This window comes from Salmo salar, chromosome 29, assembly GCF_965601325.2.
Source record: "Salmo salar chromosome 29, fSalSal1, whole genome shotgun sequence".
Lineage (NCBI taxonomy): Eukaryota > Metazoa > Chordata > Actinopteri > Salmoniformes > Salmonidae > Salmo > Salmo salar.
In genome coordinates, this window is record NC_138319.1 from 7,642,919 (window position 1) to 7,787,097 (window position 144,179).

The following is a 144,179-nucleotide window of genomic DNA, read 5'->3' on the forward strand; positions in this document are numbered from 1 at the left end:
GTATTTGTCAGCTGCCCTGTTGGTGTTGGCACCGGCTGTAGCTGAGCTTCTAGCTAAATCCAACTCTTTGTTTTGAATACTATTTTCCAGTTGAAACAAAAAAAATGCTCCATGGTTGAATTTGTGTTGATGAGAGGAATCACCTGAAGCAATTGCGGTCTGGTCAGTTCTTTCAGTTTTGCCCAATGGATTTTGTGTTGTTAGTGTCCGCCTCCCTTTCAAAAGACCGCTTGGGGAGGGATGAAATACCACAAAGTAGGACTACATTTATTTTCAAATCTCGCACTTTCAACATGGCACTGTCATTCATAGGATTCCAACAAGTCAGTTCGTCAAATTTCTGCCTTGCTAGAACTGACCCGGTCAACTGTAAGTGCTCTTAATGTGAAGTGGAAACGTCTAGGAGCAACAACGGCTCAGCCGTGAAGTGGTAGGCCACAAAACATCACAGAACGGAACCAAGTGCTGAAGCGTGTAGCACGTAAACATTGTCTGTCCTCGGTTGCAAGACTCACTACCGAATTCCAAACTGCCCCTGGAAGCAACGTCAGCACAATAACTATTCATCTGGAGCTTCATGAAATGGGTTTCCATGGCCGAGCAGCCATACACAAGACTAAGATCACCATGCGCAATGCCAAGCGTCGGCTGGAGTGGTATAATGCTGAAGCAGTAGAAACGTGTTCTCTAGAGTGATGAATCACACTTCACCTTCTGGCAGTCCAACAGACAAATCTAGGTTTGGCGAATGCCAAGAGAACGCTACCTGCCCTTAATTCCAGTGAAGGGATATCTTAACGCTACAGCATACAATGACATTCTAGACAATTCTGTGCTTACAACTTTGTGGCAACTGTTTAAAGAAGGCCCTTTCCTGTTTCAGTATGACAATGCCCCAGTGCACAAAGCGAGGTATATACAGAAATTGTTAGTTGATTGGTGTGGAAGAAATTGACTTGCCTGCACAGAGTCCTGACATCAACCCTATTGAAGACCTTTGGGATGAATTGGAACACCGACTGCATGCCAGGCCTAATCACCCAACATCAGTGCCTGACCTCACGTATGCTCTTGTGGCTAAATGGAAGCAAGTCCCCCACATCAATGTTCCAACATGTAGTGGTATAGCTTTCCCAGAGTAGTGGAGGCTGTTTTAGCAGCAAAGAGTGGACCAACTCCATATTAATGCCCATGATTTTGGGATGAGATGTTCAAGAAGCAGGTGTCCACATACTTTGTCATGTAGTGTAATTTTTATGAGCTCTGCCCCAAACAAGACCAAATTTGGTTGATCCGGACCAGAGCAATTCTGAATCAATCATTTAACTAGTCAGTTGAGATCAAATTCTTATTTACAATGATGGCCTACCAAAAGGTCTCCTGCGGGGATGGGATAGAAAAAATACAAATAGAGGACAACACACACATCACAACAAGAGAGACCACAAAAAGAGAGACCTAATTCAACAACATATCATGGTAGCAGCAGAAAACATTGTACAAAAATGATTGGGCACAGACAACAGCACGAAGGGCAAGAAAGTATACATAAAGCAGCCACATCTGTCAGTAAGAGTGTCCATGATTGAGTCTTTGAATGAAGCGATGGAGATAAAACGGTTCCAGTCGCTAGCTGCAGCGAACTTAAAAGAGGAGTGACCCAGGGATGTGTGCACTTTGGCGACCTTTAACATAATTTGACTGGCAGAACTAGTGTTGTATGTGGAGGATGAGGGCTGCAGTAGGTCTCTCAGATAAGGGGTATTGAGAGTAGTAAACTACAGAGTAGTAAAGTGCAGTGATGTGCACTATAAAGGAGCATTGGTGGCAAATCTGATGGCTGAATTTTAAAGAACATCTAGCCGCTCGAGAGCACCATAATCTGCCGATCCATAAATTACATCTCCGTAGTCTAGCATGGTCATCTGAATCAGGGCTAGTTTGGCAGCTGGGGTAAAAGAGCGATAACGATAGAGGAAACCAAGTCTAGTTTTAACCTTAGCCTGCAGCTCATATGTGCTGAGTGAAGGACAGTGTACCATCTAGCCATACTCCCAAGTACTTGTATGAGGTGACTACCTCAAGCTCTAAACCCTCAGAAGTAGTAATCGCACCGGTGGGGAGAGGGGGCATTCTTCTTACCAAACCACATTACCTTTGTTTTGGAGGTGTTCAGAACAAGATTAAGGGCAGAGAACGCTTGTTGGACACTAAGAAAGCTTTGATGTAAAGTGTTTAGCACAAAATCCAGGGATGGGCCAGCTGAGTATAAGACTGAATCATCTGCATTAAAATGAATGAGAGAGCTTCCTACTGCTTGAGCTATGTTGATGTAAATTGAGAAGAGCGTGGGACCTAGGATCAAGCCTTGGGGTACTCCCTTGGTGACAGGCAGTGGCTGAGCCAGCAGATGTTTTGACTTTATATACTTCACTCTTTGAGAGGTAGTTAGCAAACCAGGCCAATGACACCTCAGACACCAATACTCCTTAGCCAGCCCACAAGAATGGAATGGTCTACCATGTCAAAAGTTTTGGCCAAATCAATAAAAATAACAACATTGCTTAGAATCAAGGGCAATGGTGACATAATTTAGGACATTAAGGTTACAGTGACATCCATAACCTGAACGGAAGCCAGATTGCGTACCTGAGAGAATACTATAGACATCAGGAAAGCCAGTCAGTTGACTGACAAGTTTTTCCAACACTTGATACACAGGGCAAAATAGAAAGAGGCCTATAACAGTTAGGATCAGCTTGGTCTCCCCCTTTAAATAAAGGACACACTGTGGCTGCCTTCCAAGCAATGGGGACCTCCCCAGAGTAGAGACAGGTCAAAAAGGTCAGAGATAGGGGCAGCAACCTTAAAGAATAAAGGGTCTACACCATCTGACACAGATATTTTTTTGGGGGGGGTCAAGTTTAAGGAGCTCCTTTAGCACCCCGAACTCAGTGACCGCCTGCAGGGAGAAACATTGTAGCAGAAAAGGTGAAAAAGAGGGAGGAGCATTGGGGATAGTCACATTAGAAGGCGTGGGAGATGAAATGTTGGACTGGCAAGGAGACATGGCGGAGTCAAATCGGAATCCAGACTTCAAGTGGTGATTAAAAGAGCTCAGCCATGTGCTCCTTGTCAGTAACAACCACATCAACATTAAAGGACATGGGCAGCTGTGAGGATGAGGATTTATTCTCCAGGTCCTTAACCGTTTTCCAGAATTTCTTGGGGTTAGACCCACAGAGAACTCCTCCTTAAAGTAATTAACTTTGGCCTTCCAGATAGCCTGAGTGCACTTATTTAGAATATGCCTGAATGAGAGCCAGTCAGCGTGTGCTGAGCGATTTGCCAAATGCAATTCTTGAGGTGGAATCATAGATGCCCATGTTTCACAAGCAGAGAAGAAACACCATCGCAGGTGAAAGCTAGTAGTCCTACTTATGCAGCAGCTAGCACCAGCAGCCTCGCAGTCCTGACAGAGACCTCACTGTCCAGGCCGACAATGAGTGACCTTCCTCCTTTTCTTCCTACCCTCGAGAATAGTGAGTTCCACGAGTGCCGGCCCAACAGCTTCTTCCTACTCCTCTCCCAGAAAACCAAGCTGATGACTGCCAGAGACCCAGCAAAGCTCATGAGAGCAACCCCACTTCTATTAACACTGGTAAGCCTACGAGTGATGAGACAGATTGCCCCGACAGTGTGGAGTCCGAGTTCCATTGTGTAATATAAATAGGGTACCATCTAATTACTGTATATGCAGTAGCTATAGATATGCTACTAGCCTGGACTGCATTGTCTGCATTATAAAACAATGCCTAGTAAGATATTGTAAGTAAGATACAAAAATTCCAAGATGGCGTAGCAGTTCAGACGTCCTCTACCCTCCTCTTGTCGTGTATATATATATATATATATTTTTTTTTTTTCTTCACTTATCTTTTTACATTTTTTATTATAAAAACTCAACCTCAAAGCACTCTCCTGCAACCCGCCTCACCAATTTAAAAAAGAAAGTATTATTTACCTCATCTGAATTCCACAACAGAAGCTAGCCAGAGGTTAGCCATTTTCACTGGCTAACGTTGAAGTTCAGCTAGCCACGGTTAGCTGTCCTCAGCTATCCATTAGCTCAAAAAGCTATGGCCAGTTTTTGTACAGCGCGACTCAGACCAGAGCATACCGGACCTATTCTCTCTCCTTTCCCCGATTTCTACCGCAGGCTCTGGACATTTACACCTGGATCTTGCAGCTAAATAGCTGCTACCTGAGTGACTATTGGCAACGTCGGTCACGGAATTAACACACATTATTACGGAGCTAGCCAGCTGAAGAGTTCGTCAGCCACTCCTGGGCTATTCCTGAGCTAGCCAGCTGAAGTGTCTCCTGGGCTACAACTCACCTATCCTGACCCGTTTTACTGCCGATGCGGAGCCCCATCGGGTCTTCACGACTGGACCACCGACGTTATCTGCCCGAGGGAGTTATCCAACTGGCCCCTCCGTCGCGACGTAACCTGATCGCCCATCTGCGGCCGGCTAATCGTTAGCTGTCTTTTCGGCTGCGATCTGAATAGGTCTATCGGACACTTTTCTTGGGCCACTATATCTAACTATTTTGCCAACTTGGACTGGTCCCCCCTTCCACACGGAACCCCACTAACCAACAGATGGAAACACACGAGGTGCTAAAAACAGACCTCCCTCCCATCTTCCACCAGCTTGCTACCCATGGCCCGGCTAGCTGTCTGAATCTCACTGGACCCTTTGATCACTCGGCTAAGCATGCCTCTCCTTAATGTCAATATGCATTGTCCATTGCTGTTCTGGTTAGTGTTTATTGGCTTATTTCACTGTAGAGCCTCTAGCCCTGCTCATTATACCATATCCAACCTCTCAGTTCCTCCACCCACACATGCTATGACATCTTCTGGTTTCACTGATGTTTCTAGAGACAATATCTCTCTCATAATCACTAAATGCCTAGGTTTACCTCCTCTGTACTCACATCCCACCATACCTTTGTCTGTACATTATACCTTGAAGCTATTTTATCGGCCCCAGAAACCTGCTCCTTTTTCTCTCTATTCTGGACGTCACAGACGACCAATTCTTATAGCTTTTAGCCGTACCCTCATACTTATTCTTCTCTGCTCCTCTGGGGATGTTGAGGTGAATCCAGGCCCTGCAGTGCCTGGCTCCACTCCTAATCCCCAGGCGCTCTCTTTTGATGACTTCTGTAACCGTAATAACCTTGGTTTCATGCATGTTAACATTAGAAGCCTCCTCCCTAAGTTTGTTTTATTCACTGCTTTAGCACACTCTGCCAACCCGGATGTCCTAGCTGTGTCTGAATCTTGGCTTAGGAAGTCCACCAAAAACTCTGAAATCTTCATCCCCAACTACAACGTTTTCAGACAAGATAGAACGACCAAAGGGGGCGGTGTTGCAATCTACTGCAGAGATAGCAGGACAGAACTCTGCAGGCTATCCAGGTCTGTACCCAAACAATTTGAACTTCTTTTAAAAATCCACCTCTCCAAAAACAAGTCTCTCACCGTCTCCGCCTGCTATAGACCCCCCTCGGCCCCTAGCTGTGCTCTGGACACCATATGTGAACTGATTGCCCCCCCATCTATCCTCAGAGCTCGTGCTACTAGGTGACCTAAACTGGGACATGCTTAACACCCCAGCCATCCTACAATCCAAGCTTGATGCCCTCAATCTCACACAAATTATTAATGAACCCACCAGGTACAACCCCAAAGCCGCAAACACTGGCACCCTCATAGATATCATCCTAACCAACGTGCCCTCTAAATACACCTCTGCTGTTTTCAACCAAGATCTCAGCGATCACTGCCTCATTGCCTGCACCCGTAATGGATCAGCGGTCAAACGACCTCCACTCATCACCTTCAAACGCTCCCTGAAACATTTCAACGAGCAAGCCTTTCTAATCGACCTGGCCCTGGTATCCTGGAAGGATATTGACCTCATCCCGTCAGTAGAGGATGCCTGGTTATTTTTTTTAAATGCCTTCCTCTCCATCTTAAATAAGCATGCCCCTTTCAAGAAATTTAGAACCAGGAACAGATATAGCCCTTGGTTCTCCCCAGACCTGACTGCCCTTAACCAACACAAAAATATCCTGTGGCGTTCTGCATTAGCGTCGAACTGCCCCCGCGATATGCAACTTTTTAGGGAAGTTAGAAACCAATACACACAGGCAGTTTGAAAAAGCTAGCCTTGGCGTTTCTAACAGAAATTTGCTTCGTGCAACTCCAACTCTAAAAAGTTCTGGGACATTGTAAAGTCCATGGAGAATAAGAACACCTCCTCCCAACTGCCCACTGCACTGAGGATAGGAAACTCTGTCACCACCGATAAGCCCACTATAATTGAGAATTTCAATAAGCATTTTTCTACGGCTGGCCATGCTTTCCACCTAACTACCCCTACTGCATCCAACAGCACTGCACCCCCCACAGCTACTCGCCCAAGCCTCCCCCATTTCTCCTTCTCCCAAATCCATTCAGCTGATGTTCTGAAAGAGCTGCAAAATCTGGACCCCTACAAATCAGCTGGGCTTGACAATCTGGACCTTTTCTTTCTAAAATTATCTGCCGAAATTATTGCAACCCCTATTACTAGCCTGTTCAACCTCTCTTTCGTGTCGTCTGAGATTCCCATAGATTGGAAAGCAGCTGCTGTCATCCCCCTCTTCAAAGGAGGTGACACTCTTGACCCAAATCCATCCTACCCTGCCTTTCTAAGGTCTTCGAAAGCCAAGTCAACAAACAGATTACCGACCATTTCGAATCCCACCGCACCCTCTCCGCTATGCAATCTGGTTTCAGAGCTGGTCATAGGTGCACCTCAGCCACGCTCAAGGTCCTAAACGACATCGTAACCGCCATCGATAAGAAACAATACTGTGCTGCCGTATTCATTGACCTGGCCAAAGCTTTTGACTCTGTTAATCACCACATCCTCATCGGCAGACTCAGTAGCCTTGGTTTCTCAAACGATTGCGTCGCCTGGTTCACCAACTACTTCTCTGACAGAGTTCAGTGTGTCAAATCGGAGGGCCTACTGTCTGGACCTCTGGCAGTCTCTATGGGGGTACCACAGGGTTCAATTCTTGGGCCAACTCTTTTCTCTGTATACATAAATGATGTCGCTCTTGCTGCTGGTGAATCTCTGATCCACCTCTACGCAGACGACACCATTCTGTACACTTCTGGCCCTTTTTTGGACACTGTTAACAACCCTCCAGACGAGCTACAATGCCATTCAACTCTCCTTCCGTGGTCTCCAACTGCTCCTAAACACAAGTAAAACTAAATGCATGCTCTGCAACTGATCGCTGCCTGCACCTGTCCGCCCGTCCAGCATCACTTCTCTGGACGGTTCTAACTTAGAATTTGTGGACAACTACAAATATCTAGGTGTCTGGTGAGACTGTAAACTCTCCTTCCAGACTCACATCAATCATCTCCAATCCAAAGTGAAATCTCGAATTGGCTTCCTATTTCGCAACAAAGCATCCTTCACTCATGCTGCCAAACATACCCTCGTAAAACTGACCATCGTACCAATCCTCGACTTCGGCGATGTCATTTACAAAGTAGCCTCCAATACCCTACTCAACAAGCTGGATGCAGTCTATCACAGTGCCATCCGTTTTGTCACCAAAGCCCCATATACTACCCACCACTGCGACCTGTACGCTCTCGTTGGCTGGCCTTCGCTTCATAATCGTCGCCAAACACATTGGCTCCAGGTCATCTACAAGACCCTGCTAGGTAAAGCCCCACCTTATCTCAGCTCACTGGTCACCATAGCAGCAACCACCCGTAGCACGCACTCCAGCAGGTATCTCTCTCTGGTCACCCCTAAAGCCAACTCCTCCTTTGGGCGTCTCTCCTTCCAGTTCTCTGCTGCCAATGACTGGAATGAACTACAAAAATCTCTGAAACTGGAAACACTTCTCCCTCACTAGCTTTAAGCACCAGCTGTCAGAGCAGCTCACTGCACCTGTACATAGCCCATCTATAATTTAGCCCAAACTACTACCTCTTCCCCTACTGTATTTATTTATTTTGCTCCTTTGCACCATATTATTTATATTTTAACTTTCTTCAAACTACAAATCTACCATTCCAGTGTTTTTCTTGCTATACTTTATTTACTTTGCCACCATGGCATTTTTTTGCCTTTACCTCCCTTATCTCACATCATTTGCTCACATTGTATATAGTCTTATTTTTTTTCTTCTACTGCTTCATTGATTGTATGTTGTTTTACTCGATGTGTAACTCTGTTTTTGTATGTTGTCGAACTGCTTTGCTTTATCTTGGCCAGGTCGCAATTGTAAATGAGAACTTGTTCTCAACTTGCCTACCTGGTTAAATAAAGGTGAAATAAAAAAAATATTAAAAAATTGTTTTGACGATGGACTGATTGTATTATTTGACATTAATAGACTGGTTTTACGCAGCTGCGTAGATGACGCAATTTCAAAACCATGGACAATGATCGTTAGTCTGTACTTTGTGTGGCTGACACTTTAGAATCTTTTAACTTTGCTGGGGGGGTCCAGAGAAACTGCACTACGCAAAAAAACAGCAGAGTACCACACACTACAGTATAATACAGAGTACAGTCCATACAGAGTGCAGTAGAGTATAGTTCAGTACAGTAAAATGCAGTACATTATAGCACACCCAACTCATGTGTTCCAATTTGTAATGTACTGAACAATACTCAACTTTTATTTTACTGTGTTCTCCTGTACTGTATTCAAACTTATGAAATAGACATTCATTATTGGTTCAGATTTGGTCCGGTCCAGACTGGAACAAATCCGAAACAATCATAAGCGTCTATTGTTACACATGCCTCTTGGAGGAGGGAACGCAACACTCTGCTACACTCAACTCCCCATGAAGTGAAAGAGGTATGTGACTGTAGGTGCGGGTAATGATGACAGAGGCAGAGAAGTTAACCGTTAATAATAACAGGGAATAAATTCCGTCACACGGTAATTTTGGGAAAAAGGGGCTGGATGGAACCAAAGCAAAGAAAGTAAAAGTTAGAGCCCCCTCTCCTACCTACCCACAACATATCTATTCTTAACGCCACCTGGCATGCTAACCAAAATACAAGGGGTGGTCCGCCCAGGTCTTACCTAGTGTACATACTTCGGGTATATATGCCCGCAGGCCTCTTGCCTAAGCACTCCCAAGGTGCCTTCCCCTCTGGAACAAATGAAACAGAAAAATACAAACAATTTCAATAATCAAAACAGTCCTTTTGACATAAACATACCTCCACAGGACCAGCTGCAAAATACTTCACAAAAACTGTCTGAGCAACAACTAACACAGGCCGTCAACGCCACTCTCCCTGAGCAATAAACATTTCTGGGGCATACCCAAAAAATCTCTCTCACTGAGCACAGGAACACTGGCTTATATACAGCTGGAGAAGGAGTCTGTAATGGGATACAGCTGTATCCTCTGACGAGAGGGCGGGGTCAGCTCCAATTAGCAATGGGGCTGACCAATCAGCTGCTTGGGGGAATCCAGGAAGCCATTTCCTAAAATACATACACATACATAATGTTTAGGCCAAATCAAGGGAGAGAGAGAATTGTAAATACACTGCTCAAAAAAATAAAGGGAACACTAAAATAACACATCCTAGATCTGAATGAATGAAATAATCTTATTAAATACTTTTATCTTTACATAGTTGAATGTGCTGACAACAAAATCACACAAAAATAATCAATGGAAATCCAATTTATCAACCCATGGAGGTCTGGATTTGGAGTCACACTCAAAATTAAAGTGGAAAACCACACTACAGGCTGATCCAACTTTGATGTAATGTCCTTAAAACAAGTCAAAATGAGGCTCAGTAGTGTGTGTGGCCTCCACATGCCTGTATGACCTCCCTACACCGCCTGGGCATGCTCCTGATGAGGTGGCGGATGGTCTCCTGAGGGATCTCCTCCCAGACCTGGACTAAAGCATCCACCAACTCCTGGACAGTCTGTGGTGCAACGTGGCGTTGGTGGATGGAGCGAGACATGATGTCCCAGATGTGCTCAATTGGATTCAGGTCTGGGGAACGGGCGGGCCAGTCCATAGCATCAATGCCTTCCTCTTGCAGGAACTGCTGACACACTCCAGCCACATGAGGTCTAGCATTGTCTTGCATTAGGAGGAACCCAGGGCCAACCGCACCATCATATGATCTCACAAGGGGTCTGAGGATCTCATCTCGGTACCTAATGGCAGTCAGGTTACCTCTGGCGAGCACATGGAGGGCTGTGCGGCCCCCCAAAGAAATGCCACCCCACACCACCGCCAAACCGGTCATGCTGTAGGATGTTGCAGGCAGCAGAACGTTCTCCACGGCGTCTCCAGACTGTCACATGTGCTCAGTGTGAACCTGCTTTCATCTGTGAAGAGCACAGGGCGCCAGTGGCGAATTTGCCAATCTTGGTGTTCTCTGGCAAATGCCAAACGTCCTGCACGGTGTTGGGCTGTAAGCACAACCCCCACCTGTGGACGTCGGGCCCTCATACCACCCTCATGGAGTCTGTTTCTGACCGTTTGAGCAGACACATGCACATTTGTGGCCTGCTGGAGGTCATTTTGCAGGGCTCTGGCAGTGCTTCTCCTGCTCCTCCTTGCACAAAGGCGGAGGTAGCGGTCCTGCTGCTGGGTTGTTGCCCTCCTACGGCCTCCTCCACGTCTCCTGATGTACTGGCCTGTCTCCTGGTAGCGCCTCCATGCTCTGGACACTACGCTGACAGACACAGCAAACCTTCTTGCCACAGCTCGCATTGATGTGCCATCCTGGAAGAGCTGCACTACCTGAGCCACTTGTGTGGGTTGTAGACTCCGTCTCATGCTACCACTAGAGTGAAAGCACCGCCAGCATTCAAAAGTGACCAAAACATCAGCCAGGAAGCATAGTAACTGAGAAGTGGTCTGTGGTTACCACCTGCAGAACCACTTCTTTATTGGGGGTGTCTTGCTAATTGCCTATAATTTCCACCTGTTGTCTATTCCATTTGCACAACAGCATGTGAAATTTATTGTCAATCAGTGTTGCTTCCTAAGTGGACAGTTTGATTTTACAGAAGTGTGATTGACTTGGAGTTACATTGTGTTGTTTAAGTGTTCCCTTTATTTTTTTGAGCAGTATACAACCCATATTTATTTTCCCTTTTGTATTTCAACTATTTACACACAATATGACATTTGAAATTTCTTTATTCTTTTGGAACTTTGGTGAGTGTAATGTTTACTGTAAATAATTATTTTATTGTTTTTTATCTATTTCACTTGCCAATAAAGCACCTTAAATTGAAACGAGATAGAGAGGATGTCCAGACTGTTTTCACGCTTGCTTTGACCACCAGACGACAGAAAGAGAAAGAAAACAGTTATTAATTGAACATAACCGTATGCTAGAAATTGGGAGGACAGTAGCAGGTGACCCAACTGTGGTTTGTAACTACTATGATTTCCCATTGTAGCCAATTCAATTGCAGTAATACCTGATTTTGGAGAAATTCTGTGACGAAGTTGGTGACAGATTTTGTGTTAATCACTTAATAAATCCTAAACCAAATAGATATCAGTAAAAACACTATTTTGGCAGGGGTGCTTATTTCAACATTATTGTGTTTTGGTGTTTATCTAATACCTTAAGATATTTTTTAAGACCCTTTTCCATGTTTCCCCATAAGTATTTGCTTATTCCTAATATTTAGGATATAAAATAATTGAAATATTTATATATGCCTTAATTTCTCAAAAATATACTCTTAGCTTTCATTTGACACACTGCTAACAATTTTTAACTAGAACCTTTCTAGTAATCCAACTCAAAGTAATAAAGTGACAATACCCATGTGGTTATCTGCATTATGTATTCAGAACTACTTAAGTTTGTAACCTTAATTACTTTTTTTTGTTCAAGTGAAAGTAGTAAATAGTTCTGATATGTAGTTCTCAGTGGTTGTATCTTAATGTTTAACATTATTTTACATGTTTTAACAACTTGTTATTTTACCCACCTTAGCAGGCATTGTTGAACAGTACTCATTCCTCTAGCAGTAACTGGAGGTAGAGCTGTATGCATTACAGGACATTGCATTAGCCTCTGTCATTAAGAGTGACAGTCATAACCTTGATGATGGTGGGAATGGCTTTCCTCATTACTGAATGTCAATTTGTCCAACGGTTTTGATATCCATTCATTATGATCAATTACACCTTAACACAACAAACTGCATACTACTATTTCAGAAATATACTTTTATTTATTCCAACATGCATACAACATTGTGTAAAAGTATCATGAAGTCAAACATTTTTGAATTACCCACAATCCTCTAAAAACAGAGTAACGTTGTCAAGGACGTCGATGAACGGTGACCAAAATGCAGCGGGTATAGTGCTCGTCTTTCTTCTTTATTTGAAAGAACACTCAAAACAAAATAAACAGACGACGAAACAGTTCCATAAGGCACACAGGCTATACAGAAAATAACCACCCACAAAAACACAGGAAAAACAGGCTGCCTAAGTATAGCTTCCAATCAGAGACCACGAAAGACACCTGCCTCTGATTGGAAGCCATACCTGGCCACACATAGAAAAAGAAACATAGAAATAGAAAACTAGAACCAAAATCCCCTAGAACCAAAAAACCCCAAAACACACAAAACAAACACCCCCTGCCACGCCCTGACCATACTACAATTACAAATGACCCCTTTACTGGTCAGGACGTGACACACGTGGCACTATTAAGTATTCATAATTGCAAAAATGTTATAATTCCATATCAGCACAGCACAGATAAATAAACCCTTTTTTACTCAAATATCAATGTGTTTGACTACATCTGTATTACTTTAATTAAAGATGTAAAACATAATTTTATCAAGTAAGAACAACATATTTCATATTAGATATACTTATAAATATTAAACAATCATAAATTGTAAAAACTCAACTTTAGATTAGCAGAACACAAGTTCTGTTTACTCAATAAAGTTATGTTTACTCAATAACCTAATATTTGTTAACAGTACTGAAAAACATTAAGTGATAAGAAATCTTATTGGCATATGAAATAGTACTACTTTTATTATTTGAATTCTACTGACTGTTGGAGATGTTAGAGTAGTATCTACTCAATCTATTTTATGAGTTAGGTAGTTACTTTTTACAATGCACCAGATTTGACATTTGCTCTTTTGAACTTCACATTGGTGCTCATGGGTCCTTTACATGGAAATGCCATCACCCTTTACCTTTATCTCCACCTTTGTCTTCCTACATCTCTTTACCTTCTCTCTACATCTACCTCACTCTAAACCTCTACTCCTGTCTGTACCTCTGTTTCTACCTACCTCTCCAGCTACTACTCTCTCTACTTCTCCCTGACACACTCACACTATTTGTCTCTGTCTTGTAGTCCTATACTCTCCCTTACTTTCACTCGTTCTCTTCCCTTTCTCCTCTCTTTTGCTCTCTAGCAAGAAGACATGCAGTCATACACTAGGCCTGACACTGGTTGGGTGCGATCGTGCCTTCCTCAAGGTCAAGAGTGCTTAGTGGATATAAAAGAGACAGATGAGCGGAGTCCAAGCAGGGTGACAACACAATGCAATTACCGTTGTGGCACAATCTTGTCGTCCACTACAGAGCAATAGAGATAGAGAGCAGAGGGAGTTATAGAGAGAGGGAATTAAAGTGAGAGGGAGGGAGGGAGGGAGGGAGGGAGGGAGGGAGGGAGGGAGGGAGGGAGGGAGGGAGGGAGGGAGGGAGGGAGGGAGGGAGGGAGGGAGGGAGACTAATATCTCACAAACTCCATTTGAACAATCTGGTATCAGCATGAGTGTAACCATGTGATGGGTAGAGACGTACGTGCGCACACAATTTCTCCACACACACACACACACACACACACACACACACACACACACACACACACACACACACACACACATACACACACACACACACACACACACACGGGAGCGACACAGATCGTCTGATAGGAATTGAAATGGCTCATTAAAGCACCAACATGATCCAGTGGATGGCTGCAGGAGGAGGAAAACAGAGTGAATGATTGATTCAGTGATACAGAGCGAGCTAGCTCCTTCTCCTTCTCTCTCAGCTCATTAGAAGTGATTTAGAAAGACTACCAAGTGCTGATGCTGGAATAAGAAGGACCCTCTCTTTTGGTGCCTTTCATTCAAACCTTCCCCAGTGACTAAGTACGAAAATGAGATTAAATGAATGTGCATGTTTTTCACCATGTGAAGAGAGATGATACTGTACATGGTAATTTATGAAGGAAAGGGAATAGGTATAATCTCCATCTGGTGTTTTTTTTCATTCAGGATTTCATTGGAGTTAGTGATATGTGACATGGCTAAGTGAAGTAATCAGACGAGATGAAATTGTAAAGATCAAACCACAGCGTTTATATGTTCTAAAGAAGTGCACTACATTGGGAATAGGGTGCCATTTGGGACACAAATCATTTCATATGGATGGCTCAATATTCATTCCATGTAATGGTGGTTTTAAAGCCACATATTTCTAGGGGTTTCATTACTTTATCTCATATGTTAGATGACATTTATTGGATTCCAACGTTGTAAAGAATCTTGAAAGCCTTTATATTGTAACATATCAATCCAATCCATATATGTTTCCATTTCACAAGTGACCATTGGGGAAAACAATAGGGTTTGTGTCCCAAATGGCACCCTATTCCTTATATGGTGCACTAATTTTGACCAGAGCCCTATGGGCCCTGGTGAACAGTAGTACACTGTATAAGAAATAGGGTGTCATTTGGGACTCATCCGTAGGAACACGCAGACCATAGAGTCATTCCATTCAACTCCCATGAGGGGAAATGGCCAATGCCCTGAGGTTATGTCTAATGATGGATTTTGTAGGACAGCTTTGAAGTGGAAACCTTCCCTTTTATGGACCCTACTCTCCTCTTACAAACATCCCTCTTCATTGGGGTGGTGATGGATGATTTTAAGTGGCAATTTTTTTTTAACAAAAGAGAGAGTGTTTGTTGCAATCTGGGACCTGCTCTTGTTCATTTCCCCTCAAAGTGGGCGGACACACACACAACCATACTTGTGTATAGATGTTTTCTAAGACCCCTTTCTAAAAACCCTTGTCCATCTGTTTGACCAGAAATCAAAGCCTTTGCTTATTCCTAATATTTAGGATAGAAAGTGGTTGAATTTTTTTATATGCTTTAATTTCACACACAAAAATATATAGACCATTAGCTTTCATTTGACACCAGATTTTACATGCTCCTATGAACTTCACGTTGGTGCTCATGGGTAATTTTACATGGAAATGACCACAAGTAAGCCTGATTTCCTGTAAGAATATTTATGAATGAACCTAAGTGGAGTCACAAGGTTGCGGTAACGCACGGTAAAGAATAAACATTCATGCACCATAGAACATTGTTTTCATTTAAATATAATAAAGCAGAAAACAACATAGATACAGTGCATTCGGAAAGTATTCAGACCCCATGTTTTTCCCACATTTTGTTACATTACAGTCTTATTCTATAATTAACAATTGTTTTTTTCCCCCTCATTAATCTACACACAATACCCCTTAATGACAACGCGAAAACTAGTTTTTAGATATTCTTTACATATGTATTACTTACTTACATAAGTATTCAGACCCTTTTCTATGAGACTTGAAACTGAGCTCAGATGCATCCTGTTTCCATTGATCATCCTTTAGATGTTTCTACAACTTGATTGGAGTCCACCTGTGGTAAATTCAATTGATTAGACATAATTTGGAAAGGCACACACCTGTCTATATAAGGTCCCACAGTTGACAGTGCATGTCAGAGCAAAAAGGTCCCCAAGAACACAGTGGCCTCTATCATTCTTAAATGGAAGATGTTTGGAACTACCAAGACTCTTTCTAAAGCTGTCTGCCCGTCCAAATGGTGGTCACTCTGACAGAGCTCCAGAGTACCTCTGTGGAGATGGGAGAGCCTCCCAGAAGGACAACCATCTCTGCAGCACTGTACCAATCAGGCCTTTATGGTAGTGGCCAGACGGAAGCCACTCCTCAGTAAAAGGCACATGACAGCCCACTTGGAGTTTGTCAAAAGGCACTCTCAGACCATGAGAAACAATATTCTCTGTTCTGATGAAACCAAGATTGGACTCTTTGGCCTGAGTGCCAAGCGTCACGTCTGGAGAAAACCTGCCAACATTCCTATAATGAAGCATGTTGGTGGCAGCATCATGCTGTGAGGATGTTTTTCAGCAGCAGGGACTGGGAGACTAGTCAGGATCGAGGGAAAGATCAACGGAGCAAAGTGCAGAGAGATCCTTGATGAAAACCTGCTCCAGAGCACTCAGGACCTCAGACTGGGGCAAAGGTTCACCTTCCAACAGGACATCGACCCTAAGCACACAGCCAAGACAAGTCTCTTAATGACCTTGAGTGGCCCAGCCAGAGCCCGGACTTGAACCCGATCGAACTCGCACACCAAATTGACCGAGCTTGAGAGGATCTGCAGAGAAGAATGGGAGAAACTCCCCAAATACAGGTGTGCCAAGCTTGTAGCTTCATACCCAAGAAGACTCAAGGCAGTAATCGCTGCAAAAAGTGCTTCAACAAAGTACTGAGTAAAGGGTCTGAATACTTATGTAAATGTGATGTTTTAGTTTATTATTTTTTTATACATTTGCAAACATTCTAAAAACCTGTTTTTGCTTTGTCATTATGGGGTATTGTGTGTAGATTTATCAGGGGGAAAAAACTATTGAATCCATTCAAGAATAAGGCTGTAATGTAACAAAATGTGGAAAAAGTCAAGGGGTGTGAATACTTTTCTGAAGGCACTGTATGTCCCATGTGAGGTCAGGCGGTAGCGGACTGGAACACAGCATTAACAAAAGACAGAATCCAACTCACGCGGAAGCAATTGAGACAGGAAATAGGGGTTGGCATGGGGTCAAGGCACACCAAACCCGCTGGTCCTGAGATTTCACAATTTCCCACAATTCCCCAGTCAGTAACCCCTCCTCCTTCACTCCCCCATCCCTTGAGTTAGATTGTGTTATCCACCAATCTGTTCTCACCCCCCCCCCCCCCCCACCCCCACCCCCACCGGCTCCCCCTGCTCTCACTCCCTCCTCACCCTCCTCCCCTTCCCTAGCCCAGACATGTCACAGTAGAGTGACAGCCACACCACAACTCATTGAGCACTTGACCAGTTTTCAGCAGGGTCAGTGAGAAGGGTTAAGTGAGGGGGACAGCAGGAGACACAACAGCTATAGGGATGCATCCCAGATGAGATCTTATTCCATATAGTGCAGTACTTTTGACCTGAGCCCGGGTCAAAGGTAGTGCACTATATAGGGAATTGGTTACCATTTGGGATGCAAGCAACAGCTAGGTTTTGTGAAAGGGAAAGGTGAGAGGGGTAGGGATGGAGGGAGATAGATAGATAGAGATGGAGGCGTTGAGGCAAAGCTCAATCTGGACATCAAACACACACACACACTGAGGGAAGGTGATGTTGGTAGTGGGGTGTGGACGGAGAGACCAAAGATGGAAGGTTGAAGGGAGGGATGGAGGGAGGGTGGGAGGCAGATAGGCGACACATCCTGACTATTTCCAGCTCTCCCCTGAGACATCAGTACATGTGGCAACAATATTGCACCAGCCCTCCGTATGTCCTTCTTGTCTTAACATTGCTGAAAGAGGGGTTGTTTGAGTTTGCCTGGCACAATGGAACCAATAGAATAGTCACAAAATTTCAAATCTTGTTCACCCGGCATTCCAAGCATGCTCAAGCAAACACTAAAAGCATTTGAAAGATTTGACAAACATTGCGCTATGTATGGAATAGGGTGCCATTTGGGATGCAACCATAGAGTTTCTCGTTCCTATTTTGTGCTGAACTGTGAGAGCAAGTTGATGGAGACGGCCCCATGGTCGAATGTAGAGGGGAAATAAATTAATAATTTAAACAATCAGCACATTCAAAAGGTGATAATTGCCTAAAGTTACAACTTTTTAATTTTCACAAGCTATTAGATCTAAGATCTGCACCAATTAAAATAAACCCCTATCACCGAAACCTGTAGCATGTGTTGTTACACAGGGCAAGAAGGGGCAGAGGACAATCAGGAAAACTATTTGTGTCCCAAATGGCACCCTATTCCCTACATAGTGCACTACTTTTGACCAGAATCTTATGGATGCTGGTCAAAAGTAGCAAACTATATAGGTGAACAGATGCCATTAAGGACACATCCTCAGTAAACCGCACGTTCAGCTTGGGCATGTATGTAAGTTGAATAATAATTATCATTAGCTAGTTGCATGATAAATGGAGAGGTGGAGTGGGGTGGGGATGGTGCAGGGGGATGCCAATCTATAAGCCTGCTAATGATTGGTTAGTCATGATTTACTGCTCAGGATGAATATGGAAAACATTTCTATCCTCCCCCTGATTGACTCAAGGTCACAACTGATCCCCTGGCTGTCCCTTGTGTAATTACACACCACGCAGCAACTTTTACAAGGTGCAAATTATGGGTTGGTTGCTGTGATGTTTGATCACAGAGATGACTGCAGCAATTATGGGCTTTGTCCCAAATGGCACCCTATTTCATATACAGTACACCCCTTTTCATCAGAGTGCATAGGGCTCTGGTCAACACTACTGGACTATTGAGGGAATAGGGTGCCATTTGGGATGTATTTGGGATGCAGACGAAGTGTTCATGTCCAGACCTGGATCAAATACATACTGTTGTCATATAGGTTCAAATACTTGAAGCTGCACTTGATTTAGTTTGCCAGGTACGATGGAGCCAATTGAGAACTAAAAAAGAGCATATTCCAAGTTAAATCAAGCACATCTCAAATAGTATTTGATGTATTTGATCCAGTCTCAAGTCAGTCCATTTTTATTATACATGTCCTCTCCAAAACAAATGTTGCAGTGTATTGATGTATTTGACTGTACCTACTCAAACTGATGATTCTTCTCTTGAAGAGCTAATAGTGCAATTTCCGTTGCGTGGGACTGACCGTTTTTTCCCGGTGACTAAGGCGACCATGATTGAGTGATGTCACAACATGAATTTTGATGAACATGTCACCAATGGAGGGACAGTCCCCCTGCCACCCGCCCGCAACCCCCACCATGAGGCGAGAGAAATCCGCTCACCTGATTTACTACCCCTGATCGCTCCGCTTGACCTCGTCATTGTTTAAATGCTCCTGAAGTGTCATTTCCTGCACCATGCTTGACTAGGATAGCAGGAAATGAAGCCTGAGAGAGGTGAATTATTAACGGCGGTGATTTTGAGAATAATTGAGCGCATTACGCTACGAGACACAGCAAAGAGAGTGTGCTGATGTGATGGACTAATGGTGGACACCATCCACCTCTTTCTCTTCTACCCATATATCTGCCCAATTTGTCAGTTAACTTTAAATGTCAAGATTGAAATTACTACCAGTCAAATATGGAGGCGGGAAATGTAAGCCCTATTAGAGGTGACCATAAACCAAAAAACATGGTTCATGACCCCAATTCATTTGGGGTCAGAGTACCTGTTTGGATTCCCTGTTTTATTTGCTTTAATTTTAACTATCAATGTTTGTTGATTCACTACTGGGCTAGTCTTGAATTAAGGGATAGTAGACTTACCAAGTTCCATGGTTCACTGAGAACCAGCAGGCGATGGGTATGGCCCAAATGGCACCCTATTCCCTATATGGTCAAAAGTGCTAGGGCGCTAATTTGGACGCAGAAACAGTGCCATTAATGTGGTGAGTAGGAGAGTGAGATGGGCTCCCCCTGACCTGTACTGAATATTTGAAATGTTGGTCCTTTGAAGCTGAGTTGCTAGAGCATGGCACTTGCTGGATCTGATTCCAGAGACCACCCATACGTACGACGGCTCCAACGCTCGACACATATGGCAGTGGCTAAAGTCCAATATGATTTACAAAGTTAGACCCAGCCGTGATCTGCCCAATGATGCCTTTCTACCAGACGAACTCAACGCATTTTATACATGCTTTGACAAAAACAACACAGAGCTGTGCACAAGGGCCCCCACCATTGCAGAGGACTGGGTGATCTCACTCTCCGAGGCTGACATGAGTAACGTTTTTAATTTGGACAACACTCGCAAGGCCGCAGGGCCGACCGGTATTCCAAGATACTTACTCAGAGCATGCGAAGACCAGCTGGCAGGCATCTTCAACCTTTCCTTGTCTCAGTCTGTAATCCCCACGTTTCAAGTCGACTACTATCATTCCTGTTTCCAAGAACTCTAACGCTACCTGCCACAAGGACTACTGCCATGTAGCGCTAACATCTGTAATCATGAAGTGCTTTGAAAGGCTAGTCATGACTCCCCTCACCTCCATCATCCGAGACACCCTAGACCCACTACAATTTGCATACCGCCCCAACAGATCTACAGACGATGCAATCTCAATTGCACTCCACACTGCCCTCTCTCACCTGGACAAGATGAATACCTATGTAAGAATGCTGTTCATTGACTACAGCTCAATATTCAACACCAAGCTCAAGACACTGGGACTGAACACCTCTCTCTGCAACTGGATCCTAGACTTTCTGATGGGCTGACCCCAGGTGATGAGAGTATATAGGCAACAACACCTCTGCCATGCTGACCCTCAGCACAGGTCCCCCCAGGAGTGTTTGCTTATACCCCTCCTGTACTCCCTGTATAACCACGACTGTGTGGCCACGAACGACTCCAACTCTATCATCAAGTTTGCTGATGACATGACGATGGAAGGCCTGATCTCCAACAGCGAAGACACAGCCTACAGTGTGGAGGTCACATAACTGGCAGGGTCCCATGACAACAACCTCTCCCTCAAAATCAGAAAGACCAAGGAGCTGATTCTGGCTGAAACGATTTGGCATGGCCCCTCATATCCTCAGGAACTTTTATAGCTGCACCATTAGCATCCTGACTGGTTGTATCACTGCCTGGTATGGCAACTGCACCACCCGCAACCGGAAGGCCCTACAGAGGGTGGTGCAGACAGCCCATCGCATCACATGTGGGTGAGATTCCAGGCGGTGTTTTAGAAAGGCCCGAAAAAATTGCCTAAGACTTCAGTCAACTGAGACATGGACTGTTCTCCGTGCACCGGTCCAGCAGGCGGTACCAGTGCATCAAGGCTCAGACCAACAGACTCCTAAACAGCTTCTATCCCCTGGCCATAAGGCCATAAGTCTTCTATCCCCTGACAGCTACTGCTCTCCCTCTCCCACAGACTGTCCACACTGCTTATACTGTATGTCCTTCCACAGGTCTCCACCCACCCACCCACAACCTGTCCACAATGGACAACATCGTAATGGAGTAATAAATCTAATCAATAATAATTTTAGCAGTGGCTAAAATTATTATTGATTAGATGTATTACTCCATTACGATGTTGTTCATTGATTATTGATTTCCATTACAATAATTATTTATTTATTTATCTCGCTACCACTAACTATTATTCTTATTTACGTGTGTGTATTACCATAAGTATTTGTATGTTCCTGCTACCAGTCACTTTTCAGCCCTGTTTACATGACTATCCTACTACCAGTCACTTTTTAGGTATAAACCCACCTCAACCACTCCAGTAACACGACACAATAAATAATGTACTGGCACTGACCTGTACAGTGCATTCGGTAAGTATTCAGACCCCTTGACTCTTTCCACATTTTGTTACGTTACAGCCTTATTCTAAAAAGGATTAAATTGTTTTTTCCTCATCAATATAAACACAATAACCCATGACAAAGCAAAAATATGTTTTTAGAAATTTTTGCAAATGTATTAAACCTATAAGACTAATATTTAAAGGTCTGAATATAAGTATTCAGCTATTTTTAGGTCTCTCCAGGGATTTGATCAGTTTCAAGACCAGGCTCATGCTGGGCCACGCAAGGACATTCAGAGACTTGTCCCAAAGCCACTCCTGCTTTGTCTTGGCTGTGTGCTTAGGGTTGTTGTCCTGTTGAAAGGAAAACCTTCACCCCAGTCTGAGGTCCTGAGTGCTCTGGAGCAGATTTTCATCAAGATCTCTCTGTACTTTGCTCCATTCATCTTTACCTCGATGCTGACTAATCTCCCAATCCCTGCCGCTGAAAAACATGATGCTACCACCAACATGCTTCATTGTAGGGATGGTGCCAGGTTTCTTCCAGTCATCACGCTTGGCATTCAGGCCAAAGAGTTCCATCTTGGTTTCATCAGACCAGAGAATCTTGTTTCTCATGGTCTGAGTCCTTTAGGTGCCTTTTGAGAAACTCCAAGCGGGCTGTCATGTGCCTTTTGCTGAGGAGTAAAGGCTTGCTTGGTGGAGTGCTGCAGAGATGGTTGTCCTTCTGGAAGGTTCTCCCATCTCCACAGAGGAAGTCTGGAGCTCTGTCGGAGTGACCATCAGGTTCTTGGTCACCTCCCTGACCAAGATCCTTCTCCCCCAATAGCTCAGTTTGGCCGGGCGGCCAGCTATAGGAAGAGTCTTGGTGGTTCCAAACTTCTTCATTTTAAGAATGGAGGCCACTGTGTTTTTTGGACCTTCAATGCTGCAGGAATGTTTTGGTACCTTTCCCCAGATCTGTGCCTCGATACAATCCTCTCTCGGAGCTCTACAGACAATTCCTTCAACCTCATGGCTTGGTTTTTGATCTGACATGCACTGTCACCTGTTGGACGTTATATAGACATGTGTGCCTTTCCAAATCATTTACCACAAGTGGACTCCAATCAAGTTTTAGAAACATCTCAAAGATAATCAACAGAAACAGGATACATCTGAGCTCAATTTTGAGTCTAAAACAAAGGGTCTGAATACTTATGTAAATAAGATGTTTTTTGTATTATTAGTTTTTATGAAGATGCTAGCATTTCTAAAAACTTGTTTTCACTTTGTCATTATGGGGTATTGTGTTTAGGTTGATGTGGAACATGTTTGACTTAATTCATTTTAGAATGAGGCTGTAACGTAACAAAATGTGGAAAAAGTCAAGGTGTCTGAAAACTTTCTGAATGCACTGCATAAACTTGCATTATCGTGTTTCCTTAATTCTTAGTTGTTGTATGTGGGTTTTTTTTACATTTATTTTATATTTTATATTTTATTAATATTATCACTACATTGTTGGGAAAGAGCTCTCATGTTAAGAATTTCACTGTACTTTTTTACACCTGTTTTATCCTGTGCATGGGAGGAAGAAATGTTGAAACATGACATTTGAAATATATGCACTCGTGACTAAGTCGCTTTGGATAAAACAGTCTTTTAAATAGAATATTTGAAACAGTCCAAATAACTGTGACTAAACTAGTACACTGCATTACAAGGATATGGTTGACAAACTGCCACACAACCGTTGATATTGGGACATATGTATTTTTACACGGTTAATGCATGCAAAGCTGTAAGAAGATTTCAGCCTTCCTTCCGAGGGTGAGAGAGAAAAAGAGAATAGAACGATGAGATGAGTGATAGCGAAATGGAACTCAAATCCCCCTGAGTATAATATGGAGATCTGGCTAACATAAGATCCTTGAGGTAATGCAATTTAAGTTGGAAGGAAATAACGTCAGGGTAATCTCATCAGTCTGTCGGAGAGAGGGATGTCAGACGTAGCCTGTGGCGAGCCTCCAGCGTGGCATCTCCTGTCCTTCTCCTCCTCCGCCGGCCTTCTCTCTTTCCCCCTCTCCTTTTCTCCAGGCTAAATGCTAACTACATCACCATTCCTGTACCACCAAATCCCCCCCAACCACACAAAGCACACAGAGAGAGAAAACCAGACAGATAGACAGACATGGGGGATATGTGCCTAAACAGCTGAAACATGTAGTGTGTGTCACAAATGGCAACCTATTCCCTTTATACTGCAATACTTTTATCCAGGACCCATTGGGTTCTGGTCAAAAGTTGTGCACTATATAGGTAATATGGTACCATTTGTGATAAACTCATAGGCAAGCTTTCAGGGACAAGTCTGGGTCTGGAAGTACTATATGCCTTAAGTGCCGTCAGCAAGAATGGGTGAGGGTTGGTTTTAACAATTCATTATGAATTAGGGAGCCTGATGTAACCTTACCATATTTCCTTGACTTTGCTCTTTAAAAGGCCTGTCCATATGGAGATTGGCTCAGTAAATCATTGGTCCTTAAGTCCTGAGGGCATTGAGGCAGGGACTATGTGGGGATCCCTAGGGTGGGCTGGAGAGGGGGATAGGGCTACCCAGATGGAGGAGGGGTAACCCTTTCAGTGAAGGGAACAGAAAGCTTTGGGGCTGGGCCAGCACTGAGGTCACTATCCTTTTGAGCAGTGAAACTCAGCACAGAGACCGAGTCACAGAGGGAGAGTGAGGATTTACTGTACAGTGAGGGAAAAAAGTATTTGATCCCCTGCTGATTTTGTATGTTTGTCCACTGACAAAGAAATGATCAGTGTATAATTTTAATGGTAGGTTTATTTGAACAGTGAGAGACAGAATAACAACCAAAAAATCCAGAAAATCGCATGTCAAAAATGTTATAAATTGATTTGCATTTTAATGAGGGAAATAAATATTTGACCCCCTCTCAATCAGAAAGAATTCTGGCTCCCAGGTGTCTTTTATAGAGGTAACGAGCTGAGATTAGGAGCACACTCTTAAAGGGAGTGCTCCTAATCTCAGTTTGTTACCTGTATAAAAGACACCTGTCCACAGAAGCAATCAATCAATCCGATTCCAAACTCTCCACCATTTCCAAGACCAAAGAGCTCTCCATGAATGTCAGGGACAAGATTGTAGACCTACACAAGGCTGGAGTGGGCTACAAGACCATCGCCAAGGAAGAAACACAAAAGAACTATCAATCTCCCTCGTGCTGGGACTCCATGCAAGATCTCACCTCGTGGAGTTGCAATGATCATGAGAACGGTGAGGAATCAGCCCAGAACTACATGGGAGGATCTTGTCAATGATCTCAAGGCAGCTGGGACCACAGTCACCAAGAAAACAATTGGTAACACACTACGCCGTGAAGGACTGAAATCCTGCAGCACCCGCAAGGTCCCCCTACTCAAGAAAGCACATAAACATGCCTGTCTGAAGTTTTCCAATGAACATCTGAATGATTCAGAGGACAACTGGGTGAAAGTGTTGTGGTCAGATGAGACCAAAATGGAGCTCTTTGGCATTAACTCAACTCGCCCGTGTTTGGAGGAGGAGGAATGCTATCTATGACCCCAAGAACACCATTCCCACCGTCAAACATGTTTAAACATTATGCTTTTGGGGTGTTTTTCTGCTAAGGGGACAGGACAATTTCACCGCGTCAAAGGGACGATGGACGGGGCCATGTACCGTCAAATCTTGGGTGAGAACCTCCTTCCCTCAGCCAGGCCATTGAAAATGGGTCGTGGATGGGTATTCCAGCATGACAATGACCCAAAACACACAGCCAAGGCAACAAAGGAGTGGCTCAAGAAGAAGCACATTAAGGTCCTGGAGTGGCCTAGCCAGTCTCCAGACCTTAATCCCATAGAAAATCTGTGGAGGGAGCTGAAGGTTCGAGTTGTCAAACGTCAGCCTCGAAATCTTAACCTCTCTTGGGGAGGTGGGACGCTCACACTATTCAACAGCCAGTGAAAAATCAGAGCGCCAAATTCAAAACCACAAAATGTCATAATTCAAAGTTCTCAAACATACAACTATTTTACACCATTTTAAAGATAATGTAACCACATTGTCTGATTTCAAAAGGGCTTAACGGCGAAAGCATAAAGTTAGATTATGTTAGGACAGTTCCAACACAAGAAAAACCACACAGCCATTTTCCTAGCAAGGAGAGGCGTCACAAAAACCAGAAAACCAGCTAAAATTAGGCACTATCCTTTGATGATCTTCATCAGATGACACTCCTAGGACATCATGTTACACAATACATGCATTTTTTGTTCAATCAAGTTGATATTTATATCCAAAAACAGCCTTTTACATTGGCACGTGATGTTCAGAAAATATTTTGCCTCCAATACTCCCGGTGTATCAGCACTACAATTTACAAAAATACTCATCATAAATGTTGATAAAATATTAAACTGTTATTCAAAGAATTATAGATGAACATCTCCTTTATGCAACCACTGTGACAGATTTCAAAAAAGCTTCACGGGGAAAGCACACTTTGCAATAATCTGAGTACTGCGCTCAGAAAAAGACATCAAGCAATACAGACACCCGCCGTTTTGGAGTCATCTAAAATCATAAATAGCATTAGAAATATTCACTTACCTTTGATGATCATCAGAAGGCACTTCCAGGAATCCCAGGTCCACAATAAATGTTGTTTTGTTCGATAAAGTCCATAATTTATGTCCAAATAGCACCTTGTTGTTTGCGCGTTCAGTAAGCTACTCCAAGTGTAGGAAGCTCGGCCAAAATGTCACGACGAAAGTCAAAAAAAGTGTGAAACGTTGTATAGCATCAATCTTTAGGCCCTTTTTAACTTATAACTTCAATAATATTCCAACCGGACGATTCCAATGTCTTGAAAAACTTTTGGAACACAGCTACCCCTCACGTGAATGCACGCCAATGAACTCGTGCTTTCCTGAGTCAACAACTTCCAACTTCCTTTGTTGGCTCTCTGTTCATCATAGACGCCTCAAACAACTTTCTAAAGACTGCTGACATCTAGTGGAAGCTTTAGGAAGTGCAAAATGAACCCTAAGTCACTGTGTGTTTGATAGGCAATGACTTGAAAGGACTACAAGTCCATATTTCCCACTTCCTGGTTAGATTTTTCTCAGATTTTTGCCTGCCATATCAGTTCTGTTATACTCACAGACATCATTCAAACAGTTTTAGAAACTTCAGAGTGTTTTCTATCCAGATCTACTAATAATATGCATATTCTAGTTCCTGGGCCCGAGTAGTAGGCCGTTTAGTTTGGGTACGTTTTTCGTCCGGCTGTGAAAATACTGCCCCCTACCCAAGAGAGGTTAAAACGTCTGTACGCAACCAATTTTTTTACATTTTAATTGACTATCATCCCTTTATGTAATAAAAGAGAAATTCCCCTATTCCTATGATGTACAGTGAGGGAAAAAGTATTTGATCTCCTGCTGATTTTGTACGTTTGCCCACTGACAAAGAAATGATCAGTCTATAATTTTAATGGTAGGTTTATTTCAACAGTGAGAGACAGAATAACAACAAAAAAATCCAGAAAAACGCATGTCAAAAATGTTAGAAAATGATTTGCATTTTAATGAGGGGAAAAAGTGTTTGACCCCTCTGCAAAACATGACTTAGTACTTGGTGGCAAAACCTTTGGCAATCAGAGGTCAGACGTTTCTTGTAGTTGGTCAACAGGTTTGCACACATCTCAGAAGGGATTTTGTCCCACTCCTCTTTGCAGATCTTCTCCAAGTCATTAAATAGATTATCGCAGGTGCAGCAAAATCTTTGTGTATCAAATCATATAAAATGTTATTTGTCACATGCGCCAAATACAACAGGTGCTGCCACCGTCATGCTTCACCGTAGGGATGGTGCAGGTATCCTCCATTCAGGCCAAAGAGTTCAATCTCGGTTTCATCAGACCAGAGAATTTTGTTTCTCATTGTCTGAGAGTCTTTACGTGCCCATCGGGTTCTTGGTAACCTCCCTGACCAAGGCCCTTCTTCCCCGATTGCTCAGTTTTGGACAGGGAGCCAGCTCTAGGAAGAGTCTTGGTGGATCAAAAATTCTTCCATTTAAGAATGATGGAAGCCACTGGGTTCTTGGGGACCTCCAATGCTGAAGAAATGTTTTGGTACCTTTCCCCAGATCTATGCCTCGACACAATCCTGTCTCTGAGTTCTTTGACATTTCCTTCGATCTCATGGTTTGGTTTTTGCTCTGACATGCACTGTCAACTGTAGGATCTTATGTAGACAGGTGTGTGCCTTTCTAAATCATGTCTAATCAATTGAATTTACTACAGTTGGACTTCAAGTTGTAGAAACATCTCAAGGATGATCAATGAAAACAGGACGCACCTGAGCTCAATTTCGAGTCTCATAGCAAAGGGTCTGAATACTTAAGTAAATAAGGTTTTTCTGTCATATACTTTTAATAAATGTGCAAAAATGTCTAAAACCTGTTTTCGCTTTGTCATTTTGGGGTATTGTTTGTAGATTGCTGAGGATTTTTTTGTATTTAATCCATTTTAGAATAAGACTGTAAGGTAACAAAATGTGGAAATGTCAAGGGATCGGAAAACTTTCCAAAATGCACTGTATGTATATGATGGTGTATTATAGAAATGATGGACAGTATATGAATAGAACCTGTGTATACAGCAATAGTTGTATAGGATGAGCCTTGACTTGAATACAGTATATACATATGACGTTGGTAAAAGAGTATGTAAACATTTTTAACGTGACCTGTGTTCAATGACTATGCACATAGGGCAGCAGTCTCTAAGGTGCATGGTTGAGTACCAGTTGGTAGCCGGCTAATAATAGTAACTAAAATTCAGGGCAGAGTTAGTTAAAATTATGTTAACCAGTCCTGTCCGACATTTTGATACACAGGTGAGAAAACATACAGCAAATCTGTTTAAATCAGTCTCTGTTGGCAAAAAGTTGAATGACTGACCTAAATAAGAAGCCCTGGCTGTACTGTAATGTGGCTGTACTTGGCTTGCTGACTCCAGGCTTTTTGGGAAAGGTGGCAGTCCATAAGTCAACATTCTCAGGTCCGATGCCTTGTGGACATGGGAGGGAGAGGGAAAAGTGGCTGTGCAGCATATTAGAGAGGCAGATAAAGCCAGATTGTGATGTATTGATCATAGATGGGCATCTCTTCCTTCTCTCCAACAGTACCTGCAGGTTTGTTCACATGCAGTGCAGGACTAAGGGGGTCTGATGCAGGACTGATGCATGTCTACACTGATCAGATCTATCATTAACGTGTTTCCGGTCACTTTGCCCTGATTAAAAGCAGTGGTTCGCGCGTTCAGTTTTGCTGCCATCAATCAGTCAGCATATTCGTCAATGTTGTTATTCGCAGCAATGCGGAACATATCCCAGTCCACGTGATCGAAGCAATCTTGAAGCGTGGAATCCGATTGGTCGGACCAGCGTTGAACAGACCTGAGGGCGGGAGCTTCCTGTTTTAGCTTCTGACTATAGGCTGGGAGCAACAAAATAGAGTCGTGGTCAGCTTTTCCAAAGGGAGGGCGGGGGAGGGCCTTATATGTGTCGCGGAAGTTAGAATAACAGTGGTCTAGGGTTTTGCCCGCCCTGGTAGCACAACCGATATGCTGATAGAATTTGGGGAGCCTTGTTTTCAGATTAGCCTTGTTAAAATCCCCGACTACAATAAATGCAGCCTCAGGATATGTGGTTTCCAGTTTACATAGAGTACTGCAGCATAAATACTGGAGGCTGAGACAGGAGGGGTCAGGAGACACTGGGGCCCCATCCGATGATACCCCCAGACAGGGCCAAACAGGCAGGATATAACCCCACCCACTTTGCCAAAGCACAGCCCCACACCACTAGAGGGATATCTTCAACCACAAAGATCTCCGCCACGGCACAACCCAAGGGGGGCGCCAACCCAGACAGGAAGACCACGTCAGTGACTCAACCCACTCAAGTGATGCACCCCTCCTAGGAACGGCATGGAAGAACACCAGTAAGCCAGTGACTCAGCCCCTGTAATAGGGTTAGAGGCAGAGAATCCCAGTGGAGAGAGGGGAACTGGCCAGGCAGAGACAGCAAGGGCGGTGCGTTGCTCCAGTGCCTTTCCGTTCACCTTCACACTCCTGGGCCAGACTACACTCAATCATAGGACCTACTGAAGAGATGAGTCTTCAATAAAGACTTAAATGTTGAGACCGAGTCTGCGTCTCTCACATGGTTAGGCAGACCATTCCATAAAAATTGAGCTCTATAGGAAAAAGACTTGCCTCCAGCTGTTTGCTTAGAAATTCTAGGGACAATTAGGAGGCCTCGTCTTGTGACCGTAGCGTACGTGTAGGTATGTATGGCAGGACCAAATCGGAAAGACAGGTAGGAGCAAGCCCATGTAATGCTTTGTAGGTTAGCAGTAAAACCTTGAAATCAGCCCTTGCCTTAACAGGAAGCCAGCGTAGGGAGGCTAGCACTGGAGTAATATGTAAAAAAAAAAGTGGTTCTAGTTAGGATTCTAGCAGCCGTATTTAGCACTAACTGAAGTATATTTAGTGTTTTATCCGGATAGCCGGAAAGTAGAGCATTGCAGTAGTCTAACCTAGAAGTAACAAAAGCATGGATTAATTTTTCTGCATAATTTTTGGACAGAACATTTCAGATTTTTGCAATGTTACGTAAATGGAAAAAAGCTTTCCTTGAAACAGTCTTGATATGTTCGTCAAAAGAGAGATCAGGGTCCAGAGTAACGCCGAGGTCCTACACAGTTTTATTTGAGACGACTGTACAACCATCAAGATTAATTGTCAGATTCAACAGAAGATCTCTTTGTTTCTTGGGACCTAGAACAAGCATCTCTGTTTTGTCCGAGTTTAAAAGTAGAAAGGTTGCAGCTTCCCGCGAGGGCAATTTTGGGGCTTCACCATGTTTCATTCAAATGTACAGCTGTGTGTCATCTGCATAGCAGTGAAAGTTAACATTACGTTTTCGAATGACATCCCCAAGAGGTAAAATATATAGTGAAAACAATAGTGGTCCTAAAACGGAACCTTGAGGAACACCGAAATTTACAGCTGATTTGTCAGAGGACAAACCATTCACAGAGACAAACTGATATCTTTCCGACAGATAAGATCTAAACCAGGCCTGAACTTGTCTGTGTAGACCAATTTGGGTTTCCAATCTCTCCAATCTCTCCAAAAGAATGTGGTGATCGATGGTATCAAAAGCAGCACTAAGGTCTAGGAGCACGAGGACAGATGCAGAGTCTCGGTCTGACGCCATTAAAAGGTAATTTACCACCTTCACAAGTGCAGTCTCAGTGCTATGATGGGGTCTAAAACCAGACTGAAGCATTTCGTATACATTGTTTGTCTTCAGGAGGGCAGTGAGTTGCTGCGCAACAGCTTTTTCTAAAATGTTTGAGAGTAATTGAAGATTCGATATAGGCCGATAGTTTTTTATATTTTCTGGGTCAAGGTTTGGCTTTTTCAAGACAGGCTTTATTGCTGCCACTTTTAGTGAGCTTGGTACACATCCGGTGGATAGAGAGCGGTTTATTATGTTCAACATATCAGGGCCAAGCACAGGAAGCAGCTCTTTCAGTAGTTTAGTTGGAATAGGGTCAAGTATGCAGCTTGACGGTTTAGAGGCCATGATTATTGTCATCATTGTGTTAATAAGAGATATAGTACTGAAACACTTGAGTGTCTCCCTTGATCCTAGGTCCTGGCAGAGTTGTGCAGACTCAGGACAACTGAGCTTTGGAGGAATACGGAGATTTAAAGAGGAGTCCGTAATTTGCTTTCTAATGATCATGATCTTTTCCTCAAAGAAGTTAATGAATTTATTACTTCTGAAGTGAAAGCCATCCTCTCTTGGGGAATGCTGCTTTTTAGTTAGCTTTGCGACAGTATCAAAAATGAATTTCGGATTGTTCTTATTTTCTTCAATTAAGTTGAAGAAATAGGATGATCGAGCAGCAGTGAGGGCTCTTCGTTACTGCACGGTACTGTCTTTCCAAGCTAGTCGGAAGACTTCCAGTTTGGTGTGGCGCCATTTCCATTCCAATTTTCTCTAAGCTTGCTTCAGAGCTCGTGTATTTTCTGTATACCAGTAAGCTAGTTTCTTATGACAAATGTTTTTAGTTTTTAGGAGTGCAACTGCATCTAGGGTATTGCGCAAGGTTAAATTGAGTTCCTCAGTTAGGTGGTTAACTGATTTTTGTCCTCTGACGTCCTTGGGTAGGCAGAGGGAATCTGGAAGGGCATCAAGGAATCTTTGGGTTGTCTGAGAATTTATAGCACGGCTTTTGATGCTCCTTGTTTGGGGTCTGAGCAGATTATTTGTTGCGATTGCAAACGTAATAAAATGGTGGTCCGATAGTCCAGGATTATGAGGAAAAACATTAAGATCCACAACATTTATTCCATGGGACAAAACTAGGTCCAGAATATGACTGTGGCAGTGAGTAGGTCCAGAGACATGTTGGACAAAACCCACTGAGTCGATGATTGCTCCGAAAGCCTTTTGGAGTGGGTCTGTGGATTTTTCCATTTGAATATTAAAGTCACCAAAAATGTTAATATTATCTGCTATGACTACAATGTCCGATAGGAATTCAGGGAACTCAGTGAGGAATGCTGTATATGGCCCAGGAAGCCTGTAAACAGTAGCTATAAAAAGTGATTGAGTAGGCTGCATAGATTTCATGACCAGAAGCTCAAAAGACGAAAGCGTTGTGGGTTTTTGTAAATTGAAATTTGCTATCGTAAATGTTAGCAACACCTCCGCCTTTGCGGGATGCACGGGGGATATGGTCACTAGTGTAACCAGGATGTGAGGCCTCATTTAACACAGTAAATTCATCAGGCGGTTACCATAAACCCACTACAACCTGTTGCGGTTAATAACCTCTAGGGGCTTGGGGGCAATATTTTCACGGCCGGATGAAAAACGTACCCAATTTAAACAGGTTACTACTCCGGCCCAGAAAATAGAATATGCATATTATTAGTAGATTTGTATAGAAAACACTCTGAAGTTTCTAAAACTGTTTGAATGGTGTCTCTAAGTATAACAGGACTCATATGGCAGGCAAAAACCTGAGAAAAAATACAAGCAGGAAATGAACATTTTGTGGCTGTACTATTTTCAAGTCATTGGCAATAAAACACACAATGACAAAGGATTCATTTTGCACTTCCTATGGCTTCCACTAGATGTCAACGATCTTTATAAAGTTGTTTGAAGCGTCTATGATGAACAGAGACCGAATGAGAAGGAAGGGAAGTTGACATTCCTGGGATGTCGTCACTTCATTATTGCGCGCACATGCGTGTTCATGTGAGGCGAGACATTTTTCAAAACTTGTTTCAAGACACAGGAGAGGACGGGTTGAAATATTACTGATGTTTCACGTTAAAAATGGACCAAAAGATTGATGCTAAACAACGTTTGACATGTTTGAACAAACGTAAATAGATTTTTTTTTTTACTTTTCGTCGTGACTTTTCCCTCCCATTTTGAGTAGCCTACCGAACGCGCTAACAACACGGAACAGCATGGAGTTATTTGGACATAAATTATGAACTTCATCGAAAAAAACAACATTTGTTGTGGACCTGAGATTCCTGGAAGTGCCTTTTGATGAAGATTTTTAAAGGTAAGGGAATATTGCTAATGTTATTTATGGTTTTAGATGATTCCAACATGGCGGCTATCTGTATAGCCTAGTGTATTTTTCTGACCAGAGTACTCAGATTATTGCAAAGTATGCTTTCCCAGTAAAGTTATTTTGAAATCTGGCAATGCGGTTGCATTCAGGAGAATGCAACCGTTATTCTTTGAATAACAGTTTAATACTTTAACCTGTTAGGGCTAGGGGGCAGTATTGACACGGCTGGATAAAAAAAACATACCCGATTTAATCTGGTTACCACTCCTACCCAGTAACTAGAATTTGCATATACTTATTACATATGGATAGAAAACACCCTAAATTTTCTAAAACTGTTTGAATGGTGTCTGTGAGTATAACAGAACTCATTTGGCAGGCAAAACCCTGAGACATTTTCTGACAGGAAGTGGATACCTGATGTGTTGTATTACCTTTAAACCTATCCCATTGAAAAACTCAGGGCTGAGGAATATTTTGGCACTTCCTATTGCTTCCACTAGATGTCACCAGCCTTTACAAAGTGTTTTGAGTCTTCTGGAGGGAGATCTGACCGAACAAGAGCCATGGAACGATGATGGCCCATTAGACACCTGGCGCGCGAGTTCATGTTGGGTACCCTCGTTCCAATACGTTATAAAAGAGTATGCATTCGTCCACCTTGAATATTATTCATGTTCTGGTTAAAAAAGGCCCTAATGATTTATGCTATACAACGTTTGACATGTTTGAACGAACGTAAATATATTTTTTCCCCTCGTTCATGACGAGAAGTCCGGCTGGCTTAGATCATGTGCTAACAAGACGGAGATTTTTGGACATAAATGATGAGCTTTTTTGAACAAAACTACATTCGTTATGGACCTGTGATACCTGGAAGTGACATCTGATGAAGAGAATCAAAGGTAATGGATTATTTACATAGTATTTTCGATTTTAGATCTCCCCAACATGACGTCTAGTCTGTATCGCAACGCGTATTTTTCTGGGCGCAGTGCTCAGATTATTGCAAAGTGTGATTTCCCAGTAAGGTTATTTTTAAATCTGGCAAGTTGATTGCGTTCAAGAGATGTAAATCTATAATTCTTTAAATGACAATATAATATTTTACCAATGTTTTCTAATTTTAATTATTTAATTTGTGACGCTGACTTGACTGCCGGTTATTGGAGGGAAACGATTTCCTCAACATCAATGCCATAGTAAAATGCTGTTTTTGGATATAAATATGAACTTGATAGAACTAAAAATGCATGCATTGTCTAACATAATGTCCTAGGAGTGTCATCTGATGGAGATTGTAAAAGGTTAGTGCATCATTTTAGCTGGTTTTATGGTTTTGGTGACCCTGTCTTTGAATTGACAAAACATTACACACAACTCTTGTAAATGTACTGTCCTAACATACTCTAAATTTATGCTTTCGCCGTAAAACCTTTTTGAAATCGTAAAACGTGGTTAGATTAAGGAGATGTTTATCTTTCAAAGGGTGTAAAATAGTTGTATGTTTGAAAAATTTGAATTTTGACATTTATTTGGATTCAAATTTGCCGCTCTTGAAATGCACCTGCTGTTGATGGAGTGCACCACGGGTGGGACGCTTGCGTCCCACCTAGCCCATAGAGGTTAACCACGTTTTATAATGAGCATTTTTTGTAAATTCACTGGCAGTTTTGGGGGAGACACATTTTCTCAACGACACGCGCCAATGTAAAATGCTGTTTTTGGATATAAATATGAACTTGATAGAACAAAAATGCATGTATTGTCTAACATAATGTCCTAGGAGTGTCATCTGATGAAGATTGTCAAAGGTTAGTGCATAATTTTAGCTGGTTTTCTGCTTTTGGTGACGCCTGTCCTTGAATTGAAAATGGATGTGTGTACTTTTTTGGCTATGTACTCTCCTAACATAATCTAACTTTATGCTTTCGCCGTAAAACCTCTTTGAAAATCGGACAATGTGGTTCGATTAAGGAGATGTTTATCTTTTAAATGGTGTAAAATAGTTGATTGTTTGAGAAATTGAAATTATTAGATTTTTGATATTTTGAATTCCCCCCTTGCTAGCAATCCCGTCGGTGGGATTAGGTTACCCTCGATCCCCAAGAGGTTTTAACCTCTATGGGCTAGGTGGGACGCTAGCGTGCCACCCGTGGTGCACTCCATCAACAGCAGGTGCATTTCAAGAGCGGCAAATTTGAATCCAAATAAATGTCAAAATTCAAATTTTTCAAACATACAACTATTTTACACCCTTTGAAAGATAAACATCTCCTTAATTTAACCACGTTTTACGATTTCAAAAAGGTTTTACGGCGAAAGCATAAATTTAGAGTATGTTAGGACACTACATTTACAAGAGTTGTGTGTAATGTTTTGTCAAGTCAAAGACAGGGTCACCAAAACCATAAAACCAGCTAAAATGATGCACTAACCTTTTACAATCTCCATCAGATGACACTCCTAGGACATTATGTTAGACAATGCATGCATTTTTAGTTCTATCAAGTTCATATTTATATCCAAAAACAGCGTTTTACTATGGCATTGATGTTGAGGAAATCGTTTCCCTCCAATAACCGGCAGTCAAGTCAGCGTCACAAATTAAATAATTAAAATTAGAAAACATTGGTAAAATATTATATTGTCATTTAAAGAATTATAGATTTACATCTCTTGAACGCAATCAACTTGCCAGATTTAAAAATAACCTTACTGGGAAATCACACTTTGCAATAATCTGAGCACTGCGCCCAGAAAAATACGCGTTGCGATACAGACTAGACGTCATGTTGGGGAGATCTAAAATCGAAAATACTATGTAAATAATCCATTACCTTTGATTCTCTTCATCAGATGTCACTTCCAGGTATCACAGGTCCATAACGAATGTAGTTTTGTTCAAAAAAGCTCATCATTTATGTCCAAAAATCTCCGTCTTGTTAGCACATGATCTAAGCCAGCCGGACTTCTCGTCATGAACGAGGGGAAAAAATATATTTACGTTCGTTCAAACATGTCAAACGTTGTATAGCATAAATCATTAGGGCCTTTTTTAACCAGAACATGAATAATATTCAAGGTGGACGAATGCATACTCTTTTATAACGTATTGGAACGAGGGTACCCAACATGAACTCGCGCGCCAGGTGTCTAATGGGCCATCATCGTTCCATGGCTCTTGTTCGGTCAGATCTCCCTCCAGAAGACTCAAAACACTTTGTAAAGGCTGGTGACATCTAGTGGAAGCAATAGGAAGTGCCAAAATATTCCTCAGCCCCTGTGTTTTTCAATGGGATAGGTTTAAAGGTAATACAACACATCAGGTATCCACTTCCTGTCAGAAAATGTCTCAGGGTTTTGCCTGCCAAATGAGTTCTGTTATACTCACAGACACCATTCAAACAGTTTTAGAAACTTTAGAGTGTTTTCTATCCATATATAATAAGTATATGCATATTCTAGTTACTGGGTAGGATTAGTAACCAGATTAAATCGGGTACATTTTTTTATCCAGACGTGCAAATGCTGCCCCCTAGCCATAAGAGGTTAAAGACCCAATAGAGACTTTTTATCTCAATAGCAAATCCTTTCTGGGTAACTCAAGCAAGAATGTTGCTTGAAATGTGAGCGGGGAGGGTAAAACTGATAACTTGCTGTTATTGACAGAGAGGTTTGGAACTCTCTTTCTTATTGTTCTATCAACTAAACCTTTTTAACCTATCTCTCCTCTCTGAGGAGGTTCCCATTGCTTGGAAAGCAGCCATGGTTCATCCATTATTTAACCTCGTAAAGGGGGAGATCAAGCTGATCCTAACAGTTATAGGCCTATTTCTATTTTGCCCAGTTTATCAAATGTGTTGGAAAAACTTGTCAATAACCAACTGACTGGATTTCTTGATGTCTATAGTATTCTCTCGGGTATGCAATCTGGTTTCTGCTCAGGTTATGGATATGTCACTGCAACCTTAAAGGTCCTCAATGATGTCACCATTGCAAATGATTGAAAGCAATGTTGTGCTGCTATTTCTATTGACTTGGCCAAAGCTTTCAAGTCAGCAAACTGACTTGCCTCGTTAACCTCTTACATCTAGACGTTCCGCTAGCGGAACACCTGCTCCAATATCCAATGATGGGCGTGGCGCGAAATACAAACTCCTCAAAAATACAAAAACTTCAATTTTTCAAACATATGACTATTTCACAGCATTTTAAAGACAAGACTCTCCTTTATCTAACCACACTGTCCTATTTCAAAAAGGCTTTACAGCGAAAAGCAAAACATTAGATTATGTCAGCAGAGTACCAAGCCAGAAATAATCAGACACCCATTTTTCAAGCTAGCATATAATGTCACAAAAACCCAGAAGACAGCTAAATGCAGCACTAACCTTTGATGATCTTCATCAGATGACACACCTAGGACATTATGTTATACAATACATGCATGTTTTGTTCAATCAAGTTCATATTTATATCAAAAAACAGCTTTTTACATTAGCATGTGACGTTCAGAACTAGCATACCCCCCGCAAACTTCCGGAGGAATTTGCTAACATTTTACTAAATTACTCACGATAAACGTTCACAAAAAGCATAACAATTATTTTAAGAATTATAGATACAGAACTCCTCTATGCACTCGATATGTCCGATTTTAAAATAGCTTTTTGGTGAAAGCACATTTTGCAATATTCTAAGTACATAGCCCAGGCATCACGGGCTAGCTATTTAGACACCCGGCAAGTTTAGCACTCACCAATATCAGGTTTACTATTATAAAAGTTTGATTACCTTTTGTTGTCTTCGTCAGAATGCACTCCCAGGACTGCTACTTCAATAACAAATGTTGGTTTGGTCCACAATAATCCATTGTTATATCCGAATAGCGGCGTTTTGTTCGTGCGTCCCAGACACTATCTGAAATGGTAAATCAGGGTCGCGGGCATGGCGCAATTCGTGACAAAAAAATCTAAATATTCCATTACCGTACTTCGAAGCATGTCAACCGCTGTTTAAAATCCATTTTTATGCCATTTTTCTCGTAAAAAAGCGATAATATTCCGACCGGGAATCTCCTTTTAGCTAAACAGAGGAAAGTAAACAGAGCTTTCGGTCGACGCGGGCACGAGCCTGAGTCTCACAGTACTGTAACCAGCCACTACCCAAACGCGCTACTTTGTTTCAGCCAGAGCCTGCAAAGCCACGATTCAGCTTTTTGCCGCCTTCTGAGACCCTATGGCAGCCATAGGAAGTGTCACTGGACAGCTAAGATCCTCACTCTTCAATAAACAGAGACAAGAAGAACGACACCTTGTCAGACAGGCCACTTCCTGCCTGAAACCTTGTCAGGTTTTTGCCTGCCAAATGAGTTCTGTTATACTCACAGACACCATTCAAACAGTTTTAGAAACTTTAGGGTGTTTTCTATCCATATGTAATAAGTATATGCATATTCTAGTTACTGGGTAGGAGTGGTAACCAGATTAAATCGGGTACGTTTTTTATCCAGCCGTGAAAATACTGCTCCCTAGCCATAACAGGTTAAATAAAGGTTAAATAAAATAAAACATTTTTTAAAGATTATCGCCTGGTGATGACAAAACGACTTCCCACCAAAAAAGGGTGACATTTCAGGTGTTTTTTTTACAAACAGCTCTTACACTAAAAAGGGCATTATCATAATTTTGACAATTTCACAATATTTTTCCAACCTCATAGTGTGGAAATGTTTATACAATGGGTGGGTCTAATCCTGAATGCTGATTGGTTAAAACCGCATTCCAGCCGGTGTCTATTCCACAAGTTGCACCCGGCTAAATTTATGACGTTAAAATGCTTATTTACTCTGTTCCATCTGACTACACAATCCACTGTCTCATCAGCCCAGCTAGGCAACTTATAAACTTGATCTCCACTATTAAAAGTATCTAGACATTAACCTGTTACGGCTAGGGGGCAGTATTTTCACGGCTGGATAAAAAACGTACCCGATTTAATCTGGTTACTACTCCTGTCCAGTAACTAGAATATGCATATAATTATTGGCTTTGGATAGAAAACACTCCAAAGTTTCTAAAACTGTTTGAATGGTGTCTGTGAGTATAACGGAACTCAAATGGCAGGTCAAAACCTGAGAGATTCCTTTACAGGAAGTGGCCTGTCTGACCATTTCTTGAACTTCTTTGCCATCTCTATCTTTTACAAAGGATCTCTGCTCTAATGTGACACTTCCTACGTCTTCCATGGGCGCTCAGAGCACGGGAAAAACCTGAATGTTGTCATCCCAGCCCCAGGCTGAAACACATTATCGCCTTTCTCAAGTGGCCGATCAAGGGACTGTGGGCTTAGGCGCGTGCCCTGGCCGCCCCCGTCTTTGTGATTTTTCCTCTGTTTGCCGAAAAGGAGATTCCCGGTCGGAATATTATCGCTTTTTTACGAGATAAATTGCATAAAAATGTATTTTAACCTCTCTAGGCTAGGCGGGACGAATTCGTCCCACCTACGTAACAGCCACTGCCAGCCTGTGGCGCGATTTTCAAAACCTTAAAAATCCTATTACTTCAATTTCTCAAACATATGACTATTTTACAGCCATTTAAAGACAAGACTCTCGTTAATCTAACCACATTGTCCGATTTCAAAAAGGCTTTACAACGAAAGCAAAACATTAGATTATGTCAGCAGAGTACCAAGCCAGAAATAATCAGACACCCATTTTTCAAGCCAGCATATAATGTCACCAAAACCCAGAAGACAGCTAAATGCAGCACTCACCTTTGATGATCTTCATCAGATGACAACCCTAGGACATTATGTTATACAATACATGCATGTTTTGTTCAATCAAGTTCATATTTATATCAAAAACCAGCTTTTTACATTAGCATGTGACGTTCAGAACTAGCATACCCCCCGCAAACTTCCGGGGAATTCGCTAACATTTTACTAAATTACTCACGATAAACGTTCACAAAAAGCATAACAATTATTTTAAGAATTATAGATACAGACCTCCTCTATGCACTCGATATGTCCTATTTTAAAATAGCTTTTTGGTGAAAGCACATTTTGCAATATTCTAAGTACATAGCCCAGGCATCACAGGCTCGCTATTTAGACACCCGGCAAGTTTAGCACTCACCATAATCATATTTACTATTATAAAAGTTTGATTACCTTTTGTTGTCTTCGTCAGATTGCACACCCAGGACTGCTACTTCAATAACAAATGTTGGTTTGGTCCAAAATAATCCATCGTTATATCCGAATAGCGGCGTTTTGTTCGTGCGTTCCAGACACTATCCGAAATAGTAAAGAAGTGTCGCGCGCATGGCGCAATTCGTGACAATAAAATTCTAAGTATTCCATTACCGTACTTCGAAGCATGTCAACCGCTGTTTAAAATCAATTTTTACGACATTTTTCTCGTAGAAAAGCGATAATATTCCGACAGGGAATCTCCTTTTCGGCAAACAGAGGAAAAAATCCCAAAGGGGGGGCGGTCGGGGTCACGCGCATAAGCCAGTGTCCCTTGATCGGCCACTTGAGAAAGGCGATAATGTGTTTCAGCCTGGGGCTGGAATGACGACATTCTGTTTTTTCCCGGGCTCTGAGCGCCTATGGACGACGTGGGAAGTGTCACCTTAGAGCAGAGATCCTTAGTAAATGATAGAGATGGAAAAGAAGTTCAAGAAATGGTCAGACAGGCCACTTCCTGTAAAGGAATCTCTCAGGTTTTGACCTGCCATTTGAGTTCTGTTATACTCACAGACACCATTCAAACAGTTTTAGAAAATTTAGGGTGTTTTCTATCCATATGTAATAAGTATATGCATATTCTAGTTACTGGGTAGGAGTGGTAACCAGATTAAATCGGGTATGTTTTTTATCCAGCCGTGTCAATACTGCCCCCTATCCTAAACAGGTTAAACAGCGGTTGACATGCTTCGAAGTACGGTAATGGAATATTTAGAATTTTTTTGTCACGAATTGCGCCATGCGCGCAACCCTTATTTACCATTTCGGATAGTGTCTGGAACACACGAACAAAACGCCGCTATTCGGATATAACGATGGATTATTTTGGACCAAACCAACATTTGTTATTGAAGTAGCAGTCCTGGGAGTGCATTCTGACGAAGACAACAAAAGGTAATCAAACTTTTATAATAGTAAATCTGATTTTGGTGAAGGCTAAACTTGCCGGGTGTCTAAATAGCTAGCCCGTGATGGCTGGGCTATGTACGTAGAATATTGCAAAATGTGCTTTCACCAAAAAGTTATTTTAAAATCGGACATATCGAGTGCATAGAGGAGTTCTGTATCTATAATTCTTAAAATAATTGTTATGCTTTTTGTGAACGTTTATCGTGAGTAATTTAGTAAATTGTTAGCAAATTCCCCGGAAGTTTGCGGGGGGTATGCTAGTTCTGAACGTCACATGCTAATGTAAAAAGCAGTTTTTTGATATAAATATGAACTTGATTGAACAAAACATGCATGTATTGTATAACATAATGTCCTAGGTGTGTCATCTGATGAAGACCATCAAAGGTTAGTGCTGCATTTAGCTGTCTTCTGGGTTTTTGTGACATTATATGCTAGCTTGAAAAATGGGTGTCTGATTATTTCTGGTTTGGTACTCTGCTGACATAATCTAATGTTTTGCTTTCGCTGTAAAGCCTTTTTGAAATCGGACAGTGTGGTTAGATAAAGGAGAGTCTTGTCTTTAAAATGCTGTGAAATAGTCATATGTTTGAAAAATTGAAGTTTTTGTATTTTTAAGGAATTTGTAATTCGCGCCACACCTATCATTGGATATTGGAGCAGGTGTTCCGCTAGCGGAACGTCTAGATGTAATTAACTCACATTTCTTTTAGACTAACATTTCGTTTTCAACAGCTGAGATTTGTATAAACCTTGCTGTCTGTATTTCCGACATTTGCAACGTTGTTTCAATATTCAAATTCGATCTCCTGCTGTCCCATAGTAATGAACGTGTCGGGAATCGGGATGATATAGACAGACGTTTCTCAGCCATTCGAAATCATGAACCGACTGGCATAATTTTTATGGATATATACAACAAAAATGTAAATTGAAAAAAGGTAAAAAGAAACACAGCTAATTTGCAGTCTTTCCAGCTTCAGTTTGAAGTGATTGTGTTACTGTAGCTGTGTTGTTAGCTAGTTAGTTGGCTAGCTAGCAAGCAAGGGATAAGAACATTGCCAGCCTGTCTGGCAATGGAACATTTATAACTAATGACTATCCAGAGACACAGGACAAAAAGACTGAACAACTGGGTCGCCTCTCTAGCAACCCTAGATTTGTTTCAGGACTATATCTTGTGGAAGTTAATCAAAATAGCATTTTTAATGAAAATATGTCAATCATTATTTGAATATCTTGGTAACGCGTTGTATAAAAGTGATAATGCCCTCAAAGCCGGTGTTTGGAGGATATATTGTCACGGTTTGCCGGGCCTCGACTTCTCGGGCTTAACCTGTTATGGCTAGGGGGCAGTATTTTCACAGCCGGATAAAAAACGTACCCGATTTAATCTGATTATTACTCCTGCCCAGAAACTAGAATATGCATATAATTATTAGCTTTGGATAGAAAACACTCCAAAGTTTCTAAAACTGTTTGAATGGTGTCTGTGAGTATAACAGAACTCATTTGGTAGGCCAAAACCTGAGAAGATTCCATGCAGGAAGTGCCCTGTCTGACAATTTCTTGCCCTTCTTGATTATCTCTATCCATGACAGAGGATCTCTGCTGTTACGTGACTCTTCCTACGGCTCCCATGGGCTCTCAGAAGGCGGCAAAAAGCTGAATTGTGGCTTTGCAGGCTCTGGTTGAAAAAAAGTAGCGCGTTTGGGTAGTGGCTGGTTACAGTACTGTGAGACTCAGGCGCGTGCCTGCGTCGACAGAATGCTTTGTTTTCTTTAGTCTGTTTACCTAAACGCAGATTCCTGGTCGGAATATTATCGCTTTTTTACGAGAAAAATGGCATAAAAATTGATTTTAAACAGCGGTTGACATGCTTGGAAGTACGGTAATGGAATATTTAGAAATCTTTTGTCACGAATTGCGCCATGCTCGTGACCCTTATTTACACTTCGGATAGTGTCTTGAACGCACGAACAAAACGCCGCTATTTGGATATTTTTATGGTATCAATTTTTATGGTATTTTTCTCGTAAAATAGCAATAATATTCCAACCGGACAATAATGTATTCATTCAAAGAGGAAAAGAAAAAACAGCGTGCTCACGTGAACGCGCATATCCAATCTCTTTGTCACCAGGCAGACCACTGACAAACTGAGCTACTATACTCTGCCCAGAGACAGAAGACACCTCAATCCGCTTTCTGAAGGCTTTAGAGAGCCAATGGAAGCCTTAGAAAGTGCTATGTAACCCCACAGATACTGTAGTTTCGATAGAGAATCAAAAGAATAACTACAAATTCTCAGACAGGCCACTTCCTGCTTGGAATTCTCTCAGGTTTTTGCCTGCCATATGAATTCTGTTATACTCACAGACACCATTCAAACAGTTTTAGAAACTTCAGAGTGTTTTCTATCCAAATCTACTAATAATATGCACATTCTCATTTCTGGGCAAGAGTAGTAACCAGTTTAAATCAGGTACGTTTTTTCATCCGGCCTTGAAAATACTGCCCCCTATCCCAAACAGGTTAAGTACACATCCTGGTAATCCGTCTGGCCCCACGGCTTTGTGAATGTTGACCTGTTAAAAGGTCTTGCTCACATTGGCTACCGAGAGCATTCTCACATAGTCGTCCAGAACAGCTGGTGCTCTCATGCATGCTTCAGTGTTGCTTGCCTCGAAGAGAGCATAAAAGGCATTTAGCTTGTCTGGTAGGCTCGCGTCACTGGGCAGCTCGCTGCTGGGTTTCCCTTTGTAGTCCGTAATAGTTTTCAAGCCCTGCCACATCTGACGAGCGTCAATCTTAATCCTGTATTTTCCTGTTTGATAGTTTGTCTGAGGGCATAGCGGGATTTCTTATAAGCGTCTGGATTAGTTTCCCGCTCCTTGAAAGCGCCAGCTCTAGCCATGGCTTCTGGTTGGGATACTTACGTACAGTCACTGTGAGGATGATGTCATCGATGCAGTTATTGATGAAGCCGATGACTGAGGTGATTCCCGGAACATATTCCAGTCTGTGCTAGTAAAACAGTCCTGTAGCATAACATCCGTGTCATCTGACCACTTCCGTATTGAGCGAGTCACTGGTACTTCCTGCTTTAGTTTTTGCTTGTTAGCAGGAATCAGAAGGATAGAATTATGGTCAGATTTGCCAAATGGAAGGCAAGGGAGAGCTTTATATGCATCTCTGTGTGTGGAGTAAAGGTGATCTAGAGTTTTTTTCCCCCTCTGGTTGCACATGTGACATGCTGGTAGAAACTAGGTAAAACAGATTTAAGTTTGCCTGCATTAAAGTTCCCTGCCACCAGGAGCGCCGCTTCTGGATGAGAATTTTCTTGTTTGCTTATGGCGATATACAGCTCTTTGAGTGCGATCTTCGTGCCAGCATCGGTTTGTGGTGGTAAATAGACGACTACGGGTAATACAGATGAGAACTCTCTTGGTAGATAGTGTGGTCTACCGCTTATCATAAGGTACTCAGGCAAGCAATACCTCAACTTCTTTAATATTAGACATCGCGCACCAACTGTTATTGACAAATAGACCCACACCCCCGTCCCTTGTCTTACCAGACGTAGCTTCTCTGTCCTGCCGATGCATGGAAAATCCCACCAGCTCTATATTGTTTATGTCGTCGTTCAGCCACGACTTGGTTAAACATAAGATATTACCGTTTTTAATGTTCCGTTGGTAGGATCGTCTTGACCGAAAATTATCAATTTTGTTTTCCAATGATTGTACATTAGCCAATAGAACGGATGGTAGTGGATGTTTACTCACTCGCCTACGAATTCTCAGAAGGCAGCCCCACCTCCACCCCCATTTTTCTTCATCCTTTCTTCACACAAATGACAGGGATTTGTGCCCGTTCCCGAGAAAGCAGTATATCCTTTGCGTCGGACTCGTTAAATCGGGTACGTTTTTTATCCAGCCGTGTCAATACTGCCCCCTAGCCCTAACAGGTTAAAGAAAAAATATTTTTCCAGTTCGAGGTGAGTAATCGCTGATCTGATGTCCAGAAGTTATTTTCGGTCATAAGAGACGGGTATCAGCAAAATTATGTATAAAATACTTTCAAAAACAAGTTACAAATGATTCGAAAAAACTAACAAAATAGCACAGTTGGTTAGAAACCTGTAAAACGGCAGCCATCCCCTCCGGCGCCATTCTATAATACAAGAACTGAGATTTTGTGAGTTCATATCCCAGGTGTGTATCGTAACAACACATTTTTGCTTGCAAGGCATTGCCTGTGAAAAATATTCAAGTCACAATGTGAAAGTTTATGTGATCATGTGAAAATCCACATGGGAAACCTAATGTGAAATATCATCACATTTGATGTGATCCAATAACATATGGTTGCATATGGGAAAACCACACATGAAACTTTATGTGAAAAATCATCACATTTGAAATCTTCCAAAAACACATGGATTCACATGATTTCACATGTTCCAGAAATGTCACATGTGAAATCAGAAGTTTGAATGTATGGAATACAAATGACAGGGACTCATTGACAGGGAAGTGTCCCCACACCATTCAAGACACCATTCAATACCATTCAACATATTTGTACTCAAATGTGTGTAGCCTATGTGGTTGTATTTCAGTGTGAATCCATATTATCATGTTATCACACATGCATGCCCATGGCTGATATACATTAATTATTATGTTCCACTTCCATCGGCACCAAGAGTAGAGTGCTATTGTAAAAAGGCATTTCAAATTACACTTTTTTTACCACTATTTTTACCACTAAAATGCCTCCTGTGTGGCTTAGATGACATGCATCACAAATGGCAGCCTATCCCCTTTGTAGTGTACAACTTTGACCAGGACCCATATGACCCTGTTGAAAAGTAGTGCAATATAAAGGGAATAGGGTGCAGCACTCGTGTCTACCTACTCACGGCCTGCCCAGTGTGGGGCTGTTTAAGTGGCTCTTTGGTGAAGATCAGATAGGAATCATGTTTCTCAGATTAGGAAGGGGGAGAGAGAGAGCACACTCTGAGAGGCCAGAGTAAGCTGTGTAAACTAAACCAAAGAACATGCATTAGCACTGTGAAACAGCACAGGAAGTAAAGTGAAGGCAGACATTGGATGTGTCCGAAATGGCACCCTATTCCCTATATAGTGCACTTCTTTTGACCAGAGGCCCATATGGCTCTGGTCAAAAGTAGTGAGATAAATAAGGAATAGCGCACCATTTGAGATGCAGCCATTAGGGGGGTAGCATCAGTGTGAGGATCAGCGGCTGATAAGGATTACGGCGGGAGGGTGCAGTGGGATGTAGCAGCACAGCAGTCAAATGATACCAGTCTGTTTCGTCTCGCTCTCCGTTTGACATGGAAGATTAAGGAGGATTGAGGGTTCGCCTCCAGGCCGTATCATTGACATGTAGAGTGTCTGTCTAGACTTAGAGACCTTGTGGTTTGCAGTTGTCTCTCCCTCCGTGCCTAGCCACGGGGAGTAGGAGTGTTGAGGGTGCTGCAGAACCCCCTAAATAAATCAAAATGTTTGTGAATTTAAAATTAGTGAACTAGGCCTTTATTACTCCTGTATTAGAAAATAAAAATACTCCTCATTATAGCTTTTTATTCTTGTTTCGAGCTGTCGAGTTACCACTTCTCATGTATTGTAGATGTTTGTCTTTGAAAGCTCTTTCAGAAGTGTGAGGCTCAGTCGAACTCAGAGAAAGAGGGGGTGTCATTCTCCTTCTAGAACAGAGTTTTTGAATATCAGTCCCTACACACAATATGGACAAAACTCCCCATGGATTTTAAAATAAAAACAAAGATAAAGAAAAGAGAAACAAACCAAAGCAAATAACCTGGAGGCATCTATCTGTAGCACATTTCTTTGGTGGCTTTATTAACATGAACAAGATTCTCCTCTGAGTATACTACAAGAACATTGTGTAAAGGCCCAACGCTTCTGCTCCCAACAGATTACTGCTCAGAGACACTGTTGTGTAGTTGGAGTGACGACAAGACAAGGAAATGGATGACACTGACTTAGACTGTGTCCCAAATGGTACCGTATACCCTTTATAGCAAACTACTTTTGACCAGGGCCCATAGGTTCTCGTCAAAAGTAGTGCACCATATAGGGAAAAGGGTTCCATTTGGGCCTCAGGCACAGTCGATAAGACAAGTAAATGGATGACACAGACTTGAGAAGAATGAGTTACACCCAATGGAAAACTATACTTGACATGACTCCTGTGTGTCAGTGTCAGGCGAGCTGAGCACCGACCTGTCACCTGCCATGTAAGCACCTGACATGTTAGCACGTGTGTTTCATATTTCATTGGCTAATCAACAGATAAATAAAACACCACAGATCTGCCAGGAGCATTAAATCCAAGTTTATAAAAATATCAACGTTCTGTCATATCTGTTAGATTAACGTGTCATCTCCAAACATAAGCCACCGCCACCTTGTCTACAGAGACAACCAAGGTGGGCAGGGGAGAGGCAGTGCTGTAGACAAATAAAGACTCCTTGAATAAAGACGCTGACATGTGCCTGTCATTTAATGTAATTTCTATGAACATAGTATGTTCTCATATGTGCCAATTCAATCACTCTGATGTATTGGTATTGTACCTAACAACTTGCCTGTTTACTTTGCATGTTCACACAGTATGAAATGTACTTATTGTCCTCCCTCTTGGTTCTGAAAGACCTTTCTGAATATTATCTCTCACGAATTATTAGCAGGGATCAATTGATATTTTGAGAAGGAAATAGGACTTTAGGAAACAGAGACAGATGACCCCCATTTAATAACTAAATCAGGATTTAGTCAACTTTATTTTGTACTGTCTGGAACAATGAAGGCTCTAGCCTTCTAAGTGGGCAGTAATATAAATCAGTAGGGAAAGTTAATACCCCACCACCAGAATTTGATTCTGACTATTACATTTTATTGTCAATGCATGACAAATGCAGCATTAAATATACAGTCGATCCCTGATTCATTTAACATGCACATATAAAATATGATACATTTATAGCACACAAATGGCCGAATTCACCTGATTTTGCATATAGATCAGTGCCTTCAGAAAGTATTCATACCACTTTACTTTTTCCACATTTTGTTGTTTTACAAAGTGTGAATAAAATTGATTTGCCATTTTCTGTCAAAGATTTTCACAAAATACGCTGTAATATCAAAGTGGAAGAATTGTTTAAACATTTGTAAAAAATAAAATATGAAAAACAAATATGAATATATATTGATTAGATAAGTATTCAACCCATATCAATACATGTTAGAATCAACTTTGGCAGCGAGTACAGTTGTGTTTTTCTGGGTACACCTGGATTGTACATTATTCTTCAAGCTCTGTCAAGTTGGTTGTTGATCATTGCTAGACAGCCATTTTCAAGTCTTGCCATGGGTTTTCAAGACAATTTAAGTCAAAACTGTAACTAGGCCACTCAGGAACATTGAATGTCTTCTTGGTAAGCAACTCCAATGTTTTAGGTTATTGTCCTGCTGAAAGGTGAATTTGTCTCCCAGTGTTTGTTGGAAAGCAGACTGAACCAGGTTTTCCTCTACGATTTGGCATGTGCTTAGCTCTATTCCATTTATTTTTATCATAAAAAAACGACCTAGTCCTTGCCGATGACAACCATACCCATAAAATGATGCAGCCACAACCATTTTTGAGAATATGAAGAGTGGAACTCAGTGAAATTTTGTGTTGGATTTGTCCCAAACATAATGAATTGTTTTCAGGACATAACGTTTATTTTCTTGCCACATTTTTATCAGTTTTACTTTAGTGCCTTATTGCAGGCTTCCTTCTTTTCACTCTGTAAATGACTTTAGTATTGTGGAGTAAGTACAATGTTGTTGATCCATCCTCAGTTTTCTCCTGTCACAGCCATTAACCTCTCTAGGGTAGGTGGCACCAAATCGTCCTACCTACGTAACATTTTCAAATACCTTAGAAATGCTATTACTTCAATTTTTCAAACATATGACTATTTTACACCATTTTAAAGACAAGACTCTCGTTAATGTAACCACACTGTCCGATTTCAAAAAGGCTTTACAACGAAAGCAAAACATTAGATTATGTCAGCAGAGTACCCAGCCAGAAATAATCAGACACCCATTTTTCAAGCTAGCAAATAATGTCACATAAACCCAAACCACAGCTAAATGCAGCTTTACTGCATTTAACCTTTGATGATCTTCATCAGATGACAACCCTAGGACATTATGTTAAACAATACATGCATGTTTTGTTCAATCAAGTTCATATTTATATCAAAAACCAGCTTTTTACATTAGCATGTGACTAGCATGTGACTAGCATTCCCACCGAACACTGCCGGTGAATTTACTAAATTACTCACGATAAACGTTCACAAAAAGCATAACAATTATTTTAAGAATTATAGATACAGAACTCCTCTATGCACTCGATATGTCCGATTTTAAAATAGCTTTTCGGTGAAAGCACATTTTGCAATATTCTCAGTAGATAGCCCGGCATCACAGGGCTAGCTATTTAGACACCCAGCAAGTTTAGCACTCACCAAAGTCAGATCTACTATAAGAAAAATGTTATTACCCTTGCTGTCTTCATCAGAATGCACTCCCAGGACTTCTACTTCAATAACAAATGTTGGTTTGGTTCAAAATAATCCATCGTTATATCCAAACAGCGGCGTTTTGTTCGTGCGTTCAAGACACTATCCGAAAGGGTAAATAAGGGTGACGAGCATGGCGCAATTCGTGACAAAAAAAATCTAAATATTCCATTACCGTACTTCGAAGCATGTCAACCGCTGTTTAAAATCAATTTTTATGCCATTTTTCTCATAAAAAAGCGATAATTTTCCGACCGGGAATCTGCGTTTAGGTAAACAGACGAAAGAAAATAAAGCATGGGGTCAACTCGGGCACGCGCCTAAGCCCATAGTACTCTGATCGGCCACTTGCCAAAAGCGATAATGTGTTTCAGCCAGAGGCTGCCTCGATATCGTTCAGCTTTTTCCCGGGCTCTGAGAGCCTATGGGAGCTGTAGGAAGTGTCACGTTAGAGCAAAGATCCTCAGTCTTCAATAAAAAGAGCCAAGATGAAACACAACTTGTCAGACAGGCCACTTCCTGCATGGAATCTTCTCAGGTTTTGGCCTGCCATTTGAGTTCTGTTATACTCACAGACACCATTCAAACAGTTTTAGAAACTTTAGGGTGTTTTCTATCCAAAGCCAATAATTATATGCATATTCTAGTTACTGGGCAGGAGTAGTAACCAGATTAAATCGGGTACGTTTTTTATCCGGCCGTGTCAATACTGCCCCCTAGCCCTAACAGGTTAACTGCTGTAACTGTTTTAAAGTCACCATTGGCCTCATGGTGAATATCCTGAGCGGTTTCCTTCCTCTCCGGTAAGTGAGTTAGTAGGACGCCTGCATCTTTGTAGTGACTGGGTGTATTGATACATCATCCGAAATAAATAAATAATTTCACCATGCTCAAAGGGATATTCAATGTCTGCTTATTTCATTTTTACCCATCTACCAATAGGTGCCCTTATTTACGAGGCATTGGGAAACCTCCCTGGTCTTTGTGGTTGAATCTTTGTTTGAAACTCACTGCTCTACTGAGGGACCTTACAGATAATGGTATATGTGGGGTACAGAGATCAGGTCATCATTCAAAGATCATGTTAAACACTATTATTGCACACAGAGTGAGAATCTTAAGTGACTTTTTAAGCACATGTTTAGTCCTGAACTTATTTAAAATGACCATAACAAAGGGGTTGAATAATTATTGACTCAAGACATTTCAGATTTACATGTAAAACATTTTTGTAACAATGTTTTTACATTATGGGGTATTGTGTGCAGGCCAGTGACAAAACAAATCACAATTTAATCGATTTTAAATTCAGGCTGTTAAAGGCAAGGGGTGTGAATACTTTCTGAAGGCACTGTAGATACAACCACAACTTTCCCCATGTTTATTTTTAGAGAACCAGATTGGTATAATACATCTGGGCAAGGGAGGAATTGGTGGCTTCACAGGTGCTGAAATCACTACTCATTTCTCAAATTACTCTAGCTGTGCCTGCCTGCATGGCTCCCTGGTCCTAATGGCCACTGAAAGAAAGTGTGGCATTTAACAAATGGGGCTGCTTTATTCAATATGCAATTAACCTATATTGGTGGATGGAAGTTTTCGGTCCAACCATGAGTTTTGACACTTTGACTGATATCTAAAAATGGCACTATACTATGTAGGAAATCAATGGCTTTTCTCTTATTGATTTCATTAAAAGCCTTTTTGGAGATTGATTACTCAGAAAGCTGCCCTCTCTATGCATCAGATTACAGTTGTACAATCCCTATCTTGTTTTTTAGAAGTACTCAGATGGGGAGTTTATTTTCTTATACTGTGACGTGTAAATCTCATCATTTCAATGCCCTGAAACCGCTACTACTGCTAACTAGAAAAAAACTCTATCGAGATTCCTTGAATGTTTTTCATTTTTGGTCATCTTTTGTCTCTATTTTCTTGTAGTGTTATCATGACACTCTGCCTTTCAAGTTTATTGTCTGAGGAACTACAATTTTTAAGTACATTTTTATTAAACAAAGTTAAGGAGATGACAATTTACTCACAGGCTCAGATATTTGTCGTTCTTGTCACGCCTGAGAGAGCCTTTTTTATGTCTCTATTTAGGTTTGTCAGGGTGTGATTTGGGTGGGCATTCTATGTCCTTTTTTCTATGCTTTGTATTTCTTTGTTTTGGCCTGGTATGGCTCTCAATCAGGGACAGCTGTACATCATTGTCGCTGATTGGGAGTCATACTTAGGCAGCCTGTTTTCCTTTGGGCTTTGTGGGTGGTTATTTTCTGTTTAGTGTTTTGCACCTGACGGAACTGTTCGGTTGTTCTTTTGTTTTGCTTGTTGCTTTAGTGTTCAGTTGTACATTAAAATGGCGAACACCTACCACGCTGCATTTTGGTCTGATTTCTCTTCCCCTTCATCCGAGGATGACGAAGACCGTTACAGAACCACCCACCATAAGAGGACCAAGCAGCGTGGTAACAAGGAGCAGAGGGTTCAGGATTCGTGGACTTGGGAGGAAATTCTGGACGGAAAGGGACCCTGGAGACAGGCTGGGGAATATCGCCGCCCGAAAGAGGAACTGGAGGCAGTGAAAGTGGAGAGGCGGCGTAATGAGGCAAGGCAGCGCAGCAGGCACGAGAGGCAGCCCCCCAAAATGTTTTTGGGGGGGCACACGGGGAGATTGGTGGAGTCAGGTGATAGACCTGAGCCAACTCCCCATGCTTACCGGAAGCAGCGTAGTACTGGTCAGGCACCGTGTTATGCGGTGAAGCATACGGTGTCTCCAGTACGCGCTCAGAGCCCGGAGCGCTACATGCCAGCCACCCGCAAGTGCCATCCGAGAGTGGGCATCGAGCCAGGGCGGATTGTGCCAGCTCAGCGCGTCTGGTCTCCAGTGCGCCGTTTCGGTCCAGGGTATCCTGCGCCGGCTCTGCACACTGTGTCTCCGGGGCGCCGGGAAGGCTCAGTTCGTCCTATGCCTGCGCTCCGCTCGTGCCGGGCGAAAGTGGGCATTGAGCCAAAGGGAGAGGTGCGTGTAGCAAGCATCAGATCTCCAGTGCTCCCCCACAGCCCGGTTCGACCTGTGCCTGCGCTCTGGAGGGGCCAGGGTAGAGTGGGCATTCAGCCTGGAGGAGGGGTGTCAAGCCTACGCACCAGATCTCCAGTGCTCCCCCACAGCCTGGTCTATCCTGTGCCTCCTCCATGGACCAAGCCTCCAGTGGGTCTCCCCAGCCTGGGGAATACGCAGCCAGACGCCTGTCCGGAGCTGCCAGAGTCACCCGCCTGTCCGGAGCTGCCAGAGTCACCCGCCTGTCCGGAGCTGCCAGAGTCGCCCGCCTGTCCGGAGCTGCCAGAGTCGCCTGCCTGTCCGGGGTCGGCGGCGAGGGTCCCCAGTCCGGGGTCGGCGGCGAGGGTCCCCACTCCAGAGGCGCCACCTAAAAGCTGAAGGTGGAGCAGGGTGCACGTCCCGCACCAGAGCCGCCACCGCAGAGAAATGCCCACCCAGACCCTCCCCTATAGGTTCAGGTTTTGCGGCCGGAGTCCGCACCTTTGGGGTGGGTACTGTCACGCCCTGACCTGAGAGAGCGTTTTTATGTCTCTATTTAGGTTTGGTCAGGGTGTGATTTGGGTGGGCATTCTATGTCCTTTTTTCTATGCTTTGTATTTCTTTGTTTTGGCCTGGTATGGCTCTCAATCAGGGACAGCTGTACATCGTTGTCGCTGATTGGGTGTCATACTTAGACAGCCTGTTTTCCTTTGGGCTTTGTGGGTGGTTATTTTCTGTTTAGTGTTTTGCACCTAACGGAACTGTTCGGTTGTTCTTTTGTTTTGCTTGTTGCTTTAGGGTTCAGTTGTACATTAAAATGACGAACACTTACCACGCTGCATTTTGGTCTGATTTCTCTTCCCCTTCATCCGAGGATGACGAAGACCGTTACAGTTCTACCTCTGAACAAGGCACTGTTCCTAGGCCGACATTGAAAATAAGAATTTGTTCTTAACTGACTTGCTTAGTTAAATAAAGGTCAAATAAAAAATAAATATTGTCATTAAATAGTGGAGTTTATAATCTGTATTCGGGATTTGTGATTTTGGGATCTAGTCTACAAACCAGTGTAATTGCTTCATCCCTACCCAAAAGTGCTGAGATGGAGTCCAGATTGATTTGAAAAACTTAATCCATGTATTAAACTGAGCAGGGCATCATCCCAGCCAGTGTTAATAGTCATATCAGGCATTTGTATTATCTATACAAAATGTAATACCATAGCAATTACAGTACAACCCAGTAAAAACAAAATCATATTATGCCCATAGTCAACATGGCATAGCTTGGCAGTGTCGCTACAGACAATTCTCACGGGGCAGAAACTCTTTGAATCAACGTTGTTTCCATGTAATTTCAACCCCCCCTAAATACATGTGATGACATTGAATCAGCGTGGAAAACTGATTGGATTTGCAAGAAGTCATCAACTTAAGGGCATTTCATATTTTTTTCACCCAACTATTAACCTAAATCCAATAAGATGGTGACATGTTTTGTTGATTTCACGTTGATTTCACGTTAGTTGAAAACTCGTGGGAATTTCTATAAAATGTGATGTATGTTATTGGTATATAAACCGATAATACAGTAGATTAATAGTAATATTATGGCTTGTTTGGGTCTTTCCTAACTCAGTGTTTTCTACACGGCGGCCATCTTTGAAGTTGCAATGTTGAGGTGGTGTCCTTGTGGCACCATCCACGCGTTGATTCATTTATCTGTCACATATTTTCTGCTGAGCACACCACTACAGTATGTGCCAGTGGGCTGTTTATGAATATATCCTACCAAATGATAGGAAAGCAATAACAGTTCACAAGATCCCCGTTATTTCATTGGAAAATTGATTGCGTATATCCCCTGAAATTGCATTTGTCTTTTTAAGTTGTTTAATATCGCATTCAATAATACACAGGGCACACACAGGGTGTGAGCAGTATGGGAGGGAGGCAGACGGGTTGGATTTTACATATGGTTCTCTGTGACCTTTCTCTAGTCCCTAGCTCTGCTTAGTGCAGTATTTTTGGCAGACTGAGGTGTTTTTGCTGAATAGATAAGCGCTTCCATCCCGAAGCAAGTGAGTAGCTTGCCCCTGTGAGGTCTGAGGTTGCTCTCATTTTAAAAGGTTATTTTAGGATGCCAACTAAAACCTTCCATATCGCCTCAGGCTAACTCTCTCCCATCTCTTCCTCTTGGCTTGTCTCCTTTTGGGGCATGGCACCAATATACATGCTACTACTGTACTCAATGCATCAGGGGAATAGGAGGGAAGCAGGGGGATTTTACCCCTCTCAATCCTGTGGGATAGTCCTGCTCTGCAGCAAGAGAAATAAGGAAAGATGTCCAATATGGCATCCCTGATCTCTATATACTTTTGGCTAGAGCCCTTGGCCAGTGCCTTATTCCCACCCATATAGGGCATAGTTTGCCATTCCATATTTTTGTCCAGTATATAGCGGCCAGTTGGCTGTATGCATGCAGCATTCTTGCTATGAATAGTGGGGTCCTGTGGAGGAGAAGGGGTTGTGTGCCCTGAGGGCCATGGTTGTTCAGAAGGCCCTGTTGGCCCCATACTACAGTATGAAGCAGAGTCCTGTTGGAGAGGGGCTGTATGTTCAAAGGGCACTGGTTGGTCAGAAAAGCCTGGACAGAGTCCCAAATGGCAACTTATTCCCTATATAGTGCACTACTTTTGACCAGGGCCCATAGGGCTCTGGTAAAAAGTATTGCACTATGTTGGGAATAGGGTGCCATTTGGCCTGCATACATGGTTGAATCCCCAGCTCTTTGCAGTAGTGGAGCCGTCTGAACTGCTTGTGCATTTTGACCCCAGGCAGCCTGAGTCCTGCTGCTTCATTAGCCCATTCAGCTACTGCAAGCTGCCTGAGACAGATTTAAAGCAGGTCCAGTCTCCATGTCTGTGTACCAAATGGCCCTGTAAATTGCACTACTTTTGACCAGTGCCCTCTGGGCCTCGATCACGATTACCATATGGTCTCTGTTATACTGGTCATGCAATATACATATACCGCATAAAGACGGAGTTATAATAACACACTGTGAAGCATCATCTTCTGTGCTCTGTGTGCTGGAACTCCAGAGCAGTGATGTTGCAGGGATTTCATCATGTATGTTTGTAATTGGGAGAGTTTGTCTCACACACTTTCAGTATTATTGGAGTATGTTTTGTAAGAGAATACAGTGTCACACTGGTCCCAGTTGGGGTCATTTTCTCTTATCCCTTTTCCTAGTCTCTGACAGGTGAATATACTGGGTAGGTGACCAGAACTTGTTTTAAACACATAAAAAAATATTCCAAAAGGAAGCTGTCTGAAAAGGCATCCTTATGTAGTTGTTTGATGTGTTATTGAATCTATTACACATTTGTGAATAGATTTCTTAACACCGCAATTGTATTTTTCATAACCTACACTTCATAACCCATCCTCAATCAAAAAACAAAACAACATGTCAAGCGGTAAACTGTAAAAAGAACAAAAAGCCTACGTGAATGACCTATGGATTATTTCACACGTTCAATTATAATTTTTGAACACCCACGGCAGCGCACGAAGGACATGTGAGCTAAATAGTCAAACTTGGGCAGAAGGAAATCAGTATGTCATGAAAGGAGTGGAACGAATGGTAGCCTTTATTTCTTGGAGCAAACAAAGGGGTGACTGGAGTGACAGAGCACAGATGGTGGCGTCTGTGTCCCTCAGGGCGCACCGAGACAGGACTGTGAGATGGCCAAGGGTCCTCTGACTCCTTCAGCAGGAACATTTAAATAAACTACCTCTGTACCCCACTCACGCCTCCCTCTTTCTTTTCCCTTTTTTTGTCTTATTTCTTTCTGTCTCTGTGTGAGAATGACGAGGGCAGGAAAAGGACTTAACACAGAGAGAGTGTCTTCTCTAAATGATAAATAATGCACCTCACATTATCACAAGATCCACAGCGCACCAGAAATTATGCCCTTTGTCTTCAACAAACAAAGACCTGAAAGACTTAAAATCACTTCAAGGTCTCCGTTTGCCTGGCCCATTCTTTTTCTCATATAATGACCAAGTCAAATTACTTTTATATCCAGACAGATGCCCATCCCTTGAGGGCCTGCATTTGACAGGTGTTGCACCTACTTATAAACAACACTAAGTCAAAGTCAGGTCCCCAGCTTTGAGAGGGACATCAGGAGGGTATTGAATGTCACCATCTGTTAACGACCTGTTCGGATGGAGCCATTACACCGTGTTGGGAGAAGGAGGGCTTGGATCCATGGTTCACCCAGGAGACTAAGGGTTAGGGTTATTGCACGGGACCACAGCCTGGCACTGATCTGGTTTCCCAGGCTCTGTCTGTCCATGGTGATGACTCTCTTTTTGTCTGGAACATATGGGCCACCATTATCTTCCCATTGCTGTGCCCAAAATCTGTACATTTCTGAAGAACAAAGACATTTCACAGTGACCACACCTGAACCTGTACTTTTTAGGCCAGAAAAGGGGTTAGAGAAGTTGGTTGATAGCAGTCTATGCAATATGTATTTCTCTGGAACACATGGGCCACAATTCTCCACCCCATTGTAGTGCTCAAAATGGGTAAATCTCTGAATAACAAAGATATACTGCACTGCAGGGAATCATCAACGATCATGTTTGATATTGACATACAGTAACCTACACAACTCACACTTTCTTACCTGATCTTCCGTCTCATCCCATCTTCTCTTCTATACCTCTATCTGCCTCAGCTTTTCCTTTCCTAGCTCTTGCTCATCCAGTTATTTTAAATTCTCAAGCACAACATAACCATATGAATTCTTCCTGGATGGCAAACAATTATATGATGCAGACATCCTTTATGAACTGAACAATATGCTTTCGCTGTTAGTTCCACTCGTCCCCCATGGTAAGAGCGGGCTTAATAAAATTCTCCATTGTCGGTGAAGACTCTATGGGGGGGCTCCATTCTCTCTCCATGCCTCAGGTTGCTGGGACAGTTACAGTGACTGATCAGCGAGAAAGGAGAATGATGTGCATACATTTACTGTAGCTAAACTTATCTCCTAGGTGATAACTCCAGTGAGAGGACAAGATAATAGTTCCGTTTCCCAGAACTACCTGCCCTGCAGCCATAACCGTTGAATAACTGTCAAAGGACTTTGCCTCACTGGTGGTCTCCTCATCAACTATGCATTTCAAGAAACTGCTGGATGGGTTTTCCTTTGAGATTCAAACCCCCTTTCAAATGAAGAAGTCAGTATTAAGACCCCACGAGCTGTTCTCAGATCATATGCTATTGAGTTGCTCTGTGGTGAACTGTTAGTGTTATAAATCGAAAGATTCGTCTTCAGCTCATAATGAAACTTTAGTTAGTTAACTCTTAGGCTGAAAAGCTGCTGTCTGGACACTGGAACTCCGGCAGTCTGTTTGTCTCTCACTATAGTCTCTCTCTGCCAGTGAGACAAGGTACTGCTTCTGTTCTCTTACTAGTTTACAATTGTTACATACAATTTTAAGGAACTGTCAAGCATTAATCATTACTTACAAGTCAGACCAATTAAAGCTTGTATTATTCCGATCTTAAGAAAATTATTCTGCCACTCGTCCTGTACTCCTGGCCTGCACATTACTCCCCCTCCAATGCATTACTCCCACCTTGAGCCATGACATCTACATTTACCAGTTAGATCATCAAAGAAAAGCGTCAATAGTTTCTAGAAAGTTATCTTCCAGAAAACCTTCCACAGCTTCCAGTAAAGTGACTTGTACCCCTTCCTGTGCTTCCAAACTGCACAGCACTTGCCTCCCACTGCTCCCACCTAGTGCCACGCCCTGAATGGCCCCGACTGCTGTTCTACAACTAACCTGTCCAGCATTCCAGTAGCTTTAGCCTGTTCACACCCACCTTCCCCTCCTCCTATGCTCCTCCAGGGAAACCTGTCTAGCTGCCTACTCGGTCTGTTCACTGGCCTGGCATTCCGGAAATTCATTCCAGCATGGCAGGTGGCTGCTCACCCTCCCTCTGCGCCCCTCCATCTCAGACCAACACCACCAATACCCCTGCCACCCGTAGGCTACCGGCAGAGTCCTCTCCTAGTCCCTCTCCTGTGGCGAGCTATCAGGCTTAGCTGGCCCCATAGACCCCCAAGATGCTAGCTTCACAGGTGTGCCATGCCCAGCTGGAGAACAGGCTGCTGAATGTGTTTGGCCTCCTAAGACTGTCTGGAACACAGCAACACCGGCGATGTCCTGCTTTTCTTTCCCCCTTCTCTTAGTTTGTGTAAATTAGTTTTTCCGGAGTTGGGAGCTCGGGAGGAATTAATCAACATATCCCTCTGTGTCTTCACAGGATAATGCTTCTTTTCTGAGGGGGATACGTTGCCAAGACTAACAGTAGGGCGTCCGGTTTGGGCATTGGTGAATGCAGATTTCTGTTTGTAAGAAGTGATAAGCACCAAGGTTTTTTGTTATCAATCTAACAGACATCCAAATCACACTGCCTCTCTGACACATTCTGCGTTGTGACCCCTTTCATTTATTGACTAGCAGTCTGTTTAGAACAAATCTCTCTCTCTCTCTTGAATAGAACATGTTGCACTCTTGGGATGGCATACATATTTGGATGCATGCAGTATAAATTCATACAGTTGTTGCTGACATAATGCAACATTACTCGATGGGATACTTTGGGATACTCGATGGTCTCTTTAACCTTCTGTTTGATTGCCTAAGCCAGCAACACCAGAATGATTTATTTGGCTTGGAGAGCTAACTGAGTTTATCATCAGAATCACTTCATTCGAGAAGCACATTTACACATACCCAGAATTTTGCTAAGGAATAAATTCTATCGGATCAAGTGTTAAGCGGTAATAGCAGACACCAGTATGGCTGATATTTTGGTTGTATCAGAACTGCGTTGGAGTCAAATAGTTAACCAGCTGGTCTTGTGATCATTGTCACAAAGCCAAACATGTCCCACTTGTGTTTATTAGTTCAGAATGACAACGTTTAGGCTATATAGAAATAATGATGATCAAAATATTTAGGATTTCTATCAGCTTAATCGAGGTGTAGATTACATCTCACATTCCAGTGTTCGAATTTGTAAACAAGGCTGCATGAGATTTCACTTAATGCGGCTCCGTGCAGCCAATGGCAATGTCCGCTTTAGGTATAATGCCGGGAGCCACTTGTGGATTTGACAACTCTAACGAAGTTCCAGCTCCGACACCTTCAACTTATCCATCAATAATGATAAGCCACCTGATATAGACAACCTAGATTGGAAACTACTAACTAAAGCCTAGAGGAATGTTGGTCCACAGGCGTAGAAGGAAGCAAAATAAATTCCACTACCAAAAATGTGTAAAGCACCATTTGCTGGCTCTAACAGCTGCCCAATCAGTTTGCATTCTGTTCTTAGTTAACTGAATGAGAGAATTGTGTTAGAACAAATGCAATGTAATTTTTTAAAGAGCAAGTTAACTACTGACTTTCAGCATGCACATAAGGAAGGGCACTCAACTTGTACTGCACTGACTCAGATGACTGATGATTGGCTAAAGGGAATGGATAATAAGATGATAGTTGGAGCTGTATTGTTAGATTTCATTGTAGCCTTTTATGTTATTGATCATCATTTATTAATAAAAAAACTCACCTGTTATGGCTTTAAATCACCTGCCATCACATGGTTGGAGATTTACTTATCCAGTAGAACTCAGAGAGTATTCTTCAATGGATGCTTCTCTAACACCAGAAATGTAAATTGCGGTCTCCCTCAGGTCATTTGCCTTGGGCCGTTACTCTTCCCTATTTTTACAAATTATATGCCACTTGTCTTACAAGAAGGTCAATTGACTATGTATACTGATGATTGCACATTCTACACATAAGCACCTACAGCCAGTGAGCCCACTCAGACTCTTAGCAAGGAGTTACCATCAGTGTCAGAATGGTTAATTAACAATAAACTAGTCTTAAATACATCGAAAATCAAAAGCATTGTATTTGTTTCAAAACATTTTCTTAGACCTAAACTTCAGCTGGAGTTGTGTCCGTTGAACAAGTTGAAGAAGTTGAACACCTAGAAGAAACATTGGATTGTCATGGTCAAGTCATATTGACAAAGTTGTTGTGAAGATGGGGAGAGGTATATCTGTTATAAAAACATGTTCAGCAAAGAAAGACCTAGCAAAGCTGCAGCTGGCTCAAAACAAAGCAGCACGCCTTGCCCTTAAATGCACAGACAGAACTAACATCAACAACATACATGATGATCTTTCCTGGTTGATGGTTGAGGAGAAATTGATTACTTCTCTTCTAGTCTTTTTAAGAAACACTTGTCTTTCTATTTGCATACACTTCAAAACAGACATACAGTGCATTCGGAAAGTATTCAGACTCCTTGACCTTTTCCACATTTTCCTACGTTACAGACTTATACTAAAAAATATATATATTTTTTAAATCCCTCATCAATCTACACACAATATCGCAGAATGACAATGTGAAAACTCGTTTTTAGAAATGTGTGCACATTTATAAAAAATAACAAACAGAAAGATCTTATTTACATAAGTATTCAGATCCGTTGCTATGAGACTCAAAATTGAACTCAGGTTTGTCCTGTTTCTATTGATGATCCTTGAGATGTTTCTACAAATTGATTGGACATGATTTGGAAAGGCACACCTGTCCCACAGTTGACAGTGCATGTTAGACCAAAAACCAAGCCATGAGGTCGAAGCAATTGTCTGTAGAGCTCTGAGATAGGATTGTGTCTAGGAACAGATCTCGGGAATGGAACCAAAACATTTCTGCAGCATTGAAGGTACCCAATAACACAGTGGCCTCCATCATTCTTCAAATGAAGAATTCTGGAATCCCTAAGACTCTTCCTAGAGCTTCCCAATAGGGGGAGAAGGGCCTTGGACAATGGGGTGACCAAGAACCCGATGGTCACTCTGACAGAGCTCCAGAGTTGTTCTGTGGAGATGAGAGGAACTTCCAGAAGGAAAACCATCTCTGAAGCACTCTACCAATCATGCCTTTTTGGTAGAGTGGCCAGACAGAAGCCACTCCTCAGTAAAAAGCACATGACAGCCCGCTTGGAGTTTGCCAAAAGGCAACTAAAGGACTCTCAGACCATGAGAAACACATTATCTGGTCTGATGAAACCAAGATTGAACTCTTTGGCCTGAATACCAAGCGTCACATCTGGAGGAAACCTGGCACCGTGCCTACGGTGAAGCACAGTGGAGGCAGCATCATGCTGTGGGGATGTTTTTCAGCGGCAGGAGCAAAGTACAGAGAGATTCTTGATGAAAACCTGCTCCAGAGTGCTCAGGACCTCAGATTGGGACAAAGGTTCACCTTCCAACTGGACAACGACCCTAAGCACACAGCCAAGACAAAGCAGGAATTGCTTAGGGACAAGTCTCTGAATGGCCTTGAGTGGCCTAGCCAGAGCCCGGACTTGAACCCCATCAAACATCTCTGGATAGATCTGAAATAGCTGTGCAGCGACGCTCCCCATCCAACCTGACAGAGCTTGAGAGGATCTGGAGAGAAGATTGGGAGAAACTCCCCAAATACAAGTGTGCCAAGCTTGTAGCATCATACCCAAGAAGATTGAGGCTGTAATCGCTAGCAAAGATGATTCAACAATGTACTGAGTAAGGGTCTGAATACTTAAGTAAATGAAATATTTCTGTATTTTTTTTATTTTTTAAGTTCTAAATTTGCCAAAAAAACTGTTTTTGCTTTATCATTATCTGGTATTGTGGGGTGAAAAAACTATTTCATCCATTTTAAAATAACGCTGTAACGTAACAAAATGTGGAAAAAGTGAAGAGGTCTGAATACTTTACAAATACACCGTATATGCCCCAACAGATAAGCCACTATGGGTTTCATCATGGTACCCAAAACAAAAACAGATTTAATGTGTCACTCAGATATGTATAGAGCATGTCATCCTGGAATGCTCTTCCACCAGTGGTTACTCAGGCAGAATTGTTTCATTTTACCTTTATTTAACTAGGCAAGTCAATTAAGAACAAATTCTTATTTTCAATGACAGCCTAGAAACAGTGGGTTAACTGCCTTGTTCAGGAGCAGAACAACAGTTTTTTTTTACCTTGTCAGCTCAGGGATACAATCTTGCAACCTTTCGGTTACTAGTCCAATGCTCTAACCACTAGGCTAACTACCGCCCCTAGAAAGCAAGTTTAGCTTTAAAAAAAAGATTAAAAAACATCTTGCATGAGTGCCTCCCCTCTTTCTAAAGAGCTACTTTAACTGTACTTTATATAACAATATTAATATGTACAGTTGAAGTCGGAAGTTTACATACACTTAGGTTGGAGTCATTAAAACTCATTTTTCAACCACTCCACAAATTTCTTGTTAACGAACTATAGTTTTGGCAAGTCGGTTAGGACATCTACTTTGTGCATGACAAGTAATTTTTCCAACAATTTTCTACAGACAGATTATTACACTTATATCTCAATGTATCACAATTCCAGTGGGTCAGAAGTTTACATACACTAAGTTGACTGTGCCTTTAAACAGCTTGGAAAATTCCAGAAAATGATGTCATTGCTTTAGAAGCTTCTGATAGGCTAATTGTCATCATTTGAGTCAATTGGAGATGTACCTGTGGATGTATTTCAAGGCCTACCCTCAAACTCAGTGCATCTTTGCTTGACATCATGGGAAAATCAAAAGAAATCAGCCATGACCTCAGAAAAAATACTGTAGACCTCCACAAGTTCGGTTCATCCTTGGGAGCAATTTCCAAACACCTGAAGGTACCATGTTCATCTGTACAAACAATGGTACGCAAGTAAAAACACCATGAGACCACGCAGCTGTCATACCACTCAGAAAGGAGACGTGTTCTGTCTCACAGAGATGAACATACTTTTGTGCGAAAAATGCAAATCAATCCCAGAACAACAGCAAAGGACCTTGTGAAGATGCTGGAGGAAACAGGTACAAAAGTATCTATATCCACAGTAAAACGAGTCCTATATTGACATAACCTGAAAGGCTGCTCAGCAAGGAAGAAGCCACTGCTCCAAAACCGGCATAAAAAAACCACACTATGGTTTGCAACTGCACATGGGGACGAAGATTGTACTTTTTGGAGAAATGTCCTCTGGTCTGATGAAACAAAAATAGAACTGTTTGGCCATAATGACCATCGTTATGTTTGGAGGAAAAAGGGGGAAGCTTGCAAGCTGAAGAACACCATCCCAACCGTGAAGCCCGGGGATGGCAGCATCATGTTGTGGGGGTGCTTTTCTGCAGGAGGGACTGGTGCACTTCACAAAATAGATGGCATCTTGAGGAGGGAAAATTACGTGGATATATTGAAGCAACATCACAAGACATCAGTCAGGAAGTTAAAGCTTGGTCGCAAATGGATCTTCCAAATGAACAATGAACCCAAGCATACTTCTAAAGTTGTGGCAAAGTGGCTTAAGGACAACAAAGTCAAGGTATTGGAGTGGCCATCACAAAGCCCTGACCTCAATCCCATAGAACATTTGTGGGCAAAACTGAAAAAGCGTGTGCGAGCAAGGAGGCCTACAAACCTGATTCAGTTACACCAGCTCTGTCAGGAGGAATGGGCCAAAATTAACCCAACTTATTGTGTGAAGCTTGTGGGAGGCTACCCGAAATGTTTGACCCAAGTTAAACAATTTAAAGACAATGCTACCAAATACTAATTGAGTGTATGTAAACTTCTGACCCAGTGGGAATGTGATGAAAGAAATAAAAGCTAAAATAAATCATTCTCTCTACTATTATTATGACATTTCACATTCTTAAAAATAAAGTGGTGATCCTAACTGACCTAAGACTGACCTGAGTTTAAATGTATTTGGCTAAGGTTTATGCAAACTTCCGACTTCAACTGTATATATGAGTAGTGTACATATTCCTATATAGAACTCTTGTCTGTTTTATTTTGAATGAAATTTAATTTCTTAAGTTGTTCTTGTCTATTACTGTTCTGTACTTTGTTATGTATTTGTACTTTCTATGTGGACCCCAGGTAGAGTAGCTGCTGCATATGCAGTTCCTAATGGGATCCTAATAAACTAAACTAAACCTTAAAAACATCAGCTATGCGGATGTTGGCTAAAGCAGATGTTGGCTCTTAGTGAATAGGTTCTGCAAGCAATAGACAATCTTTTAGACAATGTGCAAACAGAATACATACATCAAATCAACATATATATATATATATATATATATATATATATATATATATATATGGGGATAGATGGTCGGGGACGTATTCTGAAGTCTATAACCGTCTCCACAGTTTTGACTGTGTTGAGTTCCTCACCTCGGTACTTGGACTTGTCACCATCGGAGATGAGACCGACCAGGATGGTGTCACCAGAAAACTTCAGTAGTTTCACAGATGTGTCGTTGGAGTTCTAGTCATTGGTGTATATTGAGTAGAGTAGGGGGGTAAGCATTTATCCTTGCGGGACCCCGTGCTGATGGATTTACAGTCTTCATGTACTGTGTCCTGTTTGACAGGAATCAGAGACTCAGATGGAGTTTGATACGTTCTGCTGGGTGAGTTTGTCCTGTAACAGTTCTGGGATGATGGTGTTAAACGCGGAGCTGAATATAGCATTCAGCCGGCAGAAATGGTTGATCTTATCTTGGAAACGTGAAGGAGAGTGAACCTTTATTGATTCTGAATGAGAGGAGCATGTCCCTCTAATGGGATTGTGTTCTTTGTTTGAAAACAAAAGTACACCTTTGACATTTATTTTTTCATTCACAATCAAACAAACATTGTCCGCCCGCATCTCACAACATTAGCCTACTAATGCTGCCTGCTTGCCTGTGAGAAAGATCCCTGAACATTACTTGATTGTTCCCCATGCTTCCAAAATTAAATATTTGTAATGTCGAGATTGTTGTCTGTGATTTATGAGATTGCTTTCTTTGATTGTTTTGTCTTTGAGCAGCTTGCCTTCAGTAATAATGTTTCACTTTTTATGTATCATTTTATTGTTGCTAGATGAAATAAACAGTGAGAGACAGTGGCTGGTTTATATTACAAACGCTGAAGACTGCTCAGTTCATTATTCATTTCTGCTGCAATATCAGCCTTGTTACACAGAAGCTTTGGATATGTGTATCCTTGATTGCACTGGCCATAGAAGACTCTCCAAATTCGTCCCAAATGGCACCCTAAACCCTTCATAGTGCACTACTGTTAACCAGAGCCCTATGGGCCTTGGTCAAAAGTAATGCACTATATAGGGAATAGGGTGCCATTTGAAACATATCCCAAGACATCAAAGAGGATCATTTCTCCTTTGTGCCTCTCTAATATTCAGACTAAATCATGTATTAGAGTGAAATTGGTAGTCAATTGTGAATTCTCTGTCCTCCTGCATGAGAAGAGCAATCAGGGCTAGTCAACCAACATGATCGCAATAACATTACTTCAGTCTCTATTTATTCAGATGTTGATATACTTCCATCACTGTACAAGACAAGCCTTGGATCACAACAAGACAAGAGCTGATGTTGTTATATCTACAGTTTTAACCCATGCTATCCAAATAGTCCCTTATCATTCACTATCATAGACTGCTTTTCATTTTATACAAATAAAATACAACTCGCGACCAAATAGCTGAAGGATAAGTCCATTATCTCTCTTTCTTGCTTTGGCCTCCCTTTCAAATGTTTTATTTGATATACACTGTGTACAAAACATTAGGAACACCTGCTCTTTCCATGACAGACTGACCAGGTGAATCAATTCAAATCAAATTGTATTTGTCACATGCACTGAATACAACAGGTGTAAACCTTACAGTGAAATGCTTACTTACAAGCCCTTAACCAACAATGCAGTTTTAAGGAAAATATGTGTTAAGTAAAAAATGTATGAGTAAAAAATGTAATATAAAAGCAACAAATAATTAAGTAGCAGCAGTAAAATAACAATAGCGAGGCTAAATACAGTGGGTACTGGAACAGAATCAATGTGCGGGTGCACTGGCTAGCAAACAGTCCTGCAGAGTAGCATCTGCTTCATCTGACCACTTTTTTTATTGACCGAATCACTGGTGCTTCCTGCTTTAGTTGTTGCTTGTAAGCAGGAATCAGGAGGATAGAATTATCGTCAGATTTGCCAAGTGGAGGGCGAGGGAGAGCTTTGTACGCATCTTTGTGTGTGGAGTAAAAGTGGACTAGAGTTTTTTTTCCCTCTGGTTGCACATTTAACATGCTGGTAAAAATGAGGTAAACTGATTTAAGTTTCCCTGTATTAAAGTCCCCGGCCACTAGGAGCACCGCCTCTGGATGAGCGTTTTCCTGTTTGCTTATGGCCGTATACAGCTCCTTGAGTGCGGTCTTCGTGACAGCATCGGTTTCTGGTGGTTAATAGAGAGCTATGAAGAATATAGATGAAAACTCTCTTGGTAAATAGTGTGGTCTACAGATTATCACAAATATACATAGAACCTCACCCCTTGACTTACCAGAGGCTGCTGTTCTGTCCTGCCGAATAAGCATAAAACCCAGGTGAAAGCTATGATCCCTTATTGATATCACCTGTTAAATCCATTTCAATCAGTGTAGATTAAGGGGGGGAGACAGGTTATAGTTGGATTTTTAAGCCTTAAGACAATTGTGTGTGTTTGTGTGCCATTCAGAGAGTAAATGGGCAAAACAAAAGATTTAAGTGCTTTTGAACGAGGTATGGCGCACCAGTTTGGCACATCAGTTTGAATGTGTCAAAAACTGCAAGGCTGGTGGGTTTTTCACGCTCAACAGTTTCCCATGTGTATCAAGAATGGTCTACCACCCAAAGGACATCCAGCAAACTTGACACAACTATGGGAAGCATTGGAGTCAAAATGGGCCAGCATCCCTGTGGAGCAGTTTTGTCACATTGTACAGTCCATGCCCTGATGAATTTAGCCTCTCTGGGCTAGGTGGCACCAAATCGTCCCACCTACGTAACAGCCAGTTGAATCCTGTGGCGCGATTTTCAAATACCTTAGAAATGCTATTACTTCAATTTCTCAAACATATGACTATTTTACAGCTATTTAAAGACAAGACTCTCGTTAATCTAACCACACTGTCCGATTTCAAAAAGGCTTTACAACGAAAGCAAAACATTAGATTATGTCAGCAGAGTACCCAGCCAGAAATAATCAGACACCCATTTTTCAAGCTAGCATATAATGTCACATAAACCCAGAAGACAGCTAAATGCAGCACTAACCTTTGATGATCTTCATCAGATGACAACCCTAGGACATTATGTTATACAATACATGCATGTTTTGTTCAACCAAGTTCATATTTATATCAAAAAACAGCTTTTTACATTAGCATGTGACGTTCAGAACTAGCATACCCCCCGCAAACTTCCGGGGAATTTACTAAAAATTTACTAAATTACTCACGATAAACGTTCACAAAAAGCATAACAATTATTTTAAGAATTATAGATACAGAACTCCTCTATGCACTCGATATGTCCGATTTTAAAATAGCTTTTTGGTGAAAGCACATTTTGCAATATTCTAAGTACATAGCCCAGCCATCACGGGCTAGCTATTTAGACACCCAGCAAGTTTAGCCTTCACCAAAATCAGATTTACTATAACAAAAATGTTATTACCTTTGGTGTTCTTCGTCAGAATGCACTCCCAGGACTTCTACTTCAATAACAAATGTTGGTTTGGTCCCAAATAATCCATCGTTATATCCAAACAGCGGCGTTTTGTTCGTGCGTTCTAGACACTATCTGAAATGGTAAATCAGGGTTACGAGCATGGCGCATTTCGTGACAAAAAAAAATCTAAATATTCCATTACCGTACTTCGAAGCATGTCAACCGCTGTTTAAAATCAATTTTTATGCAATTTATCTCGTAAAAAAGCGAAAATATTCCGACCGGGAATCTGCGTTTCGGTAAATAGAGGAAAAAAAAGAAAGACGGGGGCGACCATTGCACACGCCTAAGCCCACTGTCCCCTGATCGGCCACTTGACAAAGGCGATAATGTGTTTCAGCCTGGGGCTGGAATGACGACATTCAGCATTTTCCCGGGCTCTGAGAGCCTATGGGAGCCGTGGGAAGTGTCACGTTACCGCAGAGATCCTTTGTTTTGAAAGAGATGTCAAAGAAAGCCAATAAATGGTCAGACAGGCCACTTCCTGTAAAGGAATCTCTCAGGTTTTTGCCTGCCATATGAGTTCTGTTATACTCACAGACACCATTCAAACAGTTTTAGAAACTTTAGGGTGTTTTCTATCCATATCTAATAAGTATATGCATATTCTAGTTACTGGGTAGGAGTAGTAACCAGATTAAATCGGGTACGTTTTTTATCCGGCCGTGTAAATACTGCCCCCTAGCCCTAAGAGGTTAAGCTGTTCTGAGGGAAAAAAACCTTTTGCCCTCAGAACAGCCTAAATTCATCAGGGCAATTTAATATTAGGAAGGTTTTTCTAATGTTTTGTACACTCAGTGTATTTTCTTGTTCAATTCGTTGTTTGTTAAATTGGGAATGATTCTGTGAGACTTAGGGGTTAACTTTCGTTTTAATCATAACCTTGGAGTTACTCTGATGTCAGCTGGATATCCTTCATGAGAGAGAAAATAAAATGACTAGTGAATTTGTTATGGCACATTGCTTTTAGGGGCAGGCTAGATATAGTTTCCTGCAATTATTTTATCTGCCGTTTGTAGAAGTGTTTGATCTGAATCTACAAGGGGTGAGTTAGCTTATACTTTTAAGTCTGAAAATGTAATCGTTATGGGGCATCATTTTAAATAGGACTTGTTTGCAATAAGTGAAACTGACAATTCAAGATCAGGAACAGATGGTTACAAAGACTAAATTAACGATTCAAAACATGAAAAGAAAATTGTCTCAGAAAGTACAGAAATAAATGCAATAGATTTCATCATCTTTTGTGGTCCGGTTGTATGTTTACAGTATACGGGGACAAGGGTCTAACACATTTTATTTTGAACATCATGACTGCAATAGTGATCAGGAAAGGGGAAGTCATATTTGCAGTATACACTTACAGCATACATACAGTTTATCAGAGTATAATTGCTGATCTAGGATCAGTTTCTATTTTTAGAACATAATGAATAACAGACAGATGAGTCCTTATCCTACAACAGCAATCTTACTCAAAGCATATGGTATTACAGTAATGTATCTTATTTGTATTACAATAAATAGTATTACATATTTTTTCTCTATTTGACTCAACTCTAATATGACCCAGTTGTAACTACAGAACCTTTTTAAGTCTGGTCTATCACCAAGGGGCGGCAGAGGTTTTCTTCAGCAGGAAATATTACGCTACCTCTCAGCACTCACAGAATTCTTCTTTTTCTAAGACACTCATGTTAGGCCTCCGTTCAAAATGAAAACACATTTTCAAACCACTTGATTAACACTAAAATGTTTTACTAACATAACAGTTTAACTGTATAACCATATGAATACAAAGCAGTTACTATGTAGGCCCAATAACAATGTCATTTCTGTAATCACACAGGAAAGAGCAGTGATGTACTGGTACAAAAATGGTGGGTAAAAAGTAATGCTCCCTGTACTTCAATGCATTTTTTCACAAAAGGTGGGTGAAAACTTTTGGACACCAAAAAAAGTGTGTAAACTGCATTTACTTGCGTTGTCTCACTACACCATTGGAAAAGAGCATGTTAATGTAAAGTTTTACCCACAATTCTGTGTGTTTGTTTTGACAACATTCTAAGTGCAGGAGCAGAAAACATATAGAACAGGACAGACTAGCTGGAACATGGCTATTTATTATTCAATCTGATATGTTGGAGGGGGTCATTATTACCCCTCTGTTTTGAATTGTTGTTATTTCAAAATGAATTATAATTTGCCTCAACTACCTATTACAGCTCCAAATGAATGGCCCATGTTATGAAAGTTATACAGCTTCTCTCGACATGAAAATATTGTTGAAAGTTATAATTAATTGAAGTGGTGAACACTCATGGGATTATAAATAGAAACATATTGGCTGTGTCACAAATGGCACCGTATTTTCTTTATAGTGAACTACTTTTGACCAGCACTTTCAGATGGATATTTGTGTTCAGCAGCTCTTCATTTCTGTTACAAAACAAATCCAGGTGGCATGTAGACAGCCAGACCAAGGAGACCTTTGTACTACTGTATGTTATCCAGAAAGTGTTTTTTGTAAAAGTGATTTTGTATAACCAACAATGGAAACCTGACCAATTAATGTAAGCATATCCTTCTAAAAAACTATCAGGCTACGTCCCGAATGGCACCCTATTCCCTGCATAGTGCACTATTCATAACCAGAGGGCCCTGGTCAAAATTAGCACACTATGTAGGGATTAGGGTACCATTTGGAACTTACCCTTCTTGACTAAAAGTATCTCAAACTTTTCATTCCAAAATCATGGGCATTAATGTGGAGTTGGTCCCCCCTTTGCTGCTATGACAGCCTCCACTCTTCTGGAAAAGGTGTCCACTAGATGTTAGAACATTGCTGCAGGGACATGCTTCCATTCAGCCATAAGATCATTAGTGAGGTCAGGCACTGATGTAGAGCGATTAGGCCTGGCTCGCAGTCGGCATTCCAACTCCTCCTAAAGGTGTTTTATGGGGTTGAGGTCAGGGCTCTGTGCAGGCCAGTCAAGTTCTTCCACACCGATCTCGACAAACCATTTCTGTATGGACCTCGCTTCGTGCACATGGGCATTGTCATGCTGAATTAGAAAAGGGCTTTAGCCAAACTGTTGCCAGAAAGTTGGAAGCACAGAATCGTCTAGAATGTATGATGTAGCTTTGAGATTTCCGTTAACTGGAACTAAGGGGCTTTGCCCGAACTATGAAAAAGCCCCAGACCATTATTCCTCCTCCAAACTTTACAGTTGGCACTATGCATTCGGGCAGGTAACGTCTCCTATTCCCTACATAATGCACTACTATGGGCCCTGGTCAAAAGTAGTGCACTATATAGTTAATAGGGTGCCACCCACTTCTCAACAACACACTCAAAGTCAGATGTGCAGAAACAACTCTTCAAGAACATGTGCTGTTCCGAAATGGCACCTATTCTCTACATAGTACACATTGATGGGGCCTGGTCAAAAGTAGTGCACTATAAAGGAAATAGGGTGACATTTGAGACCCATAGACTGCAACGTCTTCAAATAAAGATTCAGAAATAGCTGGATCTCCTGGGCCGCATTAGCCTGAAGGTCATCAAAGGGGAAAATGACCCTGGTTCCTCCCTCTCTTCCTCCCTCCTGCTGCCCCTCTCCCCCTCTTTTTCTTCTGTAATTGAGTGTGGTGCGTAGCCAGGGAGCCTGTGCTCATCGGCGGGCAGCTGAACATGGTTGTTAGTTACACACGTTTTCACCATAATTCCCAGGCATACTCTCTATGCACTCTGTCTACGGATCTTACTTCAAGGACATATCAATTTCACAGTTATCCCATGCAGCCCCACCCTCCCTCGCCCACCTCTCCTCTACTATCCGCACTCGTTGGTGTCATTACCGGCTCACAGTTCCAGATTATGTACTTCCTCCTCCTTAAAAGCATATCAAATCCAAATGGTTATTGTTATTTTGCCATCTTATCTCGCCCTGGCAACCATTGCTACAGCAGCAGGAGTGCTGGTGATAACCTTCTAGTCCTGGTGTGTGACTCAATGCCGTCCGTAAACGATGCATAATTAATGTCATGCAGATTTACGGGTGGTGTCACCACTTTTAAACTTTAGCTAGACGCCCCTCTGAAGCGAGAGGCCAGTGATATTTAGAACAAGACACCCAAACATTTCACTGGCCTTTCCACTTTTTCTTTTTTTTAAATCTCAGCAGTCGTTCTGAGAAGTGTGGGCCGGAAAGCTATAAGATTCGGTGCACGCTTCTTCTTCCCCTACACTAGCATGTCTCGGATCAGCCATGCTGCATTGCTTATACAACAGGGTGTCTGTTTCCTTCAGTCTCTCACCCTCTACTGGCTCCCCTCTCATTTGCTTGACACCCTTGTCAAACCATGCCCAGTAAGGCAGAGTCAGTACTTACTGGGTTCACAAGCTCTGTCAAGTCCTCTTGCAGGCCCGGCTTGTCAACCAGGCTGGTGACAGAGTCCCAAATGGCACCCTTTTTCCTTATTTAGTCCACTACTTTTGACTAGAGCTCTATGATCCCTGGTCCAAATTAGTGAACTACATAGGGAATAGGGTGCCATTTATGATGCTGCCAGCATATACTTCAATGGAACTTAAAGCAAGAGGCACTCAAATCAACGCACAGTGGTGGCATCTGTTGCTTTGTTTTACTTAGTTAGTTGCCGTGTGTATTGGCAAGGTGCCGATAAAAGTAGAGCCACCTGTTTGCCAGTGAGTACGCCGTAACCAAATCCCCCCAATGGCCACAGTCAAAATGTTGAGTCTTGCAGTAAATGAGTCCCTGCTGAGTGTTGCTAAAATGATTGCTGCAGTAAGTGCATGTGATTTGTTTATGTTTCCGATTAAACTATTAAGTCCTCATATTGTTGTCAAGGTTTTGACGTGGGGAGGGAGGCGGAGGACGATATCAACTCTGATTGCGTGGCAAAGTGATTGTAGAAGATTAGCAGATTGCTGCACTTTACGGACGCTCCTCCTAAGAGACTGAGAGAATGGACCCACTCTCACTACGTCTGCATTGCTTGTTTGATTGAGATGCGATGTGTCAGCCTTTCAGGACTATCGGCCCTCGGCATCTGGGCACGTGTCCGGCATCCTTACCAGAGAATTGATTGAGGTTTATTGTTAAGGTAGATTAAGGCAGGAGAGGTATGTATGGTCAATCAGGAAAAGAGGCACGCAGCTCTACTGTGCAGCACAGCGTCCCAAATGGCATCCATCAGCTTCCTTCCTTATGACAGAGGAGGGTGACCAGGGCCAAACAGCTTCCATAGCTCATAGTAACACAATCGTTACCATTACACAGAACACCCATGGCAGCAGAGTCCTGAAATAGAATCAGGTGAATGTACAGTACGGTGAGGATATGCATGGTTAAGCAGTGATATGTGTCCCTATGGACTTGCCGTACATACGTTGGGACTGGTCTTCAGTGGATACAGTATCCACCATGCCAATACCAGTATATTTAATTGCTTTGTTGGTCTCATCGTTTTCAGTCCAAGAAAAGGTTCCCCAAAGGAACAAACAAGCCAACTTAACTTGTTCTGTCCCTCTCTGCCTCTGGTTTCTGTTCAATCCACCCACCTGGACCTGCATCTGACAGTTTTTTGACAGATTGGGAAAGAAGGCATGATTAAAACCTTGGTCGGATACTTTTGGCATTTATATTGTGTACTTGCAGTGATGTTAATGTTTTTACAAGAGATATAAGGTCATAAGGATTTAATGTATGCCCATTATTAATAATGTGCTATCTGCTTCTGTGTGTGCAAAGGGGTGGGGGTCTCTGTGTGTTAGCACAGTATATCTAAGCTAGACCTTTTGGTTTTTTGTGGTTATTCATTCTTACATGAGTGTGTTGGTGGAGTGTGTGATGTAGGCGAAAATAGAAAAGGTGTCATTGCCAAGGCCTCTGAGGTATAATTTACTTTGCAGTACAGTCCAGAGGAACGTATCTCAGTCCAGTCAGATAAGGAGGTCACTATGGCCCTATGCCACAGACAGAGGCTGCCTCCCAAACGGCTCCATTTTCCTTATATACTGTAGAGCACTACTTTTTCCAGGGCCCATGGTACCCTATTCCCTTTATAATGCACACATTTTGACCAAAGCCCTATGGTCCCTGGTCAATAGTAGTGAACTATAAAGGGATAGGGTGCCATTTCGGATGCAACCAGAGAGATCACAGCTATGGTCTCGGCTAGCTTCACCAGACTCTCAGTCTGGTCAGCGACTTGCCCCTTTAATAAATCCACCTGAACTGACCCAGATATCTAAACGTCTCAAATTGGCCCTAGAGGAGCCAGGAGCAGATGGCTGTCATATACCAAAGGGTGTAGATAATAGCCATTTATCAAAGCATTAGAGGAAAGCCACGAAATAGGGCCACCAGACATGCATCACATACTCAGGTCTTTATTCATCTGCAAATTCTCTGTTGCACTCTTTCCAAATTGTTGCTCATAAATAATTCAGTCTCCTTTATTTGGGTTATTTATATTAATAACGCAAGGCAGGATTTTATTACAATGTATTGCCTCATCCTGTCATTCCAGGTGTATTCAAGCCCTGTGAAGTGGGCAAAATTGACTTATATCCTTGCATATCTCTGGCTTACAATCATAACATGAGTAACCTGCTTAAATGCGTAACTTAGCTTATGGGAAACATTTTTGTTATACAAATATTGTGTAACTAACATGACAAAATGTGTGTCTATTTTAGGTTATATTATTTATGAGTATCACTGATTAATGCTGTTAATGTTCTCCAACCCTGCCACATAGTGGCAACTGAGTTATAATTACTCGTTTGTAGCAATCAGTGGCTTGATTTAGACCCTTCTGATTATGGTTGGCATTTTCTGAACTAGCCAGCCAGGTATGGAACCAAACTCTTCCACATTGGAATTCTGTCTGACAGGGAGGAACATTCAGAGTTTTGATTGGGTATTGGTCATTCTGTAAATCCTAAATATGAGACATGAAATAGGTCAGTACACACTAAGACTCTGGCTGTAATGGACCATAGTTCAGCTAGACATATTCCTTAATTAGTCACACACTGTCTGCACCAGCTCTCCTCAAATTAATTCACTTGATCAGAAAGGACCTTGCCCTGAGTCACTGCATTAAATAAATAAAATAACAGCTAGTATGGTAAATAACTCAAACGGCATTGAGTTTTCCGAAAAGTAAATGTTTATCCTAAACTCTGAGTAATTAGCATGCACAGACAGTGGTCTAACTTAAATTCCTTATAGATTCGACTGTGGGAAGGAAATTACCTGGGGAACGCGGTGGTAGGCTATACTGATTTATCTGGTTATTTAAGATTTACACCCAGCATAGTGTGGAACAGGAGTAGTTGTAATCTACATTGATAATGGATTTAAATTGAACGACACATTGGATGATGATTGTTTTAGTTTTTGGGATATTCCCTCAAATCACAGAGAATCTGGGATTACGCATGTGTGCGCGTGTGGGAGAGAGAGAGGCAGAGGGATGACACAAGCATTACATAATGGCCACTGTAATTGTGACCGAGAGAATGAAATACACTACATGGCCAACAGTATGTGGACTCATACTCATCGAACATCTCATTCCAAAATCATAGGCATTAATATGGAGTTGGTCCCACTTTTGCTGTTATAACAGTTTTCACTCTCCTGTGAAGGCTTTCCACTAGATGTTGGAACACTGGTACTTGATTCAATTCAGCCACAAGAGAATTAATGGGGTGGGGCACTGACGTTGGGCGATAAGGCCTGGCTCGCAGTCGGTGTTCCAATTCATCCCAAAGGAGTTGGATAAGGTTAAGGTCAGGGCTCTGTGCAGGCTAGTCAAGTTCTTCCACACTGATCTATTGCTTCCAATAGTGAGTGTAGTGAGTGTTGCTAGTGAGTGTTACATTTCCACTTCACAATAACAACACTTACAGTTCAAAGGAGTAGCTCTAGCAGGGCAGAAATTTGACGAACTGACTTGTTGGAAAGGTGGCATCCTATGACGGTGCCACATTGAAAGTCGTTGAGCTCTTCCGTTAGGCCATTCTAATGCCAATGTTTGTCTATGGAGATTACATGGCTGTGTGCTCGATTTTATACACCTGTCAGCAACAGGTGTGGCTGAAATATCCAAATCCACTAATTTGAAGGGGTGTCAACATACTTTTGTATAGGGTATGTCTGAAACACCCTCTCGTCACTGATATTTATGTAGGGAGACTGGAAAAACACCCCAAATACTGTATAGCGATGAAGTTTCCCTTTCATAGTGAGTGATTTAAATACATTAAACATGTCTTTATCAGCTGTTTAGCATTTTAATCCCCTTATATGTCGGAATCAATATCAAAAAGATATGTTATAGTATAAGTCTTTAGGCATACAGTCTGGCTTCCAAATCTTTCTAATGATCTGTTCTGGTCATTTGGATTATATCTGTCTCATTTAGTTGTGATGGTGAAACATTTGAGATATGAGGAGAGAGTCAGAGATCAATTATCCCTTCAGAGAATGATGACATGATGTATACTGTCTGGGTAGCCTCTTTGTTGGAAAGAAATAACTTCCCAATGGTTTAAAATTGAATAAATAGCTTAAAGCAGCATTCTGTAAACAACATTTGGTTACCTTACTAGCAACTTAGTTTATGAGTTTAGTTGTTAGACAAGCAGAATAAGTAAAACAACGTGGACTATGCACCCTGCACTTTCATCCTAGAAATGCGCATTGCTCTTTGCACTGCTTTTTTCACTCTGCCACGGACTGTCTCTTACATATATATTTCCTTCATGGCACTTCATCCTGTAAAATAGTTTTATTCATACATCTCTACATACATACGTTATAATGTAGCTTAATGTTTATAGTCTAGTCCAGGGGTTCTCAACTCTTTACTCTACGAGGTCCGGAGTCTGTTCTACATGATGATTAATTGCAGGTCTAAATCAGTCCCTGATTAGAGGGGAACAATGAAAAAACTGGCTTTGAAGTCCAGAGTTGAGTTTGAGGGGTCTAGTCTATAGTGTTTAGCTTCAGTGTTTAAAGTGTACATAACTGTGCTGTACGTGGATTGTGTAAATTCCGTGTCTATATATTTTGTCCATATACTCTGTTTATTGCCTGTCAATGTTTTCTGTTTATTGCGGCAGCACCATTTCAGTGTCAAATTCTGGTACATGCAAATGTATTCGGTGAATAAAGGTGATTCTGAAAATGTCAACTTTCAACAAAATCAAAAGTTTAACCGAAGAGACAAAGTTTTTATATTTGATACAATTAAACAGATATTCTCATTCATACACAAACTGTAACAGTCGTCGTATTGAGTGGACCAAAATGCAGCGGGTATGTGAATGCTCATCTTCTTATTTATTAAGAGGATACAAAACACTGAAACAAAACAACAACGAAAAACAGTCCTGTAAGGTACTATGACTATACATGGAAACAACCACCCACAAAACACAAGCTGAAAACCCCTACTTAAATATGGCCTCCAATTAGAGGCAACTTAGAACAGCTGGCTCCAATTGAAGGCCAAACCAAAACCCTGAACATAGAAATAGAACTAGAAATACAAACATAGAAATACATGACATAGAACAGTACCCCAAAATCACAACAACACAAAACAAACACACCCCTGCCACGTCCTGACCATACTACAATAACAAAATGACCCCTTTACTGGTCAGGACGTGACACAAACGTCCCTTTCAGCCCCTGCAAGCTGAATCTAACTGCTTATCAATTTTCATTATCCAATCTACTTCTAAATATACAGTATCAGTCAAAAGTAAGGACACACCTACTCATTCAAGGGTTTTCCTTTATTTTTACTATTGTCTACATTGAAGAATAATAGTGAAGACATCAACACTATGGAATAACACATATGGAATCATGTAGTAACAAAAAAAGTGTTCAACAAATGAAAATATATTTTAGATTTTAGATTCCTCAAAGTAGTCACCATTTGCCTAGATGACAACTTTGCACGCTCTTGGCATTCTCTCAACCAGCTTAACCTGGAATGCTTTTTCAACAGTCTTGAAGGAGTTCCCACATATGCTGAGCATTTGTTGGCTGCTTTCCCTTCACCCTGCGGTCCAAATCATCCCAAACCATCTCAATTGGGTAGAGGTCTGGTGATTGTGGAGGCCAGGTCATTTGATGTAGCACTCCTTCACTCTCCTTCTTTGTCAAATAGGCCATTACACAGCCTGGAGTTGTGGTGGATCATTGTCCTGTTGAAAAACAAATGATAGTCCCACTAAGCGCAAATCAGATGGGATGGTGTATCATTGCAGAATGCTGTGGTAGCCATGCTGGTAAAGTGTGTCTTGAATTCTAAATAAATCACAGACAGTGTCATCAGAAAAACACCCCCACACCATCACACCTCCTCCTCCATACTTCATGGTGGGAATCACACAAGCGGAGATCATCTGTTCACCTACTCTGCATCTCACAAAGACACGGCAGTTGGAACCAAAAATCTAAAATATGGACTCATCAGACCAAAGGAGAGATTCCACCTCTCTAATGTCCATTGCTCGTGTTTCTTGGCCCAAGTGAGTCTCTTCTTATTAATGGTGTCCTTTAGTAGTGGTTTCTTTGCAGAAATTACACTATGAAGGCCTGATTCGCACAGTCTCCTCTGAACAGTTGATGCTGAGATGTGTCTGTTACTTGAACTCTGTGAAGCATTTATTTGGGCTACAATTTCTGAGGCTGGTAACTCGAATAAACTTATCCTCTGCAGCAGAGGTAACTCTGGGTGTTTCCTTCCTGTGGCGGTACTCATGAGAGCCAGTTTCATCATAGTGCTTGAAGGTTTTTGCGACTGCACTTGAAGAAACTTTCAAAGTTCTTGACATTTTCCGGAATGACTGACCTTCATGTCTTAAAGCAGGGGTGGGCAACTCCAGTCCTCCGGGGCCTGATTGGTGTCACATTTTTTCTCCATCCCTAGCAAACACAACTGATTAATCAAATTGCATTCTAAACAGAAGATAATGATTAGGTGATTATTGGAGTCAGGTGTGTTAGCTGAGGCTGGGGCAAAACTGTGACAACAATCAGGCCCTCGAGGACTGGAATTGCCCACCCCTGTCTTAATGTAATGAATGACTGTCGTTTCTCTTTGCTTATTTGAGCTGTTCTTGCAATAATATGGACTTGGTCTTTTACCAAATAGGGCTATCTTCTGTATACCACCCCTACCTTGTCACAACACAACTGATTGGCTCAAACGCATTAAGGAAAGAAATTCCACAAATACATTTTTAACAAGGCACACCTGTTAATTCAAATGCATCTCATGAAGCTGGTTGAGAGAATGCCAAGAGTGTATGAAGCTGTCATCAAGGCAAAAGGTAGTTACTTTTAAGAATCTCAAATATAAAATATATTTTTGGGTTACTACTTGATTCCATATGAGTTATTTAATAGTTTTGATGTCTCCACTATTATTCTACAATGAGTAGGTACTGTATGTATTACTTATGTTCAACAAAAAATGTGTCCCAAGTAACTTTTGATATTTGATGCAATTAAACCTCGACATTCTCATCCACTCCACCTTGACCTCTGCAATCTGAATTTGCTTACTAATATCCACTCTCTAATCCTTTATAATGAATATACTTGTTATTCCAAAAATCAGGGATTCACGTTTTTTATTGTGAGTTTATTGTGAGATTGGGTTTTCAGTGGTTTTCCAAATCAATTTGGTGGTGCGATGGTAGCAATGGTGGCATTGTCTGAGCATGCATGGTTAAATAAACGGAGGAATAGATTTTGTTAATGAAAAATGCAACAGATGGTGGATATAAACCTAGTCCCAGTCGACGCCAGAATGTTTCCTGCCGCAGAGAGAGAGAGGATTAAGGTCAATTTTTTTTGCACAGCTTTTTCAATTTATAAATTCATGCTCAGTCAAAAAGTTGAACAAAAAAATGAAAAGGAGAGGAAAAAAGGACGATTGTCTGGTATCTATAAACTTATCGAGACTCCTTGGGATGTTCAAATGTCAACGAGCACAACCATGAAAATTTACAAATATTAGAACAGAAAAGAGAGTTTAAGAAATTAAACAATGCATAAAGTCCTCACATTATAACAGTCATTCACTGGCAGGCACACAACACAAGCCATTGAAGCACGTCCAACGTGTCACGTCCTGACCAGCAGAGGGAGTAATTGTATTAGTTTTGGTCAGGACGTGGCAGAGGGTTTGTGTTTTTGTATGTATTTCTACGTTCTGTCTAGTTTAGTTTTTCTATGTTTAGGTTTGGGTGTTGGACTCTCAATTGGAGGCAGGTGTCTCTAGTTGCCTCTGATTGAGAGTCCTATAATTATGTGTGTGTTTGGTTTGGGTTTTGTGGGTAGTTGTATTTTGCACTGCTAGTATTCATTTAGCCTGTGAAACTGGCCTTCGTCGTTCTAACTGTTTTGTTGTTTTTTCGTGGTCTCTTTATTTAATAAATATAAAGATGAGCATCGACATTCCCGCTGCGTATTGGTCCTCCCTTCAACACAACGACAACTGTGACACAACGATCCAACAGCCAGAAGAAAAGAAAACACTGCCGTTTACTCACACAGTGCAACAGGTGTTCAAAGATATTAAAATAACAAAGACATTAAGTCACCATTTTATAGCTCAATCCTCCACATACTAAACTCTAGGTTTGAGAATTCATGTTGATTCCAGCATAATATTAATGACCAAAAAATACTCAAAGACAAGAATGATCAATTAAAAAGTACAATTGACTTCCTGGAATTAACTTAAATTTACCCTAAACCTGAAATGTGTCTCTTGTAATAGCGCTTTGTCTCCTTCGTTTTACTATCAAAAGCACAATGAGCCTTTACTACCTGTACACACACACCATATGGCAAACGATCAAACTTCCAAACTCCAGATATAGCAATAACAGTGGGTAACAATAAATATGTGCTACTATTCGATGCTGTGGAATAAAGGAGAAGGAGCCAAGGTTGAGAGGGTATGTGTGTGTGTGAGTGAGAGAGAGAGAGAGAGTGTGAGTGTGTGTGTGATTGACAGGGTACCATTAAAAGAGGATGAGGTGGATGGCCCGCCTGCCCACGTCGGTTCGTTCCTGAAGTGGCGACCCACATGGTGACTCCCCAGCGAGAACATGAGCCAGTGGTCATGACAGATGCCTGGGATGCAGAGCATTATCTTAATATGTTGCTTGGCGTTGCTCCTAGCTGCAAGCACACTGAGAGCAAATGTTTGATGAAGGTCAGTGATTTGAAAACAAGGCGCCACACTGCAAACGCTCCACTCCTCTCCCCCTTCATCTGAGAACCCAAAAATACAGTTAACGATGGAGAAGATGTGGGGAGAGGAGGAAGAACTAGGGGAGTGGAGATAAAGTGGGAGGGGGAAGGGTGTTTTAATTAGTATTTATGAGAGTAACAACGGTGCTTTCACATCATCTAGGATTTCATATAACGTTTTGTGCTTATACTGTATTTCCATTTCAAAAGGAGGTTTGAAATTCAGCTGAACAGAAACTGTTTAACCCCTCCCAGCTGGGCTTTAACCCCAATCCCCTCTCTTATTGGTCAAGAACTCTCCACCAACCAAACCACGGTGTGCGTCATCTTCCAGCCTCAGCCTCCTCATCTCTATCATCATTATCATCCATCATCATCACCATATATCACAGTGGAGTAGTGTTAAACAATATAAACATTCTGTCAGAGGAAAGTTATGGCCCAGGCAGCCGCTGATGTAGATTACAGGTAAGATTAATTAGATGAGGATTTGTGATTGTAATTAGCTGCAGCAAAGGTCTGATGATGTCACCCTGTCTGTTGGAGAAGACAAAGAACAAGACAGGGCAAGACTGGGAGGGGGGAACGGGGGTTCAAACATTGTTGAATGAATTGGGTCTACAACGTCAGAGAGAGAGAGAGAGAGAGAGAGAGAGAGAGAGCTATACTAGAGAGGGGAGGTGAAGGAAGAGAGAGAAAGAGCGAGAGAGAGAGACGAAAGAAGAAAGAGAGAGAGAAAAATAGAGAGCGAGGGAAAAGGGAAGAGAGAGTGAACAAGGCAGCCCCACTGGGATTCAGGACATGCATAGAGAGCACATTAGTGCAAAAAAGTGGAACAATCAGTGCGGCATCCTTCTTTTATTAGAACTAGCTATGTCTAGAAATTTAAGACCGCCATATTTTTAGAACTCCATCAACCTGGCCTTTATATAGCTTGATAAAATAGGCCTTCTTGTTCAGCTGGAGATTGAACTCGACTTATTCTCCTTCTGTCTTCGAAAGAATAGAGCTGCTTTTGTTGAAAACCTTTTGCGAGGAGGAAGACAGTGAACTCAAAATATATGGGACACATCACAAAATAATATGTTGATGGATTGTGGCTGCTCCACCTCCCAGCACTCAACATGGTGATTCGGATAGTGTGTGTGGACACGTTTTACTATATTTGTGAGTACCAAAAGAATAGTACACCAAGAATAGTACACCAACTAAAATTCTGAGAAGTGAGGAAATTTCACAGTCCTCACTTGTAGAATGGCTATTTTAGGTTTAGTGGTTGGAATTAGAATTAGGATAAGGGGTTACTAGTTAAGTCTAAGAGTTAGGGGTATGTTTATCTTTAGGGTAAGGGTAAATTGGATGTTGAATGGGAATCAAATGTTGGTCACAAAAAATCCTCACAAGTATAGTAAGACGTGTGTGTGTGTGTGTGTGTGTGTGTGTGTGTGTGTGTGTGTGTGTGTGTGTGTGTGTGTGTGTGTGTGTGTGTGTGTGTAAGTAGAAAAACATGTTGACTCACCCTACTTGTAGAGAAACGCCAATGACATCCTTCTCTTTCATGTTGCTGAAACGGTGTATGACTCTGTCATACAGTACACGCTTTAAGTTTTTGTCATCCTAGGCTACCTGGCTAAAATGCTTGCTCGCTAGCCTAACTTCCTTTCATGGGCAACAATGCGCCACACCATCTATCAAGAGAGTTCTCATCTATATTATTCATAGCCATCTATTTACCACCACAAATCGTTGCGGGCACTAAGACCGCAGTCAGCGAGTTGTATAAGGCCAAAAGCAAACAAGAAAATTGTCATCCAGAAGCAAAGCTCCTAGTTGCCGATTCCTGCTTACAAGCAAAAACTAAATCAGGAAGTACCAGTGACTCGCTCAATGCAGAAGTGGTCAGATGAAGCGGATGCTACCGTACGCAACAGGACTGTTTTTCTAGCACAGACTGGAATATGTTCCGGGATTCATCCAATGGCATTGAGGAGTATACCCCCTCAGTCACCGGCTTCATCAATAAGTACATCGAAACAGGCCCCATTAACATTAACCTGTTATGGCTAGGGGGCAATATTTTCACGGCCGGATAAAAAACGTACCCGATTTAATCTGATTATTACTCCTGCCCAGAAACTAGAATATGCATATAATTATTAGCTTTGGATAGAAAACACTCCAAAGTTTCTAAAACTGTTTGAATGGTGTCTGTGAGTATAACAGAACTCATTTGGCATGCCAAAATCTGAGAAGATTCCATGCAGGAAGTGCCCTGTCTGACAATTTCTTGGCCTTCTTGATTATCTCTATCCATTACAGGGGATCTCTGCTGCTTTGTGACACTTCCTACGGCTTCCATGGGCTCTCAGAAGGCGGCAAAAAGCTGAATCGTGGCTTTGCAGGCTCTGGCTGAAAAAAAAGTAGCGCGTTTGGATAGTGGCTGGTCACAGTACTGTGAGACTCAGGCTCGTGCCCGAGTCGACCCCATGCTTTATTTTCTTTCGTCTTTTTACCTAAACGCAGATTCCCGGTCGGAATATTATCGCTTTTTTACGAGATAAATGGCATAAAAATTGATTTTAAACAGCGGTTGACATGCTTCGAAGTACGGTAATGGAATATTTAGCAATCTTTTGTCACGAAATGCGTCATGCTCGTGACCCTTACTTACACTTCGGATAGTGTCTTGAACGCACGAACAAAACGCCGCTATTTGGATATAACAATGGATTATTTTGAACCAAACCAACATTTGTTATTGAAGTAGCAGTCCTGGGAGTGCATTCTGATGAAGAACACCAAAGGTAATCAAACTTTTCTAATAGTAAATCGGAGTTTGGTCAGGGCTAAACTTGGTGGGTGTCTAAATAGCTAGCCGTGATGGCTGGGCTATCTACTCAGAATATTGCAAAATGTGCTTTCACCGAAAAGCTATTTTAAAATCGGACACCTCGATTGCACAAAGGAGTTCTGTATCTATAATTCTTAAAATAATTGTTATGTTTTTTGTGAACGTTTATCGTGAGTAATTTTGTAAATTCACCGGAGGTTTGCGGGGGGTATGCTAGTTCTGAACGTCACATGCTAATGTAAAAAGCTGGTTTTTGATATAAATATGAACTTGATTGAACAAAACATGCATGTATTGTATAACATAATGTCCTAGGTGTGTCATCTGATGAAGATCATCAAAGGTTAGTGCTGCATTTAGCTGTGGTTTTGTTTTTTGTGACATTATATGCTAGCTTGAAAAATGGGTGTCTAATTATTTCTGGCTATGTACTCTGCTGACATAATCTAATGTTTTGCTTTCGCTGTAAAGCCTTTTTGAAATCGGACAGTGTGGTTAGATAAAGGAGAGTCTTGTCTTTAAAATGCTGTGAAATAGTCATATGTTTGAAAAATGGACGTTTTTGTATTTTTGAGGAATTTGTAATTCGCGCCACGCCTATCATTGGATATTGGAGCAGGTGTTCCGCTAGTAAAAGCATGCTATCCCCTCATGCACGAGCCTCGTCTAATGGCCGTCTGATAGAGCACTTGTCAAACGAGCAAATGTGTTTCAGCCTGGGCATTGAATTACGTCATTCAGCTTTTTCCCTGGTTCTGAGAGCCTATGGGAGCCGTAGGAAGTGTCACGTTACAGCAAAGATCCTAAATGTTCAATTAACAGAGGCCAGAAGAACAACCACTTGTCAGACAGGCCACTTCATGTTGAGAATCTTCTCAGGTTTTTGCCTGCCATATGAGTTCTGTTATACTCACAGACACCATTCAAACAGTTTTAGAAACTTTAGGGTGTTTTCTATCCAAAGCCGTTTTTTATCCGGCCGTGTAAATACTGCCCCCTATCCCCAACAGGTTAATCAAATGGCCAGCCGGAATATTTACATTGACACTGCTGCTACTCGCTCTTTATTATCTATGCATAGTCAATTTACAAATTACCTCGACTAACCTGTACCCCCGCACATTGACTCGGTACCGGTACCCCCTGTATATAGCATTGTTATTGTTATGTAATTTTCTTGAATAACTTTTTTTTTACTTTAGTTTATTTAGTAAATATTTTCTTTACACTACTTCTTGAACTGCATTGTTGGTTAAGGGTTTGTAAGTAAGCATTTCATGGTAGGGACTACACCTTTTGTATTCGGCGCATGTGACATACAATTTGATTTGATTGAAGTAAAATTCTGAAACACAGAGAGATGAAAGATACATTATTCTATTTGGGCTTCCCTTGGCCTCCATGACTACATTACACTAATGTGTGTGTGTGTGTGTGTGTGTGTTGTTAAGCTAAAGGACTGCACGATAGAGAATAATAATAGGAAGCAGAGAAGATAAAAATGAATGATAGAATGTATGTTTGATGCAAGTTGTGTGAGCTTGTGCTTGCATGTTTTCTTCTGCATGTGTGTCCACAAATCGGCATTGTTTTTAGATTTTTACACACTAGGCCTCACCAGGGCCTCACCAGGGCCTCACCATCTCGAGGAGCAACAGAGCAGCATATAAGAAGTGTTTCTTAAGAGAGATAACAAAAAGAGAGAGATATAAAGAAAGAGATTAGCCATCGCAGAGAGAGAGAGAGAGAGAGATAACCTGTTTAGGATAGGGGGCAGTATTGACACGGCTGGATAAAAAACATACCCGATTTAATCTGGTTACCACTCCTACCCAGTAACTAGAATATGCATATACTTATTACATATGGATAGAAAACACCCTAAATTTTCTAAAACTGCTTGAATGGTGTCTGTGAGTATAACAGAACTCAAATGGCAGGTCAAAACCTGAGAGATTCCTTTACAGGAAGTGGCCTGTCTGACCATTTCTTGAACTTCTTTTCCATCTCTATCATTTACTAAGGATCTCTGCTCTAACGTGACACTTCCCACGTCGTCCATAGGCGCTCAGAGCCCGGGAAAAAACAGAATGTCGTCATTCCAGCCCCAGGCTGAAACACATTATCGCCTTTCTCAAGTGGCCGATCAAGGGACACTGGGCTTATGCGCGTGACCCCGACCGCCCCCGCCTTTGGGATTTTTTCCTCTGTTTGCCGAAAAGGAGATTCCCTGTCGGAATATTATCGCTTTTCTACGAGAAAAATGTCGTAAAAATTGATTTTAAACAGCGGTTGACATGCTTCGAAGTACGGTAATGGAATACTTAGAATTTTATTGTCACGAATTGCGCCATGCGCGCGACACTTCTTTACTATTTCGGATAGTGTCTGGAACGCACAAACAAAACGCCGCTATTCGGATATAACGATGGATTATTTTGGACCAAACCAACATTTGTTATTGAAGTAGCAGTCCTGGGTGTGCATTCTGACGAAGACAACAAAAGGTAATCAAACTTTTATAATAGTGAATATGATTATGGTGAGTGCTAAACTTGCCGGGTGTCTAAATAGCGAGCCCGTGATGCCTGGGCTATGTACTTAGAATATTGCAAAATGTGCTTTCACCAAAAAGCTCTTTTAAAATCGGACATATCGAGTGCATAGAGGAGGTCTGTATCTATAATTCTTAAAATAATTGTTATGCTTTTTGTGAACGTTTATCGTGAGTAATTTAGTAAAATGTTAGCGAATTCCCCGGAAGTTTGCGGGGGGTATGCTAGTTCTGAACGTCACATGCTAATGTAAAAAGCTGGTTTTTGATATAAATATGAACTTGATTGAACAAAACATGCATGTATTGTATAACATAATGTCCTAGGGTTGTCATCTGATGAAGATCATCAAAGGTGAGTGCTGCATTTAGCTGTCTTCTGGGTTTTGGTGACATTATATGCTGGCTTGAAAAATGGGTGTCTGATTATTTCTGGCTTGGTACTCTGCTGACATAATCTAATGTTTTGCTTTCGTTGTAAAGCCTTTTTGAAATCGGACAGTGTGGTTAGATTAACGAGAGTCTTGTCTTTAAATGGCTGTAAAATAGTCATATGTTTGAGAAATTGAAGTAATAGGATTTTTAAGGTTTTGAAAATCGCGCCACAGGCTGGCAGTGGCTGTTACGTAGGTGGGACGAATTCGTCCCGCCTAGCCTAGAGAGGATAAAGCGATAAAGTAGAGAGCAAAAGACAGAAGAGAGATGGTGAGAGACACAAGAAGAAAAAAAAAGAGAAAGAAAACTAGTCAGATATCTCAGGGGTTCCCAGTCCCTATGGCCTTTCTCCCTGGGGAGTCCGTTAATCACCCTTTTAGACCTGTCAGCCAGTGGGTGGGCCCATTACCCTCGGAGGTGCCCGCCTTTGTGCCTGAGACAGTGGCTCTATTCAGGCATTTACCGCGGGTGCCTCAGCCCTCGGAGTGTCGCACACAAACCCCACCTCGCACATAAAAAATGCTACAGTTTACTATAGAATACTACAGTGCTTATAGAATTATATAGCAAATTGTAGTATACTCTAGAATACTAAACTTCACACTGTAGTATCCCTCGATCATGTGTAGTACTTTGTATATAATTTTGCAATATACTGTAAAATACTATAGTAAATACTACAGTATTATCCACACAAAAAAACTGTAGTAAAACTACAGAAATATCTGCAAAAACACTACATTTTTCAACTATGGTAAATACTACAGTATACCATTTGCATCTACCCAGCCCAATCCCCTCCCCCATGTCCCAATTTGTGCCACACTTAAGTGAGAAACCGACATGCCAAGTATAGACCATATATTGTGTTCCCTACAGGTTAGAGAAAAGAGCAGAAGTGCTAAACTCTCTGGTCAGAACCCAGTCCTACCTACATAAAGAAATAACTATCAACTTCCTCATTTACAAAGAGGCTGTCGAAATGGTTTCTTCATTCAAATATCTTGCAATAACAATAGACCACAAGCTCATCTTCGAACAACCCACCACTGAAATAATTAAGAAATCACAGCAGCATCTGTCTGTCATCAGACGTATGCGTAACCTGTCCGTCAAAACCCAAACTCCTTCTGCTACTGTACTGGAGCATAATTGAACCACTACTCATCAGTTGCAGCATCTGTTACCACAATGCGCTCACAACACAACAAACTCCCAAATATCACAAAAACGGCATCTAAACTGATTGGCCTCCTCAACTCTCCCTTCTGAATGATTGCTCTATTCACTCCTGCCACATAATCTCCAGCCCGGACCACCCGCTTCACCTTTGCTTTGATCATATCTGCGTGTTTCGGGAGTAGTTTCATCCTGGTGGCTTTCACCATAGTGAACAATTCCATGTAATTTCTCCCATGAGCAGGGGGTACTATTTATGCCTGACTGTTGTTTGTTTCTTCTGTGTTTTCATATTTGTTTTACGTATTCATGTGTGAGCTGTGCCAATAATTCCCTCTTGTAGGACTATAAACGTGATTCTGATTCTACAGGTAATGGACAATTTGCTCTTTTAGTATTTCTCCAGTACGTTTCCTCAAGGACAAAACCCCCCACTTGTATGTCAAAGATAATAAAACCAAAACATTACAGTAAATAATGGTGTACCATACTACAGTCCTCAAAAGCAATACAGTAAATACTACAGTGTGCTACAGTCTGCAAAAACACTACAGTTTACAGTCCGCAAAAACACTACAGTAATTAATTTGTTTATACTACTTTTTTTACTACAGTATAAGTAATACAGTATACTACAGTAAATATTACAGTATTCACTGTAGTGTTTTTGAGGACTTCAGTAAATTCCGCAAAAACACTACAGTGAAAACTATAGTATTCCTATCATAGTATACACTATAGTATTTTTTCATGTTGGCTTATTAGAGCAACATAAGAGATAATGAACAAATTAAAAAAAATGCAGTGGGGCAGGCTACGCGATGAGCATACAGAGATAGAGGCTGAGTAGGACTCATTAAGATAAGACACTGTGTGGGTAGGATGCCTGGTTGGCTGGATGATACATTAGAGTAAAGTACCACCCAGGGTGGCAGAGCGGGTTATTGGCCTGACTTTATTTAGCCACAGACATCCCTGCTGGAAAATACAGCTTGACCAGCTGAAGTTGGTGAGCTGCTTTACCAGCTCAACGTATATTTTGATACGTAGCTGGCGTGCTGCCCAGTATGCAAAAAAAATGTTCGCCTTAAGCGAGCCATCAAGCCATGAGGTAATTTGAAAGACAATAGCAAGGAATATGTATCATCTCAAATTCGTCTGCAACCTTCCAGCTAACAACTGCCATGCAGGGGCTACACGCTGTTTTAGTTATTTCTATTAATACCTTACATTTGTTGTGATTTTATTGATTTTATTTATTTGCCAATTTAAAACACAACCACAAGTGGACATAATGCATTTAAATCATTGAGGATGACAAAAAGTGATAAACCTAATAATTTATAGTTTAAGTAGATTAATGATATTGATTATGCCCAAAAATAGCCTACATTTTTGCCATTGATTTAATATACTATATTTGAGGCAATACAAACGGTTCCTTTATAGCAATTAGTGCCACTCCCTAAACCGCCTCACCCACGGCAACTAAACCCTTTCATGCGTGAGTTTCAAATATCTTTAACGGTCGCCCCAGCGTTAGTTTTTTTTTATGCACGTGATGTTAGAACGTTCTCTCCATTGCAGAATGTGATTGTTACTCAACAGTACATTTAATCTGCACTGCCCTCAAACCAAGACACGCAGCCTGTTTTTATTTATAGGCTGTTTCAACTTCTATTTCAAATGATTTTCTAACAAGTTCTTATTTTCTAAGAACAGTTTGAATTGAGGTGTGTTCCGGCTCCTCATTCATTCACATAAAAATAGTCATTTTTACATATTTGGGACATTTCTGACCAGGGCAAAATTCCCCAAACACTTCCCAAGTGTTTGTATGCATTCCGATTCTTGCAGAGATTGTAATGGGCACATATTATGTGTGGAAAATACTTTTTTGAAGGTTGTACTGATTATGATGAGCTAAACTAATCCCAGCTGTGTGTAGCCATGTTTGTTGACATACAATGCATTCTGGGTTTCACGTAATCGTCTGTTGGACCAAAGATGTTATAACAAAATGAGATGAGTAAGGGTTCACTCATTTTTTGAGGACTTCCAGAAATTAATGGTGGGATGTGAACGATGGTGGACAACACCCACCTTAAACATGCATACTATAAACAGACCAAACTCATCTTGTCTCCTCTTATTACCTTTGGTTTCTGTGAGGGGGCAAAAAGCATGGCAGCGCACAGAAACTAACCATCATCGGATTACTTTCGATTTCTAGAGAGTATTTTACTCAATTATTTCGATCAATGGTGAGCTCACCCGTGATGTGATTAATTATAAATAGTCATTTCTATTAGCTAATTCATATTGTAGTTTGTCAGCGAGAGTTATACAAATATGACTGCTTGTGTTATGTCAATCTTTCATCGGTTAGCGCTAGGACAAATGTTGTCTACATTTTTCTGGTTTGGATGATTGTGTTATGCTCTAGATACTTCTGTGAATGTCTGAACATTGCATCAAAAAATAAGCTGCTTACATTCTGGACACAATTTTGTAAGGACTGTGTTTGTGCAAAATGCCACTGAAAAAAGTGTGGCCAGCTCAAATGCTGATTGTTGCGTCATTCAAAACTGGCCGTTCTATAAGTATATAAATAAACGTTCTAATCACACTGGTTTGATCATACACTACAGGGACCAGTGTAGAATGATCACACCCGTGTGTTGGTACGTGTGAAAAGGTTAAATGCTACAGAAGAAGCCGAATAACCTTCAACAGCAAGTTATCTTTGTTACCATCTTCCATCAACTTTTCAAACCTGTCTTTGATACTTGATAGTAGCCAGTAGCTTTTCGAAAGGAAAATGGGAGGATTTTGGAACTAAAGAGCAGTTTAATAGTTTGTATTTATCACCACTGAACATTTTGAAATACCAAACAATATTACACTAGCGGCACCCATTCCCATTCAGTAGCGGCACCTATTCCCATTCAGTCGATATTGACAGAGAACCTATTCGCTAGCTTAGATTTATGGCCTTGAGTTATGGCCTTGATCTTGATTTATGTATATTGGCTGGACATTGGCATGGACATTCCTTTAGGGTGGTTTCCCAGTGCTTTGGTGTGCCCCAAAAAACGTTTCCATTACATTGGACAACAGATTTGGGACAACTTGAAGTAGGCCATTTTCTTTTCCTAGACCAGAGGAGCTAGCTGCAGTTGGACAAGCATTTGGCTGGCTATCATGGAGTGCAACTTTTGACAAAGCGGGTGCAATAGACGGCTAATCAAACCCCCATGACGGTGCAGATTAGACTATTTGAATTAGAAAGGATTCTTCTCATTTCAGTGGAGGCTGGTGGAGTGAGCTACAGTGGTTCCTCCTTTAAAAGTTGACTCATACTGCGGCACACCTTACGTGCTGCAGCAGCATTCTGTGGCACGTCATTTAATTCTCAGCCATTTTTTCCTGTTACTGCAAGTATTTGCTAGTTTGACCACCAGAGAGCATCTTTGAGAAGCATTTGATAGTATTCCCTGTTGGCATTACCAGAGAATTTGGAACATTTTTGTAATAACATAGTATATGTGATTAATTTTAAGAAATAATTAATTTGATTATTATTATGGTGTTTTTATTCAGAGAAAAACGAAACCCTCAGGATGGAATGGAAAATATGGCGATGTACAACATGACAGTCGGGAGTAGGTTACAGGATTGGAGGATTCTAAATTGTTTCCCTTCATTACACAACTTTGTTCCAATATTTCTGTAAATCAGTGATATTTATTCCCATAGTAATTCGTTATGGATCCATAACTAAATCAACATCTGCATTTTGAAAGAGTATTTTTTTATCCTTATTTTATTAACAAAATGTGTTTATTTGTTTATTTGGCTACTGTGCAGTCTACAATACATACTGTAGTAAACATGCTAAAGTGCCTAATTTCTTACATAAGGGAGAGCAGGCCATGTCTCTACTACAGAATGCGGGGCACACGGGAGACCGCGGTTCAAATCCCCGTTGAGGAGGAAGGAGTAGGCCGTCCTTGTAAATAGTATTTTTTTTCTTAACTGATTCTATATGTGTTATTTCATAGAGATGATGTCTTCACTATTATTCTACAATGTAGAAAATAGTAAAAATATTGAAAAATCCTGGAATGAGTAGGTGTGTCCAAACATTTGAATGGTATTTACTTAAATAATTTGATTAATATTATGGTGTTTCTATTCCATGAAAACAAAAAACCCTCTGGGTTTCTGTTAGGATGGAACGGAAAATACAACGTGATGTCCGGCAGTACAGTACTGGGCTATTTAGCTAAAGAATCCCTATGTCGTGCTTGTCTCAGAGCAGCGCGAAACAGTGCTAAAATCGTTGTAGGCTTTTGCTTCTAACTTCAATATGCTCTTTAAATAAATAAGACCAACACCATTTTTAACAGTATATCTAAAAAATATTTTTGTTCAATGACCTAACTCTCCGCCAATAATTACATTTAAAGGATTGGAGGACTCTATATTAATATCTAAGGGGCATTTTCCGTTAGGATCTGTGAGAATATCTTAGAATGTCTAAGGGGCTTTTATATAATTCTAAATTAAATAATAACAATCGCTTTGTTTAAAAAGTAGCGATATTTTGGAGATTTCATTTTCATTTAACCTAGAGTGAGTGAGAAAAAGGCAATTTTTGAACATGGGGTGAGACATTCGCACTAATTTGTAAGTAAAGCCAGTTATTTAGAAATATTTATTTCCAGAGAAACCTAAATTGATTATGTAGCAGACACCACTCCCTTATATTCAGTCAACACATATCTTAAGAATATCATGGAATATTGGAACTTTTTCGTTCCTCCATGCTTGTCTCAGAGCAGCACGAAACGATGCTAAAATAGACGGCCACAGCGGGAAGGCTATGTATTCTGTGCCTGCTCATGGTATCTCTCTCCAGTTACACATCCATGGAATAGCAGAACAGCATAACGGTCCGGGCGGCCCTTGCTATGCCTGGTGAGCAGTTGGTCAAGTTCTGTTGTCAGAAGAGGAATGGAAATATCAGGGTGAACCGAAAACCTGATGAACCCGCCACATACTGTATGTTGACTCTGCATGTCGGAGGTGGACTTCCAGAGCTCACAGGTGTTCCTGGCATGGATTGTGACTCCATCTCGTTCTTCGCCCTTTTCAACGCATGAGTGAAATCAATGACTATTCAAGACGTTGGCTTACTGATGAATGAAGATGATGAGTGATCATCAAAGGCAATCTGTAATCTGCGGGCATCACGGCTCGGTAAGAAATGTTTTATATTTATATATATTTTTTAATTCTCAGAACATTAACCATGTGTCGTCGCTTCTTTTGTACTGTTCTGTAGTTTCGACCCAATGATTAGTCTGACAAACAAAGAACTTTGCGTCCTACAGGCCCAGGCATGGATCAAAGCTGGCGAGACATTCAATAACGTCATCTTCACATACAAATCAACCGTGGCCCTTGAGCAATGTGCACAAAATTGCTACAGAAAAAAAGGAAGACGATAAAAAAGATTAACCTCTTGGGGCTAGGTGGGACGCTAGCGTGCCACCCGTGGTGCACTCCATCAACAGCAGGTGCATTTCAAGAGCGGCAAATTTGAATCCAAATAAATGTCAAAATTCAAATTTTTCAAAAATACAACTATTTTACACCATTTGAAAGATAAACATCTCCTTAATCTAACCACGTTTTACGATTTCAAAAAGGTTTTACGGCGAAAGCATAAATTTAGAGTATGTTAGGACAGTACATTTACAAGAGTTGTGTGTAATGTTTTGTCAAGTCAAAGACAGGGTCACCAAAACCATAAAACCAGCTAAAATGATGCACTAACCTTTTACAATCTCCATCAGATGACACTCCTAGGACATTATGTTAGACAATGCATGCATTTTTAGTTCTATCAAGTTCATATTTATATCCAAAAACAGCGTTTTACTATGGCATTGATGTTGAGGAAATCGTTTCCCTCCAATAACCGGCAGTCAAGTCAGCGTCACAAATTAAATAATTAAAATTAGAAAACATTGGTAAAATATTATATTGTCATTTAAAGAATTATAGATTTACATCTCTTGAACTCAATCAACTTGCCAGATTTAAAAATAACCTTACTGGGAAATCACACTTTGCAATAATCTGAGCACTGCGCCCAGAAAAATACGCGTTGCGATACAGACTAGACGTCATGTTGGGGAGATCTAAAATCGAAAATACTATGTAAATAATCCATTACCTTTGATTCTCTTCATCAGATGTCACTTCCAGGTATCACAGGTCCATAACGAATGTAGTTTTGTTCAAAAAAGCTCATCATTTATGTCCAAAAATCTCCGTCTCGTTAGCACATGATGTAAGCCAGCCGGACTTCTCGTCATGAACGAGGGGAAAAAATATATTTCCGTTCGTTCAAACATGTCAAACGTTGTATAGCATAAATCATTAGGGCCTTTTTTAACCAGAACATGAATAATATTCAAGGTGGACGAATGCATACTCTTTTATAACGTATTGGAACGAGGGTACCCAACATGAACTCGCACGCCAGGTGTCTAATGGGACATCATCGTTCCATGGCTCTTGTTCGGTCAGATCTCCCTCCAGAAGACTCAAAACACTTTGTAAAGGCTGGTGACATCTAGTGGAAGCAATAGGAAGTGCCAAAATATTCCTAAGCCCCTGTGTTTTTCAATGGGATAGGTTTAAAGTCAATACAACACATCAGGTATCCACTTCCTGTCAGAAAATGTCTCAGGGTTTTGCCTGCCAAATGAGTTCTGTTATACTCACAGACACCATTCAAACAGTTTTAGAAACTTTAGAGTGTTTTCTATCCATATATAATAAGTATATGCATATTCTAGTTACTGGGTAGGATTAGTAACCAGATTAAATCGGGTACATTTTTTTTATCCAGACGTGCAAATGCTGCCCCCTAGACCCAACAGGTTAATGAAAGAATAAAGATGTTAATGAAGAAATGCTGTTTTGAGTTAGAAATGTAACACTTTAGAGTACTTAACTTGTTGTGGATAGGGGGCAGTATTTTCACGGCCGGATAAAAAACGTACCCGATTTAATCTGATTATTACTCCTGCCCAGAAACTAGAATATGCATATAATTATTAGCTTTGGATAGAAAACACTCCAAAGTTTCTAAAACTTTTTGAATGGTGTCTGTGAGTATAACAGAACTCATTTGGCAGGCCAAAACCTGAGAAGATTCCAAACAGGAAGCGCCCTCTCTGACCATTTCTTGTCCTTCTTGATCATCTCTATCCAAAACAGGGGATCTCTGCTGTAAGGTGACATTTTATAACGCTCCCATAGGCTCTCAGAAGGCGCCAGAACGTTGAATGATGACTTTGCAGGCCATGGCTGAAAAATAGTAGCGCATTTGGTAAGTGGTCGATCTGAGAACAATGAGACTGGTGTGCGCGTACACGAGACGACTCCATGTTTTTATTTTCAGTCTTTGAACGAAAACAACGACTCCCGGTCGGAATATTATCGCTTTTTTACGAGAAAAATCGCATAAAAATTGATTTTAAACAGCGTTTGAGTACGGTAATGGAATATATTGACATTTTTTTGTCACGAAAGGCGCCGGGCGCGTCACCCTTCTTTACCCTTCAGATAGTGTCTTGAACGCACAACAAAATGCCACTATTTGGATATAACTATGGATTATTTGGAACCAAAACAACATTGGGTGATGAAGTAGAAGTCCTGGGAGTGCATTCTGACGAAGAACAGCAAAGGTAATCCAATTTTTCTTATAGTAAATCTGAGTTTGGTGAGTGCCAAACTTGGTGGGTGTCAAATAGCTAGCCATGATGGCCGGGCTATCTACTCAGAATATTGCAAAATGTGCTTTCACCGAAAAGCTATTTTAAAATCGGACACCGCGATTGCATAAAGGATTTCGGTATCTATAATTCTTAAAATAATTGTTATGTTTTTTGTGAACGTTTATCGTGAGTAATTTAGTAAATTCACCGGAAGTGTTCGGTGGGAATGCTAGTTCTGAACGTCACATGCTAATGTAAAAAGCTGGTTTTTGATATAAATATGAACTTGATTGAACAAAACATGCATGTATTGTATAACATAATGTCCTAGGAGTGTCATCTGATGAAGATCATCAAAGGTTAGTGCTGCATTTAGCTGTGGTTTTGTTTTTTGTGACATTATATGCTAGCTTGAAAAATGGGTGTCTGATTTTTTCTGGCTGGGTACTCTCCTGACATAATCTAATGTTTTGCTTTCGTTGTAAAGCCTTTTTGAAATCGGACAGTGTGGTTAGATAAAGGAGAGTCTTGTCTTTAAAATGGTGTAAAATAGTCATATGTTTGAAAAATTGAAGTTTTTGTATTTTCGAGGAGTTTGTATTTCGTGCCACGCCTATGATTGGATATTGGAGCAGGTGTTCCGCTAGCGGAACGTCTAGATGTAAGAGGTTAACTCACCAGCATTACGACCATGAATATGACTTTCCCAAATTGTATCCTTTGTTTGCACCCCCCAGGGCAATTGAACTTATCCCAGAGGCTGTTCCAAGACGCTGCCGGCAGAGAAGAGGTATTTGGAGTGGACGTCCAGTCCGACTCAGGAGGCGGGCACACCTTCCACTGCTTCCGAGTATATTACTCGCTAATGTTCCGTCTCTTGACAATAAAGTAGACTAGCTCAGGGCGAGGATCTCCTTCCAGAGAGACATCAGGGACTGTAACATACTCAGTTTTAAAAAATCCTGTCTCTCTCCGGATATACTGTCCTCGTCCATACAGCCAGCTGGGTTCTCAGTACATCGTGCAGACAGGAATAAAGAACTCCCCCCGGGAAGACGAATGCTGGTGGTGTATATTTCATGATTAACCACTCATGGTGTGATTGGATAATGTACAGAAACTCAAGTCCTTTTCTTCACCCAACCTAGAATACCTCACAATCAAATGCAGACCATATTACCTCCCAAAAGATTTCTCTTTGGTTATAGTCACAGCCGTGTATATTCCCCCTCAAGCCGATATCACGACGGCCCTGAGGGAACTACACTGGACTTTATGCAAACTGGAAACCACATATCCTGAGGCCGCATTTATTGTAGCTGGGGATCTTAAGAAAGCAAATTTGAGGAAAATGCTACCAAAGTTCTACCAACATAGTGATGCTGGGAAAACACTTGACCACTGCTATTCTCTCTTCCGGGATGCCTACAAGGCCCTCCCCTCCCTCCATTTGGCAAATCAGATCATGACTCCATTTTGCTTCTCCCTTCTTATAGGCAAAAACTCAAACAGGAAGAAGATGTGATTAGGTCTATTCAACGCTCGTCTGACCAATCGGAATCCATCCTTCAATATTGTTTTGATCACAAAGACTGGGATGTGTTCCGGGTAGCCTTGGATAATAACATTGAAGTATACACAGACACGGTGACTGAGTTCATCAGGAAGTGTATAGGGGATGTTGTAACCACTGTGACTATTAAAACCTACCCAAACCAGAAACCGTGGATAGATGGCAGTGTTCACGCTAAACTGAAAGCGAGATCCACCACATTTAACCATAGCAAGGTGACTGGGAATATGACTGAATACAAACAGTGTAGTTATTCCCTTTGTAAGGCAATCAAATAGACAAAACGTCAGAACAGAGACAAAGTGGAGTCGCAATTCAACGGCTCAGACACGAGACGTATGTGGCAGGGTCTACAGACAATCACGGATTACAAAGGGATAACCAGCCACATCGCAAGCACCGATGTCTTGATCCCAGACAAACTAAACACCTTCTTTGCCCCACTATGATAAACTTGGATTAGCTAACATAACATACCATTGGAACACAGGAGTGATGGTTGCTGATAATGGACCTCTGTTTGCCTATGTAGATATTCCATAAAAAATCTGCCGTTTCCAGCTACAAAAGTCATTTAAAACAATAACAATATCTACACTGTATTTCTGATAATTTGTATGTTATTTTAATGGACAAAAAGTCACTTTTCTTTCAAAAACAAGGACATTTCTATGTGACCCCAAACTTTTGAATGGTAGTGTAAGTCCTTGAGTCAGCATGGCATTGTCCTCTAGATATTTCACTTTTCCCAAACTGCCCTACTTTAAAAAGGTAGGAAATAGCATCAAACACCCATAATCTTGAATTTGGTCACATTTAAAGGAGCAATCAGCGATTGCTACATCCATTTATTGACTTTTCAATTAATGAAACACACTCGTTGATTCTTGAAGAATATAACTTAGAAATTCATCATGAACTTAGTTCAATTGCTGTAACCCAAAATATAAGCTCATTCTACTCAACTGTTTGTGCAGTGCCTTGCATAAGTATTCGTCCCCCTTGGCGTTTTTCCTATTTTGTTGCATTACAACCTGTCATTGGATTTTTATTTGGATTTCATGTTATGGACATAGTCCAAATTGGTGAAATGGAATAAAAAATAAACGGAAAAGTTGCGTACACTGAAAAATCTTGTTAATGCATAGGTCAAATAAGTTTTTTTGATGCTTATTTGAATTAGTCTTTTTCCGGCTTCAGACAAACACTAAATATTTCACGTAAAACGTATTTATTTGTATTAACATACAACCATGTAGATCCCATTCATAGCCAAGCGTATTGGATAACATACACCACTTCAAAGTACTCAATATAACCCCAAAATAGGCTAATTCTATACATCTATATATTTTATTATGATCAATTAAGGCTGACGTAGCAGGCCTATATCCCAAATGGAACCCTATTTCCTATGTAGTGCATTATTTTTGACCAGGGCCCATAGAGCTCTAGTCAAAAGTAGTGCACTTTATAGGGAATAGGGTACAATTTGGGATGAATACCAGGTGTTTAGCATGAGGTAGAATCACTGCAATTCATGTTAGAGTCAACAGCTAAGTTACCCCATTAACCTCCATGGCTATCAAATTTACCAACTGTCTAAATTATCAATAAATATTGTGTTAGGGCCAATTAGTGCCAGATCATGTTGCTTTGTTACAACAGAATGCATCTGTTATCCTGTGCTATAGCTCTACATTTCCCCTATAATTAATTGACACGCACTAGAGATAGGCTTTTGTGCATGGGCTGCGTCTCAATCCATGCATCCAACTATGTCGGCATTCCGCATCTGCAGTGAAAGGTGGCAGAGCTTACAGCGGTGTTTGTCAGACCAGGAAACATCCCGAAAATTGGTCTTCTCATGAAAACGTCTGTAGTGTCTGAACGGTTTGGGCTACACACTAATTTGACAGCTCTCTGGAAAGATTAGACTTCTATGATCACGATGATGTTCTCCATTTTGCCCCCAAAGTGTTACCAGACTCATCTGAAGGTAACCTGGACCGGGTTGAAAAATGAATGGAAGCAAATAGGGCATTTTTTACTAACACCCAAACACACCCATCATGGGAGCATGCAGTGTAGTTACACTTTTAGGACAAAAACATCTGACACATTTCTCTGCCCTATTCCTTGTATTCATTTATAGTAATGTGCTGCCTGCTGCTGCTTTTATAATAAAAACACACAAAACACATGATGCAGAGATAGTTTTCCAATTTTTCTATACATTTTTGTCCCTCTAAATTGCCTACCATTATTGGTACTCTCTCTGTAGCTGTGTCCATACATCCATCCATACATTTGGCATCTTGAGAGGAGGTATAGCTACCTTATCTATCCACAGTTGAAAACCTTTTATTTAACAGCATCATTAACTTTACCTGTTTGACTCTGCCAGGGGGCTAAAACTTGGCATCAAGTGAATCTGAATTGAAGAGGGCAGTCCACAAGCAAAGGCAGTCCATAAGCGCAGGCGAAGGATATCAAGGATCTGGAAAGATGATGTATGGAGGAATAGTCCCTCCCAATGTGTTCTCCAATCTCATAAAACATTTCAGGAAAAGGCTCAGTGCAGTTATCCTCCAAAGTGAGATAATGAAAGGTATTGGAAACAGGAGTGGCTATGATTTTGACCCTACCTTTGAGGTTTTGATTATTACTTGTTAAACAAAACCTCTTTCACAGAGCAATTGTATTTTAAAAAAATATACTTTTTATACACATAGATCACATAGATCAAATACACTTTAGATCAGCATTTGCATTATACATTTTACCCATTTTCTTTTGCTCATATTTATCAATGGTGCCAATAATTTTTTTATGTGACTGTAGTACTCTCCTCCTCACAAGAACAATACAATGATCAACCATGATCTAGCCACAGTCCTCTCCTCCTCACAATAACAATACCATAATATGGTACGCCATGTACACAGTCCTCTCTTTATTTTCTTTCTTCTCCTCTTTTCTTGTTGATGTCTTTTCTCATTGACTTAATGAATTGTCTGAGACTCCAGAAAGTGGTCTTTTTTTTGTTCCTCCGATTAGAGCAACTCATCGCCACTTATCCCTCAAACTGTATTGCATCCCAGACGCATTTGGCTTCCCAAATAAGATGAATTACGATTCAAAACTCTCTTAAATTACCTTGGTTTCCGCACATTTCAAATCTCAGGGGTCTAGGGCTAAATTGCTAGCGGCAATTCTCACTGAGATTTCTGCTAGACTCGAGAAACATCTGCCTACCTTTTTGTCTTTGACCACCGCCGCCAATGGACTGTCTCTGCAAGTTATCTATTCAGAAGTGAAATATAAACACATTTGCACACCCTGCGTGAAATTCTAATCAAGCACAGTGGATGCTTTGCAATGGCTAAGAGGCAAAAGAAGGTGTAAAAGATCTACTCATTTGAGTTTTCATGGACAGACTGGGCCTGCGTCCCAAATGGTCCCCAATTCCCTATGTAGTGCACTACTTCTGACCAGAGACCTATGAAGCCCTGGTCAAAAGCAGTGCAATACTTAAGGAATAGGGAGTTATTTGGGAAATAAACGCTCAAGGATATGTATGAAGGACAGTGGATATATCCAGTCAAATATATAAGAGCGTATTCAGTCCTGAAGCAATACTCATCAGTTCATCTTTCAATACACCTAAGTGGAATAGTGTTTGAATTAGTAGTAGGTAATGAGTGTCTTGAGGTACTCTGCTGTGTGATGTCAAAACTCTAGACAGGAAGCTAACGGTCACAGAGGAAGAAGGTGGAGGGAAGACAGGGTCTCAAATCCCCCCTTGTCTGCATTCCTCTCTCCACAGCTACATGCTACTCATCCTGCTGTCTGTCTATATATCTGGAAGTGTCACTGATTAAAATCCATTTTTAACGTGACTTGGGGAGAGGCTGGCTAATAACAATATGTTTGCAATGATGACCATATGATTCTGTCACAAAACGCAATTATTTGCATGTTTTTCACTTCATGTTGAGTTGAGCCTGCTGTTGGGCTCCATATGTTTATCACCTGTTGCCAAGGTATTTAATAGTGTGTAAGTGAATCTGAGCTTAGATCACAACTAGGGCGAAGTATAACCTTTCCATACAAACATAATCACAGTCATCTGTTTTAGGTGCAGCGTACGGAACCAAATTGTTTGCCATCTATTCCGGGGGTCTATACAGTCCTGATGTATTTGAATATATGGCATTTTTGATTTGGCTCCAGAAGCTTTGAAGAAAAAGGGATATATGCAGTGTAATTTTACTCCAACAGGGTCAAAGTAATTTACATGCATCACAGAAGGGTGACATTTAAAATCCACTCAACCGCAACCACAGAGGATAGAACACTGACAACAAAAAGCGTTGTATCTCTAGAGACTTCAGTTTACTGTGGCATGTCTTCTCTTCACCTTGGACACTGTGCCTAGTGTCAGCTGTCAGTGCAAGGATGACAGCTTCAATAGTCTCTCTCTATCCCTCCAGTCTCTCTCTATCCACTCACTCTTTCTCTCCCGGTCTCTTGCTCAATCAGTTTCAATGTAAGGGGCTTTATTGGCATAGGAAACACATGTTTATATTGCCAAAGCAAGTTAAATAGATAAAAAAGTGAAATAAACAAAAATGTACAGTTAACAATACACTTACAAAAGTTCCAAAATAATAAAGACATTTCAAATGTTATATTATGTTTATATACAGTGGTGCAATGATGTGCGTATAGTTAAAGTACAAAAGGGAAAATAAATAAACATAAATATAGGTTGTATTTATTTGTTCTTCACTGGTTGCACTTTTCTTGTGGCAACAGGTCACAAATCTTGCTGCTGGATTGCACACTGTGGTATTTCACGTAATAGATATGGGACTTTATCAACATTGGATTTGTTTTCAAATTATTTGTGTATCTGTGTAATCTGAGGGAAATATGTGTCTTTAATATGGTCATTCATTTGGCAGGAGGTTAGGAAGTGGAGCTTAGTTTCCACCTCATTTTGTGGGCAGTGTGCACATAGCCTGTCTTCTTTTGAGATCCTGGTCTGCCTACGGTGGCCTTTCTCAATAGTAAGGCTATGCTCATTGAATCTGAACATAGTGAAAGCTTTCCTTAAGTTTGGGTCAGTCACAGTGGTCAGGTATTCTGCCACTGTGTACTCTCTGTTTAGGGCAAAATAGCATTCTAGTTTGCTCTGTTTTTTTGTTAATTCTTTCCAATGTGTCAAGCAATTATCTTCTTGTTTTCTCATGATTTGGTTGGGTCTAATTGTGTTGCTGTTCTGGGGCTCTGTGGGGTCTGTTTGTGTTTGTGAACAGAGCCCCTAGACCAGCTTGCTCAGGGGACTCTTCTCAAGGTTCATCTCTCTGTAGGAGACTGGCTTTGTTATGGACGGTTTGGGATTCGCTTCCTTTTAGGTGGCTGTAGAATTTAACTTCTCGTTTATGGATTTTGATAACTAGCCGGTATCGGCCTAATTCTACTCTACATGCATTATTTGGTGTTTTACGTTGTACACAGAGAATATTTTTGAAGAATTCTGCGTGCAGAGTTACAATTTGGTGTTTGTCCCATTTTGTGAATTATTGGTTGGTGAGCGGACCCCAGACCTATAACTGATTCAATAATTTTTAGCCAGATCCTAATTGGTATGTCGAATTGTATGTTCCTTTTGATGGCATTGAAGGCCCTTCTTGCCTTGTCTTTCAGCTCGTTCATAGCTTTGTGGAAGTTACCTGTGGCACTGATGTCTCTCACTCCCTGTCTCTCACTCCACTTTCTCTTAGGGCCAGAGGAAGGCCAAGCTATTAACTTTCCTTTAAGTGTATTCTTCTAAGCCTGGCTGTAGTCTCACCCCTACTGCAGTCTCTACCCTTCCCCTCACAAAGACCGACAACCTCCCTGTGAGAGCCAGGCAGAGCTGGAGACAGGCCCCTACGTAGGGCTGACTGTCAGGGCACTCTGCCTGCAGGAGTCTGTCTGGCAGCTCCACATAGCCAAACGCTCCTCAGTGCATTTGAAAGGCAGAATTATTCCATCTACGAGTAAAGTTAGTCATCAAAGCAAATGTATTTCACAGGCTTTTTGCCAATTTTAGTAAGACCCCCCCCCCGATGCACACTAACTCTCTACCATTTTCAAAGAGTTGTGAGCTATGATTCGTTATTTTAGTCGATAAAAGCTATTTACATACATTTGTGATATGTTCATTAATTTAAAACATTTTCAATTGAGTTTTCTAACCTCAGAATAAAGAGTGGGATGGATTTATCGAAAGGATTTTGGAAATGTTTTGACTGAGTGTATGGCGAGAGAGAGAGAACAAAAGCTATTTTATCGGAGAACATTGGGAATGTTCCAAACCAAGGTTAGAAAGAGCACTTTACAGCTGTAGCAGTCTATCCAATTGAAATATTAAAACAACATTTCATGTCGATTTCTGGGTAAATCCTTCCTTATTGGCCAAAAGGGAAGGAAATATTTACAACTAGAGATTAACATTGAAGAATATCATCGGACTGTAATCTGACAAAAGGCACAACAACTGCCAAGTTCCCTTTTTTTTTTTACCACCAGCGCAATTAATCAAAAAGCAATTACATTAGTGTGCATCGGGAGATGGATTAAACGAATTTGACAATAATTTCAGTGGCTGAGATAGCTTGGGCCTCATCCCGCTGACTGGTGATCTGAAAAACACCACTGCGTCCCAAATGGCAGCCTTATTTTCTATACTGTAAATGTAGGATATAGGGTGCCATTTGGGACGTAATCACGGAGTGGAGAGCGTTTGGCTAATTAGTCTAGGGGATAAGCCGGGGCTATTTTGTGTGTGAGTGTGTGCGCGCGTGCGTGTGTGCGGCTCTCCAGAACCCTGTTCTAACCAACATGTATTAAAGCACGTGCCTGTAAAATCAGAAGCTGTACGCCTGCCGCATGCACTCAACACACAAATGCCTGCCAGTGCCACACACTCATGCCACACCACACCATATTTCACAGCCCCTCCATGCTTTATTAGACTGCGAAATGTGCCGAAGAAAGAACCCACAGTCTAATTAAGGAGACTTGGGTCCCCTCACAAATCACACAGCTACACTCCTCCAGTCTGGGTGCTTCTAATGAACTCTATGTACTGTATCTACATGATGTTATATTATATTATTGGCTCCTCAAGTTTCTACGAGTAAACTAGCTACCAAAAAGTCTGTTATTTTGGCACCATCGATTTGAGTAATCCACTCGTTCAACTTGCAGAGAAAGGAATCCGAAAATCTAACCATAAACTTTGTTTCAACAAGTCAAAGTACATTTCTATTTACTCCTCAGATACCCTAAAATGTAATCAAACTATAATATTTATTTCGGAAAGAACTATGTTCAATAGGAAACCGATTTTAGCAGGTGCGTAATGTCTTCATGGCGCACACAAACACAAATTTTGTTTTTGAAGTTACAAGTCTGAAACCTTGAACATAGACTGCTGACACCCTGTGGAAGCCATAGGAATTGCATCCAGGGAGCTAATTCTCAATATGACCTTTCTCTTGCATTTCTAAGTGGATGGTCTCTCAAAAATAAAATCTAGTTGGTTTTTCTTTGAATTTTCTCCTACCATACCTATTTTGTTATATTCTCCTACATTATTTTATAATTTCCACAAACTTCAAAGTGTTTTCTTTCCAATGGTACCAATTATATGCATATCCTGGCTTCAGGGCCTGAGCTACAGGCAGATTACTTTGGGCATGTCATTCAGACAGAAAGTGGAGAAAAAAAGGGGCCTATTTAATTTTGGATTGGAGATGCTTAATATGAGTCTGGATGGAGAGTTTACAGTCTAGCCAGACACCTAAGTATTTATAGTTGTCCATATATTCTAAGTCAGAACCGTCCAGAGTATTGATGCTAGTCGGGCGTGCAGGTGCGGGCAGCGATCACTTGAAGAGCATGCATTTAATTTTAGTTGGAGGGCACGGAAGGAGTGTTGTATTGCATTGAGGCTTGTTTGGAGGTTTGTTAACACAGTGTCCAAAGAAAGGCCAGATGTATACAGAATGGTGTCGTCTGCGTAGAGGTGGATAAAATAATCACCCGCAGCAAGAGCGACATCATTGATATATATATACAGAGAAAAGAGTCCTCCACAGGCCCTCCGATTTAACCTCTATGGGCTAGGTGGGACGCTACGTCCCACCTACTCAACAGCCAGTGTAATCCCGTGGCGCGATATTCAAATACCTTAGAAATGCTATTACTTCAATTTCTCAAACATATGACTATTTTACACCATTTTAAAGACAAGACTCTCGTTAATCTAACCACACTGCCCGATTTCAAAAAGGCTTTACAACGAAAGCAAAACATTAGATTATGTCAGCAGAGTACCCAGCCAGAAATAATCAGACACCCATTTTTCAAGCTAGCATATGTCACATAAACCCAAACCACAGCTAAATGCAGCACTAACCTTTGATGATCTTCATCAGATGACACCCCTAGGACATTATGTTATACAATACATGCATGTTTTGTTCAATCAAGTTCATATTTATATCAAAAACCAGCTTTTTACATTAGCATGTGACTAGCATGTGACTAGCATTCCCACCGAACACTTCCGGTGAATTTACTAAATTACTCACGATAAACGTTCACAAAAAACATAACAATTATTTTAAGAATTATAGATACAGAACTCCTCTATGCACTCGCTATGTCCGATTTTAAAATAGCTTTTCGGTGAAAGCACATTTTGCAATATTCTCAGTAGATAGCCCGGCATCACAGGGCTAGCTATTTAGACACCCAGCAAGTTTAGCACTCACCAAAGTCAGATTTACTATAAGAAAAATGTTATTACCTTTGGTATTCTTCGTCAGAATGCACTCCCAGGACTTCTACTTCAATAACAAATGTTGGTTTGGTCCCAAATAATCCATAGTTATATCCAAATAGCGGCGTTTTGTTTGTGCGTTCAAGACACTATCCGAATGGTAAAGAAGGGTGACGAGCACGACGCATTTCGTGACAAAACATTTCTAAATATTCCATTACCGTACTTCGAAGCATGTCAACCGCTGTTTAAAATAAATGTTTATGCAATTTTTCTCGTAAAAACGCGATAATATTCCGACCGGGAGTGGTGGTTTTCTTTCAAAGAGAGAGAAAATAAAAACATCTCGTGACCTTGTGCACGAGCCCCAGTCTGATGGTCCTCTGACAGGCCACTATCCAAACGCGCTAATGTGTTTCAGCCAGGGGCTGCCTCGATGTCATTCAGCTTTTTCCCGGGTTCTGAGAGCCTATGGGAGCCGTAGGAAGTGTCACGTTACAGCAAAGATCCTAAATGTTCAATAAACAGAGGCAAGAAGCCCAAGGAATGGTCAGAGAGGGTACTTCCTGTTTGGAATCTTCTCAGGTTTTTGCCTGCCATATGAGTTCTGTTATACTCACAGACACCATTCAAACAGTTTTAGAAACTTTAGGGTGTTTTCTATCCAAAGCTAATAATTATATGCATATTCTAGTTTCTGGGCAGAAGTAGTAACCAGATTAAATCGGGTACTTTTTTTATCCAGCCGTGCAAATACTGCCCCCTATCCCCAACAGGTTAATACATTGAACTCTATCTGAGAAGTAGTTAGTGAACCAGGCGAGGCAGTCATTAGAGAAACCAAGGCTGTTGAGTCTGCGGATAAGAATATGGTGATTGACAGAGTCGAAAGACATGGTCAGGTCGATGAAGACAGCTGCACAGTACTGTCTTTTATCGATGGCGGTTATGACATCGTTTAGGACCTTGAGCGTGCCTGAGGTGCACCCGTGACCAGCTCGGAAACCGGATTGCATAGCGGAGAAGGTACGGTGGGATTCGAAATGGTCGGTGATCTGTTTGTTCACTTGGCTTTCGAAGACTTTAGAAAGGCAGGGCAGGAAGGATATAGGTCTGTAACAGTTTGGGTCTAGAGTGTCTCCCCCTTTGAAGAGGGGGGTGAATGCGGTCGCTTTCCAATCTTTATGAATCTCAGACGATACGAAAGAGAGGTTGAACAGACTAGCAATAGGGGTTGAAACAATGGCGGCGGATAATTTTAGGAAGAGAGGGTCCAGATTGTCAAGCCCAGCTGATTTGTAGGGATCCAGATTTTGCAGCTCTTTCAGAACATCAGCTTTCTTGATTTGAGTGAAGGAGAAGCATGGGGGGGGGCTTGGGCCAGTTGCTGCAGAGCTGTTGGCCGGGGTTGGGGTAGCCAGTGGAAAGCATGGCCAGCCGTAGAGAAATGCTTCTTGAAATTCTCGATTATCGTGGATTTATTAGTGGTGACAGTGTTTCCTAGTCTCAGTGCAGTGGGCAGCTGGGAGGAGATGCTCTTATTCTCCATGGACTTTACAGTGTCCCAAAACTTTTTGGAATTAGTGCTGCAGGTTGCACATTTCTGTTTGAAAAAGCTAGCCTTTGCTTTCCTAACTGACTGTGTATATTGGTTCCTGACTTCCCTGAAAAGTTGCATTTTGCGGGGACTATTCGACGCTAGTGCAGTACGCCACAGGATGTTTTTGTGCTGGTCAAGGGAAGTCAAGTCTGGAGTGAACCAAGGGCTATATCTGTTCTTAGTTCTACATTTTTTGAAAGAGGCATGCTTATTTAAGATTATTTAAGATTATTATTTAAGATTATTTATCAAAGTGACTCCGAACACCTCACTGCACCACCCAAACACACCATTTGCAAGTATTCCCTTTGTGGAACTGTAGTATTTATTGTAGGTATTAGTAGTATACAGTATGAACATATAGGTAGGGGTAAAGTGACTATGTAAGAGGATAGATAATAAACAGTAGCAGCAGTGTATGCGACGAGTCAAAAGAGTTAGTGCAATAAGGGGCAATGCAGATAGTTAAATAGTTCACTAATAGCTACCCAGACTAACTATTTAGCATTCTTATGGCAGAATTGGCGCATCGGCACCACTTGCCGTGCGGTAGCAGAGAGAACAGTCTATGATTTGGTTGGCTGGAGTCTGACAATTTTTAAGGCCTTCATCACACACTGCCTGATATAGAGGTCGTGGATGGCAGGGAACTCGGCCTTGTGCGATAGCAACCAAAGCCCATGTAAGTCTGTTTTTGACATTCCATCATCGGTTACTCATAGTTCCTCATATTGACATTGGCTGCGGCCTCAGGTCCTATGGTACTAACTTTGGAAAAGTAATTTCAATATCTACTCCTTCCTCTATTGCTACTGTAATAGGGATAGACCAAATGGTGCAGTTCTATGCAATTTTATGTAATCTAACCTTTGTGCACTCGAGGATATACTGTGAAGGGAACGGCACCTCCATACCTTCAGGCTCTGATCAGGCCCTACACCCAAACAAGGGCACTGTGTTCATCCACCTCTGGCCTGCTGGCCCCCCTACCTCTGAGGAAGCACAGTTCCCACTCAGCCCAGTCAAAACTGTTCGCTGCTCTGGCACCCCAATGGTGGAACAAGCTCCCTCACGACGCCAGGACAGCGGAGTCAATCACCACCTTCCGGAGACACCTGAAACCCCACCTCTTTAAGGAATACCTAGGATAGGATAAAGTAATCCTTCTAACCCCCCCCCCCCCCCCCCCCCTTAAAAGATTTAGATGCACTATTGTAAAGTGGTTGTTCCACTGGATATCATAAGGTGAATGCACCAATTTCTAAGTCGCTCTGGATAAGAGCGTCTGCTAAATTACTTAAATGTAAATGTAAATGTAAATATACTAACTATTTAGTTTGTTGTCTTCTTTTATGAAATCATAAATTATTATCCTGGGTGACCTAAATTATGATTGGGAAATGCAGGCTTCAGACATTCTAAAAGACACTTGTAATGATCTAAACCTATCCCAGCTGGTGACTAATCCTACACTGCGTAACCCTAAAGATCCTTCAAAGTCAACTCTGATTGGTGTATTGGTTAAAATAAGATCAAAGAAATATGTTTCTACTGGTATCTTCGCCGAAGACATTAGTGACTATTGCCCAGTTGTTTGTGTTAGAGATGTGAGAATATAAAATCAAACCCTCGTGTCATCACAAAGAGGAACTTTAAAAACTTCAGTGAACAGGTTTTTTTTTACATTATCTTTATTTTTGTGACCTTGATTATATTTCAGATATCCCTGAACCTGATTTAGCTTTGAGCCTTTTTGCAGACGTCTTCAGTACTATTGTGGATAATCATGCACCCTTCAAAAAATTAAGGGTTAAAGGTAAATTGAATGCCTGGTACACTTCGGAATTATCTGAAGTAATTAATAGAAGAGATGATGCTTGGGTCAAGCAAATCAGAAAGGCTAAATCGGATTATTATGTAACCGCTCTTTCGGATTGTAATGGGAACCCAGCTAAATTCTGGAAAAATTGAAAATCCCTGAAGGGTTCTATGTCCTCCTCTCTGCCACATCAAATTAATTCAGACACTGGCCTCATTATAGAAAAATAAATCAAAACATCTATGCATTTAATCTCTAGCCTATACACAATGATATTGGGCTGGAAGCTGATAGGGGAAACTTGCTGAATGATCAGAGAAACAACAGTCAAAGCTTTTTTTTGGCCTTTTACAGAAAAAGAAGTCCTTTGCTAGCAATAGACAACAAGAAATCCACAGACGCAGACCAGTTGGATCCTGGTCTACGTAAGTGTGCAACGCCCATCATTGTTGGCTCAATTACCCACATTTATAAATGTAACATTTATATCAGGAAATATTCCCAAAGTATGGAAATCAGCTCTTGGGCTGTCCTTCCATAAGGGTGGGAATAGTAGTTATCCTATTAATTATCATCCCATTTTAAGACTTCCTTGTCTAGCTAAGATTCTTGAATCCTTGTTAAATGTACTACTTTGCTATTTTCTATCTGAGAAATGTATTTTGAATATTAACCAATCAGGCTTTAGGCCTGGGCATAGCACTATTACAGCAACCACTTTAGTTCTTAATGATCTTGTCAATGCTGAAATGAAATGTGCTGCTTTGTTTGTGGATATGTCAAAAACTTTTGATACTATTGATCATGCTATTTTATTGAATATGATGTTCTCAATAGGCCTGCGCTCTGACACCAACTCGCAGCTGGGTTTCCCTTTGTAATCCGTGATAGTTTGCAAGCCCTGCTAGATCCGACGCATGTCAGAGCCGGCGTAGTATGATTTGACCTTAGTCCTGTATTAATGTTTTGACTGTTTGATGGCTTATAGGTTGTAGCGGGATTTCTTATTAGCATCCAGAATAGTGTCTCACTCCTTGAAAGCGACAGCTCTAGCCTTTAGTTCAATGCGGATATTGCCTGTAATCCATGGCTTCTGGTTAGGATATATATGTACTGTCACTGTGGGGAAGATGTCGTCAATGCACTTATTAATGAGGCCGGTAACTGATGTTGTAAACTCCTCAATGTTATCGGATGAATCCCAGAACATACTCCAGTTGGTGCTATTGAAACAGTCCTGTAGCTTAGCATCCGCTTCATCAGATCACTTCTGTATTGAGTGTGTCACTGGTACTTCCTGTTTGAATTTTTGCATGTAATCAGGAATAAGGAGGATAGAGTTATGGTCAGTTTTGTCAAAGGGAGAGCTTTGTATGCATTTATGTGTGTGGAGTAAAGGTGATCTAGAGTATTTTTGCCTCTAGTTGCACAGGTGACATGCTGTTAGAAATTAGGTAAAACAGGTGGGAACCGTTCATGCAGATTAGAGTCTTCAGCCACACCAGATGGAGCTGAGCTGTGGGGACAACAGAACAGAGTAGAGCAGGTAGCTACCAGATTACTGGAGGACCACCAGAGAGGAGAGACACAGTGTACTTGGCAAAAGACACCCTATTCCCTACAAAGTGCACCACTTTTGACCAGAGCCCTATGGGCCCTGGTCAAAAGTAGTGCACTATGTAGGGAATAGGGTGCCATTTGGAACGAAGACACACACACAGCCCTCTTTAGGAGTTACTAATGGGTCTGCAAGCTATAGCACACATCCGGGGCTGTGGGGCAAATGAGGGAGAGAGAGATCGCTAGGGCTGGAGGGATCAGATTAGCCACATCTCTCTCTCTCTCTCTCTCTCTCTCTCTCTCTCTCTCTCTCTCTCACACACACACCCGCACACACACCTATGAGAAGGACAATAGAGTCACACAGATCCCAGTAGTCTGTTGGGGTAATGGGCCCAGCCGTTGGACATAATACAGCTCCAACTTGCAGACTATCTGATATGCAGGCCCCTCCGGTATATTAGAGGAAAGACAGGGATGGTGTGGTGGTAGTGTGGGGTGGAAATTGCCTAGCCAACCGGCCAACCTTACCAGTCATTTATTTGTATATGTCTCCTGGTTCATGGAAAAGGTCAGTAATTACCATTAGCAATTACCGCTGAGTGACTGCAGAGACCTCCACAAGCCCAGCCCTGTGATGCCAGATGTGTTACTGAGGGGAGAATATAACTAACAGGGCCTTGGAGTCTAATTCTCTCTCACCCACCCTTGGGCACAGTTCAGTTTGAGAAGACTCCTGAATAGTTTCTAAATCTTCCCTACAGAAACCGTCCAGAGATTCTGACCAGCACCAGTGTTCCGGATTCAGAACCACTCTATTTGTTACCGTCTGGCTGTAAAAATGTTTCTCAAATTGGTCTCGATATTATCAAGATAACGACTCCTTAACTGAGGAGAACAGCTCATGACACACACACACACACACACACACAAACACACAGGGATAGCATCTAGGGAGTGGGAAAGTCACATAAACGCTAGGAAAAGAGGAGTGCCTAATAGATAAGGCAAAGTGAACTTGCTGCTGAAACCATCAGTAATGCAAATGGATGTGGACAGGGACTGCCCATTAGCTATTTCGTCTTCAGGTGTTAACATTAGCACAACGGGGGTTGGGGGGGGGGGGGGGGTAGCTGGGAGATGACTGGCCACTTTTGTGCGTGTGACTGCTTCCCAAATGGCACCCTATTCCCTATATAGTGCACTGCTATTGACTAGAGGCCGGGCTGTGGTCAAAAGTAGTGCACTATAATAGGGAAAATGGTGCCATTTGGGCCGCAGCCTGTGTCCCCAGATCAGAGACTGGCAGGGAGGCAACCAGATCTCATGGTTTGACTATTCAAATTATGTCCACAAAGGGATAAGCGTAAAATTTCTACTGTTAAGTTTAGGCATTAGTTCCGAAAGGTTAAGATAAGGGTTAAGGTTTGGGATATGGTATAAACAAAACTTAACAAAAAATGAGTTCCTAGCACTAGGTTTGAACACACGACCCTCGGAGCCAGAGCTTGCAGCTTACTTTTTGGAGTCATCACCAGACGTCCTGGTTATCTGGAAGAATGTCGAATATCGCCTTGGATCTGGAATGAGCTGACTGAGGGAGGATGGGGAGGGAGGAAAGCAGCAGAGTGGTAGAGAGACACCCTGCTGCTTAGTGGCATCGCGGACACCCCACCATGACGGTAATGAGACAAGACCAGCGCTGCTGAGACAGAGGAGGTAATTACACACACACACACACACACACGACTAGCGTTCCACCCACTCTCCTTCTCATTCCCCTGCCTGCTGCACCAACAGCACACATGCATGCCTAGCATGCACAGACTTGCGTGGCCGCATACAGAGACACACATACACAGTCCATACTAACACTCCAAAAGCACACTTGTAGTGTACAGATCAACAGCAGTCCATGGTGTGTGAGTCAGACCTCCTGATCTCAAACCCTCTCACATCTCCTTGCCTGTCCATAATATGTCCAAGGGGTCAGATACCCCTACAGCTGTACACTCCTGTACTCTACTACATTATTCACAGCAGGTATCTGTCAATATTGTGGAAACATGAGTAGTGCTATGGGCATGTTTTACTCTGTGGATAAGAAACTATGTTTGGACTCGCTGTACTATGCTGTGCTGCTGTGTATTTACGGTTGCAAGCTGTGCTTTGCTGTTCTGTGTGTCAGGCTGTCCAGAGTACATACAGTAGATGTATATGTGGGAGACATTGGGTGAATCTCAAAAGTCCTTTCTCAGTTCCTCGTGTCCTCTTGTCCTCACCCTACTTCCCTCCATTGGAGGATTTTTCTCAGCCTCCAATGCTCTACTCTCTTCCCTTTGATGTTTTTGAGGAGGCGGTTTGAGAGATTCTGAGGAATCAAGGAAGGACTTTTAAGATTCAACCAACATCTCAGCCCATTGACATGATCTCATATGTGTGAAGCCACTGAAGACCTAAGATGCAAGCCAGTGAGAAGGTTTGCAAAACAGCCAAACTTTTTTTTAAATGACCCAGTTTTTCTGAATTCCTGGTTGGAAAATTCCCAGATTGCCTGTTTATTCCCTCCTATTCCAGGAATTGTCTAACTGGGATTTCTGGAAAAACCTTCTGGAAATGCTGCAACCCTAGGAGGAAGCCACAAAATACTACTGAGGCGCAGCACAGAGGTTGCGTCCTCAGCTACCTCCCTTCCTTTCCTCATTAGTGTGTCTGGTCTCAGCCTGCCTGATGTTCCACATGGCCTCTTCAATTATACATCCCCAGCTAATTTACAGAGGATTTAATATTGATCTGAATGCTTTATCTCTATCTCAACCTCTAGGTAGATCATGTTTTATTTGGTAGAACCCCTCTCTTTGGAAAGGGAACAATATTTTCCTCAAATTGGCCTGATTTGGGTTTGTTAAGTGTTAGGATCCACATGTATTGGGAAATCTCAAATAGACTAGCTCATCAAGGGTGCTCTACAAAAGCGGATTCAGAGATTTGTGTAAGGATAGCTTCTTTGCATTCATCCTGAAGAATTGGGAACTCTAAATATGCATGGTGATATCATGTCCGTCTCATGTCATATACACTATATATACAAAATTATGTCGACACCCCTTCAAATTTGTGGATTCGGCTATTTGAGCCACACCCGTTGCTGACAGGTGTGTAAAATAAAACACGCAGCGATGCAAACTCCATAGACAAACATTGGCAGTAGAATGGCCTTACTGAAGAGCTCAGTGACTGTCAACGTGGCACCGTTATAGGATGCCACCTTTCCAACAAGTCAGTTTGTCAAATTTCTGCACTGCTAGAGCTGCCCCGGTCAACTGTAAGTGCTGTTATTGTGAAGTGGAAACTTCTAGGAGCAACAAATGCTCCGTTGCAAAGTGGCAGGCCACACAAGCTCACAGAACCGGGCCGTCGAGTTCTGAAGTGCGTAGCGCGTAAAAATTGTCTGTCCTCGGTTACAATTCTCACTTCTGAAATCCAAACTGCCTCTGGAAGCAATGTCAGCACAAAAACTGTTAGTTGGGAGCTTCATGAAATGCGTTTCCATGGCCGAGCAGCTGCACACAACCCTCAGATCACCATGCGCAATGCCAAGAGTGATGTAGCTCTTGCTGCCATTAGGCTCTGGAGCAGTGGAAATGCATTTTATGGCGTGATGAATCATGCTTCACCATCTAGCAGTCCAATGATTGAATCTGGGTTTGGCGGATGCCAGGAGAACGCTACCTGCCGAATGTATAGTGCCAACAGTAAAGTTTGTTGGAGGAGGAATTATGGCCTGGGGCTGTTTTTCATGGTTCGGGCTAGGCCCCTTAGTTCCCGTGACGGGAAATCATAACCCTACATCATACAATGACATTATTTGTGGCAACAGTTTGTGGAAGGCCCTTTCCTGTTTCAGCTTGACAATTCACCCGTGCACGAAGTGAGGTCCATACAGAAATGGTTTGTCGAGATCGGTGTGGAAGAACTTGACTGGCCTGTGCATAGCCCTGACCTCAACCCCAACGAACACCTTTGGAATGATTTGGAACACCAACTGCGAGCCAGGCCTAATCACCCAAAATCAGTGCCCAACCTCACTAATGCTCTCATGGCTGAATGGAAACAAGTCCCCGCAGAAATGTTCCAACATCTAGTGGAAAGCCTTCCCAGAAGAGTGGAGGCTGTTATAGCAGCAAAGGGGGAGCAACTCCGTATTAATACCCTTGATTTTGGAATGAGATGTTCAACGAGCAGGTGTCCACATACTTTTGGTCATGTATTGTAACTTACAGGTAACTGCCAAAATAAAGGAAACACCAACATACATGTTCTTAATAGGGTGTTGGGCCACCACTATTGAGAACAGCTTCAATGCACCTTAGCATAGATTCTTCAAGAGTCTTGAACTCTATTGGAGGGATGCAACACCATTCTTCCACAAGAAATACCATTAATTTATGTTTTGTTGATGGGGTGGAAAATTATGTCTCAGGCACCGCTCTAAAATCTCCAATAAGTGTTCATTTGGGTTGTGATCTGGTGACTGAGACGGCCATGGCATATGGTTTACATCGTTTTCATGCTCATCAAACCATTCAGTGACCACTCATGCTCTGTGGATGGGGGCATTGTCATCCTATGGGGGCATAGCCATGGTATCCAAAATAATGGCCAAAATAATGGCCTGCCCAGAATTTATATACATGACCCTAAGCATGATGGGATGTTTAATTGTGTAACTAACTCAGGAACCACACGTGTGGAATCACCTGCTTTCAATATATTTTGTAGCTCTCATTTACTCAAGTGTTTCCATTATTTTGGCAGTTACCTGTATTTTCCCTCTCAATATATCCATATTGTCCTAAATGTATAAATTATCCAATAGCACAAGATTAGGTAGAGGGCTGTAGGAAATTAGATCAGAGTAGTTTCACCGCTGGAAACATTAGGTAAACTACATTACCCTTAATATGAGATATGATTGATGCACGTGTCTGCTGCCGGATCGGTATATATTTAATCCAGTAAATGGCGTTTCACCTTTTATTTCACCTGATAAATAGAGAGAGCATGTATGAGACATGACATGGATATATTTTTTTGTTTAGTTAACTGAGGATACGGACCTGAGACAGCAGCCACATTATGTGCAGATTGTGTTACACTGATAAAAATAATGTCACTCATCCATCAATGGCTTCAGCAGAAGACTCCACTGCTCCAGGGGCTCTGGGGGGCAGGTATATGAACTATCTACGGGAGAGGCACAGTTACAGGGAGTATTATAAACAAAATTGCAGTGAATTACGGCCTTGTCTTATCTGTGGTAACGTGAGTTATGTCTTGTAGTTGTGGAGAACAGAGACTACATTTTGTAAAACCGGAAATAAAGTCAGTTGAGATTTATCTTAAAATGGAGTCTGTCTGTCTCACTCACTCTCGGTCCTGTTACATTCACAATACCTTCGAAATCAATTCTCTTTCCACATTTGCATATCATGAAGATAATTTATTCTCATTATTACAATCATCCATCACACACTGTACAATACATATGAATCAGTTAGATTAAGAAATACTTTAAAGCAGGTTTTTGCAAGCATTTCAGTAACTTTAGCAAGTCACAAATGAAATAGCCAAAAATGTTGTATGAATAATCCCAATTGAGTTTGTACGTACAGTATAGTCATTCTAGGTGGGTAGTTAATGTGAGATCCATAACTCCAGACAGTGTTGTAGGAATGAAAAGACGGGCCTCAAGAGTCTGGGCTATTCACAGGATGCTGCTGCTACCATGTCATGGTCCTCTGAGCAGGCCTGGCTAATCTCCATTATCTTGACACTGCAGCCCTTTTGTAATATATTGAAAAACATGTCAATCCAAGATTGAAGGCTTGGTACTATTAGCAGCCGAAGCATACACTCACATACACTCTGGCGTCTAAAGAAAATCGAAGGCACTCCAGAGGTGGACTTTAATTGTGGCACGACTCAACCAAGTATAAACTACAGTCTCTCACTTACACTCTTTCTTTCTTAATGACTGACTGAATGTTTCTGTCATTGCTCATCCATATATTTATATGTATATGTTCTTATTCCATTATTTTACTTACAGTAGATTTGTGTGTATTAGGTAGTTGTTGTGGAATTGTTAGATTACATGTTAGATATTGCTAGAACTAGAAGCACAAGCATTTCGCTACACTCGCAATAACATCTGCTAACCATGTGTATGTGACCAATAAAATTTGATTTTAATGACAAATTGCAGCTCTTGACCACATCATTGAAACTGAATTGGCCTGAAAAGCCTCAGTATTTCATTTGTGAATGTTTAAGAATTCTCATGACTAAATTATTCATTTATTTTTCTTGTATTTTGTGGAATTTATATTTCAGAGACTTAACAAAAAGTAAAACGTTCCTCTGCATCAGCTCAAACGCCCTCACCCATGAAGAAATGATACAAAATTCATCCAAAAGGGACCCCATTTCCTATATAGCACACAATCTTGAGAATAAAGTGCCGATTGTGACGCGGCCTGGGATCAGTGCAGGTAATCTTACATGGAATCACCCTGAGAATTAAAGTCCCCCTCCTCATCAGTTTAGAAATAAAATGATGGGGGGACCCCTCTGGCAAACACCCCATAACACATCTCTCCATGTCTCCCTAGCCAGAGGAGAAGATACCAGATGCAAGTGTGAGTGAGTGTGTGAGTGTAAGTGTGAGTGTCAGAGGAGTAAAGTACCCAGGGAAATGTATTGCATTAGATAACACTGACAATGACCTACTGGGGAGATTTGAGGGCATTTTCAAAATGTTTACTTTCTTGTGTAGCATTTGTTTCAGAGAAGTAAAATAGCGGCGTGGCATAGTTCTCATGCTTTTACTCAGAGGCCGTGTCCGAATACCCATACCATCGTACTACATTCTTAACCTCCCTGGGCAAGGTGGGACGTTTGCGTCCCACCTAGTCAACAGCCAGTGGAATCGTGTGGCGCGAAATACAAATACCTCATAAATGCTATAACTTCAAATTCTCAAACATATGACAATTTTACACCATTTTAAAGACAAGACTCTCGTTAATCTAACCACACTGTCCGATTTCAAAAAGGCTTTACAGGGAAAGCAAAACATTAGATTATGTCAGGAGAGTACCCTGCCAAAAATAATCACACAGCCATTTTCAAAGCATGCATATATGTCACAAAAACCAAAACCACAGCTAAATGCAGCACTAACCTTTGATGATCTTCATCAGATGACACTCCTAGGACATTATGTTATACAATACATGCATGTTTTGTTCAATCAAGTTCATATATTTATCAAAAACCAGCTTTTTACATTAGCATGTGATGTTCAGAACTAGCATACCCACCGCAAACCTCCGGTGAATTTACTTAACCTGTTTAGGATAGGGGGCAGTATTTTCACGACCGGATTAAAAACGTACCCGATTTAATCTGGTTATTACTCCTGCCCAGAAACTAGAATATGCATATAATTATTTTATTTGGATAGAAAACACCCTAAAGTTACTAAAACTGTTTGAATGGTGTCTGTGAGTATAACAGAACTCATATGGCAGGCCAAAACCTGAGAAGATTCCATACAGGAAGTGCCCTGTCTGACCATTTATTGTCCTTCTAAAGCCTCTTTATCGAAAATAGAGGATCTCTGCTGTAACGTGACATTTTCTAAGGCTCCCATAGGCTCTCAGAAGGCGCCAGAATGGGGAATGATGACTCTGCAGTCCCTGGGCGAAAAACAGTAGGAGTTTTGGAAAGTGGTCGTTCTGAGAACAATGACACGGGTGTACGCGTGCATGTGAAGACTCCATTTTCTATTTTCAGTGTTTGAACGAAAACAAGGTCTCCCGGTCGGAATATTATCGCTATTTTACGAGAAAAATCACCTAAAAATTGATTTTAAACAGTGTTTGACATGCTTCGAAGTACGGTAATGGAATATTTTGAAACGTTTTGTCACGATACGCGCCGGCGCGTCACCCTTCGGATAGTGTCTTGAACGCAAGAACAAAATGCAGCTATTTGGATATAACTATGGATTATTTGGAACCAAAACAACATTGGGTGTTGAAGTAGAAGTCCTGGGAGTGCATTCTGACGAAGAACAGCAAAGGTAATCCAATTTTTCTTATAGTAAATCTGAGTTTGGTGAGTGCCAAACTTGGTGGGTGTCAAAATAGCTAGCCATGATGGCCGGGCTATCTACTCAGAATATTGCAAAATGTGCTTTCACCGAAAAGCTATTTTAAAATCTGACACCGCGATTGCATAAAGGAGTTCTGTATCTATAATTCTTAAAATAATTGTTATGTTTTTTGTGAACGAATACAACGTCGCGTGCATGCGTGCTCCAGTGTCAGTGTTCCCTGCCTGACCACTCACAAAAACTCTTGCTATTTTTCGCCCAGAGACTGCAGAGCTCTCATTCCACTTTCTGGCGCCTTCTTGGAGCCAATGGAAGCCTTAGAAAATGTCACGTTACAGCAGAGATGCTGTATTTTTGATAGATGCCCTAGAAGGACAACAAATTGTCAGACAGGGCACTTCCTGCATGGAATCTTCTCAGGTTTTGGCCTGCCATATGAGTTCTGTTATACTCACAGACACCATTCAAACAGTTTTAGAAACTTTAGAGTGTTTTCTATCCAAATCTACTAATTATATGCATATTCTCGTTTCTGGGTAAGAGTAGTAACCCGTTTAAATCGGGTACGTTTTTTTTATCCGGCTGTGAAAATACTGCCCCCTAGCCCCAACAGGTTAAACTACATGCTAATTTCGGCGTTTGATCTAGTCGAATTTACTCAACTTTTCCGATTCACGTGTTTGACAACAGATGAAAATCAAATAAATTGAATCACTGGAGGGACTGGAGGAAGATGACGCATTTGGGGTACTATCTTCGAAATTTCACATACTATAAAAAGTGATACTATTTAGTACGCTAGTATTCGGACATGGGCTGTGTGAACTGCAAGTCGAATGTGTCTCGGAAAGACAAACCAGTACATTTGCTTTACTGGGTTTTGTGGGCATTCAGTAAAGCAAAACACTGTTGAAATCAAATAATTTAATAATACAAAAAAATGTACCTATTAAATAAACATTTTACTCCCACCAGAAAAGCAGAGGGAATTGGAATGAGAGTGCATGTTTAGTCGAATCCAAAACAGGCTTTAAGTTAGGAACTCTTTAATATATAATGAAGTATAACAAGGTGAGGTAAGAGGCATTAATGTTTTCCCCAGAATGCAAATAAAAATTTGGAAAAGGTTATTTCTTAGGGATCGAACTCAGCAAGTCTCGATTCCAGAAACTTCAACAGTTGCTGTTTTTTATCTCTCTCTTCAACAAATTATAGAGGAAGTGGGTACTTTTGAGAATTATTCCTGTGGACAGAGTGAGTCAGGGAGTGAGGACCAGTGAATTATATGTACCTCCATGGAAGATTAAATTAGTATTTCAGAAACTTCCCTTAGAGCAACTCAAGTCCCTCAACCCAGAAAATGCAATTTGATTTGTGCTTCATTTTTCTATTTCTCTATTTTCTTTTAAACCTGACCTCTTGACAAAGAGTTAGGCCAGTGTGGTACGGCTAGGGAAAACGTTGCGTTTCAGAGGGCTGCCTATAAAGAAGTAGAAATAAATTATCTTCCTTGTATGGGTGAATTGCCCTATGACATGGTAGTTTTGTGGAGGCCATCTGGGTAGTGTGTGTGTGTGTGTGTTCGCGCTTGTGTCCATGTTTCTAATGGTAGTTTTTATTGAAGACATTACTGATGAAACTTCCATGCAGGGCCCTGACTATGATCTAATTCACATTCCTCTGTTGTCCTTACATTACAGTCTCTCTCCCCCACCATCATGTCTTTGTAGAGATGTGTGATGTGGATCCTCGGGACTCTGATTCTGTATGCATCCCAAATAACACCCCATTTCCCATGTAGCCCTACTTTTGACCAGGGCCAATAGGGCTTTGGTCAAAAGTAGTGCACTACGTATGGAATAGGGTGGCATTTGGGATGCACCCACAGTCAGAACTTATGGAGCAGCTTGTTTTTAATGTGTCTACTCTCTGCCACAGGAATGTTATGTGACATCTGCAATGGAAACGTTCAGTTTGTACATAGTTTTTCTATTTGGCTATATATTTCTCAAGACAAATTGAAATTCAATAATCAAACAGAAATCTAGATCTCTCGCTCTCAAGTCACCTCTCTGATATTCTGTCGTTTTATGAACCCGATATTTCCAATATTTTCCTTCCATAAAATTAGAGGTCATAATTCTGTGGTATAAAGATAGGAAGTGTACCACCAAGGGATCTATGCTGTCTGTAGTCGGTTGTGTTATAATTTAATGCTAAACCAATGTTAAAACCTATGGGAGGCTCAAATTGTGGGCCACAGAGACACAGCCCTGCTAAAATACAGTAGTGTTCATATTCTGTTTTATTTCCCCATATACCACCAACATGTTTTGATAAGCAGGTAACAATAATACACTTCAGACATACTCATGGCATTAACAGTAGAACAACTGGGTGTGTGTGATACTGTGACAGTGGACAGGGTGCTGATGGACCGTAATGGAAGCAGTGTGTAACCGCTGGTGGCAGGAGCATAAAGGGACTGGAGGGGAGCACAGAGACAGGGGCCAAAGTATCTGAGCCGGGCTTGGAAAAGGAGGGAGGGGGCGAGGCTATTTAAGCTGATTGGGAGCGAGCAAGAGAGCAAGCGCGAGAGAGAAATGGAGAAAGGGAGAGAAATAGAGTGAGAGAAAGAGAGAGGGGGTGAGTGAGAGAGATAAAATGTGTAATGAGATGGTAAGACACTGCCAATGTCACTCTCTATGATATTGACTGACTGCAATACACAGAGAAGGAAACTAAAGATCAATGCATAAACAGTGGAGAAGGGATGAAAGGAGAGAGAGGAAAAACTTTTTCCCATACACAAAGTGGCTAAGCTCTGGTGCCCAAAAACTAGGCATGCCCTGGAGCTGTTATCAGAGGACAGACTAGGGTCCCCCAGCCAAATCATAATTCACACGGGCACAAATGACCTGGGGGCCCAGCAGGAAAGGGTGGCCACAGCACTCAAAGGAGTGATTGAAAAAGCTTCTTCCACTTTCCCCAACACAAAAGGGGTTATCTCCACCCTGCTACCATGAAAGGACTTTCACCTTGCCACCATACAGCGAGTGAATGCAAGCATTTCGCGAGAATGTGCCTCAAAACGTAATGTCTACCTGGCCCAACACTCCACCCTGGACTTGAACAGCCTTTACGACCAGGTCCACCTCTACAAGGAAGCCATCCCAACTTTTGCCAGGACCCTGAAGGACGTCACCCTCCACCGTAGCCACCAGCACCTCACACAGGAGCAACAGAGCAACAGACACACCGCCCAAACCAGCGAGACACCCTCCCAGATCTGCAAGACACACTCCTGAAGGACCTGCACCGAGAGAACCCATGCCAAGAGGACCTACACCCAGACCACAGGATCACCAGCCACACCCCAATCAGCTAAGACCACCCCAAGCAAACCCTGGTCACACTATATATAGGCCCCCCCTTATCAGACCTATGCCCCTTCTGTCCACCCCATGCCCTCCGCCCCTGCGGCAAGGACCTCAAAATGACAGCAGGACATATGCCCAGGCCATGAGCAGAGCAACAGGCCCAACCCCCACTATTACACCAGCCCAAGCCCCATCCTGCGACCTAAGAGGTACAGTATGAATCAGATGCTCAACATGCTCTGCTCACACCTACAGTGATGTTCCAGGCCTAAACCACACAAAAACAACACTAGACACTATGGAACACAAAGCTTTTACTATGTCATCCTGGAATATACAAGGTCTGAGGTCATCTGCCTTTGGCCTAAAGAGCAGGAACCCAGACTTCAACAAATAAATTGGAAATACAGACATTGTCATCCTACAAGAAACATGGTATTTAGGAGATGGACCCACTGGTTGCCCTCTAGGTTACAGAGAGCTGGTAGTTCCACCCACCAAACTACCAGGTCTGAAACAGGGAAGAGACTCAATGGGTATGCTAGTTTGGTACAAAGCAGACCTAACCCAATCTATTAAATGAATCAAAACAGGAACATTTTACATCTAGCTAGAAATGAATAACGAAATTATCTCAACAGAGAAAAATGTCCTCATGTGTGCTAGGTATATCCCCCCAATAGAATCCCCATACTTTAACGATGACAGAATCTACAATTTCCAGGCCCAGGGACATGTACTAGTCTGTGGTGACCTAAATGCCAGAACTAGGCAAGAGCCTGACACCCTCAGCACACAGGGGGATAAATACCTAGTGCCAACATTCCCTCCCATATGCCCCCCTAGACACAACTACGACCACATAACCAACAAAAACGGGTCACAACTCCTGCAGCTCTGTCGGACGCTGGGTATGTACAGCTGAAGTCGGAAGTTTACATACACCTTAACCAAATACATTTCAACTCAGTTTTACACAATTCCTGACATTTAATCCTAGTAAAATTCCCTTTCTTAGGTCAGTTAGGATCACCACTTTACTTTAAGAATGTGAAATGTCAGAATAATAGTAGAGAGATTGATTTATTTCTGCTTTAATTTCTTTCATCACATTCCCAGTGGGTCATAAGTTTACATACACTCAATTAGTATTTGGTGGCATTGCTTTAAATTGTTTAACTTGGGTCAAACTTTGTTGTCCTTAAGCCATTTTGCCACAACTTTGGAAGTATGCATGGGGTCAATGTTCATTAGGAAGACTCATTTCCGACCAAGCTTTAACTTCCTGACTGATGTCTTGAGATGTTGCTTCAATATATTCACATAATTTCCCTCCCTCATGATGCCATCTATTTTGTGAAGTGCAGCAGTCCCTCCTGCAGCAAAGCACCCCCACAACATGATGCTGCCACCCCCGTGCTTCACGGTTGGGATGGTGTTCTTCGACTTGCAAGCCTCCCCCTTTTTCCTCCAAACATAACGATGGTCATTATGGCCAAACAGTTTTATTTTTGTTTCAACAGACCAGAGGACATTTCTCCAAAAAGTACGATCTTTGTCCCCATGTGCAGTTGCAAACCATAGTCTTCCTTTGTTATGGCGGTTTGGAGCAGTGGCTTCTTCCTTGTTGAGTGGCCTTTCAGGTTATGTCAATATGGGACTCTTTTTACTGTGGATATAGATACTTTTGTACCTGTTTCCTCCAGCATCTTCACAAGGACCTTTGCTGTTGTTCTGAGATTGATTTGCACTTTTCACACCAAAGTACGTTCATCTCTAGGAGACAGAACGCATCTCCTTCCTGAGCGGTATGACGGCTGCGTGGTCCCATGGTGTTTATACTTGTGTACTATTGTTTGTACAGATGAACGTGGTACCTTCAGGCGTTAAGAAATTGATCCCAAATCATGAACCAGACTTGTGGAGGTCTACAATTTGTTTTCTGAGGTCTTGGCTGATTTCTTTTGATTTCCCCATGATGTCAAGCAAAGAGGTACTGAGTTTGAAGGTAGGCCTTGAAATACATCCACAGCTACACCTCCACTTGACTCAAATAATGTCAATTAGCCTATCAGAAGCTTCTAAAGCCATGACATAATTTTCTGGATTTTTCAAAGCTGTTTAAAGGCACAGTCAACTTAGTGTTTGTTAAATTCTGACCCACTGGAATTGTGATACAGTGAATTATAAGTGTAATAATCTGTCTGTAAACAATTGTTGGAAAAATGACTTGTGTCATGCACAATGTAGATGTCCTAACCGACTTGCAAAAACTATAGTTTGTTAACAAGAAATTTGTGGAGTGGTTGAAAAACAAGTTTTAATGACTCCAACCTAAGTGTATGTAAACTTCTGACTTCAACTGTACATAGTCAATGGTAGGCTTTGAGGGGAGTCCTATGTTAGGTACACATATAGCTCATCTCTTGGCAGTAGTACTGTAGACTACTTTATCACTGACCTCAACTCAGAGTCTCTTAAGAGTGTTCACTGTCAGTCCACTGACACCCGTATCAGATCACAGCAAAATCACACTCTACATGAACAGAGCTTTGCTCAATCATGAGGCATCAAAGCCAAAGGAACTGAATAATATTAAGACATTTTATAGATGGAAGGAGAGTAGTGTGGAAATCTACGAAAAAACTATTTGGTAACAACAAATTCAATCCCTTCTAGACAATTTCATTGGACAAAATGTGTCACTGTCATAGTGAAGGTGTAAACCTGGCAGTAGAAAATCTAAACATTATATTTGACCTCTCAGTTTCCCTATCAAATCTAAACATTTCATTCAGACAACCTAAGAAAATTAACAACAATGACAAATGGTTTGATGGAGAATGCAAAAACCTAAGAAAGAAATTGAGAAACCTATCCAACCAAAAACATAGAGACCCAAAAAACCTGAGCCTATGGCTTCACTATGGTGAATCACTAAAACAATACAGAAATACACTATGGAAAAAGAAGGAACAGCACGTCATAAATCATCTCAATGTAATTGAAGAATCCATAGAATCTAACCACTTTTGGGAAAGTTGGAAAACTCGAAACAAACAACACGAATAGTTATCTATCCAAAACTACTCCAATCTTTTTGGCTCTATATCAAAGAACAAACAGCAAAAACATATACATGATCAAATACAAATATTAGAATCAACTATTAACTCTCAGGGATAGGCATCCTGCTAGCGGGATACCTTCCGGTGAAACTGGAGGGCACGCAATTCAAATAAATAATCTTAAAAATGTTGGATATTAAACATTTAGGTACATACAAGTGTCTTACATTGGTTGAAACCTTAAATTCTTGTTAATCTAACCGCACTGTCCGATTTACAGTAGCTATTACAGTGAAAGCATACCATGCAAAGCATACCATGCAAATACCAAATATTTTTTTCACCGGCACAGGTTTCATAAATTCACAAATAGCAATGAAATATTCACTTACTTTTTGAAATTCTTCCTCTCATTTGTCATCCAAAGGCTCCCAGCTATAACATGTAGCGTCGTTTTGTTAGATAAAATCCTTCTTTATATCCCAAAAGGTCTGTTTAGTTGACACCATCGATTTGAGTAATCCACTCATTCAACTTGCAGAGAAAGGAATCCGAAAAGTCATTTATTTATTCCTCAGATACCCTAAAATGTAATCAAACTATAATATTTCTTACGGAAAGAAGTATGTTCAATAGGAAACTAATGTTAGCAGGTGAGTATTGTCTTCATGGTGCGCGAAAAAATGAATTTCCAAGACTGTGTCCCTGTACTAAAACTGTTATTTCTTATTCGTTTTTGAAGTTACAAGCCTGAAACCTTGAACTTAGACTGCTGACACCCAGTGGAAGCCATAGGAATTGCATCCTGGGAGATAGAATTGAGTATACCCTTATACTTGCCATTGGAAGAGCATGCTCTCTCAAAAAAAAAATCTGGTTGGTTTTTCTTTGGATTTTCTCCTACCATATCTATTGTATTATACACTCCTACATTATATTAGCTTCTTAGGGATAGGGGGTAGTATTTGGGAGTTTGGATGACTGATTACTCAGGCCCAGAGGCTAGGATATGCATATGCATGGTAGTATTGCATAGAAAACACTCTAAAGTTTCTAAAACTGTTAAAATAATGTCTGTGAGTATAACAGAACTGATTTGGCAGGCGAAATCCCAAGGACAATCCATCCAGGAAAATCTTTTTTGAGGTCATTGGACCGCCAATGCTTTTCTACGGGGAAGCCGAATTATTAGGACCCAGATTGCAGTCCCTATGGCTTCCACTAGATGTCAACAGTCTTTAGAAATTGTTCTATGTTTTTTTTTAAATGAAGAAGTAGTCTTATTCTTTGTAAGTGTCACTCAGGTGGACTCTAGTCTTTTGGCGCACGTGGATGAGAGCGCACTCCGTGTTGTTTTTCTCCAGTATTGGAAACAGTTTATTCTGTCTTAAATTTTATCGGGTACCTGAGGTTGGATTAGAAATGTTGTTTGAAATGTTTGGACCAAGTTTACAGGTAACTTATTAGATCCTTTGTAGGCATGTTGGGCGAGTTGGACCCGGTGTATTTCTGAATCAAACGCGGCAAATAAACTGACATTTTTGGGATATAAAGAAGGACTTTATCGAACAAAACGACCATTCATTGTGTAACTGAGACCTTTGGGATTGCAAAAAGATGAAGATCTTCAAAGGTAAGCGATTTATTTTATCACTATTTCTGACTTTCTTGATGCATCTGTTTGGTTGGAAAATGTTTTTCATGCTTTTGTATGCGGGGCGCTGTCCTCAGATAATCGCATGGTATGCTTTCGCCGTAAAGCCTTTTTGAAATCTGACAAAGCGGCTGGATTAACAAGAAGTTAATCTTTAAGCTGATGTATAACACTTGTATTTTTTATGAAATGAAATGTTTATTATGACTATTTCTGTTTTTTGAATTTGGCACTCTGCAATTTCACCGGATGTTGTCAAGGTGGGTCGCTAGCGGAATGCCTGCGCCAGAAAGGTTAACATTTCTACAAACTTCAAAGTGTTTTCATTCCAATGGTACCAATTATATGCATATCCTGGCTTCAGGGCCTGAGTAACAAGCAGTTTACTGTGGGCACGTCATTCAGGCGGAAATTGAGAAAAAAGGGGCCTAGCCCTAAGAAGCTTTAGACCAGAACCCACTGCATTCTCCAATTACATTAAACGAACTACAGGTCAAAATACAAACCCTCTAACCCAAAAATGGCTGTGGTGTTGATGGTATCCTAAGTGAAATGATAAAATATACAGACCACAAATTCTAATTGGCTGTACTTAAACTCTTTAACATCATCCTCAGCTCTGGAATCTTCCCCAATATTTGGAACCAAGGACTGAACACCCCAATCCACAAAAGTGGAGACTAATTTGACTCCAATAACTACCGGTGGATATGCGTCAACAGCAACCTTGGGAAAATCCTCTGCCTTATCATTAACAGCAGACTCGTACATTTCCTCAGAGAAAACAATGTACTGAGCAAATTACAAATTGGCTTTTTACCAAATTAACGTACAACAGACCACATATTCATCCGGCACACCTTAATTGACAAACAAACAAACCAAAACAAAGGCAAAGTCTTTTCACTCAAATTGGCATGAGGGCTTGCTATAAAATTGATGGAAAGTGGTGTTGGGGGAAAAACATACGACATTATAAAATCATTGTACACAAACAACAAGTGTGCAGTTAAAATTGGCAAAAGAACACACATTTCTTTCTAGAGGGCCATGGGGTGAGACAGGGATGCAGCTTAAGCCCCACCCTCTTCAACATATATATCAACGAATTGGTGAGGGCACTACAACAGTCTGCAGCACCCGGCCTCACCCTACTAGAATCTGAAGTCAAATGTCTACTGTTTGCTGATGATCTGGTGTTTCTGTCCCCAACCAAGGAGGGCCTACAGCAGCACCTAGATTTTTTGCACTAATTCTGTCAGACCTGGGCCCTGACAGTAAATCTCAGTAAGACAAAAATAATGGTTTCCCAAAAAGGTCCAGTTCCCAGGACCACGAATACAAATTCCATCTAGACACTGTTGCCCAAGAGCACACAAAAAACTATACGTACCTTGACAGGGCCACAAATAACTTCCACAAAGCTGTAAACTATCTGAGAGACAAGGCAAGAAGGGCCATCTATGCCATCAAAAGGAACATAAAATTTGACATCCCAATTAGGATCTGGCTAAAAATACTTGAATAAGTAATAGAACCCTTGCCCTTCATGGTTAGGAGGCCTGGGGTCTGCTCACCAACCAATAATTCACAAAATGGGACAAACACCAAATTGAGACTCTGCATGCAGAATTCTGCTAAAATATAATCCGTGAACAACGCAAAACAACAAATAATGCATGCAGAGCAGAATTAGGCCGATACCCTCTAATTATCAAAATCCGTAAAAGACCCGTAAATTCTACAACCACCTAAAAGGAAGCGATTCCCAAACCTTCCATAACAAAGCCATCACCTACAGAGTAATGAGCCTGGAGAAGAGCCCCCCTGAGCAAGCTGGTCCTGGGGCTCTGTTCACAAACAGATACCACAGAGCCCCAGGACAGCAACACAACCAAATCATGAGAAAACAAAAATATAATAACTTGACACGTTGGAATTAATTTACAAAAAACAGAGCAAACAGAATACCTGACCACTGTGACTGACCCAAAATTAAGGACATTTTTGTGTGAGGATCGATGCTGGAGATGAGAAGCAGGTACAGGGAGTGAACATTTAACCTCTTACATCTAGACGTTCCGCTAGCGGAACACCTGCTCCAATATCCAATGATAGGCGTGGCGCGAATTACAAATTCCTCAAAAATACAAAAACTTCAATTTTTCAAACATATGACTATTTCACAGCATTTTAAAGACAAGACTCTCCTTTATCTAACCACACTGTCCGATTTCAAAAAGGCTTTACAGCGAAAGCAAAACATTAGATTATGTCAGCAGAGTACCCAGCCAGAAATAATCAGACACCCATTTTTCAAGCTAGCATATAATGTCACAAAAACCCAGAAGACAGCTAAATGCAGCACTAACCTTTGATGATCTTCATCAGATGACACACCTAGGACATTATGTTATACAATACATGCATGTTTTGTTCAATCAAGTTCATATTTATATCAAAAAACAGCTTTTACATTAGCATGTGACGTTCAGAACTAGCATACCCCCCGCAAACTTCCAGGGAATTTACTAACAATTTACTAAATTACTCACGATAAACGTTCACAAAAAGCATAACAATTATTTTAAGAATTATAGATACAGAACTCCTCTATGCACTCGATATGTCCGATTTTAAAATAGCTTTTTGGTGAAAGCACATTTTGCAATATTCTAAGTACATAGCCCAGCCATCACGGGCTAGCTATTTAGACACCCGGCAAGTTTAGCCTTCACCAAAATCAGATTTACTATTATAAAAGTTTGATTACCTTTTGTTGTCTTCGTCAGAATGCACTCCCAGGACTGCTACTTCAATAACAAATGTTGGTTTGGTCCAAAATAATCCATCGTTATATCCGAATAGCGGCGTTTTGTTCATGCGTCCCAGACACTATCCAAAATGGTAAATCAGGGTCGTGCGCATGGCGCAATTCGTGACAAAAAAATTGAAATATTCCAATACCGTACCTCTAAGCATGTCAACCGCTGTTTAAAATCAATTTTTATGCAATTTATCTCGTAAAAAAGCGATAATATTCCGACCGGGAATCTCCTTTTTGGCAAACAGAGGAAAAAACACAAAGATGGCGGCGGCCAGTGCACGCGCCTAAGCCCACAGTCCCTTGATCGGCCACTTGAGAAAGGCGATAATGTGTTTCAGCCTGGGGCTGGAATGACGACATTCAGGTTTTTCCCGGGCTCTGAGAGCCTATTGGAGCCGTGGGAAGTGTCACGTTACCGCAGAGATCCTTTGTAATTGAATGAGATGTCATAGAAAGACAATAAATGGTCAGACAGGCCACTTCCTGTAAAGGAATCTCTCAGGTTTTGACCTGCCATTTGAGTTCTGTTATACTCACAGACACCATTCAAACAGTTTTAGAAACTTTGGAGTGTTTTCTATCCAAAGCCAATAATTATATGCATATTCTAGTTACTGGGCAGGAGTAGTAACCAGATTAAATCGGGTAAGTTTTTTTCCAGCCGTGAAAATACTGCCCCCTAGCCATAACAGGTTAATAAACAACAGACATGAAACAGAACAGGAACAGCGTCTGGACATGGGAAAAATAACGACATCAATGCTGACACAGGGAACAAACTGAGGAGCAGACACATATAAATATATGGTGTTCAGGTGAGTCCAATATTGCGCATCTGCTTGTAATGATGGTGACAGGTGTGTCTAATGAAGGGCAGCCTGGCACCCTCGAGCACCAGAGAGGGAGAGCGGGAGCATGAGTGACATGCACATACTCAGTGAGCAAAGCCTTGCTATTGAGAAAGGCAGCCGAAGGCCGACCTGGGTCTTAAACAACCTGTTAGGGCTAGGGGGCAGTATTGAAACGGCTGGATAAAAAACATACCCGATTTAATCTGGTTACTACTCCTGCCCAGTAACTAGAATATGCATATAATTATTGGCTTTGGATAGAAAACACTCCAAAGTTTCTAAAACTGTTTGAATGGTGTCTGTGAGTATAACAGAACTCAAATGGCAGGTCAAAACCTGAGAAGATTCTGTACAGGAAGTACCCTGTCTGACCATTTCTTCCCCTTCTTGATTATCTCTATCCATTACAAAGGATCTCTGCTATAACGTGACACTTCCTACGGCTCACATGGGCTCTCAGAAGGCGACAAAAAGCTGAATCGTGGCTTTGCAGGCTCTGGCTGAAACAAAGTAGTGCGTTTGGGTAGTGGCTGGTTACAGTACTGTGAGACTCAGGCTCGTGCCCGCGTCGACCGAAAGCCTTGTTTTCTTTCCTCTGTTTACCTAAAAGGAGATTCCCGGTCGGAATATTATCGCTTTTTTACGAGAAAAATGTCATAAAAATGGATTTTAAACAGCGGTTGTAAAGCCTTTTTGAAATCGGACAGTGTGGTTAGATTAACGAGAGTCTTGTCTTTAAAATGCTGTAAAATAGTCATATGTTTGAGAAATTGAAGTAATAGTATTTCTAAGGTATTTGAAAATCGCGCCACGGGATTCAACTGGCTGTTGCGTAAGTGGGACGAATTCGTCCCGCCTAGCCCAGAGAGGTTAAGAGAAGACGGGCTATGTGCACACTGCCCACAAAATTAGGTGGAAACTGAGCTGCACTTCCTAACCTCCTGCTAAATGGTTGACCATAGTGGAGACACATATTTCCCTCAGATTACACAGACCCACAGAGAATTCAAAAACAAATCCAATTTTGATAAACTCCAATATCTATTGGGTGAAATACCACAGTGTGCAATCACAGCAGCAAGATTTGTGACCTGTTGCCACAAGAAAAGGGCAACCAGTGAAGAACAAACACCATTGTAAATACAACCTATATTTATGTTTATTTATTTTCCCTTTTGTACTCTAACTATTTGCACATCATTACAACACTGTATATAGACATAATATGATATTTCAAATGTTTTTACTCTTTTGGAACTTTTGTGAGTATAACGTTTGCACTAAAAAAAAAATGTGTTTATTATCTATTTTGCTTGCTTTCGCAATGTAAACATATGTTTAGCATGCCAATAAAGCCCCTTAAATTGAACATTGAATTGAGAGAGAGAGCGAGAGAGAGTCCACCACTTTTAAGGGCTCTATATAAGGAATATGTTGCCATTTGGGACATACTGTATATACTGCCCTACCAAGCAAAAGCTTTGCACACTCTTTGCTTTCTCTCAACCTACTTCATGAGGTAGTCACCTGGAATGCATTTTAATTAACATGTGTGCCTTGTTAAACGTTGATTTGTGGAATTGTTTGAGCCAATAATTTGTGTTGTGACAAGGTAGGGGAGGTATACAGAAGATAGCCCTATTTGGTAAAAGACCAAGTCCATATTATGGCAAAAACAGCTCAAATATGCAAAGAGAAACAACAGACCATCATTACTTTAAGACATGAAGGTCAGTCAATCCGGAACATTTCAAGAACTTGAAAGTGCAGTCTCAAAAACCATCAAATCGCTATGATGAAACTGGCTGTCATGAGGACCGCCACACGGAAAGAAGACCCAGAGTTACCTCTGCTGCAGAGGATAAGTTAATTGTACCTCAGAAATTGCAGCCCAAATAAATACTCCACAGAGTTCAAGTAATAGACACATTTAAACATCAACTGTTCAGAGGAGACTGCGTGAATCAGGCCTTCATGGTCGAATTGCTGCAAAGAAACCACTACTAAAGGACACTAATAAGAAGAAGAGACTTGCTTGGGCCAAGAAACACGAGCAATGGACATTCGATTTTTGGTTCCAACAACCGCCGTGTCTTTTTGAGACGCAGAGTAGGTGAACTGATGATCTCTGCATGTGTGGTTCTCACCGTGAAGCATGGAGGAGGAGGTGTGATGGTGTGGGGGCGCTTTGCTGGTGACACTGTCTGTGATCTATTTAAAATTCAAGGCACACTTAACCAGCATGGCTACCACAGCATTCTGTGGCAATACGCCATCCTATCTAGTTTGCGCTTAATAATGGGACTATCATTTGTTTTTAACAGGAAAATTATTTGGACCGCAGAGTAAAGGAAAAGCAGCCAACAAGTGCTCAGCATATGTGGGAACTCCTTCAAGACTGTTGGAAAAGCATTCCAGGTGAAGCTGGTTGAGAGAATTCCAAGAGTGCGCAAAGGTGTCATCAAGTCAAAGGGTGGCTACTTTGAAGAATCTCACATTTAAAATGTATTTTAATTTGTTTAACAGTTTTTTGGTTACATGATTCCATTTAAATAAGAATTTGTTCTTAACTGACTTGCCAAGTTAAATAAAGGTTAAATAAAATAAATTGTGTTATTTCGTAGTTTTGATGTCTTCACTATTAGACTACAATGTAGAAAATAGTCAAAATAACAATTTAACTTGAATGAGTAGTTGTGTCCAAACTTTTGAATGGTACTGCTGTACAGCCACATACAAGTAAATATATACTATACAAGAGTTTGTGTTTGTCCCGGAAACGTATTCCAATGGGTGTACCAAGCAAGAAGGCAGTAAATGCCGTCTAGGATCAAAGGTCATGTCATAAGTCAGGGTCAATATTAATAAAAAATAACATCATAGTAAGACAACAGTTAACCACATCTCCAAGGATCTTCCTACAATTCATTTGGATGGACAATAAAAAAAAAAACTTTGAAGTCATTTTTCTCAGTTTCACTCTGAGCATTTACTGCTATTTTGCTTGGTAGGGCAGTATATGACATACAAGTCCATGTTTTATACATGCAGATGGGACCTCATGTCACAGAAGGTGCCGTGTTGAAGGGAAGACCAAAATGCAGCGGGTATGTGGATACTCATTCTTTTAATGGAAAAAACGAAAAGCATCCACAGGAAAAACGAAACAATAAACAGTACTCACGACGAGACAGTGTAGCAGGCTCAATAAACGCAGTGCTCACAAACAATTACCCACAAACACACAGACAAACACACCCTACTAATATAGGACTCCCAATGAAAGGCAACTCAACACACCTGCCTTCAATTGGGAGTCCAATCCCAATTAACTCTGCATAGAAAACAAACCTAGAACCTATACCCACAACTAACTAACTAAACCTAGAAATACAAACACAGAGCAGTGCCCAAAACCCCCGGAATACATAAATAAAACAACCTACTACCTACACCACTACCCCAAACCATATAAAACAAATACCCTCTGCCACATCCTGACCAAACTCCAACAACAAATAACCCTTAACTGGTCAGGACGTGACACCTCATGTTGTAGCTTATTAAATTATATGGCCTTGTTTTGTCCCAATCCCCAAATGTCAGTCAATCTGGAGCCTGCTAGAAATGTGAAATATATTTATCAGTCTGAATGCATCCTGGTAGGTATGTGTATGTCAGATATGTGTGTAGGGGAATAGAGGAAATCTGATCAATGTTTTTTTTTAATAAATAAACGGTAATTTCTGAAACTCTTACTGTTCTTGTCAGTCGGTTTGTGAGATGTGGAATGTGAGTCAATCACATTTGTTGTGTACGGCCTTGAGCCATACTGAAATGGTTTTCTTTTCTTCTTTAAAGTATACAGACCTGCAGTGCAAAAGGTATGCAAATCCAACACTTCAAATCCCCATCTGAATTGCACATCAAGAAGTGCTTGACAAACAGCAAGTCTAAGTGCTGCTGGTACTCAGGAGAGAGGCTGAAAGATATTCATGAAAAGCAAAGTTACTCCCCTGTGCATCAGAGTTCCATTTTCTTGAACAAACCTGTGGTTTTCTTGAAATCCTCTCCTGTTTGCCTCTGAAACAATATGTGACTCTCATTCTAAACCCATGCATGGATTGTTGGTTAAGTATTGGGATAATCTCTGTGTGATGTGTCACGTATTGTTGGATATAATGCACTCCCTGGTGATGATGAAAGGAGAGTGTTGATGCCCCAGTCGGCCCGTATCCACGAGGGAGCAAAAGTGGGCTTAGCCCCCTCAGTTGAAACTTGTACAGCCTCAGTTTTACTTTTATGTCCCTATATAAAAATAGCAAAGTTGAAATGATTGAGTGACAGGTTGGCTCAAAATCTGTATCATGGCTGCGCTGTGCCAGCACAATGGACAGAGCAGGCCTCAACGTGTGTAGGGGTCTATGGAATACCACTTGGGTGGTTAGGTATGACTCCATTGGGTTTCCATAAAAAGAGGGGGAAAAAACGGCTAAGTGAACAACGTGGTACACCTCCGCCTGTAATATATTATTTAGATTTATTAGGGCGTGGTCAAGTTTACCGTTGTAGATGCTTCACTCAACTCTGCCTCACGCCCAACCACTACAGAGTTTAGTTAGCTTCTAATTTAGCTTTAAAAAGTTTTAGTGTTATTAGCCTTAGCCTATTTAGCTAGCTCATACCAGCCACGACGGATATCAGAAATTGGCTTCGTCAAAGTACCCAAGCAAAGCCAAAAGGGGAAGGAGAGTGATGAGCAGCAGCATCAAACCACCAAGGTCACTGCCAAGCCCAGCAGCGATGATGCTGCTGAGCTCCATCTAGGATAATGGCTCGACAACACCCTCCACCTCCGACTGTTCCTGACGATCTTGGCTCAGAGGAGCCAGCCCAGATTAGCCTAGAATGCTACACTAGCCTAAGGTTCTGTCCAAAAACATTCATTTAACATCAATACTCGGTTACTGCAGAATTCTATATAATTCCAATGCAAGAACCCAAATGACGCCCCTGGGTATACCTACATATCGTTACGTTTCATCATAGAAATAGATACATTCTATCATGGTTTTCTTGGTAGCCTATTGGTTTTCATGGTTGTAAATCGAACTGTAGATATTGGAAACGTGTTTATGGTAGGCTGGATTTGCTTACTTGATTACGTGGGTCGAATTTGAAGTATATTGTGTGTATTGAAGTGTATTGTGCCATATCTTAACGTGTTGCTGTACTCATGAGCGGTATAGTTTTCCATGTTTGAAGCCGGCCTGTAGGCCTATTTGTTTGACAACACAGCTGTGCATGTATGCATCTCACTGTAGTTGGCTCTGTTTTGGTTATTTGGATCTCCATTCGCCTTTTGTTTACTGCGTTTGTTTACTGTTATTGTAACTAGCCTAAATATGAATTGTCATGCCTTTATCGATCTGATATTTTGTTTTCTACCGGTTTTGTTCTGTTTGCATTCGCCATTGTGTTGGTTTTCTAAGCCAAACTGCTAATCAGTATTTTTGTTTGCGTGCATGAATAACTAGGCCACTACTTTCAGCATTTAGTTTGCATTATTTTGGTAAGACAGCTGTGTGTATGGCTGCATTCACAAAGGCTGTTTGTAATAGAATTACCCTTTCTTGTAGCCTATAATAATTACCAAAACAACGTTGCTTTACTGAGTAGGGTACTGTCCAGTGTGCTGATACAGCGCAGGCTACAGATTTCCCGCGAACGTCTCACTTCAAGAGCACTCAGAGTCTAAGCATTTGACATTCATGTTTATTGTGGTATAGCGTGATATAAGCAGAATTTATACAATTCCAATGCAAGAACCCCCAAAAATCATGCCCTCACCAATTTCAACTGCCCCCTTAGTCACTTCATCCTGGCGCCAGGTCTGTTCCCCAGACAATTTCACATCTCCACGTCTCACATATATACAGATGGAGAGGGAGAGAGAAAGCGTGAGATTAAGAGAGAGAAAAGAGATAGAGATTGAGTGAGGGGGGGTTAGGGTTAGAGGAAGAGGGAGAGATAGAGATAGAGATGGGCAGAGAGAGAGAGGGGGTTAGGGTTAGAGAGAAATAGGTCGAGAGAAAGAGAGACAGACAGAGACAAAGAGAGTGGGTCATCCATAACATAAAAATATGTACTTTGGCGCAAGCCTTGAAAAATGGGCCGCCCCATCTCTCTCCACTCTAAGCATGATTTCACCGGAGACGTGGCATCAAAGCACTCGGCAGCAGCCGTAGCGTACAGACGTACACTAATGATCACATGAGTGGTAGCGAGGTGTCGGAGCGTTAACCTTCCTCTCTGCCGGAGCTCCTATGTAGGTCAAAATAAATATGTTCTGCCTTAACAGCCCTACCTGAAAATGCCAGTCAGATTCTGTCCTCCTTTCCTCATTCTGTCCTTCTATTCCCCTCCTTTCCACCCTCCTTTCCATGACATGTTGGCATACAAAATAGGACAGTTACAATATTGACATTGATATTGTGGCTTCATAAGTCACTGTTGCGGGTTATGTGTTGAATCAACAGACATTTTTGAAGTGATGCATGCATGCGTTGATATTGTTGTAATTATATGAAAACATTAGGAATTTAAAAGAGCCAGACATGATGCACATGCAGTCTAATGTGTCTGCTGAACATTCAGGACAGAGAAGAAGATGTTGTTTGCATCCCAAATGGCACCCTATTTCCTACATAGTGCATTACTATTGACCTGAGACATATGGGCCATGGTTAAAAGTAGTACACTATTGGAATACGGTGCTATTTGGGACATAGCCATTGAATGAACTGATTAGATTAGAATGCTGTGTAAATACCGCTCTCCCAGTCTGAGGTAGTAATGATATAATTTATTCATACAGATATGTTGCCCGTTTAATTCTGCACCAATTTTCAACAATTAGCATTTATTAGGGGATCTTTATTTAAGTTAAATGAAGTGAAAGTTTCAGTTATTAAAGCACTTTGTAAGCAGCCCTTTTATTTAAGGCCCATCCCTAATGTTAAAAAGGTTATCATTTATCATTCATAAATAGTTAAAGAAAAATTCTCACAGCTTTGCTTATCTTGGCCTAAGGCTTCTTTTTATTTCACACAAATACAACATAGCATGTCAATTTGAATAGTAAAGAAATTAGCAATGTCCTCCCCTCTGACTCTTCAGGAGTATCCCACCAACAAGTTTGCTTGATGAATCAGAGGACTTATATCCCTGCTGCTCATATCCCTCTAGTCTTCAGTTGAATCCCAAATGACACCCTATATAGTGCATAAGTTTTGAACAGGGCCCATAGGTCTCTGGTCAAAGTAGTGCACTATAAAGGAATAGAGTACCAATTGGGACACATCCTAATTTTCATACACTGCAGTAAAAGTGGTTCAGGATTTAGCTAGGCAATATGCTAGACTGAACAGGCTCAGCAGATGAGGTCCCCTTCCCGTTCAGTGGGATCCCCCCACTCTTATTTTTCCTTAGTGGTGATACATTCTCTATAAGTGTAGATTATTTCCAGAGAAAACTGGGGCTTTCATGTAGATGTCAGTGTCAAGGCATGTCGCCAAGATAAAAGCCCAGATAGGACTGCGGTGAGGTGGGTTTTGACAATGCAGAGGTAGATAGGGGTGGACTGTGTATGTGTTAAAGCAGTGTATTGATAGATAATTCTGCAACTACTAACTAGAGAACTACGGTGCACAGTTACATCTCTGAGAGGGACTGCAGTGTCTTTCATTTGTAAAAAAGTGTATCTATTTGGCTGGAAAACCACTGTACTCAATCTATGTTAAGTCCAAGTGTAGGTAAAGTAGAGTGCACTTGTGTTTTGATGTCAATTCAGAACTGAGTCATGATGCTAATTATGTTCTCTCAACTGTATTTTTTAAGAACTTTAATAGAATGTCTATGGGGGGAAAAAGTTTAATTTCAACTCAGTTTATTCAGTCTTATTGTTTTCGGACGTAAAAAGAGAGACCCATGACTATGTACTGTACGTGTCAGAGCTTAAACAAATATTTAGGCCATACACAACACCAGCAAATAAAATATCCTTGTCGCTCTCTTGAAGTGTAAATTCTTTAATTCTGTCCTACCCCCTCTCCCACCCCTCCCATTTTCTTTCTCTCTTCCATTTAATTAAGTTAAACCCATGTGACGGTACTCTGCGCACTTGTCCGCGTGCGTGTGGACCGTGTGGCCACTGACACATGATGCGACTCCTCAGTGGACTGACTGCAGGCCTGGCATGGTTCCCCTGTTGAACCTTGGGAAGGGGCCATGACCCTGTCTTTGTCCCTAGCCCTGTTCAATAGTAGTGCATTAGGCAGGGAAAACGGTGCCATTTGGGACACAACCCTGGCATGGCTTCCTTGCTGAACCTTGGGAGTCACATCACTCCTCTTCTTATCCTCTCTCTTCCCCTCCTCTCCCCCCTCTCCTCCAGGGTTCCTAAGGTGTCATGGCCACAGATGGGGTCTCTCATTTTCCTGTCTGTTTGATCTGAGCAAAGATCACAGATCCCAGAGCTGTAGCTGCCGCACCACAGCCTCCCCAGCTGCCCACCCGCCCAGACCTAAATAATCAACCCCCTTTAAAGTGGATGTGTGTTTATGTTAACTCAACATGAATGGTTAGACTGAGGCATCAGGCGCTAGCTGGTTGGCCCAGTGATAATTACAGAGTGTTTATTTTATTGAATTGTAATTACTAAAGACAAATAGACTCCAACGAGCCACTTCCTGGTAGAAACAGCAGTTGAATGCAGCTGTGGAGTTGGTGGTGGATGATGCCACGGCAAACAGAGGGTGCATGTATTTGTCGTAGATGTCATGAAATATAAAATACAAAAATGGTGCTCGATCACTTCAGTATGAATCACTATGGGGCAGAGTTCCAGACAGATTTTTTATTGAGCTTTCATTTTATTTCAGGACTAGACTTAATCTGTGTCAGGGAAACTGCCCCTATGCACTTTAGTTTAGTATGTTAGTACTTCTCTAATTCTCTCTAACACCAATTGCATGCATACAAACACCATTTATTGAGTAGGTATCAAACAAAGAACTCACGCAATCCATCTATATTATCAATAATTTATTTGGGCATCGTTGATCACTAACTTTTCCACCCTGCTAAATTAATCTCGTTACGTCCTTTGACAACTTGACATTTCTATATAACTGACCTATCTGCAGGTATTCTACTACTCTATGAGAAATGGAGATAGCAAACCAAAACTGGTTCTGTGAACCAGTAGGTTGCAGCAAATGTTCTCATAACACAAACACTGTGTAGTTGTACTAATGATTACGCAATATTTGTATGAAACATTTGCCTGAGGTTGCAAGAACGCTCCACATTGTGGGGACATCACAAAATAAACTGTCCAGTTGTGTGGATGATGATACAATGTTTCATTTAGGGTGCAAAAAACATTCAGCTGATGTTACAACAACGTTCCCAGACTATATTTATGTTCTTTAAAAGTTCCTAAAACTTTTATTTAGGTTGCGGGAACATTGTTGGAATATGACAAGATAGGTTCCCAAAACACTAAAACTGTCTACTTGCAGATAATGTTCGCATCAGGGTGCATAAACATTTTGTTGATGTTGCAAGAATGTTGACAGAACAGCCTTTCTGAGTTATTTAAAGTTTCCCAGAAAAAGAGAGGTTCCCAAAGCACAAAATATGCTTAGTTGAGATGATATTCATACAATGTTTAAGTTAGGTTGCACAGGACATTCCATTAATTCCATTGAAGGGGGCTCCCGAGTGGTGCAGCGGTCTAAGGCACTGCATCTCAGTGTTAGAGGTGTCACTACAGACCCTGGTTCAATTCCAGGCTATATCACAACCAGCTGTGATTGGGAGTCCCATAGGGTGGCGCACAATTGGCCCAGCATCCTCCGGGTTAGGGTTTGGCCGGGGTAGGCTATCATTGTAAATAAGAATTTGTTCTTAACTGACTTGCCTTGTTAAATGAAGTAAGAATGTTCTGAGAACACCAGGTCTAAGTTCTTTACAGGTTCCCAGAATGTTATGGGAGTTGTCTGAGATGTTGCAGGAATATTCTTGTGATTTCCACATATTGTACTTAGGAGGTTGCACAGAATATTCCAACAATGTGGCATAATGTTCCACAATTTCCAAATAACTTTTATGACATTCATAGAATATTTGTTATGGGTTTCATTACCTTTATTCTTGAGTATTCACCTGCTCATTAAATACACGATCAGAACCTTCAATCTAAATACAAAATAATTGTACCTTTTCTCAATTTCAATCAAAACATACAAATGCAGGCAATAGCCATTCTAAAAATATTAAACATGTACAGAAACAAATTCAGAAATATCTTCATTTAGCACATTCAAGGATTCAAAAACATGAAATATTCAATATGAAAAGTGATTTAGCACACATTTTAACAGAATTTGGTTTACTGTGAAAAATTGTATATTCTTCAGATTAGCACCATTGTCCTCACTATGAATTCTAAAATAAACAAGTTCCCCAGTTTTCCTGTGTGGGGAAAAACAGAGTTTGCCCAATGTAAGGTTTCAGTTCTTTCACCTGAATTCCTCTGACTAAAATTGCATGCACATACATTGCTATTTGACAAGTTTTGAGACCCCTTGATTTTTTTTGTAACATTTAGTTACGTTACAGCCTTATTCTAAAATAAAAAATAAAACAAATAAATCGTCATCAATTTACACACAATGCCCCATAATGACAAAGCAAAAACAGGTTTTTCGAAATTTTGGCAAATGTAAAAAATATATTACAGAAATATCACATTTGCATAAGCATTCAGACCCTATAATTACTACTTTGTTGAAGCACCTTTGGCAGTGAATACAGCCTCGAGTCTTATTGGGTATGCAAGCCTGGCACACCTGTATTTAGGGAGTTTCTCCCATTCTTCTCTGCAAATCCTCTCAAGCTCTGTCAGGTTGGATGGGGAGCGTCGCTATACAGCTATTTCAGGTCTTTCCAGAGATGTTCGATCGGGATCAAGTCCGAGTTCTAGCTGGAACACTCAAGGACATTCAGAGGTGTGTCCCGAAGCCACTTCTACGTTGTCTTGGCTGTGTGCTTTCGGTCGTTGTGCTGTTGGAAGGTGAACCTTCGCCCCAGTCTGAGGTCCTGAGTGCTCTGGAGCAGGTTTTCATCAAGGATCTCTATGTACTTTGCCCCTTTCATCTTTCCCTCAATCCTGACTAGTATCTCAGTCCCTGCCTCTGAAAAACATACCCACAGCATGATGCTGCTACCACCATGCTTCACCGTAGGATGGAGCCAAGTTTCCTCTAGATGTGACGCTTGGCATTCAGGCCAAAGATTTCTCATGGTATGAGACCTTAAGATGCTTTTTGGCAAACTCCAAGCAGGCTGTCATGTGCCTTTTACTGAGTAAAAGCTTCCATCTGGCCACTCTACCATAAAGGCCTCATTGGTGGAGTGCTGCAGAGATGGTTGTCCTTCTGGAAGGTTCTCCCATCTCCACAGAGGAACTCTGGAAATCTGTCAGTCAGCGTGACCATCGGGTTCTTGGTC